At 42.4% G+C, this 110,777-nt stretch overlaps 6 protein-coding genes across 18 annotated transcripts; 4 read left to right on the top strand and 2 right to left on the bottom strand.

Annotated features, from left to right (window-relative positions):
* Nucleotides 1-462: 462 nt before the first annotated feature.
* Nucleotides 463-10,317, bottom strand: LOC124142210 (tax1-binding protein 3 homolog). Its single transcript, XM_048399248.1, has 4 exons — nt 10,087-10,317; nt 5,649-5,801; nt 2,060-2,137; nt 463-1,366 (listed from the first exon to the last, which is right to left on the bottom strand). The coding sequence occupies exons 1-4, from the start codon at nt 10,126-10,128 to the stop codon at nt 1,148-1,150; spliced, it is 492 nt and encodes a 163-aa protein (XP_048255205.1). The 5' UTR covers nt 10,129-10,317; the 3' UTR covers nt 463-1,147.
* Nucleotides 10,318-10,503: 186 nt separating this feature from the next.
* Nucleotides 10,504-39,443, top strand: LOC124142208 (nucleoporin NDC1-like). The gene is made up of 17 exons (XM_048400067.1): nt 10,504-10,658; nt 12,087-12,207; nt 14,417-14,518; nt 17,419-17,590; nt 19,843-19,966; nt 20,596-20,704; nt 21,099-21,147; nt 23,978-24,113; nt 24,466-24,558; nt 27,719-27,800; nt 27,943-28,080; nt 30,100-30,156; nt 30,769-30,836; nt 32,012-32,126; nt 33,304-33,404; nt 36,454-36,608; nt 37,962-39,443. Exons 1-17 carry the CDS (start codon nt 10,626-10,628, stop codon nt 38,023-38,025), a joined length of 1,719 nt encoding a protein of 572 aa, XP_048256024.1. The 5' UTR covers nt 10,504-10,625; the 3' UTR covers nt 38,026-39,443.
* Nucleotides 39,444-44,658: 5,215 nt separating this feature from the next.
* On the top strand, nt 44,659-61,917 carry LOC124142204 (DNA-binding protein RFX2-like). 9 transcript variants are annotated; one of them, XM_046510530.2, is made up of 18 exons: nt 44,659-44,799; nt 47,696-47,773; nt 49,470-49,499; nt 50,406-50,532; nt 51,219-51,294; nt 52,059-52,140; nt 52,749-52,901; nt 53,852-53,872; nt 54,435-54,616; nt 54,729-54,845; nt 55,098-55,332; nt 55,553-55,644; nt 55,851-56,005; nt 56,179-56,276; nt 56,722-56,871; nt 58,161-58,369; nt 59,429-59,591; nt 59,778-61,917. In XM_046510530.2, exons 2-18 carry the CDS (start codon nt 47,708-47,710, stop codon nt 60,243-60,245), a joined length of 2,424 nt encoding a protein of 807 aa, XP_046366486.1. In that variant the 5' UTR covers nt 44,659-44,799; nt 47,696-47,707; the 3' UTR covers nt 60,246-61,917. The 9 variants fall into 9 exon arrangements, with proteins under 9 accessions (XP_046366486.1, XP_046366480.1, XP_046366485.1 ...); XM_046510524.2 differs by having other exon boundaries at nt 51,219-51,345; XM_046510529.2 differs by having other exon boundaries at nt 51,213-51,294.
* Nucleotides 61,918-67,420: 5,503 nt separating this feature from the next.
* LOC124142206 (high affinity copper uptake protein 1-like) lies at nt 67,421-80,359 on the top strand. 5 transcript variants are annotated; one of them, XM_046510532.2, is made up of 5 exons: nt 67,421-67,540; nt 72,815-73,168; nt 74,530-74,596; nt 77,304-77,409; nt 78,364-80,358. In XM_046510532.2, the coding sequence occupies exons 2-5, from the start codon at nt 72,878-72,880 to the stop codon at nt 78,710-78,712; spliced, it is 813 nt and encodes a 270-aa protein (XP_046366488.2). In that variant the 5' UTR covers nt 67,421-67,540; nt 72,815-72,877; the 3' UTR covers nt 78,713-80,358. The 5 variants fall into 5 exon arrangements, with proteins under 5 accessions (XP_046366488.2, XP_046366489.2, XP_046366492.2 ...); XM_046510533.2 differs by lacking the exon at nt 67,421-67,540 and adding an exon at nt 67,663-67,777 and having other exon boundaries at nt 78,364-80,359; XM_046510536.2 differs by lacking the exon at nt 67,421-67,540 and adding an exon at nt 67,831-67,899 and having other exon boundaries at nt 78,364-80,359.
* Nucleotides 80,360-90,004: 9,645 nt separating this feature from the next.
* On the top strand, nt 90,005-96,171 carry LOC124142232 (copper transporter 2-like). Its single transcript, XM_046510572.2, has 5 exons — nt 90,005-90,103; nt 91,439-91,596; nt 93,164-93,230; nt 94,154-94,250; nt 94,722-96,171. Exons 2-5 carry the CDS (start codon nt 91,522-91,524, stop codon nt 95,104-95,106), a joined length of 624 nt encoding a protein of 207 aa, XP_046366528.2. The 5' UTR covers nt 90,005-90,103; nt 91,439-91,521; the 3' UTR covers nt 95,107-96,171.
* A 4,216-nt stretch (nt 96,172-100,387) lies between these two features.
* LOC124142203 (probable low affinity copper uptake protein 2) lies at nt 100,388-110,427 on the bottom strand. Its single transcript, XM_046510522.2, has 4 exons — nt 108,719-110,427; nt 106,063-106,129; nt 103,657-103,765; nt 100,388-102,367 (listed from the first exon to the last, which is right to left on the bottom strand). Exons 1-4 carry the CDS (start codon nt 108,827-108,829, stop codon nt 101,968-101,970), a joined length of 687 nt encoding a protein of 228 aa, XP_046366478.1. The 5' UTR covers nt 108,830-110,427; the 3' UTR covers nt 100,388-101,967.
* Nucleotides 110,428-110,777: the final 350 nt, after the last annotated feature.

Below are 110,777 nucleotides of genomic sequence, written 5' to 3'. Positions count from 1 at the left end.
CCTGACATAGAGAACATCCATCACACTATTATAAATTTTCAACTATGGCTACACAGACTGTATAAAGAAGATAAAATACCAAGCAAGCACGTTGTATCACTTGATGCAGATGGCTTGAGTTAGCTATAATAATTTAATAAAAAATGAAAATTTTAAATATGTGCAATCTCATTAAAATCAGATCTTAGTTCTTGCTATCTCTATACAAAGATCTGATGACATCCCATTACGGGTCACGTCAGAAAGACCTTTCATCCGACCAATCAAAGCGTCGCTTACCAGATCATGAAAGTGACAGTTGGTATGTGTTTTCTATATTGAAAATGTTAAAAGGGGGTATTTCCCGAATGACAGTTACGGTCCGTATGACTGATTCCGTCAAAATTATCTTCTGTCTCTCACTTCCGTGGGATAAACATTTGAACGAAGGAGGCATTGCACAGTACATGGGAAACACTGCCATACAATCTCAACCATATATCTGATATATTAGACATTCCAGAGTGTTCAGTTTTCAAAATTTTAATCGAGAACTGTGTCAACATATTTTTCACACGTAGTCTGAAATGGAAGTCGCCAGGTTGAAACTTGTGCCGTAAAGCTGCTTTTTCATTGGCTGATATCGACTTCTTGTTATTCGTTTCAGTGGTCGGTCAGAGTTCGCGAAAAGTCGTTCTGACGTGACCTGTAATGGGATGTCCTCAGATCTTTGTTTAGCGGCAGCGAGAATTTAGATCTGATTTTAATGAGATTGAAATATGTGGAATTTGGTGGATTAGGAAAATAGTCTCCACCGCGATATCCAGTGTTCAGCATTTCAGACCAATACTACAAAACAGTAGCAGTAAGAAGAATGGATCCCACTTGTAAACACATATAAAACATGCCATGCCAAATCAAGAGAGGGAATATCAGTTTTATACACACTGATGCATACAATGGAAGAAAAAACATTTCTCTTGTGCAGTCCTGTTAAAAAATAGTCCCAAAGTAAGAAACTGAAATTCAGATTTCATGGTTTTATGTCATGGACATGTTAGAGAGTGAAAGGACTGGTGACACAGGTAATATTAAGACAAATGCATGGACATGCCATCTTCGATGGTTGGATGAAGTCTGATTATCTCCCCTGTTACCATGGCTACAGCTAGTACTGATACTGTGGTTGTCCTTGGAACTGTGGTGGCTGCTGTTGTTGTTGTTGCTGTTGTTGTTGATAGGCATGGAACTGAGGCTGTACATGTCCTGGGGACTTCTGTAGGGGTGGGACTCCTTTTCGGTACACAAGCATTTTGAGAAAGGCTTTCTTGCGAATACACTCCACGGCTTCCTTGTGTGTGACGACTGTGAAGTCCTTGCCATTCACCTAGGCAAGACAATAAGGATTGTTAAGTGGTTATCAAAGACCCTTGAAAAACAGAATCTCATTCCATTACTCTGCAATCTATTCATTGGATGGGTCAGAAGTATCAGTCCAGGTGCTACAAAATAGATTTTATATTTTGTCCATGTGACCTTGTCCACTGTCCAAATGTGAAACACTATGGCACTGTGACTCTAGATCTACTGTGACACAGGGTTACTCAAGGTTTTGGTCAGTCAACAAACTGGGGGGGGGCGAGAGGGAGGGAATGAAAACCACTAGTTAAAATTGAGATGGTGAAGGTCTATTGGCATACACACACCTGTAGAAGTGAGGATCTACTGTTATACACTCACCTGTAGAACTGAGGATCTACTGTTATACACTCTCCTGTAGAACTGAGGATCTACTGTTATACACTCACCTGTAGAACTGAGGATCTACTGTCATACACTCACCTGCAGAACTGAGGATCTACTGTTATACACTCACCTGTAGAACTGAGGATCTACTGTTATACACTCTCCTGTAGAACTGAGGATCTACTGTTATACAATCACTTGTAGAACTGAGGATCTACTGTTATACACTCACCTGTAGAACTGAAGATCTACTGTTATACACTCACCTGTAGAACTGAGGATCTACTGTTATACACTCACCTGTAGAACTGAAGATCTACTGTTATACACTCACCTGTAAAAGTTTATCATGGAGCTGTAGACCACACCGGGAAGCTGGACTGCTGTCGTGGATATACGTCACATACACGCCCTGCAACAATACAAGGATTTACCATGCTTACAAACACATGTACACATGTTCATTAGACAACAGAAACCATCCAGTGTGTGACTGTATGTGTTCAGCATGACCTGCATGTGTTCAGCATGACCTGCATGTGTCCTGCATGTGTTCAGCATGACCTGCATGTGTTCAGCATGACCTGCATGTGTCCTGCATGTGTTCAGCATGACCTGCATGTGTTCAGCATAACCTGCATGTGTCCTGCATGTGTTCAGCATGACCTGCATGTGTTCAGCATGACCTGCATGTGTCCTGCATGACCTGCATGTGTCCTGCATGTGTTCAGCATGACCTGCATGTGTCCTGCATGTGTTCAGCATGACCTGCATGTGTTCAGCATGACCTGCATGTGTCTTGCATGTGTTCAGCATGACCTGCATGTGTCCTGCATGTGTTCAGCATGACCTGCATGTGTCCTGCATGTGTTCAGCATGACCTGCATGTTTTCAGCATGACCTGCATGTGTCCTGCATGTGTTCAGCATGACCTGCATGTGTTCAGCATGCGTTCAGCATGTGTTCAGCATGTGTTCTGCATGTGTTTAACAGATGTTTAACATGTATAGTGACCGGTGTCACTCCATTTCTGTACATAGTGCAACAGGCACTGTAGATATGTTGTCAACAGTTTAAAATGTCAAGAGAGACACTCAGCATCAATGTTCACATATTTTCTAGGGCTAAAGCAAACTAAAATTTAATGACTTGAACAATTTTGATGTACCATTTTACTTATTGGGTATCCCAGAGATCTCCAGAACATTCACTTATGAGGGGATCTCAGAGATCCAAAGGGTAACATTAACTTTTGAGAGTATCTCAGAGATCCTAAGGGTAATACTCACTTTATCAGGGTATCTAAGAGATCCTGAGGATAACATTCACTTTATCAGGGTATCTCGATCCAAAGGGTAACACTCACTTTATCAGGGTATCTCAGAGATCCCAAGGGTAACACTCATTTTATCGGGGTATCTCAGAGATCCCGAGGATAACATTCACTTTATCAGGGTATCTCAGAGATCCCAAGGGTAACACTCACTTTATAGGGGTATCTCAGAGATCCTGAGGATAACATTCACTTTATCAGGGTATCTCAGAGATCCCAAGGGTAACACTCACTTTATCAGGGAATCTCAGAGATCCCAAGGGTAACACTCACTTTATCAGGTTATCTCAGAGATCCTGAGGATAACACTCACTTTACCAGGATATCTCAGAGATCCCAAGGGTAACACTCACTTTATCAGGGTATTTCAGAGATCCCAAGCGTAACACTCACCTTATAAGGGTATCTCAGAGATCCTAAGCATAACACTCACCTTATCAGGGTATCTCAGAGATCCTAAGGGTAACACTCACTTTATCGGGGTATCTCGGAGATCTTAAGCATAACACTCACTTTATCAGGGTATCTCGATCAAAAGGGTAAGACTCACTTTATCAGGGTATCTCAGAGATCCCAAGGGTAACACTCACTTTATCAGGGTATCTCAGAGATCCTAAGCATAACACTCACTTTATCCGGGAATCTCAGATATCCCAAGGGAAACAGTCACTTTATCAGGGTATCTCAGAGATCCTAAGCGTAACACTCACCTTGTCAGGGTATCTCAGAGATCCCAAGGGTAACACTCACTTTACCGGGGTATCTCAGAGATCCTAAGCATAACACTCACTTTATCCGGGAATCTCAGAGATCCCAAGGGTAACACTCACTTTATCAGGGTATCTCAGAGATCCCAAGGGTAACACTCATTTTATCAAGTTATCTCAGAGATCCTGAGGATAACACTCACTTTATCAGGGTATCACAGAGATCCCAAGGGTAACACTCACTTTATCAGGGTATTTCAGAGATCCCAAGCGTAACACTCACCTTATAAGTGTATCTCAGAGATCCTAAGCGTAACACTCACCTTATCAGGGTATCTCGGAGATCCTAAGCATAACACTCACTTTATCCGGGAATCTCAGATATCCCAAGGGAAACACTCACTTTATAGGGGTATCTCAGAGATCCCAAGGGTAACACTCACTTTATCAGGGTATCTCAGAGATCCTAAGCATAACACTCACTTTATCCGGGAATCTCAGATATCCCAAGGGAAAGAGTCACTTTATCAGGGTATCTCAGAGATCCTAAGCGTAACACTCACCTTGTCAGGGTATCTCAGAGATCCCAAGGGTAACACTCACTTTACCGGGGTATCTCAGAGATCCTAAGGATAACACTCACTTTATCCGGGAATCTAAGATATCCCAAGGGAAACACTCACTTTATGAGGGTATCTAAGAGATCCTAAGCGTAACACTCACCTTATAAGTGTATCTCAGAGATCCTTAGCGTAACACTCACCTTATCAGGGTATCTCGGAGATCCTAAGCATAACACTCACTTTATCCGGGAATCTCAGAGATCCCAAGGGTAACACTCACTTTATCAGGGTATCTCAGAGATCCTAAGCATAACACTCACTTTATCCGGGAATCTCAGATATCCCAAGGGAAACAGTCACTTTATCAGGGTATCTCAGAGATCCTAAGCGTAACACTCACCTTGTCAGGGTATCTCAGAGATCCCAAGGGTAACACTCACTTTACCGGGGTATCTCAGAGATCCTAAGCATAACACTCACTTTATCCGGGAATCTAAGATATCCCAAGCATAACACTCACTTTATAAGGGTATCTAAGAGATCCGAAGCGTAACACTCACCTTATCAGGGTATCTCAGAGATCCCAAGGGAAAAACTCACTTTATCAGGGTATCTCAGAGATCCTAAGGGTAACACTCACTTTATCTGGGTATCTCGGAGATCCTAAGCATAACACTCACTTTATCCGGGAATCTCAGATATCCCAAGGGAAACACTCACTTTATCAGGGTATCTCAGAGATCCCAAGGGTAACACTCACTTTATCAGGGTATCTCAGAGATCCTAAGGGTAACACTCACTTTATCGAGGTATCTCAGAGATCCAAAGGGTAACACTCACTTTATCAGGGTATCTCGGAGATCCCAAGGTTAACACTCACTTTATAGGGGTATCTCAGAGATCCCAAGGTTAACACTCACTTTATCAGGGTATCTCAGAGATCCCAAGGGTAACACTCACTTTATAGGGGTATCTCAGAGATCCTAAGGGTAACACTCACTTTATAGGGGTATTTCAGAGATCCCAAGGGTAACACTCACTTTATCAGGGTATCTCAGAGGTCCCAAGGGTAACACTCACTTTATAGGGGTATCTAAGAGATCCCAAGGGCAACACTCAATTTATAGGGGTATCTAAGAGATCCCAAGGGCAACACTCACTTTATCGGGGTATCTAAGAGATCCCAAGGGCAACACACACTTTATAGGGGTATCTAAGAGATCCCAAGGGCAACACTCACTTTATCAGGGTATCTCAGAGATCCCAAGGACAACACTCACTTTATCAGGGTATCTCAGAGATCCCAAGGGTAACACTCACTTTATCGGGGTATCCCTGAGGACTCTGATGGTGGTCCTGGTCGATCCCGCCTCCGATGCGGAAGCCACAACGATACCTGGGTTTACCATCTGGGTCTAAGACGGGATTTCCCTGCTGGTCCAACTCCGCTTCCTTCTCCAGGACAATGGGGATCTACAACACAAACAATAGGACTGGTCAAAAGCAACTGAAAATACTGTCATGTGAGTTCAGGATATAGCTGCACTGAACAGTATTTTTAATTATATCAGGGCATATCAGCTTAATGTGTTTTGTTTTGTTTGTTTGTTGTTTAACGCCACACTCAGCAATATTCCAGCTACATGACAGTGGTCTGAAAAATAATTGAGTCTGGACCAGAAAATCCACTGGTTTACATCATGAGCATCAATCCATGCAACTGAGATACGATGACGTGCATCAACCAAGTCAGCGAGCCTGACCACCTAATCCCGTTAGTTGCCTCTTACGACAAGCACAGTCGCCTTTTAAGGCAAACATGGGTTGCTGAAGACCTGTTCTAGCCCAGATCTTCACAGGTTAATGGGGTGAGAAAAGGATAACCCCAAATCATGCTCATCAATGACAAAGGTCATCAATGTCTTAAAACTTTGATGAAACCAATGAGCACTTATACCATAGGCTTGGTGCTGCCAGATCAAGGATCATCAATGAGTATTCAAACCAAAGAGGGGGCAAGGATGGCCCAGTGGTCTAAGGCGCCACGATTCTCAGTGCAGAGTTGCCTCCCTTGGGCACGCCAGAAACCTGTGATTGTGGGTTTGAATCCCGGTTCGCCTTGATTATGTTTCTAGGTTTGTCAGCACCATACCCCTGCTCGTGGCCTTCACCGAAGTGATAAACATATGACACCTGCATCACTTCGGGCTTTTTCCCACATTAAACTGACGCGCCGCGATATAACTGGAATACTGTTAAAAGTGGTGTTAAACCCTACTCCCTCACTCAAACCAAAGATAAGCAGATACTGGCATGACTAAGGGAGACAACTATCTACCTTATAGTATAGATGTCAAAATATAATGACACAAGATAAAGTGTGATACATAAAGTTCAGAGGTTGTAGTTGCAACTGGATCAATAATCAAAATATTCCAAATACCAGTTATTCCACATAACACATACTGTATTCAACGTAATAAGTGCCCATGCCGCTCTCATAATTAGAAATAGGGGGCTCTTATTAGAATATAATTTTGGTGAGAAGAAAAACAGAGTTGAAAGATCATAAATTTCGTGCTATATGCTGACAGCCTGAAATGATACAAAAGAAGAGTCTGTGCGTATTATACACGACAGATATATTTTCCAGAATTTAATTGCCCATAATAAAGGGTGCATATAACATGTATAACAAACGAGTGCGTATAATACACGAATATATAAGCGTACATTGATCAATCGAAAGGGGTGCTAATTGGGATTATTTACTTGCCAATATATTAACAAATATCGCCGTGGGCGCTTATTCGAGTGGGGCACTTATTACATTGAATACGGTACATGTACTTGCTGCACGATTAAATACAGCCAGGCTAGCAAGTGCCAGATGCTGAGATTGTATCCCGCTAGTGACCAGGTTGTTATTCAGCCTTGGGACCAACAATGTTTACAAGTCTTTACAGTGTTGTCACTACCCCTAGTATACAGTACATACACCATGTGCACTCGAAAGAACCCACTCGTCCAATGGTAGATGACCAGATGGTGGAAACACGAATATGTACATGAACCGAAACCCAAGACTAGTGTGAGAACTTGTGCTGTCACCCTGGGCAAGTGACTTAGTTCAAATGTGCCTCTGTTCACCCAGCAGGGAATGGGTACCCAATATGCGAGGTGTATGTAAAAACCTTCTAGCACCCCTGGGCAGCTTGGGTTGTATACTCCCCAGGGAGTTGAAAATGATAACTGGAATGCAAAATGGATACACTGGTTGGGGAACAAATAAAACCACATTGTAGCAGATACTAGTACCTGGATACCTGCGATACAGAAGAAGAAGAAGAAGAAGAAGAAGAAGAAGAAGAAGAAGAAGAGTGAGTGAGTGAGTCGTGTTTAACGCCGCTTTTAACAGTATTCCAGTCATATCACGGCGTGTCAGCTTAATGTGGGAGGAAAGCTCCAAGTGATGCAGGTCTTAGACGTTTACCACTTCAGTGAAACCCACGAGCACTGGTATGGTGCTGACAAACCTAGAAACATAATCGGGACGAACCGGGATTCGAACCTGCAATCATAAGTTTCTGGCGTGCCCAAGGGACGCAACTCTGCACAGCGAATTGCTGCGCCTAAGATGACTGGACCACCCGTGTCCCAAGAAGAAGAAGAAATGATGGGCTCAATATGGTTGCCATGGTGACCATGTTAAAAGTCCAATCAGAATTTTATGGTCAGTTTTTGAGACACCATAGCTTGGACAATTCATTAAAGGTTTCAGCTTCATAGGTTTGAAGCAGTTTGACAGGAGATACAAGTTAACAACGCTACGTGACATAAGCCAGTTATTTGTTTTCCAAATTATGTATTTTCCGATCTGCAAATGTTGTAGGATACATGAAGTCTTTGAATTTCATATTGAACTGACAGCCAACTTTACAAACCATACTTAAGCCTGTTTATCAATATATTTCCAAACATCCTTTTTATTTTCACTCCAAGTAATATCTAATTATCTGAGTATTCAAGAACTCAACATTGTCTTTTTGAAATGTAAAGATTCAACAATCAGGATATTTATTGAACCATAATGTTGGAAAACTCAGTGCCATCAGCACATATTAAATCAGAAAACATTCCCCAGAAATATGAGTATGTACTGTCTAAAGTATGAAAGAGAACAATGTCTACAATGATCAGAGCTGAGCATACAGAATTGTGATAGTATTGGTTACAAAATTGAAACTTAACCGATCATGCTTTTTCACACTTTATTCTGTATGGCTGCTGTAAAGGCCACATTGGAAGTTTAATATGAAGTAAGTTTACGGAGGAATCTTAAATATATAATCTAAAATAATAGTAGAATCATGTTATTGTCTGCATAGTCAACGTGAGTTAAAATGGAACCTGTTCCATAACCTTATATACAGGTGAATATTACCTTTTCTCATGTATTGTGTAGGAATTATGACGTTCTGATTCACTAGATCTAGCGAAAGGATAAAAAAAATCCATTGAACACTTTGTAGTATTTTCTTATATACTTGAAATTAAAGGTGAAGTACTGTTTGAATAATGTCATATAAGGCAAATATAAATACACATGAGATAATGGTTATTGATAGGTCCAGTGATCCAAGTGTCGAACTGTCTCTTTATAAATGTTATTGTTTCATTCCTATCAGAACCAGGCTGCCATTATGTCTAACTCATCTACTTTTATTACTTGCCCGTGAAGAGATCACCCGTTTAATAAACATACAGCTTTATTACACATTGTGTAATACTAAAACGCGTGCTTATGTACTCTCGGAACACGTTTCACGAACAAATATTGAAAGCTCTCAACATCCCTTGGCGTATTCAACGACATTGTGTGTGGAGATGATAGATCACTGGGAGGAGCTTATGCACACTCGATGACCCCAGCAACCTTGTTGCTAGGCTGACGTCACATGGCATTGTTTCGCCGATGGATCTTGCAACAAAATTCAACAAATTACATCATCGGGTATTGTGACGTGATTGTAAACTTTGAGGTGCAAGGCCCCGTTCCACAAGGCGATCGTACTCTAGCGCAACGACAGTCGTTAGTCGAAGTTAAATTATGTGAGTTTAGTGATAGCCTTAGCACTACGATAATTTTGTGGGACGAACGCCTGAATTCTAAAGGTGGACCATTGTATAAATATTAAATTCATACGTTTCAACTTTTGACGTGTTTGAAGTATTATTCCTTTTAAACTCAATTGGATTATGCCATGGATCGTGTAGGTGTCAGCCTATTTACACTCAACAGTATAATTCTAAAAACATTATAAATGACAAGTAATAAATAAAATACTAAACTCGCTCTCGTGTAAAACCAATTTTATGAAACTCGTGAATAGTTGTGGTATCTGACTCGCTTTCGCTCGTCAGATACCAAAACTATTCACTCGTTTCATAAAATTGGTATTACACGGGAGCTCGTTTAGTATTCTATATTTAGTCACTTGTTATGATTATGGGTAATGAGGGATGACTCTGACACACAGCGAGTTACACGTTTGAAGTGTCATTGAAAGAATGACAACTGACAATGACATTTATCATTTTTTTCGCTTTGTAACCACGCCCATAGCATTGATTATATTTCTTCTGTCCACATTTGAGAAGATCGTATCATTTCATTTCATTTTGAAATCTTTGGAGGAAATGCTGACTTATTTTGATTTTGTGAATTGATCATGCCGGTTGCTGTAGTCTGACTTACACTCAGGCACTCGAGAGGATCGCCTGCTGTGTGGCCGGCCATCTTGGTATTTTCACCGGAAGAGGAAGAGAGCCTTCGAGAAAGAAAGGCCTTACACTAATAAATTGCATTAACAAAACAAAGTTTTCCTGAATCCTTATTTTTTGGTACTTCTATCACGTGCATCAAGTTTCATTAGCAGATGCCTAGAAACAACAATACCATGACAGGTGCTTGTTTCCACGGGTTAAGTAAAAATACTTTCTTCGATTCGTTAAAACGAATTATGATAATTAAGAATATAATAAATTTGTAATTACATGCCAATTTGATATTTGACGATAAGTACACTCAAACTTTCAGACTTATTCAGGAAAATTGCTGAACGCTATGGCACATATCATGCGTGTCTCCTAATCTTTGTCCGTTTTCTCACGGCTTTGAATTATTTGTAAAACTCGCCATGGCGCTCCCTTCAAAACGAAAAACGTGACAAATCACAGATGGTGTGATCGGTACCAGATATATCAAACTAGTTGTTGTTTTCTACAAGAAGTGCTATGGATTCTATTGACATCTGGTATTTGAAAGAGGTATTATCATTTTCTAACTCTGAGACATTGCATCGCAATCAAGATATTAGTATCGTTTCGCTTTGTTCAGTATTCGATCAACCCTATGAAATACTGATGCAGGCACAATCTTATTAAAATCAGATCTTAGTTCTCGCTATCGCTAAACAAAGATCTGAGGACATCCCATTACGGGTCACGTCAGAACGACCTTTCAGCCAACCAATCAGAGCGTCGCTTAACAGATCATGAAAGTGACAGTCGGAATGTGTTTTCTAATCATGCAACCACGATATATTTAACACGGCCTATTCCGAACGACAGTTACGGGTTTTATGATTACATCCATACAATCTAGACCATCTATAAGCCATTCCAGAATGTTCTTCCTATCGGTTTTAAATGTTCGATGGGGCGGTGGGGTAGCCTTGTGTTTAAAGTGTTTGCTTGTCACGCCCAAGATCCGAGTTCGATTCCCAACATGGGCAAAATATGTGAAGCCTTTCTCTGGTGCTCCTACTGCTATTGCTGGAAAATTGCTGAAAGCAGTGTAAAACCATACACACTCATTCTCTCTTTCTGGTCAAGTCTTGTCTGCTCTTACTTCAACCTGACATCGCAATACCCCAGAGGCATGTATTAGAATCTGAAAAAAAGTGTGCCCGAGGAAGAGAATTACTACTCATGCCTGTATCACTTTTAGCTTTTGTCGCAGTAAAACTGGCAAACCAGGATGTTACTGAATTACCATGATTACTTTTCGAGGTAGTGTTGAACCTCACTCACTAACTCACTCACTCACTTTATGCCCTCAGCCTTTGACCATCAACCCTGTGGGCATTCCAGGTTAGAATAGGTCCTCAGCAATCCTATCTGGTTATAATTGACAACTTCATGGATTGGATGGTCCGACTTGGTGACTTGTCTGTGATCGTAAATCTTTGTGAATAATAATATTTCAGTCACTTGATTGTCTGGTCCACACTCGATTATTTACAGACCACTGTCCTACCGCTGGAATATTGTTCAGTGTGACGTTAAACCACAAAGAATTCCTTTCGACTGTCCACAGGAATTCACAGCGGCACATATAAAAATATCATTGATAATAATCTCAGTCGACCTATACTATGTGGCTCCATCTGCTTTCCATGATGAGAGCCTCAGAAAGGATATTGCTTTCCTAGTCTATGTAGCATGGGTGGCCCAGTCGTCAGAGGCGTCACAATTCGTTGTGCAGAGTTGCGTTCCTTGGGCACAACAGAACCCTGTGATTGTGGGTTGGAATCCTGGTTCGCCGGTTTCGGGTGTTTCTAGGTCTGTCAGCGCGATACCATGCTGGTGGGTTTCACCAAAGTGGTAAATGTCTACAAGTTTCTCACAAGGGAGGCGTTACAGTGTCAACTAGGTTTTGCAGACTTTGTTAGAAATGCTTTCTCCTATTTCCAGGTGTATGTATGGAGGACAGCAGCCAGCATGACGTGGTATCTCCTGTCTCTACCAGCTCTCACTGTTGTGTATGCTCTTGTTGCACAGCTGAATCCACTACACCCACTCCTTTGGATAACAGGTAAGTGGAGCCACGATCCCCTACACCCACTCACATGGATAACAGGTAAGTGGAGCCACGATCCCCTACACCCACTCCTTTGGATAGCAGGTAAGTGGAGCCACTACACCCACCCACATGGATAGCAGGTAAGTGGAGCCACTACACCCACTCACATGGATAACAGGTAAGTGGAGCCACGATCCCCTACACCCACTCCTTTGGATAACAGGTAAGTGGAGCCACTACACCCACCCACATGGATAGCAGGTAAGTGGAGCCACTACACCCACTCACATGGATAACAGGTAAGTGGAGCCACTATCCCCTACACCCACTCCTTTGGATAACAGGTATGTTGAGACACTCCCCCCTCCACTCACATAGATAACAGGTAAGTAAAATACACACACACCCTCCTCACATGGATAACAGATATGTTGAGACACTACCCCCTCCACTCACATGGATAACAGGTAAGTAGAAATACTCCCCTCTCCACTCACATAGTTAATAGATATGTTGAGACACTCCCCCCTCCACTCACATAGATAACAGATATGTTGAGACACTCCCCTCTCCACTCACATAGATAACAGATATGTTGAGACACTCCCCCCTCCACTCACATAGATAACAGATATGTTGAGACACTACCCCCTCCACTCACATGGATAACAGATATGTTGAGACACTCCCCCCTCCACTCACATAGATAACAGATATGTTGAGACACTCCCCTCTCCACTCACATAGATAACAGATATGTTGAGACACTCCCCCCTCCACTCACATAGATAACAGATATGTTGAGACACTCACCTCTCCACTCACATAGATAACAGATATGTTGAGACACTCCCCTCTCCACTCACATGGATAACAGATCTGTTGAGACGCTCCCCCCTCCACTCACATGGATAACAGATATGTTGAGACTCTCCCCCCTCCACTCACATGGATAACAGATATGTTGAGACACTCCCCTCTCCACTCACATAGATAACAGATATGTTGAGACACTCCCCCCTCCACTCACATGGATAACAGATATGTTGAGACGCTCCCCCCTCCACTCACATGGATAACAGATATGTTGAGACACTCCCCCCTCCACTCACATAGATAACAGATATGTTGAGACACTCCCCCCTCCACTCACATAGATAACAGATATGTTGAGACACTCCCCTCTCCACTCACATAGATAACAGATATGTTGAGACACTCCCCCCTCCACTCACATAGATAACAGATATGTTGAGACTCTCCCCCCTCCACTCACATGGATAACAGATATGTTGAGACACTCCCCTCTCCACTCACATAGTTAATAGATATGTTGAGACACTCCCCCCTCCACTCACATAGATAACAGATATGTTGAGACACTCCCCCCTCCACTCACATAGATAACAGATATGTTGAGACACTCCCCTCTCCACTCACATAGATAACAGATATGTTGAGACACTCCCCCCTCCACTCACATGGATAACAGATATGTTGAGACGCTCCCCCCTCCACTCACATGGATAACAGATATGTTGAGACACTCCCCCCTCCACTCACATGGATAACAGATATGTTGAGACGCTCCCCCCTCCACTCACATGGATAACAGATATGTTGAGACACTCCCCCCTCCACTCACATAGATAACAGATATGTTGAGACGCTCCCCCCTCCACTCACATGGATAACAGATATGTTGAGACACTCCCCCCTCCACTCACATAGATAACAGATATGTTGAGACACTCCCCCCTCCACTCACATAGATAACAGATATGTTGAGACACTCCCCTCTCCACTCACATAGATAACAGATATGTTGAGACACTCCCCCCTCCACTCACATAGATAACAGATATGTTGAGACACTCCCCCCTCCACTCACATGGATAACAGATATGTTGAGACACTCCCCCCTCCACTCACATAGATAACAGATATGTTGAGACACTCCCCCCTCCACTCACATAGATAACAGATATGTTGAGACGCTCCCCTCTCCACTCACATGGATAACTGGTAGTTTTAGTCACTGCCTATTAACAAATAATTTGAAAAAGAAATCATCTAGTCCTGTAGATAATATGTTCAAAAGACTGAACCAAATTTCCCATTTCACCAGAAACAGAAAGCATTTGCAACACATCAAAGCCCTTACAGAGGGTGTTGCTACTGACAGACTCCCTTGATACTGGACGTGATGCTCTACTTTCAGACACAGTCCCTGCCATGCTGTCTGTTTACTTCATGTCCACCGTGGGAGTCATCATGGCCGCTGATGGGGGCCTCGCTTGGTTGTCAGCGTCAGCATACTCAGGTATTGTTAGTTACACAAGCATCTTTAAATGTTCACAACCAGCGTGATTCATTTTGACTGCTGTAAACGGCCATTGAAATTTGGGTGAACTATCTGCTAAGTGTTTATAGTCACCTCCTCAGATAATGCAGTGTTCCCGTTGACTGGTAATTACCTGGGTTTTTTTAAGTGTTAAAATTAGGCTTGGACTGGTAATTCTTATGACTGCCAGTCCCTGTGGACCGGCATATAAGGTGTCTTGTAAATCGTTGTTGTTGAATGAAACATTAGCGATAGTCAATAAAGTATATTTTGCAAACGAAGTCAGCTTGTCTGGAATATCGCTGAGTGTGTAGTTAAACAACAAACAAACAACCATTCTGCGAATTTAAGCCAGTCAGACCAGTGTTGCAGACATTTATGTAGAATACCAAATTTTAGTGCCGTTCTTGGCAGACAGATTGGATAATAACACAGTCTAAAACATGTCTTCTACATGCGGGACGACTGTAGCCCTTGGTTTCCAATCAGAGTTATCTGCCCCTGATCCCATTCTTTGCTTATCACACAAGAGAAATGTGCTTGCTTTGGGGGAATTATGTCCTGGTTTTTTGTTTTTTATAGAATTTATACTACTCAAAAGAAATTAAAGAACATCCAATTCTTTCATATTACTAAAGTTAATTTGTCTTGGCGTGTGAGATTAACTATAGTAATATGAAAGAATTGGGTGTTCTGTAACTTCTTTTGAGTAGTATATTAATAAATGTCTATTGCATAGTCTTGTTTATTACTCGCCCGTGTAGAGATCACTCATTTAATAAACCTACAGCTGTATTACAGATTGTGTAAAACCATAGTGTGTGCTAATGTACTGCAAGAAGTTTCAAGTTTCATTAACAAATATTGAAAACTCCTAACAATCCTGGGCTCTTTCTATGACATTGTGTGTAGAGATGATAGATCAATGAGAGGAGCTTATGCACACTCGATGACCCCAGCAACCCTGTTGTCAGGCTGACGTCACATGGCATTGGTCCGCGGGTGGATCTTGCCACAAAATTCCACAAATTACGCCATAGGGTATTGTGACAGAATTGTAAGCATTGCGGTACAGGGGGCCCTGTTCCACAAGGCAATCGTAGCGCAATGGCAGTCGTAAGTCTATGTTAAAGTATGGGAGTTATGATCACCCTAGCACTATATGACTGTTGTAAGTCATTGTTAAAGTATGGGAGTTACGATCACCATAGCGCTATGCGACTGGCGTAAGTCTGTGTTAAAGTATGGGAGTTACGATCACCCTAGCACTATATGACTGTCCTAGCACTATATGACTGTCGTAAGTCTATGTCAAAGAATGGGAGTTACGATCACCATAGCGCTATGTGACTGTCGTAAGTCTATGTTAAAGTATGGGAGTTAAGATAACTTTAGCGTTGTGAAAGTGTTTGATGTATTATTCTGTTAAACTTGAGTAAGCTGTGGATCGCATAGATGTCTGCCTAACACCAAATTTAAAAAAAATTAATATAAATGGCAACTAATAAATAAAATACTAAAATAACTCCTGTGTAATACCAATTTTATAAAACGAGAGTAGCACAATGGCAGTCGTAAGTCTATGTTAAAGTATGGGAGTTACGATCACCCTAACGCTTTACGACTGTCGTAAGTCTATGTTAAAGTATGGGAATTACGATCACTTTAGCGCTATGCGACTGTTGTAAGTCTGTGTTAAAGTATGGTAGTTGCGATCACCCTAGTGCTATACGACTGTCGTAAGTCTATGTTAAGTATGGGAGTTATGATAACTTTAGCGTTGTGAAAGTGTTTGATGTATTATTCTGTTAAACTGGAGTAAGCTGTGGATCGCATAGATGTCTGCCTAACACCAAATTTAAAAAAAATTAATATAAATGGCAACTAATAAATAAAATACTAAAATAACTCCTGTGTAATACCAATTTTATAAAACGAGAGTAGCACAATGGCAGTCGTAAGTCTATGTTAAAGTATGGGAGTTACGATCACCCTAACGCTATACGACTGTCGTAAGTCTATGTTAAAGTATGGGAATTACGATCACTTTAGCGTTATGCGACTATTGTAAGTCTGTGTTAAAGTATGGTAGTTGCGATCACCCTAGTGCTATACGACTGTCGTAAGTCTATGTTAAGTATGGGAGTTACGATAACTTTAGCGTTGTGAAAGTGTTTGATGTATTATTCTGTTAAACTGGAGTAAGCTGTGGATCGCATAGATGTCGTCCTAACACCAAATTTAAAAAAAATTAATATAAATGGCAACTAATAAATAAAATACTAAAATAACTCCCGTGTAATACCAATTTTATAAAACGAGTGAAAAGTTCTGGTATCTGACTCGCAAAGAACTATTTACAAGTTTTATCAAATTGGTATTACATGGGAAAACGTCTAATGTTCTATGTGTATGTTTTAGGGGTGACTATTGTTCTGGAAGTCACTATTGAGATAACTATTGATATTGAAAGAAACCATTGTGTTAACTATTGAAATTGCAAGCAACTATTGCGATAAATATCGATAGTTTTCAGTGTATCATTTTAGATGGATTTTGCAGTTGAATTAAACCTTGGAACTGAAGTTTCCTTTGAATGTGATAAGCATAACAACAAATAATAAGTAAAGTTTGAGATATGACTGATTTGTTTTTTCCATACCCTACTAATTTAAGAAAAAGAAACTTCCACATTACCATGTGTAAATTACTAACACTCATGATCAAAAGAAAGACAATTTTGAACAGCATTGCATGTATTTTAAATACAATCGATACTATCGATATTCCCTACTGATATCGATGTTTCGATTTATGGTGACACCCCTAGTATGTTTGGTTCATGTCAGATTGTCTGTAATCCTCCGTCTGTGTTTCAGTTGTTCCGAGTGTTACCGACATCCGACTGAGGAAGGTGGCCTGGCTGCTGAGACCGGGCCGTCTGCTGCACATCTCGGTGTACATGGCTGCCGGCTTCGTCATCTCATGCTGCGCCTCCCTGTATGCGGGAGACAGATTCTCGCGATTCGTCAAGTATGCAGAATATGAACGGTGGGTAATGCAGCAATGATTGTTGGACATTCATTGAAAGTGAAAACTTGATTTACCGTTACCGTAATTGGTTTAACATCAATGTATGATTGGTTAAGCACTAAAATGGAACACTTGTGGCATGATCAGTTCTTTGATTGGAATAGCACTAGCTTTATGGCAGCTACGAATCTCTGTGTCCCCTTGATAATAAAAATAATTATAATAATAATAATAATGATAATAATAAAAGGTTGTTAATATTGCGCATATTTCCACACCATGAGTGGCATGCTCAAAACGCTATTATGACCCAAGTCACTGGATCAATGTGCTCTCACGAATCATTCTCAGCTCCCTGGGGAGTATACAACCCAAGTTGCCTGTTAGGCGCTAGAAGGTTAACAACCAAATTGCCATCTCATCCTACTGGGTACCCATTCACTGCTGGGTGAAGAGAGGCACAGTTCGAACAAAGTCAATTCCCCAAGGAGACACCACATGTGTTGCAACATGTGCTTCAGTGTGGCGTAGGACCACAACACACTCATGTGTTGCAACATGTACCTCAGTGTGGCGTAGGACCACACCACACTCATGTGCTGCAACATGTACCTCAGTGTGGGGTAGGACCACACCACGCTCATGTGTTGCAACATGTACCTCAGTGTGGCGTAGGACCACACCACGCTCATGTGTTGCAACATGTGCTTCAGTGTGGGGTAGGACCACACCATATTCATGTGTTGCAACATGTACCTCAGTGTGGGGTAGGACCACACAACGCTCATGTGTTGCAACATGTACCTCAGTGTGGCGTAGGACCACACCACGCTCATGTGCTGCAACAAGTGCTTCAGTGTGGGGTAGGACCACACCATATTCATGTGTTGCAACATGTACCTCAGTGTGGGGTAGGACCACACCACGCTCATGTGTTGCAACATGTACCTCAGTGTGGGGTAGGACCACACCACGCTCATGTGTTGCAACATGTACCTCAGTGTGGGGTAGGACCACACCACGCTCATGTGTTGCAACATGTGCTTCAGTGTGGGGTAGGACCACACCATGCTCATGTGTTGCAACATGTACCTCAGTGTGGCGTAGGACCACACCACGCTCATGTGCTGCAACATGTACCTCAGTGTGGGGTAGGACCACACCACGCTCATGTGCTGCAACATGTACCTCAGTGTGGGGTAGGACCACACCACGCTCATGTGCTGCAACATGTACCTCAGTGTGGGGTAGGACCACACCACGCTCATGTGCTGCAACATGTACCTCAGTGTGGGGTAGGACCACACCACGCTCATGTGTTGCAACAAAGTGATGGATGTTTCCACTTCAGGCTTTCCTCCCACACAGTGTTCCCGCTTGCTTTTGAAACTGACAGTTTGTCAGTCCCAACTTCAACAAATAAGAATTTGCATGAAAATTATGCATCAAAATCTTTCAACCTCTTGTCCAGTGCTGTGACGTCATCTCTGAAGTAGCTTAGTTAGATCTACCCGTCATTCACAGAGTTCAGTCCTTGGGCAAGTGACTTTATTTGAAATGTGCCTCTGTTCACCCAAGGTTACACACAACCAAATGTTTTCCCATAGACTTCTATAGTAACGTTATATTTTTTTTTTAAATAACTAAGCATTCAACAGCGATTACCTGTACGTGTGTGCACAGTTTGGCCTTAGAGCAGCAATAAAAAAAACAAAAAATATGACTAGCTTAGCCAGCTCCTTTTCCGAGTACAGGAAGCTAAACACACCACCCAGAGTTTCGCACCAAATGTCACCTACTTGAAAATAGCTGTGGTCACTTTCAGCATAAGTTATCATGTTGAAAAAGACAGTACTAAATATAGAAAACCATGGTCAGTTTTAATAACTGGATGAAAAGACATAAAAAATCTTACACAATATCCACCAATCACAGCCTGCAGATATCTCTCGATCTGCACTAAAGGCTCCCTACGAAAACCGCACTGTCCCAACTGGTTCTGATTTGGTGTAGTAGAACCCCAACAGTGAATGGGTACCCGGTAGGATGAGATGGAAATGTGCTTGTTAACCTTCTAGCACTAACAGGAAGCTTGGGTTATATACTCCCCAGGGAGCTGAGAATGATTCTTGAGTGCACAATGATCCAGTGACTGTGTGATGGTGGTCTGTAAAAGCGCTTTGAGCATGCCCCTGAGTTGTATGGAAATATGTGCATTATAAATAGCCTGTTGTTATTACTTTACTGACATGTGTTTTGTTTACATTCAGTGATGTTGTCTACCTGAACGAGTGCCACGTTGTGTTTGTGATGTATGGGATGTACACAGGCCTGTTCTTCTGCAGCCAGTTCTACCTGTGTCAACTCAACTACCTTCAGTTTCCAGTCATCCAGGTGAGAGTTGTCTCCCCTATTCCATGTCTACCCTTTACCAGGGGGCACAGGTGGCCCAGTCGTCTAAGGCACCACGATTCGCTGTGCAGAGTTGCGTCCCTTGGGCACGCCAGAAACCTATGATTGTGGGTTCGAATCCCAGTTCGCCCCGATTATGTTTCTAGGTTTGTCAGCACCCTACCTGTGCTCATTGGTTTCACCGAAGTGGTAAACGTCTGATACATGCATCACTTCGGGCTTTCCTACCACATTAAGCTGACACGCTGTGATAAAACTGGAATACTGTTAAAAGCGGTGTTAAACCCAACTCACTCACTCACTCACTCACTCACTCACTCACTCACTCACTCTACCCTTTACCACAGGGTGGGTTTCACCGAAGTGGTAAACGTCTGAGACCTGCATCGCTTTGGGCTTTCCTCCCACATTAAGCTGACACGTCGTGATATAACTGGAATACTGTTAAAAGCGGCCTTAAACCCAGCTCACTCACTCACTCTACCCTTTACCACAGGACCGATTGCTTGCACATGTATCTTATATTCCCATATGCTTTTTAAAGTTGATGGGCAATAAAACATGACATTCTAACCCTCATTCACCCTGTGAAACGATATTCATTTTTTCAGAGGGAAAAGTTTTTTCAAGTCCGTAGTGAGGTGGCAACCATGTTTATCCGATGTTTTACAGAGACCCTCCATCAAATGAAATACTTTTACCTGCTATATTTTTTTCTAGGTGAGTATATAAATAGCTATTTATTATTTCGGTTACCAGTACTGTTTTTATCCCCCGCAACGCGTTTTGCAGGGGCTATTTAAATGGAAACCATCAGTCCATAAGATTAAATTTTATTTTATTAGTCATCAAAGCTTTGGTTAGAAAATGAAAGTGTCCACATCATAAGCTCACACTGTTGCTGTCAAGGTGGGCTGAAAAGATTTAACTTTGTGTATTCACCCAGGGAGCTGAGATTGCAATCTGATCACTCTGGTGTCATGCACTTGGAGCATTCATAGTGTGGAGTCTGCTCTTCATTTAAGTTGCCTATTATTAGTATCATTATTTTATTGGCATCAATGTGAGTAGTAAGACCAGGTTTTGTTTGATCCATGTGTTCCGTTGTTTCCAGGCCACGTGCCCAGAGGATGGATTCTTCACAGCTTGAACCTCATGCTAAGGTGGGGGCAGTCTGAGATCACCTGTTTAATATTCTGCTGGGCCTTAACTGTCAAATTAGCTTTAAAAGGCCTGGAATTCAGACAAAACGCCTTGAAAAGTCTGGAATTGATCATAATCAAAGTGTTCCCCTCCCTCTTCCTGTCCCCAGCCCTCCCTCTCCCCACCCTCTCCCCCTCCCAACCCCCTTCCTTTCCCTCTCCCTTCCCTCTCACAATCTCCATCCTCCCCCTCCCCGCTCACAATCCCCACCCCTCCCTCCCCCTCCCTCTCCCAAACCCCTCCCTTTCCCTCTCCCAAACCCCTCCCTTTCCCTCTCCCCACCCTCTCCCTCTCACAATCCCCACCCTCCCCCTCCCTTTCCCTCTCCCCACCCTCTCCTTCTCACAATCCCCACCCCTCCCTCTCCTTATCCCTCACCCCCCCCTCCCTCTCACAAACCCCTCCCTTTCCCTCTCACAATCCCCACCCCTCCCTCTCCCTCTCCCACTCCCTTTCCCTCTCCCTCTCCCTCTCCCTTTCCCTTGCCCCACCCTCTCCCTCTCACAATCCCCACCCTCCCCCTCCCTTTCCCTCTCCCCACCCTCTCCTTCTCACAATCCCCACCCCTCCCTCTCCTTATCCCTCACCCCCCTCCCTCTCACAAACCCCTCCCTTTCCCTCTCACAATCCCCACCCCTCCCTCTCCCTCTCCCACTCCCTTTCCCTCTCCCTCTCCCTCTCCCTTTCCCTTGCCCCACCCTCTCCCTCTCACAATCCCCACCCTCCCCCTCCCTATCCCTCTCCTTCCCAGCCTCTCCCTCTCCCCTCCCTCTTCCAAACCCCTCCCTTTCCCTCTCCCCACCCTCTCCCTCTCACAATCCCCACCCCTCCCCCTCCCTATCCCTCTCCTCCCCTCCCTCTCCCCCTCCCTCTCCCAAACCCCTCCCTTTCCCTCTCCCCACCCTCTCCCTCTCACAATCCCCACCCCTCCCTCTCCTTATCCCTCACCCCCCCTCCCTCTCCCAAACCCCTCCCTTTCCCTCTCACAATCCCCACCCCTCCCTCTCCCTCTCCCTCTCCCTCTCCCTTTCCCTCTCCCTCTCCCACTCCCTTTCCCTCTCCCTCTCCCTCTCCCTTTCCCTCTCCCTTTCCCTTGCCCCACCCTCTCCCTCTCACAATCCCCACCCCTCCCCCTCCCTATCCCTCTCCTCCCCACCCTCTCCCTCTCCCCCTCCCTCTCCCAAACCCCTCCCTTTCCCTCTCCCTCTCCCAATCCCCACCCCTCCCCCTCCCTATCCCTCTCCCCCCACCCCTCCCCCGCCCTCTCCCAAACCCCTCCCTTTCCCTCTCCCCACCCTCTCACAATCCCCCTCCCTCCCCCTCCCTATCCCTCTCCTCCCCACCCTCTCCCTCACCCTCTCCCTCTCCCTCTCCCCACCCTCACCCTCTCCCTCTCACAAACCCCACCCCTCCCCCTCCCTATCCCTCTCCTCCCCACCCTCTCCCTCTCCCCCTCCCTCTCCCAAACCCCTCCCTTTCCCTCTCCCTCTCCCAATCCCCACCCCTCCCCCTCCCTATCCCTCTCCCCCCACCCCTCCCCCGCCCTCTCCCAAGCCCCTCCCTTTCCCTCTCCCCACCCTCTCACAATCCCCCTCCCTCCCCCTCCCTATCCCTCTCCTCCCCACCCTCTCCCTCACCCTCTCCCTCTCCCTCTCCCCACCCTCACCCTCTCCCTCTCACAAACCCCACCCCTCCCCCTCCCTATCCCTCTCCTCCCCACCCTCTCCCTCTCCCCCTCCCTCTCACAAACCCCTCCCTTTCCCTCTCACAATCCCCACCCCTCCCTCTCCCTCTCCCTCTCCCTTTCCCTCTCACAATCCCCGACCTCCCCCTCCCTATCCCTCTCCTTCCCAGCCTCTCCCTCTCCCCTCCCTCTTCCAAACCCCTCCCTTTCCCTCTCCCCACCCTCTCCCTCTCACAATCCCCACCCCTCCCCCTCCCTATCCCTCTCCTCCCCTCCCTCTCCCTTTCCCTCTCCCAAACCCCTCCCTTTCCCTCTCCCCACCCTCTCCCTCTCACAATCCCCACCCCTCCCTCTCCTTATCCCTCACCCCCCCTCCCTCTCCCAAACCCCTCCCTTTCCCTCTCACAATCCCCTCCCTCTCCCTCTCCCACTCCCTCTCCCTTTCCCTTGCCCCACCCTCTCCCTCTCACAATCCCCACCCCTCCCCTTCCCTATCCCTCTCCTCCCCACCCTCTCCCTCTCCCCCTCCCTCTCCCAAACCCCTCCCTTTCCCTCTCCCTCTCCCAATCCCCACCCCTCCCCCTCCCTATCCCTCTCCCCCCACCCCTCCCCCGCCCTCTCCCAAACCCCTCCCTTCCCCTCTCCCCACCCTCTCACAATCCCCCTCCCTCCCCCTCCCTTTCCCTCTCCTCCCCACCCTCTCCCTCACCCTCTCCCTCTCCCTCTCCCTCTCCCCACCCTCACCCTCTCCCTCTCACAAACCCCACCCCTCCCCCTCCCTATCCCTCTCCTCCCCACCCTCTCCCTCTCCCCCTCCCTCTCACAAACCCCTCCCTTTCCCTCTCCCCACCCTCTCCCTCTCACAATCCCCACCCCTCCCCCTCCCTATCCCTCTCCTCCCCACCCTCTCCCTCTCCCCACCCCGTTCCTCTTTTCCCCTCCCTCTTCCACTATATCTCCCCACCCTCCCCACCTCCTCCCTATCCCTCTCCCCACCCATTTCCTCTCTTCTCCACCCCCTCCCTCTCCCCTCCCTCAGGTTCTCGATGATAAACATGGTATGTAACAAGACGTTACCCATGTACAGATGTATTTTCTGATTTCAGCCCCGATGCTCAGCCCCTAGACACTGTGTGGGGTCTCCTGGATGTGGGCGTCGCCCTCCAGCTGTTGCTGCTGGGGTGCTTCCTGAACTACACCTGGAGTCTGTCCGTCCTCCTGTACCGGGTGTACCACACAGAGGTCAGCAATACCTGGCCCAGTCCAACTTGTCTGTCTGGCCTTCTCTTGATGCCCAGTGTCACTTCCACACGCCATTATTCTGTTTCAAAATCTGTTCATTAAACTGGTTTGAAGGCATACAGACCTTCAGCCCTGGTTTGCTGATTCTTGTTCTTGGAATACATCATATTTATTTATGTAACCATATGAAAGACCAGCTTCACTTGCAAACACATCAAAACTGACCTGTTCTGATTTCTGACTCACTCACTCACTCACTCACTGTCTTCATTGATACTACAGCTTCTAGACAAGAAATTCAGTTTTCCTCAACTATACAATAAAACCTCAATTCAATCTCTCTCGGCTTCAGCGCCAGGAGTTTCCAGTGGACAGCGCCTTTGACAGCTACAAGAACAAGAGTCTGCTGTCGGCCATTTCCTGTCAGAACAAGTCCTTGCTGCAGGTAGTTAGTAAACAAGGGGAGGTAACTCCCAGGGCCTTGCTGCAGATATACATGGGAAAGTAAACATGGAGGCAAGGGTTAGAATATGCAGGAGAGGTGTAAATGTTCAGTTTGACTTTGATGCAGCCATGACAACTTCTGTATCATTTCCTGGTTACACAAGTTGTGCGAGATTTTTTGTGTGTGTCTGAACCGCTGCTGCTAGATATTCCCCACCCACACCAAAATCCCCACCTGTAACAATCCAGACATACACATTAACCCCCACCTGTAACACAATCCCCGCTCACACCAAAATCCCCACCTGTAACAATCCAGACACACACATTAACCCCCACCTGTAACAATCCCCATCCATATCAAAATCCCCACCTGTAACACAATCCCTACCTCTCACAAAATCCCGATCCACCTCAAAATCTCGACCTGTAACACAACTCCTACCTGTAACTCAATCCCAACACACACATTAATCCCCACCTGTAACACAATCCTAACACACACATTAATCCGCACCTGTAACACAATCCCAACACACACATTAATCCCTACCTGTAACACAATCCCAACACACATTAATCCCCACCTGTAACAATCCAGACACACACATTAATCCCCACCTGCAACACAATCCCAACACACATCAATCCCCACCTGTAACACAATCCCAACACACACATTAATCCCCACCTGTAACACAATCCCAACACATTAATCCCCACCTGTAACACAATCCCAACACACACATTAATCCCCACCTGTAACACAATCCCAACACACACATTAATCCCCACCTGTAACACAATCCCAACACACACATTAATGCCCACCTGTAACACAATCCCAACACACACATCAACCCCCACCTGTAACACAATCCCAACACACACATTAATCCCCACCTGTAACACAATCCCAACACACACATTAATCCCTACCTGTCACACAATCCCAACACACATTATTCCCCACCTGTAACACAATCCCAACACACACATTAATCCCCACCTGTAACAATTCAGACACACACATTAATCCCCACCTGTAACACAATCCCAACACACATCAATCCCCACATGTAACACAATCCCAACACACACATTAATCCCCACCTGTAACACAATCCCAACACACATTAATCCCTACCTGTAACACAATCCCAACACACATCAATCCCTACCTGTAACACAATCCCAACACACATTAATCCCCACCTGTAACACAATCCCACCACACATTAATCCCTACCTGTAACACAATCCCAACACAAAACAATCCCCACCTGTAACACAATCCCAACACTAATCAATCCCCACATGTAACACAATCCCAACACACACATTAATCCCCACCTGTAACACAATCCCAACACACATCAATCCCCACCTGTAACACAATCCTAACACACACATTAATCCGCACCTGTAACACAATCCCAACACACACATTAATCCGCACCTGTAACACAATCCCAACACACATTAATCCCCACCTGTAACAAACCAGAAACACACATCAATCCCCACCTGCAACACAATCCCAACACACATCAATCCCCACCTGTAACACAATCCCAACACACACATTAATCCCCACCTGTAACACAATCCCAACACACATTAATCCCCACCTGTAACACAATCCCAACACACACATTAATCCCCACCTGTAACACAATCCCAACACACACATTAATCCCCACCTGTAACACAATCCCAACACACACATTAATGCCCACCTGTAACACAATCCCAACACACACATTAATCCCTTCCTGTAACACAATCCCAACACACATTAATCCCCACCTGTAACACAATCCCAACACACACATTAATCCCCACCTGTAACACAATCACAACACACATCAACCCCCACCTGTAACACAATCCCAACACACACATTAATCCCCACCTGTAACACAATCCCAACACACACATTAATCCCTACCTGTCACACAATCCCAACACACATTATTCCCCACCTGTAACACAATCCCAACACACACATTAATCCCCACCTGTAACAATTCAGACACACACATTAATCCCCACCTGTAACACAATCCCAACACACATCAATCCCCACATGTAACACAATCCCAACACACACATTAATCCCCACCTGTAACACAATCCCAACACACATTAATCCCTACCTGTAACACAATCCCAACACACATCAATCCCCACCTGTAACACAATCCCAACACACACATTAATCTCCGCCTGTAACACAATCCCAACACACATCAATCCCCACCTGTAACACAATCCCAACACACATCAATCCCCACCTGTAACGCAATCCCAACACACATTAATCCCCACCTTTAACACAATCTCAACACACATCAATCCCCACATTTAACACAATCCCAACACACACATTAATCCCCACCTGTAACACAATCCCACCACACATTAATCCCTACCTGTAACACAATCCCAACACAAAACAATCCCCACCTGTAACACAATCCCAACACTAATCAATCCCCACATGTAACACAATCCCAACACACACATTAATCCCCACCTGTAACACAATCCCAACACACATCAATCCCCACCTGTAACACAATCCCAACAAACACATTAATCCCCACCTGTAACACAATCCCAACACACACATTAATCCCCACCTGTAACACAATCCCAACACACACATTAATCCACACCTGTAACACAATCCCAACACACACATCAATCCCCACCTGTAACACAATCATAACACACACATTAATCCCCACCTGTAACACAATCCCAACACACACATCAATCCCTACCTGGAACACAATCCCAACACACATTAATCCCTACCTGTAACACAATCCCAACACACACATTAATCCGCACCTGTAACACAATCCCTACCTGTAACACAATCCCAACACACACATTAATCCCCACCTGTAACACAATCCCAACACACACATTAATCCCCACCTATAACACAATCCCAACCCTCACATTAATCTCCACCTGTAACACAATCCCAACACACAATTAATCCCCACATGTAACACAATCCCAACACACATTAAACCCCACCTGTAACACAATCCCAACACACACACATTAATCCCCACCCTGGCCTTAGTCCCTACCTGTGTCATCCGGATGTCTAACCCCGGTGTTTGATGTGATGATTGTTGCAGTACCTGGGTTACCTGGATCTGCTACACCTGGCCAGATTCTCACCTATACGTCGCAAGCAGGTGCTCACTCTCAGTCAGCCAGGTAACATATTGTTTTTAATATATGTTCTTCTGACTTACAGCAAATTCAGATGGTTCTAAATTCAGTTAAAAGAAATTTGTTAAGTTTAACTTCCTACTGAGTACAGTTTCTCATCAGTTGCCATGATACCTGTTACCTGCAGGGGGCCACCCTCACACATGGAACAAGCTGTCCACAGCCTGCTTGGGGGACATTGACCTCCTCACAACACACGTCCAGGAGTCCAACTGGAGCGCTATGGCAGGGGTAGCCCACAAGCCTCCCTCAGTGTCAGACACAGGTAAGACCACAAGCCCCCCTTTGTTTAGGACACAGGTCTCCCACAAGCCCCACTCAGCATCAGACACAGGTAAGACAACAAACCCCCTTTATGTCAGACACAGGTAATACAACAAACCCCCTCTGTATCCGACACTGGTGAGACCACAAATCCCCTATATTGGACGCAGGTGAGACCACAAATCCCCTCTGTATCAGACACAGGTGAGACCACAAACCCCTCTGTATTAGACACAGGTGAGACCACAAACCCCCTCTGTATTAGACACAGGTGAGACCACAAATCCCCTCTGTTATAGACAAAGGTGAGACCACAAATCCCCTCTGTATTAGACACAGGTGAGACCACGAATCCCCTCTGTATTAGACACAGGTGAGACCACAAATCCCCTCTGTATTAGACACAGGTGAGACCACAAATCCCCTCTGTATTAGACACAGGTGAGACCACAAATCCCCTCTGTAATAGACAAAGGTGAGACCACCAACCCCCTCTGTATTAGACACAGGTGAGACCACAAACCCCCTCTGTATTAGACACAGGTGAGACCACAAATCCCCTCTGTATTAGACACAGGTGAGACCACAAACCCCCTCTGTATTAGACACAGGTGAGACCACAAATCCCCTCTGTATTAGACACAGGTGAGACCACAAATCCCCTCTGTAATAGACAAAGGTGAGACCACAAATCCCCTCTGTATTAGACAAAGGTGAGACCACAAATCCCCTCTGTATTAGACACAGGTGAGACCACAAATCCCCTCTGTATTAGACACAGGTGAGATCACAAATCCCCACTGTATTAGACACAGGTGAGACCACAAATCCCCTCTGTATTGGGCACAGATGAGACCACAAATCCCCTCTGTATCGGACACAGGTGAGACCACAAATCCCCTCTGTATTAAACAGGTGAGACCACAAATCCCCTCTGTATTAGACACAGGTGAGACCACAAATCCCCTCTGTATTAGACACAGGTGAGACCACAAATCCCCTCTGTATCGGACACAGGTGAGACCACAAATCCCCTCTGTATTAGACACAGGTGAGACCACAAATCCCCTCTGTATTAGACACAGGTGAGACCACAAATCCCCTCTGTATTAGACACAGGTGAGACCACAAATCCCCAATGTATTAGACACAGGTGAGACCACAAATCCCCTCTGTATTAGACACAGGTGAGACCACAAATCCCCTCTGTTTTAGACACAGGTGAGACCACAAATCCCCTCTGTATTAGACACAGGTGAGACCACAAATCCCCTCTGTATTAGACACAGGTGAAACCACAAATCCCCACTGTATTAGACACAGGTGAGACCACAAACCCCCTCTGTATTAAACACAGGTGAGACCACAAATCCCCTCTGTATTAGACACAGGTGAGACCACAAATCCCCTCTGTATTAGACACAGGTGAGACCACAAATCCCCACTGTATTAGACACAGGTGAGACCACAAACCCCCTCTGTATTAAACACAGGTGAGACCACAAATCCCCTCTGTATCGGACACAGGTGAGACCACAAATCCCCTCTGTATTAGACACAGGTGAGATCACAAGTCGTTTCCTTGTCAGTGGTTGATACTATGAACATTCTCCCAAGCTGTTGGGAAACAATGCCGCACAATAAACAAAGTCTCTGAACTGTACCACATAATACAGATGTAGATGAGACCACAAGCCCCTTTCTGTGTCAGATCAAAATGTACAGAGAAGCCTTCTATTATCTGGACAGATTCAGCTGGTCGTTTGTTAGAACGAGATTCACACAGATAGGATGTTGGCACTGATCATGTTTCTAGGTTTGTCACCACCCTACCCGTGCCGGGGGGTTTCACCACAGTGGTAAACATCTAGAACTGCATCACTTCGGGCTTTCCTCCCACAATAAGCTGACACCTCGTGATATAACTTGAATACTGTTAAAAGCAGTGTTAAACCCGACTCACTCACTCTTGGTTATCAAGGCAAAATGGTAAACACTCTCCATGCTATTCTGTTTCCAGGTGAGGGGTCCACATTGCGGTACCGCAGCACTGCCGGGGTTAACACAACTCTCATAGGTAGGTTCACACTGTAGGGGTTAACACCAAAAACTCATATGTTGCAACCTTGCTTGACAACGGTATAAGGATCTATAACGTTGCCTTTACAGTAAATAAAGAAGTTGTTATCCATAAATTGTGTCTACTTTGTCATCCGCCAACTTCTAAACTATTCCTATCGAACAATGGCTAGTGAACAATCCCAGTTAGCACCCTTTCCGATTGATCAATGTACACAAGACTTATTTATTCGTGTATAATACGCACTCGTTTGTTATATGCACCCTTTATGATTGGCAATTTTATTCTCTAAAATATATCTATCGTGTATAATACACACAGATTCTTCTTTCATATCATTTCAGGCTGTCAGCATAAACCGCAAAATTTACAAACTTTCAACCTTAAATTTAATCTCACCAAAATTATATTCTAAGAAGAGCCCCCTATTTCTAATTTTGAGAGTGCCCTGGTCGCTTATTACGTCGAATACGGTAATAATTTTCTGGGCCTTCATTTCCTACATTGGATGAATATATTTTCCTGGATGAAGCTGATGATAATTTTAATAGAAGTAATGTATGGGAGAAAAATAGTGTCAGCAATTCCAGTGATGTTGTGTTTCTCCAGGTCAAAGAGAGGGGGAGAGCAAGCCGACTGCAACACCACCCACTCCATCTACGCCGTGGACAGACAAGGTAGAGTACAGCACCGCGGCCAGGGGCACATCCCATTTAGAATTTCATTTAAGTTTGCCAAGGATATAAACAATCTTCAGTTCAAGCCCAGTAAAAAAAGTATACCAAAATACGTTAAAAGATGGTTTTTGTTGTAAACCTGTATGGCGTTCAGCATTAAGGGCCTAAAACAAGGACTGGTCGGCTCGGAGTCAGTATACTATGTCTGAGTGGGGTATTCATGTTAAACTGCGGCATGGTATCTCAGTGGGATAGCACTATAAATTGGCATCAGTCTGGACTGGTACAAGCAGCCACACAAACACACGTGCATGCAGGTCGCTATATAAGTGCAATTATCTTGGATGCGACGTTTAACCCTATTTCATCTCGCTAAATTTCCAAAGAAGGTCCATATCTTGAACAAGATAATATTTGATTCTGTAATAATTTTAATAATGTTTCAACAGAAGGGATTCTTTTGTTTCAACCTAAGGTATTTATAAATCCCCAGAATATTTCAGATTTTGTGAAGATACTGAAACAGGCGCCATTGTCAAAATAAAATTTCAAAAGCCATAACTTGTTTGTTTAAGTGAATTCTAGAGATGTTCATTCTGTCACCCCAAAGGGGGGGATCTGGCTTACAATCAGTCTCCAGCAACATATGCTTGTAGTAACAGGTGAACTTGTGGAGCAGTTGGTCAGGCTTAGTGACTGGTTGTTGCGTGTCATTGTACCTAGATGCTCATTATATCAATCACCAGTTTGTCGGGTCCAGACTCAATTATTTACTGGCTGTGGTCATATAGCAGGAATATTGTTGACTGCAAATTTAACCAACACACAAACCAAATCCTTCTGATGCCTATCTTTCTTCTTCTAGGGGGCACAGGTGGCCCAGTCGTCTAAGGCGCTGCAATTCGCTGTGCAGAGTTGCGTCCCTTGGGCACGCCAGAAACCTATGATTGTGGGTTCGAATCCCGGTTCGCCCAGATTATGTTTCTAGTTTTGTCAGCACCATAACCGTGCTCGTGGGTTTCACCAGAGTGGTAAACGTCTGAGACCTGCATCACTTCAGGTTTTCCTCCCACATTAAGCTGACAGGCCATGATATAACTGGAATACTGTTAAAAGCGGCGTTAAACCAAACTCACTCACTCACTCACTCACTCACTTTCTTCTTCTACCACCAGGTGTCTGCCTTCCTGGCCCAGAAGCCTGTCATCAGCTACTTCTTCCGCCAGCTTCCAGATGCTAAAAGCAGGCAGCTGTTTGCTAACTCCCAGAAACAGATCTGGGCCATTGATGGTTAGTCACTTGAACATCACCAGCTCTTCACATTTCCTTGTCATCGAGTCTCTCTTGAGTATTTCCAGAAACAAAACACTGGCCAGTAGACTAGTTTTGAAGCCAATCACGGGCCAGTGGGCGAGTTTTGTAGCCAATCACAGGCCAGTGGGCTAGTTTTGTAGCCAATCACGGGCCAGTGGGCTCCTTTTGTAGCCAATCACGACCAGTGGTCAAGTTTTGTAGCCAATCATGGGTCAGTGGGCAAGTTTTGTAGCCAATCGTAGGCCAGTGGGCGAGTTTTGTAGCCAATCACAGGCCCATGGGCAAGTTTTGTAGCCAATCGTGGGTCAGTGAGCTAGTTTTGTAGCCAATCACCGGCCAGTGGGCGAGTTTTGTAGCCAATCACAGGCCAGTGGGCTAGTTTTGTAGCCAATCATGGGCCAGTGGGCTAGTTTTGTAGCCAATCATGGGCCAGTTGGCTAGTTTTGTAGCCAATCACAGGCCAGTGGGCTAGTTTTGTAGCCAATCACGGGCCAGTGGGCAAGTTTTGTAGCCAATCATGGGTCAGTGGGCTAGTTTTGTAGCCAATCACCGGCCAGTGGGCAAGTTTTGTAGCCAATCACAGGCCCGTGGGCTAGTTTTGTAGCCAATCGTAGGCCAGTGGGCTAGTTTTGTAGCCAATCGTAGGCCAGTGGGCTAGTTTTGTAGCCAATCACAGGTCAGTGGGCTAGTTTTGTAGCCAATCGTAGGCCAGTGGGCTAGTTTTGTAGCCAATCACAGGCCAGTGGGCTAGTTTTGTAGCCAATCATGGGCCAGTGGGCTAGTTTTGTAGCCAATCACAGGCCAGTGGGCTAGTTTTGTAGCCAATCACAGGCCAGTGGGCTAGTTTTGTAGCCAATCATGGGCCAGTGGGCTAGTTTTGTAGCCAATCACAGGTCAGTGGGCTAGTTGTGTAGTTTAACTGAATAAATCATATATCATATGATATTCATCTTGCCTGCTTGATTTTATCAAAGACAATGAACATTTGCCTCCACTTGCTTTCTACAAGATGGTTGTCTCAAAATACCACTCACAGAGCCAAGTAAGAAATGCCTCTCATCTGACCAAACAGATGGAAATCTAATGATGAATTCCTTTTGTCCTTAACGGAATGTTTCTGTACTTTACTACTGTGTTTAACATGTGTTGACAGCGCTGTCCTATCTGGTGGCAGCATCCTTCACGGAAGACAGCTACGGCATCGTCCAGCGGTCACTTCCCTCCATCCTTGCCAGCCTGCTGAACCTACATGAGGTAACACCATCCCAGTGCTGTGTCTCCAATCTCCCAGTCCTGTCTCCGATCTCCCAGTACTGTGTCTCCCATCTCCCAGTACTGTGTCTCCCGTCTCCCAGTACCGTATGTGTCTCCGATCTCCCAGTGCTGTGTCTCCTATCTCCCAGTTCTGTGTCTCCCATCTCCCAGTACTGTATGTGTCTCCCATCTCCCAGTACTGTATGTGTCTCCCATCTCCCAGTACTGTATGTGTCTCCCATCTCCCAGTACTGTGTCTCCCATCTCCCAGTACTGTGTCTCCCATCTCCCAGTGCTGTATGTGTCTCCCATCTCCCAGTACTGTGTCTCCCATCTCCCAGTACTGTATGTGTCTCCCATCTCCCAGTACTGTGTCTCCCATCTCCCAGTGCTGTATGTGTCTCCCATCTCGCAGTACTGTGTCTCCCATCTCCCAGTACTGTGTCTCCCATCTCCCAGTGCTGTGTCTCCCATCTCCCAGTACTGTATGTGTCTCCCATCTCCCAGTACTGTGTCTCCCATCTCCCAGTGCTGTATGTGTCTCCCATCACCCAGTACTGTGTCTCCCATCTCCCAGTACTGTGTCTCCCATCTCCCAGTGCTGTGTCTCCCATCTCCCAGTACTGTATGTGTCTCCCATCTCCCTGTACTGTATGTGTCTCCCATCTCCCAGTACTGTATGTGTCTCCCATCTCCCAGTACTGTATGTGTCTCCCATCTCCCAGTACTGTGTCTCCCATCTCCCAGTACTGTATGTGTCTCCCATCTCCCAGTACTGTGTCTCCCATCTCCCAGTGCTGTATGTGTCTCCCATCTCCCAGTACTGTGTCTCCCATCTCCCAGTACTGTGTCTCCCATCTCCCAGTGCTGTGTCTCCCATCTCCCAGTACTGTATGTGTCTCCCATCTCCCAGTACTGTGTCTCCCATCTCCCAGTACTGTGTCTCCCATCTCCCAGTACTGTGTCTCCCATCTCCCAGTACTGTGTCTCCCATCTCCCAGTGCTGTGTCTCCCATCTCCCAGTACTGTGTCTCCCATCTCCCAGTACTGTGTCTCCCATCTCCCAGTGCTGTGTCTCCCATCTCCCAGTACTGTGTCTCTCCATCTCCCACTGCTGTGTTTGTTTCCCCATCTCCCAGTACGGTTTCCCCATCTCCCAGTACTGTGTCTCCCATCTCCCAGTACTGTGTCTCTCCATCTCCCAGTACTGTGTCTCTCCATCTCCCAGTACTGTGTCTCCCATCTCCCAGTACTGTGTCTCTCCATCTCCCAGTACTGTGTCTCCCATCTCCCAGTGCTGTGTCTCCCATCTCCCAGTGCTGTGTCTCCCATCTCCCAGTACTGTTTCCCCATCTCCCAGTACTGTGTCTCCCATCTCCCAGTACTGTGTCTCTCCATCTCCCAGTACTGTGTCTCTCCATCTCCCAGTACTGTGTCTCTCCATCTCCCAGTACGGTGTTTCTCCATCTCCCAGTACTGTGTCTCCCATCTCCCAGTACTGTGTCTCTCCATCTCCCAGTACTGTGTCTCCCATCTCCCAGTACTGTATGTGTCTCCCATCTCCCAGTACTGTGTCTCCCATCTCCCAGTACTGTGTCTCCCATCTCCCAGTACTGTGTCTCCCATCTCCCAGTGCTGTGTCTCCCATCTCCCAGTACTGTGTCTCTCCATCTCCCACTGCTGTGTTTGTTTCCCCATCTCCCAGTACGGTTTCCCCATCTCCCAGTACTGTGTCTCCCATCTCCCAGTACTGTGTCTCTCCATCTCCCAGTACTGTGTCTCTCCATCTCCCAGTACGGTGTTTCCCATCTCCCAGTACTGTTTCCCCATCTCCCAGTACTGTGTCTCCCATCTCCCAGTACTGTGTCTCTCCATCTCCCAGTACTGTGTCTCTCCATCTCCCAGTACTGTGTCTCCCATCTCCCAGTGCTGTGTCTCCCATCTCCCAGTGCTGTGTCTCCCATCTCCCAGTACTGTTTCCCCATCTCCCAGTACTGTGTCTCCCATCTCCCAGTACTGTGTCTCTCCATCTCCCAGTACTGTGTCTCTCCATCTCCCAGTACTGTGTCTCTCCATCTCCCAGTACGGTGTTTCTCCATCTCCCAGTACTGTGTCTCCCATCTCCCAGTACTGTGTCTCTCCATCTCCCAGTACTGTGTCTCTCCATCTCCCAGTACTGTGTCTCTCCATCTCCCAGTACGGTGTTTCTCCATCTCCCAGTGCTGTGTCTCCCATCTCCCAGTACTGTGTCTCTCCATCTCCCAGTACGGTGTTTCCCCATCTCCCAGTACGGTTTCCCCATCTCCCAGTACTGTGTCTCCCATCTCCCAGTACTGTGTCTCCCATCTCCCAGTACTGTGTCTCCCATCTTCAAGTACTGTATCTCCCATCTCCCAGTACTGTGTCTCCCATATCCCAGTACTGTGTCTCCCATCTCCCAGTACTGTGTCTCACCATCTCCAAGTACTGTGTCTCACTATCTCCAAGTACTGTGTCTCCCATCTCCCAGTACTGTGTCTCACCATCTCCAAGTACTGTGTCTCTCCATCTCCCAGTACTGTCTCTCCATCTCCCAGTACTGTATCTTCCATCTCCCATTTATCGCCCATTTATCCAATCAGGAAACATGACGAGTCTGTTAGTTTTTCTTTTGTTTTCATCTAATCAAACACAATGTGCAAAAAGGAATTACCTTTTTAGCCAATCAAATGCCTCAGAATTGTTTGCAATTTTTTTATACGGTTGGAACCCCTGCCCTAGTATCTACTGTACATGTGTCCCCACGCACGCACGCACGCACGCACGCGCACACACGCACGCACGTCACACGCACGTCACACACACTCACTCACTCACTCACACACAAACACACACACTCACACACACTCACTCACTCACTCACTCACTCACACACACACACACACACACACACACACACACACACACACACACACACACACACTGAACAGGATGAAGTTCTTGCTACTGAAAGACAGCAGCCACTGTTCATGTGATAATTCCTATATTTATCTGTTTGGTTTATTTCTAGAATGTTGAGAAGCACTTTAAGCTGAGTTCCAGTTCAAGTCGCCGGACACAGAAGGCGTCACCCTACCCCAGCGACGCCCCTCTCCGCCATCAACTACACTCCGCCCTTAAGACATCCATATACAGAATTGTCAATATGTTTGGGAGCCATCTGATGTAAGTTTATCTGGCTGGACTAAACAAAAGATAAATAGTGTGATGTGATAACTGCCATGTTTCCTACCAGCCAGTGAGCATTCAGGGGAAGTAACTCATATTTAACAAACTATAGGAAACTGAGACCTCAGGTGTGTTTAGGCGGGCGAGCGACCGCGCGAGAGTACAGTGAGGCAATATCACGCCTTTCTGAACGGGAGGCGCGTACTCGCTCTCGGGGCACAGCATCCAAAATGGCGTCGCCGGGGATCAAAACAGCCCTGCCTACAAGTGTCATAGGTTCACACATTTTATTTCATCACAAGTTTGATGGGTTCATTCTTTGATGTTCATGATAACAAAGTGTTTATTTTTATCATTAGTTACATGTCCCTGTGCTGGACCAGACAATCCAGCAATCCACATGAGCATCGGTCTGTGCAATGGGGATACGATGACATGCATCACCCAAGTCAGATAGTCTTATCACTTGATCCTTACGGCAAACATATGGGTTGCGGAAGACCTATTGTCTTCCCTGATCATCACGGGTCAATATATTGAAAATGCAAAAATAACTTTTTGATGGTAGATCTAGTCTAAAAGATTGTTCTTTTGACATCGGTTCCATTCTCTTCAAAGGCAAATTTTTGTTCAGTGTGCGACGCCATCTTGGATTACGAGGCGAACTACCTCTTGGGCTCGATCTCGAAAACACGTGTGCGCTCGCGCGGTTAGCCGTGTTCAACAGCGCGCGCTCGCCCTCCTGAACACGCCTCAGTTTGTTTCTACGTAAACTTAGCATTGTGTGCCAGAAGGGGTGTCATGGATTGGAAAATTTAGTTTTGATATATATCAAAAGTATCCCAATATATCAAAATATTGATTAATAATAAAATTAATTGTTCTGTTTATGTGCAGATAAATAAAAATACCTATGTAAACCTGCAATTCATTATTTTAATGCTGAAAATTAACTTGTAGTGACCCTTAGAATAGGTCTTCAGCAACCCATGTTTGCTGTAAAAGGCAACTATGCTTGTAGTAAGAGGCAACTAACAGGATCAGGTGGTCAGGCTAGCTGACTTGGTTGATGCATGTCATTGTATCCTAATTGTGTGGATCGATGCTCCTGATGTCAATCACTGGATTGTCTGGACAAGACTCGATTATTTACTGACAACCATCATATAGCTCGAATATTGGTGAGTGCGGAGTTAAACAACAAACAAAACTAATCTAATGTAGTGTTCTATTGTTCTATTCTAGTGTTGTGTTCTGTCCTTCTCTGGTATTGTGTCATTGTGTTGTGTTATACTGTGGTTGTGTTATACTGTGGTTGTGTTTTACTGTGGTATGTTCCTATGTTTACAGGGATGTTCCGCTGAGTGCAGAATGCAGAAAAAAGTTAACTCCCTTTATTGATTTCCGGGAATGATCAGGATACCAAATATAGAACTGTTGCAAATGATGCAGCATTTGAAGAGTTTGGAGACAAACCTGCCCCGCAGTAGGCCAGCAACATTCATCAGGAGAAAACCTTGTATTCTCTGCATCAACACATTTCAGGATGAGGTGGAATAACTGATTGCCTAGCCCCCTGTAATACAATCACTGCCAGTGTATATGTAATATGTTTCCTTGATTTCCAGGGTATAATCTGGCTTCTGTCTGTATATAAACTACATTTGAAGGAGCTCTCTGACGATCAGATGTGTTGAATAAGTACTGCACTTCCACTGAGAAAAGTATTCAAAAGGCTCAGTATCGGGGTGAAGTATGACTAAAGTTAAAGATGCCCAAGTTGCAATCTTTTACACTGGAAGTGTTTCAGTAACAGCCAGAAGCTCCTGAAGAGACTGAATATCTAGTGCTATTCTTGATGTGTGCCATGTATCATGTCATGTAAAGATTTGTTTTCTTCAGGCCTACTTAGATTGTATGTGTCTTCATGCATCCAGCAAAGCAGTGTTAACATAAATTTGTATCATGTGTCTAATGGCTGAGCTGACATTGACATTTTGTCATCAGTGCTTGAACTGATGTTGACATTATGTCATCAATGACTTAGCTGACATTGACATTTTGTCATCAATGACTGAACTGATGTTGACATTATGTCATCAATGAGTTAGCTGACATTGACATTTTGTCATCAATGACTGAACTGATGTTGACATTATGTCATCAATGACTGAACTGATGTTGACATTGTCATCAATGACTTAGCTGACATTGACATTTTGTCATCAATGACTGAACTGATGTTGACATTATGTCATCAATGACTGAACTGATGTTGACATTATGTCATCAATGACTGAACTGATGTTGATATTATGTCATCAATGACTGAACTGATGTTGACATTATGTCATCAATGACTTATCTGACATTGACATTATGTCATCAATGACTGAACTGATGTTGACATTATGTCATCAATGACTGAACTGATGTTGACATTATGTCATCAATGACTTAGCTGACATTGACATTATGTCATCAATGACTGAACTGATGTTGACATTATGTCGTCAATGACTGAACTGACGTTGACATTTTGTCATCAATGACTGAACTGATGTTGACATTATGTCATCAATGACTGAACTGATGTTGACATTTTGTCATCAATGACTGAACTGAAGTGGACATTTTGTCATCTGTGACTTAACTGACGTTGACATTATGCCATCAATGGCTGTAATCATAAAATGTTATTCTCTATTGTGTATAAAGTGAAAACAATTCATCATTTATCCCTCTCTGTTGCCTGGAGAAATGATATGTAATATTGATGGACCACCTATGAATATATTGATTCGTGCTCCCCAATAAACGAGTATCACCCTACCTGTTCATTTTGTATTACTTGGGGCTCCTACTCCACAGAGATATGGACAGACACCTGCACACTCCCCCTCACAAACTATGTCAGTATACAATTGTTCCTCTCCAATATCTATGTATAGGCGCTCATGGTGGCTATCTCCTGATGGATTCCGGCTTTACAGTTTGTTCCATGTATCCCTAGCCTGTTGTTTGAGGCCACGAAGTGGATCCGATGATTAGGCTCGGTGACTGGGCGTGTCGTCATACCCTGGCAACATAGGTCGTTACCCGTAATATCAACCACTGGTGTATATAATTACAGGCGGCTGTGATATAGAGTGAATATTACTGTTGCGTTAATCAACAAACATGATGAATATCAAAATATTTCCGGAGATTACTAAAATCACATGGATCTGACAGTGATAACACTTTACTGCAACCAACTCTCAACTGATAGGATTTTGAATGTTGTGAAGGTCTTGGCAAATCAAGAATATCGGGCAAAGTGACAGTTTGTAGACATTTCAAATGCTGACGATCAGGATCAGTTCTAATCTGGGATTTGAACCCCTGGTTAGCAGATCCTGTCGCAGACAAGGGATGCAACTGCACATTGAATTGCAGCGACATGGAACACCCATCTCCTCTAAGTAACATTAACATGCCCAGTCTTTGACAAGCATTTGGAAGTTGGAAGAACATGAAGACATGACACTTTTTTATGGTTAACAACTTTTATTCTTTGTAATGACGTTTAAAATACATGTATATTACATTAGCTATAGGAAAACCACATTTATTTCAGACCTTATATTCAGCACTGACTTCAAGAAAAGTTCATCTCCAACTTAGGACAAACAGGATTTATGTTTCTTGGTGATCCATATTATCTGCTCCATTTTGTGGTATATGTGCATGTTATCAGGCCGCAAAACAGCTCTTCCTGGGTTAAGACATGTTCAATATACAGACACATTATCAATACATTAAGAAATATCTTAAAAACTAAAGACTTGACGTAGACAGGTTGCTGGTGGCGTGTTTTAATTGGCAACATTTGTGTTTGTGTCGAAGCCTCAATTTGATATGTATGCATTGATGGGTAATATGGTGTGTTGATGTGAGCTTTATGTCTGGGTCCACAGTATATACATATCACAGGTTAATGATAGTTTGTCCCAGAACCTGAACCACATTATTTTCCCTTCCGACCAGCTCTTAATGTAATTCTTTAGCCCAAAATGAAGTCTAGATGTCACACAAGTTCTGAAACTCCCATCTCGGTGGGCCTTTCTTTCAATGTAATTGTAGTCGCTTGTTTCTACCAAAATTATTAATTTTCAGAAACTAAGCATTTGTCTGAACTTAATGACAAAAATGCAAATAATGTTCGCCCCAGATTTCAACTTCGCTATTTATAGAGTGGATTTCAATCAGATATCACTGTTTATTTGACTTTATCAAGGTTAGCAGTTAACAAAACAATATTATAAGAACCTTTAAGTCAAAATACACATATGATAAAAAATATATTTCCCCAAAACCTAATACGAATGTCTAGATTTCACAACAAAGTCATCGTTGAATAATGCAATGAAACTAATGGTGAGATTTATGTGCACTCCGCGCCTCCAAACCCTCCTATTTAAATACCACAACCACAGCGCCATGTGTCACCCGCCGACAGACAATGAGAACTGTAAGCAAACAGCAGAGAGGGATTCCCCAATCTTGTTGCCCAGCAACAAATCACAGGTGTCCCCGTTGCTGGAGTGTCAGAGAAATGCGGCGTCGTGGGTATAGAGTTTATGCGCCCACAACCGGCTATTATAATCCCACGACACTAGTCCTCTTATAAATCCTGCAATACTGTCGTACAGCACCACAGATACCTGGGCTATAGGAGATACATATCATAAACGTCCGTTAACTTGCACAAACAACACGTTTTTGTGTGGGCATGCAATGTACTCGTGGATATGGTTATTTACTGAGAGATTTGCAACCGTGTTGAAGTCTCGATATTTACGTGATTATTCATTCTTTTTACGACCTCTGGTGTAAAGGATACATCTATATAGTAAATATACACCTTAGAACCTGTTTAAACGCTTGTGGGAATGCCCTAATACACTCAATAAAGGTGGTTCGGTTTTGTTGGTTGGTTGTTTAACGCCGCACTCAGCAATATTCCAGCTATATGACGGCGGTCTGCAAATAATCGAGTCTGGACCAGACAATCCAGTCATTGACATCATGAGCATCGATCCATGCACGCAATTGAAATCGTAACAAAGGTTCGTCACCAAGAAAGATACGGGAATACAATTTTGATTATGGCCTGGTTTGCGGATCCGGAGTTCTAATTTGTAGAAACGATTTTAGAAGTTCTGCGGAAAGCAAATAGTTGAGGACATATAATAGAACAAAAGCCTTTTTTAATAACGATCGTATTTAAAAAAAGAAATTTGTTAACTAAATAAATGTGTTAAAATATGAAGATAATTACAAGCAACAATTTTCTCTTATTAATAATATAATCCATCATAAAATTCCTAATGTAAATACGAGAACATATATGCAGAGGGATGGTCTGCAGTAACATGCTAGAATGAGGAATAAGAGGCTAGTTGGACATACCGACATGCAACGGGGTCTCGCAAGTAGACTTGCACGTTCCACGGACAAAAGAAGAAAATAGTAAATAAAATATAGGGTAATATAAAACAGGTTGTTAAAATTAGTTTGGTATTCACTATGGAAAGTATACGCCGCGGAGGCTTAAGGACTTTAAATGTTAAACTAATGTCTAGTTATTAAAGTTTTTCCTACAATATTTTATTCTTTTATTTGGTTATTTAGACTTTTTGTCGTCGAGGTTTGTTTGATAGTAAATATTAAACTTCCCATCAGCAATTTGATTTTCGATAAATCCACATGAAATATGAAACAAATCCTGAATTATTCTGGCAAATAAAATTACAAAAGACATTGTTATGCACGGCATTCTCTAATAAAATCAATTATACACGAAATCACGGACCACTGATTGTATTCGGGTGTGGTCATACACTCCAAACCCAAGTCGAATGAAATGGGTGATATCTATCAGTGGGATCATCAATAATGAACGGACCTGGCTTTCTCTTATCGTTAGTGTGAATCAGTGACGCTCTTACCTTGCAGTGACATCAGATTTATTGGGTCACAATGCGCTGTCGCAGTTTAGTCTATAACCGTGTATCATTTTCGTACGGATATAGTTGTTTGTTGTTGAACGCCGTACTCAGCTATATGACGGATGTCTGTAAATAATCGAGTCTGGACCAGACAATACAGTGATTGACATCATGAGCATCGATCCACGCAACTGAGATACGATGACATGCATCAAACAAGTAAGCGAGCCTGACTCTCGATTCCGCTAGTCACCTCTTACGAAAAGCATAGTCGCCTTTTACGGCAAGCATGGGTTGCTGAAGGCTTATTCTACCCCGGATCTTCATGGGTCCCGCAAAATAATAGATTAAGCTTAGACTAACATATAGTCGAAAAAGTAAAGTTATCTTGTTTTAAAATATATATTTACAAAATAAAAATACAATCCAAATGGAGCCCAGAACAATGCTTAATTTCAGTCTAGAGCGGAGGCAATCTAGACTTGCCAAATAATTCTAGACTTGAGTTGGATTCATTTTTATATTTATTCTTTCACTCCTGGGATTGACCAGATTGAAGCCACCCACCATGTGTTTTTATAGATACGTATTAATAAACTTATTGTTGACAAAATATTGTTAGCATGTCCAGTGACTTTGCTAGAGACAAATGACATTGGACATTTTAATGATTTTATCAACGTTTGATAGAACATTTCTCTATATCATTTTACCAAATTTCAATAAAACTCATACCTCATTTTGGGTGACAATCAGTCAATATCCTTGGAAATAAACTTAAATGAAACACTGTATGTAATAACATTAGAGTATTGTTGTCTCAACATGTTGGGCATCCTTTTCCATTAAATCTGTGATGTCTTTATATTTGTAATTCTCTCATGGCAAAAATTAGATCATTCTCATTTCTTCTTGTCAATGACATCCTCTTGCCTTATCTACACCCTTCATAAAAATATACAACTTTGAATAAAATAAATATATTTACAAGAAAACTACAAATATATTTATTACATTCTGCTGTATGATAAATCACCATATTGTAGAAATGTTCAGATAATGAAACTTTAGTCTTTAGTAAGTTACCAAAATCTGCTTACAAATTTTAACTTGGTGTTATACTAACTGTGCTGATTTTCACCCTTGAGCAATGTTTCCTGTGTAATTGGCCCACAATATCTGTTAATTCGTGTAGAAAATTATTACTTAGTTTTATTTAGACATAAATGAGTATATAGAATGTGTGTGTTGTATCAGAATTAGACAATAACAATGGTAGAAACAAGATCATCTAGTCTGAGTGATTCAATAATAGAGTGAGTTTCCCGGATTTCATTCGAAGACAGTTTTTTTTAAAATCAGCATTAGATTACATCATTTACTCTGGACAATGTTCAAATTATCCAAGACTGACAAGTACAGAGAGTGCGCTATATTTAGATTCTTATAGATCTTTGTACTATTAGCCATGTGCAAATATTATCCAGAAAATAACACGGAAGGGATGTATTTTAGATTCGGTTGATTTGGCAGAATAAGAGTACCACTGTACATGCGAATGTATAAGCATAATTGTTTGATTTGGCGCCATTCTATTATATTGCCTCGTACACATAGACAATGAACTCAGCTGCGTACCGACATGTAACATGGGTTTTTGTCTATTTCCATGCTAGACCTCAGGTGTCATTCGCTGGTTTCTGTTCGTTCATGAGGTTATCAGAGAAATTATACACGTTCAAATGTATGACACCTCTTTATTCACGTGAAAGGGAAAAGATTAGCAAGCCCGATCATGCTTTAATGCCTCAGTTGTCAAGAACGCCATCTTTTCTCCACCCTCGTGGCCGCCATATTGAATATCTTTAACGGATAGGACCGAATTACTTCGCCTGTCAACGCGCATTCCACGAGACAAAATAGTCCACAAAAAAGGTGCTTCTTTTCCACATACTATGGTTCTATTATACAAACGCGTCAGGTGCAACCGTTTAGGGATACATATATATTCTTTGTATATCATCTTTTATTTAAAAGACATGTTTTTGTCATAGTTGTGTGCACATAGACCCGGCAAACTGGCGTATGAAGATGGTTTGTGCTGACGCGAAGAGGCTGGCAACAGTTGCCGTAGGAATAAACGCCATAGCCACCGTAGCTGTGACGACTGTTACCCACCAACACGACCAACTAAGGTGATTTTTCTTTTCCTTTAGACACTTGTGTATAGTCAAGATGTAGACTTGTTATTGCAGCGTTTGAAAACAGTTATTTAGATAAATTTCGATGTATATGTAATCATAACTGAGAGTAATATTTTCACGTATGTTCATCGCTGTTGTTGTGTAAAAATGGCGAAGGATATGCGGCGTTTTTCATCTCTATCGGTAAATGCGGTCGATCTAAGGCGGCATTTTCAAATTTCAGAAGTCATACCATACCCATGTCAGATGGGTAGGAGTAACAATTGTGATGTTTGCACATCGGATATTTTTCGTCGGAAAATATTTTACAGCGTTCCTGTGGCATGGAGTTGTTAGAAGTGGGTCATAAAACGCCCTGTTTCACCATGTGCTAAGATACCACACTGTGTAGCAACTATGCTACTATGGACTGCTTCTAAGGCACCATTCAAGTTGCTTGGTAACCATGAAGTGTGACCCCTGCCAAAAGTGTTTAAGGTGCTTGTATTTACTTTACACACATAGTGATAGCATTGTTTACATAAGAATGAATAAGTAGACATTAGAAATGAAAGTTGAAGTGACTGTGTGACAATTTGTTACAATGTGTCAATCATTAGCGGTATGGAGTACCGACTTTTCATGAAAACTTGAATATGTTTTAGTTAGTTTGATGTGATAACCCAAGCTTTTCTTAATTTTTAGTGATGAATCAAACATGTTATTTTGATTTTTTTGTGTTAATTATAAATTACACACAGCATGGTCAGATCTGTTGAATTGTAAGTGTAGCACTATTTTTCAGGGCTCTATTATTTGCAGAAGCCCAAGGTCTGGGGTTATCTACCAACAGAATGAGTAATTATACGAATAGAATTTATCCTCAGCATTATAATAACCCTAAAACAACCCCATAAAATTAAACAACATGGCAGAGTCACTCAAACCAAACTGATGATGCAACTCAAGAATAAAAATGATTCACAATGGATTACGTCACTATAAATCGTGAGACATCATTAAACCTTGGACTTTGATTCTGCCATTAGTGGAGGGAGAAAATTTTGACCTATTCAAGCGTCAATTTTTGGAGTTTGTGTGGTCAGTAGTGCAATGATTGAGTATAGTGATTTATGATGGCCCATGCAAGGAAGTTCAGACAACTGCCTTAACAATAGTAAACATTGCACTTCATGGCATTGTTTGATGTACACAAAAACCCTTCTAAATCGCAATTGTTTTCTTCTAAATATATGCACACGACATAGTTGACCGATGCATCATAATTTGACTTTACTGGTAAGATGTAGGCACAATCAAACGAAGCGACAACACCATACCAATGCAGTCAGACACCATTTTTATTTATGTAGTATAAATGTAATCTGACATCATATGGCAATGTGATTGACAATTGCCTGTTGTTAGGCAAAATGGGGATGTCATATTAGCTTGTAGTAATTTTTCCTCTGTTTTGATGATGTGTAACAGTGATTGTTTGGTAAAGAATAGTTCCAATTCCATCCTCCATGAAATCTGTAAAACAAAAAAGATATTTCAATTCCTGCGTATAGACTATTGATGGGTAGATATGATGGACACACACCATTGATAATATCTAATGAAAGTCAGCTCATACCCTTGGTTTTATGTTGCATGAAAACAAGAAAACATTTTGAGAATTTTAAAGAATTCTTTTTATACCTAAGGAGTAAGGACCAAACAGCACCCTCTTAGGTTCATTTGCAAAATATGTGAACACAGGAAAAAAGACTCTGACTAAAGACAAATGTCTGTCAGAACAAATACTATGCACATGTATTTCGTTACACATTATATTTTGAAAAAAGACAATAATGACAATACATTTATGATAATGCTACAAAATTAGTAGCTAATATCATGTTCTTTCTTGTCCTCCCAATGCAGGGCTCTTCATGAATTATGTCAAGTGATATAAGATATTAGCTCTGGAAGATTTTGAAAAAGTCTTTCAAGTGCCTAAAATATGTACAATTCTGAAACCACGTGTTGTAATACTGTTACTTTCACAGTGATTGTGCATGTTGATAGGCATTGTAGCATGCAGGTCTCGCAAAAATAAAAGAATTAAGGCTTTATATTTTCTTCCAAATGTCTTTAATATTGACTTTGTCAGACATGTCAGGTTATCTCTGACATTTCAGTGAAGTGATGATCAAATAAAGTTGTCGCTGCGTACAGGTTTATGTAAACATATTATCTACCACACTATTGGACATTGTCTATTGTTGGAAGATGCAAGTAATATAAATAACCTTGGTACATGATATTTAGTTGTCAGATACTTTTCAGTGTCAAAGTTATTAAATGTAGGACATTTTCTTTTTTTTGTGATGTCTCAAAGTATTTGAAATATTGAAGCTTTTTTGTAATATTTGGTACCTGTTCTACATATCATGCTGAGTTAATGGAGACCTTGTATTATAATTTTATGAACATGATTATATTACATAGTGGTAGATCAATTTGAGGTATACCAATTCATGGTGTTAATTCATTAATTTGTCTTCTCTTAACTTCTCTTTTTGATCTGCAGTTAATCACATCAATGAAATATTCAGAACAAACAATAAGTTTGACCAATTAGTAGCCCTATTAGTAATTGTTGACTGTACACAATACACACAGATGAAAAATGTGGTATGTCTGCATAGCTCTTCTCTTTCTTGTCCAATAATTATTTACACAATAGTTATTGTAATTAATTGTATACTGGGACAATTGCCTGTAAATCCCTCTTCATTTATGTGATGTTTGGTAATCCTAATTAGAGTTCCTTGTCACTTTGAGTTACTTTGTCTTTTTTGCATTGTTTTAAATGTTGTAATTGGCATTAATTATACTGACTGGCATGTTTTGATTGCAGAGTGGTGTGCCAATGGCCACCCAAACCTATGTAACAGACCTACAGGCTATGAACCCAGCCACATTGCAAGTACAGCAAGTAAGTCATCACCATATATTCCCCTGCCTTCAATAATAGATGTTGACTTTATTGATTTCTTCTGATTGTAGAAGTCTGTTGATTCTTTGTAGTTGTGTGTTCAATAGATCTGTACCTAGTAAACTGCAGGATTATGTTGGCTATTGGTCTATATTTGAGGAACTTTGCTTTTAGCTGTTATCACCTGTGTAGATATTGTGTCAGTTCCCTTTCCATACAGCCTTTTTGTTATGGTACCTGTTATTTAGCCTGTTCATACCAGGTATTGTTACACCAGCCGAATACTGAACTATGAAGTGAAGTAATCACTTATTATGCATATACAAGGGATGCATGGGGGCAGTCGGGTAGCCCATTATTTTAATCGTTTGCTTGTCACATCGAAGACCCAGGTTCGATTCCTGTCATGGGTACAATGTGTGAAGCCCATTTCTAGTGTCCCCCGCCGTGATATTGCTGGAATATTGCTAAAAGCTGCTTAAACATGTTAAGATCAAACTCTCTCACTCACAGGGATGCATATTTTGAGGGCAGACATCAATAAAAATTAATGTAAAACATTTTGTGACTTGGTCTTATATGCTTACTGTATACCCTCATCCATTCCTTGTTAAGCATCGTCTTTTCTGTGCCACTACTGGGATTGTTCTGTAAAAAACGTCTACCACTGTGCACTGTAGGAGTTACACCACACTTTTTATCTACCGGTACATCCCTCATTGGCTAAACATAAAATATTTTTGAAATCGAAATACCAAGTGAGGGAAGTGAGCTTGAAATTGAACATTGTTGAATAAGGATTCCAGCGATAGAATCTATCATTTTTAGTCCACTGGTCCTTATATTGATAACTATTGGGCAGGACTAGTTCCAATTTCTATCACTGGATTCCATATTGAAAACAAACATAGACAGCATGGTCAGTGGTATTTTTGAGGGAGAAGTTATCTTGTTTTCGAAATCATACCATGTTTTGTTTTCAATCTGGAATCATTGTTCTATGTTATTCTTTTGAGGAAGTAAAACATACATTCTTGGAGGTAATTGTGATTAAGAAAAAGATAGGTATGCAGATATTAAGAATATTGTAGGATTTAATGTAGAAGGACGTTGTAAATTCAACAGGGCACATTGACTTTTCTTCTTGGATGATCAATAGTCCCCAGTAGTGACACATAGATAAACTGATATTAATCAGTAAAACAAGGAATGGTTGAGGATACACATTAACCACAGCGTGCACCTGATAGGTACATGCATATAGAAATATGGTATAGAAATCAGATAAATGTGATTAGAAAAGTGGAATTAATTCTTATCATCCAGAGAGTCTAAGATTGCTAGTCCACAGTTCTCTCACTTAATGTTTTTCTGGGAGTCATAAAGGAAGAATTATCTGTGTAAAAATTGTTCATTGTAAATACTTTGTGCCTTTTGCTATTCAATTTTGGCTGTAATTTCATTTTCTATATCATGTATATAGATTTTCTGCACATTTCACTTAATTAAAACTATATTAAGTTTGTTGGTTTTCAAGAGCAGATCTGAAAAATGCCATTTACGATTGTGTTTTCAAACAGTATTAATATTGTTTTCTGTTGTATAATTTGTGCATGCTCCAGTGACGTAACAATTCATTTTATAATAAATGCAGTTCTGTGTGTGGTTATCAATGCATGCATGTACTTTTACACAGGCTTTGGGTTTAAATCTTTCCACTGATGGGGTAAGTGGGATGCCATGCTTGCAGTGTAGATTTCTTGTCGTAACTGCTGCACATAGCTAGATCAATCGAAAGTGACATGGAAGGGAGATAAACTTAGTTCTGTAGTAGAGTAATGAATACTGATCACGTTTCAACAAGATGTTTGCTTTCTAGCACCTACATATCTCTTGCTTTGGTGTCATCTTTCATCTGTCAAATGTGCCCTCCAATAATCTTGAACACCATACTAACAGTGACTTCTTGACAAGTTATCAGTGGTTATATAGGCTTACAGCTTTGCTTTGTATATTTTATATACAATACTTGTAGTGTTAAGCAGTTGTTGCCATATCCATGATTACTGTTTACTAGACTAAGTTTTGATACCATTTCTTTTTACATATTTCTCAACCAGAATTCACAATGAATGCTGCCAATCCTACTATGTTTTATATACTGAAATAATTGTTTTTAATAGAAAACAAGACACTTCGTTAGGCATGTTAAACATGTAATTAAGGTCATTGGCAATACAAGTTTTAAAAAAAATCAAAATATGTAAAGCATTGTATAATTGTTATTAATACTGCAGTGTTTTCATTGAGTTTAGTCACAACAAATCAAATTACTGACACAATAAATGCTTACAATGACTATACTTTAACTGATAAATGACAGTAATTTGGTTAGACATGAAGTTATTTCATTGGATTGTTTTGAGTTTTTTTTTGCATTAAGTATGTTAAATGTATTTCAAAGAAAATATTTTCTTCATCTAATTTCATGTAAATTGTTTTTCATTCGTGACAGATTTCAGTATTGTTTTCAGCTGTTAATATGGAAGTGAAAGTAAGCAATAGATACTAGAGAACAGATGAATTTGTTCATGTATTAGACATTGATGAGATCTGATGTTAACTGTTTCAGGCAGCAGTAGTGAAAGCAACAACAGCCTCCGGTAGCAGTGTGCAGACAGCATCCAACAAAGTGGCGCCCACAACAACCATCATCCAGCCTGCTCAGGCCCACTCCGGCCAGCAGTTCATCGTCACCAGTGAGTTTAAGGCTTGGCTGTCGTCACATGTTAATGAAAAACTACATTCCTTTCAATACACTATCCTTACAGCAAACCTCAGCTAGTGCTTACAGTCATAATTATTTGGACATAAATAATTCATGGAGGTGTTCACTCAGTATGAAACTGTTACCATGATGAATAATTAAAAACAATCTATGTTTACAGGTTCTTTAAATATTTGATGGGCATTAATTGGTGTTAATGCAGTTCTGAACCTAATCCTTGAATTGGTTAAGATGCTTCAAAGAAGGATTCGCAATATGAGGAGGGTAGATTTATACTTGGCTTGTATCTCAGTTTCAGAATATCCGCTCACAAATTATGGCTTAAATAATTTAATAGCATATTTGATTCTATCTTTAAATATCCTGAAAATAGTATTAGATACTGGTTACCTGTGGAGACCAAGGATTCAATCATTTGTGGCCTGGTCATCGTTGCTGTTGCCTGTAGAAATTGTCTTGCTAAAACAGCCTTAAGACAGTCGTCATGCATTGTCACAGTCGGAGGCCATACTATTGGTGGAGAGCTTATAATGGTACCCATGGCACGCTTAATTTTTTTCTTACAACTATGTTACATGGTTATCTTGAGAGTGAGTATTGATGTAGATGATTTGTTTCCTTAAAGTCCTGATCTTACTTTTTATGTTCCAGCTACAGTGGGTGAGCAGGTCGAGCAAGGGCAAGAGACTGTCACTTTGCAGGGAGGACAGACTGTATATCAGTCACAAGTACAGTACGTAGATGGATCTGATCCAAGTATCTACGCAACTACAAATGGCCAAATGTACGAATAAGTGTTCAGAGTTAAATGAAACCTAGATGTGGAGTGGCGATGTTGAGCTGCTGTTGATGGCGTTCCGCATGATATGTTTAACCAGCACCGTCTGTCTGCCTGTCTGTCGCCTGTCCTCCTGGTGTTCAGGCACAAGGCAGCAAGCAAGTTTCTCAGCACTTTGTTGATACTGACCTACCTACTACCTACCTACCGACAGGAGCATGTGCCTTGTCGCCAACTGCCGTGTTGATGATTTGATTCTCTGTTGTGTTCTCTCACCTAGATCTATTGTCACCTCATTCTGGAGTGTGCTGTGTCCTTCTACACTGTCTATTCATGCCTGTGCTGCTTTTCATATACTGTGACATCAGAGAAATCATACAGGATAAAACATCCACTCCCTTATCCAAGGCCATGGAATCCGTTCTTCAACTTGCTGAATACTTACAAGCATTTGCCATTTATCACATACTGCATTATTTCTCTGACAGTTGAATTACGTCGTGTTACAATGGTTATCACATTGCTGATTTTTTTCAAATTTAATTTTGACAAAAGACTTTTTCTTATTTTTTCATTATTGAACAGACAAATTGTACGATATTTCTTCACGATTTACTAATTTAGCAATAATTTAAACATAGTTTATGACAGTAAATTGATGTTGTGATCTTGTTATTTTGGATATGAGAGTTTATTTCTTTCTTAATATCATATTTTAGGCAAAACTATCAGGATTATGGGCAGAATGCAATGTACACTCCAGTGTCTGGAACATATTATCAAACAGCCCAAGGAACACAGGTAGGTTTTTCTGTATGTTTTGCATTGTAATTTGGTGACACTGATTACCAGTTGTCTAAGGCACTGCAATTCACTGTGCAGAGTTTTGTTTCTATGGCTTGCCAAAAACCAACGAACATGGGTTGAAATGCCTGATTCGCACTGATTATGATCCTTGATTTTCTCAGTGGTGGGTCTCAATGGAATAAATGTCTTAAGACCTGCATCACTTCGGTCTTTCCAACCACATAAAGCCATAGTAACTGAAAGCTTTCTCACTCAATCATGCACATTAAGTTATGTATCTCTTGTGAAGTTCATTTATAGTCAGGAATAAGCATTGATAAAAATATACTTCATAGTGCAGCCTTTCTAAGTATTGTTTTTAACAGTATGAAAACAAATTCACCATAAACAATTTATGTCAAAAGATGTATTTACTGGCTTAAACTTTCAGTAGATTATGTTGTTAGTATATGGACCAGTATCAGCTGATCTCACTTGATATGCTTGATCAACATGATCAAGAGAAACTCTGGCTTCGGAAAAGTAGCTGAAGTCACGGATTGCATAGATCATGATTGTACCTTTTTCCTATGATGTACATTGATGTCTGGTTGTATATTTAGGTTGCCACTGGGATCGTTCCGATGGGATCTGCTGTGCAAGCAGTACAGGGTCAACTCATTCAACAGCAGGGAGGCACATATCTCATCCAGGGGGGCACAATGGATGGGGAGGGCACCCCTCTAACCCACACAACCAGAGCATCACCTGCCACGGTGAGTTTGTTCATGTCAGTTATGTCTTGCTGTTGTGTCTCAGCCTCAGATTTACCTACCCATGCTCACTGATCTAACTATCTGGCCTAACCTCACAAAGTCTTGGTCTGGGTCACTGCTTACCTATAGTTAGTTTTATATTATGCTTGCATATCTTTCCACCATAGCCTTCTTATTTGTCTGTCTTTAAGATACAGTAGAAACTGGACTTTCTGTGAAATAGTGGGAAAGGTATCTTTCCAGGTTACTAACATGCTGGCGATAATTTCCTTGCTGATGTAGACAGTATGTTTTACAAGAATCACACTTGGTCCAGATCGAGTGTGAAGTCAGACTCAAATCTTGACTATAACCACTTTTTCGCTGTCTTTTTTGTCAGGCAATTATTTCAGGTTTTCTAAATTGTATTTGTCTATTTACAGATGTATCAAGTAATCAGGGATTAAATGTATTAATGTAGTTGTGTATCATTCATAACAACCTAATGTGTAACCCATGTTTGCTGTGTGCAACTAACACGAATCCTGTTGTATTCACTTACCAGGATAGCACTCTACTTGATTGATGCCAAAATTCTTCATGTGCACTATGTTCTAAAGATACAATATGACAAAGTGTGAACCATTTAACATGTAACATTGGTAACAAAAGTCATGGTTAAACTATGGCTGTTGTGAGGGTGATCTTTGGAACTCTGTGCATGTATGTAAACAGATACCGAAATTCTTTACCCACACTTAGTTCTATTTGAAATGCATCTAAACCGTGTCTCAGATTCTGTGTATTGTAGACTTAGAATGTGTCGTCAACTTTTGCATGCTGATTTTGTGCAGATACCTTGTAAAGTGCTACTGACGGTAGCCCTAGATATTGAAAACTGTGCATGGTGATGGCTGTGTCTTATTTGGATTAACATTGTCTCAGATTTCTTATTTGTTTTTTTATTACAGAAATATCACGGAGTTTATGAAGTACGTACCTCATTTTTGTATTTTAATCAGTCTTTTGTAAGCCGCACACAGTGTTACAGCAGTACAAATCTGAGACACGGTTTTCAGTGCGTTTATTTTTCTTTTGTTTAATTATTTATGTACTTTTGTTTTCATTTGTCACCCATTCATTTCATTTTTTGTAGACTAAATTGTGAAGATGAACCAGTTACATATGTATATATATATATATATACATGGCACTTTGAATGGTGTCATGTGATTTTAGGTTTCATGTAACGCTGTTGTGAGAATGTAGTCTTCAACTGTTTTGAGAGTATCTTCACTTGCATGCAGTTTGAAGTATTGTTTATTGGTAACTGAAATCTTTCTATTACCTTCTCAAGAAACATGATGAATACTAAGGCTACATGCTAAATCTGTAACATTTTTGCACTTGTCATGGGTGTGTTGTATTTATTCAAAAAAGTAATATTGTAATAAGATTTCCTAGACATGTTATTGTATGTTGAATATCATATCATTACTAAGATGAGAAATGCTCATATTTTGACAAGATTACTAAAATATGATTGGTTGCCAGGTTCAATGGCTGCTAGACAACTACGAGACTGCTGAGGGCGTGAGTCTGCCTCGAAGTACACTGTACTATCATTACTTGCGACACTGTCAAGAGCAGAACCTTGACCCCATGAACCCAGCATCGTTTGGAAAACTTATCCGATCTGTATTCTTGGGACTCCGCACACGAAGATTGGGAACCAGGTAAAGTCTGACCATTTTAACAAGCCTTTATGATATCTTTTAATGATGCTATTGTTAACCTGTGATGAATCATGATTGTCTGTGAGTAACACATTCTGATGTTTGCTTTCAGGGGGAACTCAAAGTATCATTATTATGGTATTCGTATCAAGGCAAATTCTCCCCTCAACCAGTTCACTGATGACCAAACCATGGCCATGCGTCAGCAGCCAATGTATCAAAGTAAAAAGTAAGTACAATACAATACTGGAAGTAGATTTACAGAAGGTTTCCCAGAAGAAAATGTCATTGCTTGATGTCGTTGAAGCCTCCTATTTCGTTTTCTTTTACAATTCTGACATCTGCTAGACAGTTGATTATAAACCTTGAAAAACAAATGAAGTATAGTTACCGGGTATACACATGCTCCTCTCAGATTTAAACATAGTCCTTTCTGGGAAGTGTTTACTTAGATCCATAATAGCTTCATCTTACACTCCAGGCCAAGCAACAGTAAGATGGATGGATCTGAAGGGGATACCAGCAGCCAGGGAAGTCACACACCTGGGTCACAGGAGACAAACTCGTCTCAGCAGCAGCACCAGCAGTTCCTTGGTGATGCATCCACAGCCATCCCAAACTTTGAGGACATAGATACAAGCAGTGACCCCCTCCCTGATGGAGTCACCCCAGCTGAGATCAGAACCTTTCAAAAGATGTACAGAGAGCATGCAGAGGTCAGCCATTTCATTCGCTCTTCGTATTTAATGTCAGGTTTTATTAAGACAATTGTAAAGGTTATGTTCAGTAAAACTAGTTAGCTCTTCTGAGTGTTTCTGCTCAGCTTCAGGATGAATGACAAATGTCCGTGTAGTACATGAGAGGAATGTGTTTTCATGTATATTCTGTATGTAACTTAACATAGTTAAATTTCATCATGTTCTCCTTATTTTCCAGGCTGTAGTCGATGTTGTAGTCAATCTGCAGTTCTCTCTCATCGAAGCGCTCTGGCAAGGCTTCTGGAGGAATCAGCAATCAGAACAAAATAGGTAGGTCAGAGCCCCTACGAAACCAAGAATGTCTACTTGTCCGAATTGTGAAAACATATAGCAATTGGCTTCATCCCTGAATTAATGTAAAGACTTCCAAAACTATTTGAGCATCAGTCTGAAAGCATTTCTGGTTCAATTCATGTTGTGTTTTTAGGGTTGTTGATTTGCTAAAAGGACTTAATTGGAGATTTATTTTTTTTCAGTGCGGATAATGAATTTGAGAAACGACTGCCAAAAGAGAAGCTGTTTGCTTTGTGTAAATATGAACCTGTACAGAAATATGTGCGAAGATCTGATTATGCTTTCTATCAAGCATTAGTGGAAGTATTGATTCCTGATGTTCTGAGGCCTATTCCTAGTAAGTACTTCAGCTTCTGGTTTTATTTGTCAACGTTTTGGATCATGAGTACTGTACTTCAAATTATATGTAATGCAGATATCTTTTAAGGAATTTTATATGCTTTTTTATGGTTACAATGTTGGTTGCAAATATTGCATGTTAATCATAAATCGCATCTACAATGATTTCAGGTTCTCTGACTCAGGCCATCAGAAACTTTGCCAAGAGTTTAGAAAATTGGCTTAAGAGTGCCATGGTAGATGTGCCAGAAGATATGGTCAAAACAAAGGTTAGTATTCCAGCAGTGGAGCTGGATTCCAGATCTTCTATAACATGCTTGTCATAAGAGGAGAGACTTATGGATTGGGTTATCTTTATTATCAGACAATGTACCCTGATTGCTCGGTGATAATGCTCATTTATCAACCACTTGTTTGTCCAGTCCACAGTGATTTATTTATTTGATGATATAGTCAGAATATTGCTGACTGATGTTTGAAATATTCATGTAGTCACTACATCAGTAGAAGGAAGTGAACCAGTTCATGCACACCTCTGAAACCGCAGTTGATGTCCTGTTATTAGCTTATGGCTGTAATCATATAAAGTTATTCACATGTAATTGATGACTGGTATTGATTGTCACATGTATAATTATGAAAAATAATATCAATAGTGAAGCCAGATTTAACGATATATTGAGATGAGCAACATAGATCATTTTCTTTTACCAGGTTGGTGCTGTGAGTGCCTTTGCTCAGACACTGCGACGCTACACATCTCTCAACCATCTGGCTCAGGCTGCGAGAGCCGTGCTACAGAACACATCGCAGATCAACCAGATGCTAACTGATCTCAACAGAGTAGACTTTGCTAATGTGCAGGTATTGAAAATGAGCTGAAATAAAGAAACTTGAAGGAATGTTTTTGAGCTCTGCTCAAGCTACTCGTCACTCAATAATTCTGGTGTTCCTGAAGTTCTATCAAATTAGCTAAAGGGAGATAACTCTAATATTTGTAATTGTTTTCTGTAAAGTCAAAGGGACTTAGGGGCAACTGAAATTTGCATGACATTTTTTAGAAAGTTTACCACAATGTGTGGGAGACAGTGTCTATGTGCCGGTTCATAACAAGCGCAATTTGGCCTGACCTAGTTCTGGTCTGAATAGGCTACTGTGTTTGTCAAATTCAGTACCCGGTATGTAAGGGAGCTTTTCAAATAATATTCAAGGACATGGTGTAAGATGTAAAACGGAATGAATTTTAACCAAAATTGATCATATTGTTTTAAATGTGCCTGTGTTGATTCATCTTGAGAAAATGATTTTATTGTAAATTTAGTTTTATGAGGAAGGACTTGCTTTGCCATCTTGTTAATTCCCCTCGTCAAAGTTTTCTTGTATAAGTTTTTGTGATGTAAAAATTTCATACTATAAAGGACACTACCATGTACTCGGAAAGCTATCTATTTTGATAATAAGATGCATTAATCTGTTATCTTATATCAAATTCTAGGATTTGCATGACCACACTGAAATTTCATGAAGTTAGCATTGCTCTTATTCTATACAGGTTTCATCACTCTAGTAAATGGTACTCAAGGCTAATAATTAACCGGGCCAGTCTGTTTAAGATATAGCATAAAACAACGTTTGAATCAAGTCAGGAGACTTAATGTAAGAAAGGACATCTGTTTAGTTTTGATTATCGGTAAATGAACGCAGTAAGCCAGACATTCTACTGTGTGATGACATGATTAAAAGTATCAGCTGCCTCCAATTTACCAGTTGTAGGAGCGATGTTTCACTGGTTGAATAGAATACTGGTGCCTACTAACCCATGAAGATCCGGGGTAGAAAAGCCACCCATGCTTATCGTAAGAGGCAACAAATGGGATCAGGTGGTCAGGCTCGCTGACTTGGTTGATGCATGTCATCGTATCTCAATTGCATTGATCGATGCTCATGATGTCAATCACTGGATTGTCAGATCCAGACTCGATTATTTACATATCACTGTCATATAGCTGGAATATTGCTGAGTGCGGCGTAAACTAACAAAAACACTCAACCAAACAAACTGGTACTTACTGGTTATTGCAAATATAATGTACCATGTGATTATTATGTTCAATGAGATGATACTTTTAGGTGTAAAACCTTTTTAACTCTAGGAGCAGGCCTCCTGGGTATGTCAGTGTGAAGACGGTGTGGTTCAGCAGCTCCAAGAGGATTTCAAGAAAACACTGAAACAACAAAATTCGCTGGAGCAGTGGGCTGTTTGGTTGGAGGGAGTGGTCAACCAGGTGCTCAAGCCGCATGAGGGAAGTCCAAACTTCCCAAAAGCAGCCAGACAGTTCCTCCTGAAATGGTCCTTTTATAGGTTAGTTCTGACACTGAATCTGGGTAAGCTGTGTCTATGATTGATATATTTTCTTAATTTGTACACCTTCAAAAATCGGTGAGATAAAAGGACATAGTGATACTTCAGTAAATACTGATGATAAACTATGACCACCTTAAAGAATCCTTCATAATACATTGTTCATCTGCAAACTGTTGGTGTAACTAGAAAGTAATGATAGTTGAGGTACCCCCCAGTCCATGAGATAGATGGAGTGGAACCTTTCAGTGCATGTACAGGGCTCCTGATAAGGGTTAATGCCATTGAGTATTTCCTCACAAGTTATCATTCACATTGGGTATTGAAAGTGTTCATTGGGTGTTAAATATATTTTTATTCCCTTGGGTACAGCCTTTTTCGTATATTTACACTAATGAGTGTATTTTTTAAATAATTCTGCTTAGTGCTGTTAGAGGTGATTTTTAATTTGTGTCCATTCGTGTTACATTTTGCCTAAACTCACATACAGAGCGATATACATGTCTAATTAACAAACTATGTAGCGGCTTGTTTGTGCACAGCACACACAGCAGAGATGCCTGCATTCAATCCTGAAATATTGATCTGTCAAGAAATATTGGTATGCATTTTGAAAAAGATACATTGGGTAGTTATGCACAGTGTTGTACTATTGGTCTTTAAAATAAATTATCATGCATTAATTTAATTTTTTATTTTACCCCCGACAAAATGTCGGGGGTATATAGTTATACCAAGGTTCCGTCCGTCCGTTCGTCCAAAAACTTGGTCAGCGCGATTTCTCTTAAACTATTCAGTGGATTCATCTCAAACTTAGTACATATAATCTGTGTCATATGGAGGGGTGCTGTCAAAAGAAAAAAATTAATTTTATTAATTTTCCATTGTTTTATAAAATTTTCAAACCCTAACCCTATCCTAGCTATTTAATTTGTAACTACTGACACACTAGGCGTGTCGGGGTATTAGTGAGCCACGCTCACTTTTGCACTTGTTTTATGTATTTTATGCTTTGCCTACAGACTGAACATGGTGTTCATGGGTTTTACTATATTTCAGCTCGATGGTGATCCGGGATCTCACATTGCGCAGTGCAGCCAGCTTTGGTTCATTTCATCTCATCCGATTGTTATATGACGAGTACATGTTCTATCTAGTCGAGCACAAGGTTGCCAGGGCAACAGGAGAAACACCCATTGCTGTTATGGGCGAGGTGCGACAGGTAATCCTATCAATGGGTAAATTTGTTTAAGAAGGGCATACCTGTTTGCTGTCAAAAGGGGATATTGTTTGCTAAATTTATTACAATAAAATACAAGCCAGTTTGTCATATCTGGCATTAATAAATGTAGCCAAATTGTCTAAGTTGGTATGCATGAACTTATTTTCTTTGTACTTCATTTTTCAGTTCATAGATCTTAGCAGTGCCATTGCCTTGAGCACACTGGAGTCTGATAAACCTGCTGTGCCATCCCCTCTGCGACACAGTGCAAACAATGTGTCTACATCATCAAACTCCAACACAACTACTGTGATGCTTGTTACATCCAATGCAAGCTCAGCAAATAACAGTACTAGTGTTGCCCCTACAGTTACAGTCCGACCCACAGCCAATGGCCTTCCTGCAACAGGGACAACCACTAGCAGTTCTAATGCAAACACAGTGGTAGTGTTGTCCTCAACTGTAGCTGGAGGTGCCCCAGGGACCAGTACCATCACTGGAGCTTCAGGGTCACTACCCACTGCTGTCACGGTGCGAGCTGCAGCAGCTGCCACTGCCCCCAACACAAAAACTCATACAATTCTTGTTATGCCCGTAGCCTCAACAGCAACCTCAGGGGATGTTACAGCTGCCAAACGTCTTAAAACAGAATGAAGTCATTGACAGATTCTTTATATTTTTTTTCCATGGTAACCCATTGTGATGAACATTTTCAACTTGTGATCTAGACATGTGACATACCCAGTTCCTGTAGATTTTATTTATTGTCACAAGGGATGAAGCTTCGGTTTGATACATTCATCCTGTGTGATGTATTGATAGCTTTAAGTATTTTTTATGCTGACAGTTAACACCAAGTTTAGAGATTTGTGTTCATTGCCTGTCAACTGTTGACAAAGTCACTAGGTATTCTTAGTACTGTAGTGATAGCTCCAAGGGAGGCCATGTATTTTTAACTTGAAGCTAGTGGCTTTGTTTTATTTGGCTTTGTTCAAATCTTTTTTTATTTTAGTTGTTATTTGCCTGAAGTTGAAAAGACATTCCTTGCTTTTTAGATGACAGGTTTTGTCAGCTGATTCGTCTGATAGTTGCTTGTTATTGATGGCATAGACTGCCCACACAACCCTACCCAATCAGCTTCGTACAGTGTTTTAGATGTGTACAGTGCTCCCTTCAGTCTTAATGTACATATTACATTTAAGTATTTTCTATGTGTACAAAAGATCAATTATATTTTATGTTGTTGAGGTTTGTGTGCAGCCCTGTGTGGCCACCTCCAGTATTCCTCTAGGATTGTACATACATGTTGTTATTTATATGATGATTATCTGCTGCTGCTGCTGGGTTAGCTGCATCACACCTATGGCAGCTACCCTCCCATTCACACACACACACACACGCACACACACATGCAATACAAACACATGCAGATACATGTACATGCAGTTCAGTCATACATACACACTCACACTCGCTGGTATGCGAGAGTTCAATCTAGGATCGAGTTCTGAAATGTTGCTATGTCTCTGCAATAGGAGAATCAAATGCATTTGTTAACTGCCATATGAAGTCATTTCAACCTATAATGGTTATGTAGTTGCTTACTTGCTGCAGGTGCTTATAGCCTGACTCCACTGCGAGTTCCGTAAATTACTCGCTACCATTTCTGTTGTTCTTCATGGTATTCAAGCTTCTCTTTGGATGAGAAAGTTTGAACAGCCAGTCACAAATCCCTTTGCTATAGAAAAGGCATTTAAGCTGACTAGTCATGTAAGTCAGGAACTTCTGGGCTTGTTTTCCTTCAAACCTTTATCAAGTTAGAATTTGTTTGTGCTTAATAAAATAATTAAGTAATTCTGTGAAGTTTTTGTAGGGTAAACATGGATAATATCTCTGCCACATTATGCACCTTCATTAAACAGAGGAAATGAGATGCTCAAGAAGTCATTGAATGGGAGTTTTCCATTTTGAAATTTGCCAAATCCTTGTGTTGTATTAGTCTTTCCTCAGCAGATGGGGCACATGTTTCCATGACATTTGTGTCTGTTGCTTGTGACAGTTGTTACAATGATCAATATTTATGCTGTTTTGTATATAGATAAATTGATGCAAACCTTGCTGCCAGTGTTGCTGAGTTGCTCCCCACTCGCCCGCCCGCCGCCTGTTTCATGTGTTCAAACTTACACCTAGGTGATTGGTAACTGTACTGCTGTCTTACTCAAATTGAACTTGATCTATAATATATTGAAGAATGCAACAAAGTATTTTTGTGAATCAAAACAATAATTGTGTAAAATGGCTAGAAATAAATGAAATATAGATCTGACTTTGATGTTTTTTGTGTTTCTGTCATACTTTCGGGTTTGGGGGAACATACCAGTTTAAAGAGATGTGCCTTAAAAGTCTTTTGGTTGGTTTCATGTTTGTTGCTTATGACCGCACTCAGCAATATTCCAGCTATATGACTGGACTAAATAATCAAGTCTGGCCCAGACAATCCAGTGATTGACATCTTGAGCATCGATCCATGCAATTGGGGTACAATGACATCAACCAAGTGTGCGAGCCTGACCAACCGATCTTAGTCGCCTCTTACGACAAGCTTAGTCAACTTTTACTGCAAGCATGAGTTGCTGAAGACCCATTCTACCCCAAATCTTCACAGGTCATTTGGTTTCATCATGAATTGTGTCACATTGTCTGCATTTGCATATTTGCTAAGCAAGTTGGACTAGTTAGTTGTCTTATAATCATGAGCAGGTATGTCCCTGTTCTTTCAATATCACTTATCATCTCGACAGATTACATCTGGAAGACAAACTTGCCAACTCTATTAATATTTATTAAAATTCACATGACCTAAAGAACAACAAATCGCAGCTGAACATATTAAGGGAGTATTCTGGTTAAGAAATAACCACACTGCAAGAACTGACTGGACAAATTTTCCACTATTTGTAGCATAATTGTGATAGCTCAATTAAGATGTTACAAGTTGGCACAAGAACATTGCTGATTGTAGTGTTACTCCAATTCAGAACCACAATGAGCTAGGTCTCAGAGGCGATCGTTTTAACTAGTTGGGTTTGGGGCATACACGACCCCCAAGACAATTTTGCTTTTATAGATTTCAGGATATTGTTATAATGTAGTTGGCAGTTACTTAACATATTTGACCCGTGAAGATCCGGGGCACAACAGGTCTTCAGCAACCCATGCTTGCCTTTAAAAGCTAAGCTTGTAGCAGCGACTAATGGGATTGGGTGGTCAGGCACGTTGACTTGGTTGATGCGTATCATCTTTTCCCAATTGCATGGATCGGTGCTCAAGATGTCAATGACTGGATTGTCTGGTCCAGACTCTATTATTAAACAGACCAGTGTCATATAGCTGGAATATTGCTGAGTGCGGCGTTAAACAACAAACAAACATATCATTTAATAAAGTTCAATCACTGCATCACCATAATAGCTGTTTTCTGCATATATTTCATGCGTGATAATTCAGATGTTCAGAAACAGAAATTCTGTAATTAGGAATACCTTTTATGCATTATTATAGGTAAGTTTGGTGCCTAATTATTTGGCTTCAGTGAGAGTGAGTGAGTGCTTACGTTCGATACTCATTCTGTTATACATGACGTAAGTCAATCTGTTATGAACGATGAAATAAAATTGTTGCGCTTGTCATTTGCCATGAGCTTCAAGGGATTTTACGAACTGAACGGTCTTGTACACCAGGTGTCATGGTTAACAGGACCACCCGGCTCCCAGTAAGATCCCAATAGTGACCGGTGACGAATATTTATCATTCTATGATTTCAGAAGTTGTAGGGTGGGTGAGTTGTGTTCAACGCCGCTTTTAACAATATTCCAGTTATATCATGGCGTGTCAGCTTAGAGTGCGAGGATAGCCCGAAGTGATGCAGGTCTCAGACGTTTACCACTTCGGTGAAACCCACGAGCACGTGTATGGTGCTGACAAACCTAGAAACATAATCGGGGCGAACCGGGATTCGAACCCACAATCATAGGTTTCTGGCGTGCCCAAGGGACGCAACTCTGCACAGCGACTGGGCCACCCTTGCCCCCTCAGAAGTTGTAAATGCTTATATTATACGGTGAATCTCTCTCTCTCTCTCTCTCTCTCTCCAAATAAGCAAGTTGTGATGCTTTAAACCGAAAAGTATGGATATGGAATAACTGTCAGATTATATTTCCATGCAAAATTTTAATATCAAATATGACAAATTTATAATTCAAGCAAGGGTAATAGAACATATACATGAAACCAAGTGTAGTCAGGCCGATTCTTAAATACAAATGTACAGCCTTTACAGGAGTGCAACTAGACAATTTATTAAAGTGTAATAAAAACCAATGGGCGAAGCGCGGGGGCCCCTGCATTTTGGGACCGTTTAAGTTAGATTTTATCTGTAACCAATATTGGTAATTTGGTTTTCATAACAAAATTTGTTAGTAATATGTGTACGTGTTTCACCAACACATTTTCATCTATGATGACAAATGAAATTTGGACATTAAAACGAATAGATAATATTACTTTTATGTGATTTTTACATGTTCATTCGTAGTATGTTATTTTTGTTTTCATATTTTAACGCGAGCCGACCTATCATTATAATGAAAATAATTGTGAAAGTGGGGTTTGCTTACGTCACAAAGTAAGTAAATTTTTCTAAAACACTTACTCTGGTCGCCTGAGTGAAATACTAGTAAGAATAAAGTTATATGAAATTTTCATATAACTATACTTTCTAGTCTTTCTTCACATTATTTCCTCGAATTAATTATGTGCTGCATACATGGTAAATTGAGGTTTACTTATCTTTGAAAGGAATTGTGCTTTTTAGGTGTAAAAATGTGCTTTTTTTAGGTGTAAGCAACTGCTTTTCCGCTACAATGGTTGTTTTGTCCCTCATTTACAATTTGTCTCTGTATCCGTGTCTGTCAGATCATACATTCATACTTGTTGTTACCCTGTCTGGCGCTCGGCATTAAAGCAAGGACTGGTCGGCTCGGAGTGTGTCTTAGTGGGGTATTCATGTTAAACTGCGGCATTGTATCTCAGTGGGCTAGCACTATAAATCGGCATCAGTCCGGTCTAGTACAAGCACACACACACACACACGTGCATGCACGTCGCTATATAAGTGCAATAATCTTCGACGCTACGTTAAACCCAATTTCACCTCACCTCACCTCACTTGAACGGATCGAGGAATGACCCAGTCTTCTTCTCCATCCATATAATAAATGAAGTTTCGTCTGCCTGTGAATTTAATTTCAGCCCAAAATAATACAGACATTACAAAACAAATCTACGCAGATCCGTCCACATCCGAGAAGGCGACCCTCTTATTTTCTGTTAAAGGGGCACTGATCTGAAGCAATTCCCTGGGACTGGTTGTTGTCTTTGTTATTGTTTTTTCCCGTGAGTACCCGGATGATATATCAGAAACCTAGACTAGTTCGCGACCTGTGCTGCGCAATTCGTAAGCGCATTTGTCACTTTTATTGATAGTATAAGGGCGTATGGTCACATCTATCAACAAAATGAAATACGGTTTTGGAAATAATAAGGAAAAGTAGGTATCTTTGTGGGTAGCATCGGTAATGGTGACGAACTTTTGATAAGTCACTTGCTTGGTAATTGTGCGACTTTCGTTTACACTATTTTGACTTGCAACACAAAGTAAATATTTCTCCTGAGCATTGCTTATTTTATCGTGTTTATATTTTTTACAGTAAAAATGTGCAAAATTTTCACTTAGGAAATTTATAAAAAGCCTGAATATTCAGTTATTTTACAAATTGACTGAAAAATATGTCCATCTGTATTATTATGATAACGAATTCCAAACATTTTTATGTCTAATATCCTCACCAAGAGACTGAAAATTTTACGATGAAATGTACATTTGTATATTGTTTGGCTTCTAATCCTACATAATAATCTATTGTGATGTTTATAGGCCCTTTTGATTGTCTTAATCAGTTTTAGTCAATCTGTTAAAGAAATGGACAGATTTTTCAGTCAAAATGACTGAAATATTTACACATCTTATAAATTGCCTGAGAGAATCACAATTTACAAATTGACTGTAATATATACACGCTGACAAAGGAAAAGACTTGTGAAAACAACGTCTATCGCGCATCGAAGAATTTCCCAACCATGAAGTAGAGGAACAGGAATGAATCTGTCCAATGCTACAGCAAATGAAGGAAAACAAAATGCAAATATCATAATTACAACCTACCAAATTTATGTGTAAAATTTTAGGCAGCCTCCTTGTTCGAGGAATGTATCCGTGAATATCGACACAAAGGAACAATATCCCACACGTCTGCAGCTGTACAAAGAAACTTATTCGACGTCACGTGTCTCTGTAACAATCAAATATTTTTAAAAATATACAGTCAAGTCTCGTTAATCCGACACTCGTTAATCCGACACTAATGATGGGAACCGATTAAATCAGTGCTATTTAGACCCGTTAATCCGACAGTCTCGCACTCCGACTCCGACACACCTAATTTGCAACGAAATACCGAAATCACTCATTAATCAGTCTCGTTAATCCGACAGAGTGATCAGCGTACTCCGTGGTCATCTGCCCGCGAGTACACAGCCAGTGTTTTGATGCGAGGCGAGTCGGCTGGTAGCTGCATATTACAAAGCTGCAGCGATAAACTTGCTTAACAATAAACAATTAGACTAACATCTAGTCTCTGAAATGAACATATCGTACATAAAAAAACAGTTGTTCAGTTATCTTAATAAAAATATAATAAAAAGGAGCCCAGTGACTCTCTTCATTTTCAGATACTGCAGTGATCTAGACTTGCCAAACATTATAGACTTGCATGGGCTGTATTTGATATATATTTGTATCAGGGCCTGTAAGACAGACTAATAAACAATTAATGCTTTAAATAAAGAAAACAGGATAATTGGCATGCTTAGATTACCTCAATCTTATTAAAATCAGATACAATATCGTTTCGGGATATTATAACCCGTGTTCGTGGGTCCTACTATTTAACGCCCGAGAACGTCCGGGGGCGTCCGGAAACGTCCGGGAAGTTTCATCAGACGTCCGTGTTTGCCACGTGCAGCTGCCAGAAAATTGACGTACCAGTAACCGGAAGTTTCTGGCCGCTGCACGTGGCAAACACGTACGCCAGTTGATATTCTCACGATCTTACCAAACTGAGAAAGACATGTTTTATTGACTGCACTGTATTTTTAAACTCGGACATCTGATGAAACCTCCCGGACGTTTCCGGACGTCTGATGAAACTTCCCGGACGCTCCCACCAGATGCTCCCCGACGTTGCCCGGACGCTATAGTACCGGACGTTTTACACTCCGTGAACCATTCTGGGGCCACGCATGAACTTTTGAAAACGTCTGTGTTTCAGTATTAGTTATGGAAAAGTATACAGAATTGACACTATAAAAGAACATTATTTTTGTTTCATAAGCAAATTTACATTGTAACCTTCAAAGCCGTTACGAATACCTCGTCAGTTCGAATAAAATCAAATCGTATTTGCTTCGCAGATTCACCATTTAAAAAGAAAAAGAATAGGGGTGTATGTAACTTTTTTCCAGCTATATGTTATTTTGTATAATTAATACAAGAACACAATTATATAGAATACACTTTATTATTAAGTATCATTCTCCCCGACGCTCCCTGGCATAGGCATTAAGTCAGTCAAATCCATTTTTGCGAAGTTGCCAGCCCACTGCGCTTACAGCACATTATTCGGTACGGTTCATTCAGTGGTCATGTGACGAATCACGTGACGGGCGACTTACAACCTGAGCAATACGTGATAGGAAGTTAGGGGTGAATCAGACGACTACCAGTTGGGAGAAGGATGTCGGAGGGTAATCCGAATGTATGAGCGCTAGTGGTGAGTATATTTAAGTCTGTATGTTGACCTAAACACCACTCTCACACCCTCAATCGACCAGTCGGAATACACATAATATAAACTTGAGTCGATGTTCGTATTGATTCGGACGAGTCCATTCAACACCAGAGGGGGGTCATCGCGTGCTTCCGTGTGGATTTCATGCTGTCCTGACCTTCACAGCGGAGTCATTTGCGACATAACATCGAACAAGGATGTGACGAGCCCTCAAAACCGGTAATAAATATACAGGTGGACATGTCTTTTTAGATTATTTTTCCATGAGTCCAAGCTATACGCAGTATATCAACACGCGAACGTTTTAGCCCACGTGTTTTTACGGGGAATACACTTTGAACGTAAGTGATTTAATTGGTCATTAATCGATGAATTGATGCCGTCTTTCGGAAATGTAAGTTCTTCTGTACTCAGTTAGTTTCACGTGACGCTCACTATATAAACAAGACACTTCGAAAAGTAAACAAGCCATATAGCCAGGAATGCCGGCAGTCAGCAGTGCTTCTTCGCTGCCTCGGGAAGCAAAATACTTAGGGAAACATTTCGAGTTTCTTGGTATTTAAAAATAGTAAATTAATTGTTACTTTTGTTGTAACATGCCATGTAATTATTTTGTTATTCGTTTTTATACGTCAATATTATCAATATTTTACACACAGGATCGAATGTATTATACAGATTTTCATTCAATATGACCACGCCTAAGGCTTCATGTCAGATGACTATAGATGCCCTTCAAACGTGACGGGACTGGTGTGTACTCAGTGCATTGACGTAATTATGGCAACTGAGGCTAAGTGACTGGAATATGTACTGCTATATAACAGTGAGTGAGTATGTTTCTTACGCGGCTGTTAGCAATATTCCAGCAACATCACGCCGGTAAGCACCAGAAATGGGCTTCGCACATTGTAACCATCTATTAAACAGCGTGCGACCAGTATGGTGTACGACTCTGTGACAATGTCTGCGGAACTAGGACATTTGTAGGTTATTTAGCATGTTGCAGAAAATATACCATTTCAGCTTTACAGTAACGGGTTGTTCGACATAATCGTCAACATATGTTCATGAATACAAAAGCTAATTAAACCAGGGATTATTCGCGATTGCCAATACATGGTAACATAAACACTGGGGACAAAGGCGGATCCAGAGGAGGGGTCCAGTGGGTTTGCCCCCCCCCCCCCCCCCTACACACACACCACACACACCTCACACCGCCCCCACACCTCCTCACCCACCCACCCCTTTGAAAATCAGATGTATGTTGTAGGCAGTAAAATTATATGACAGAGGATTTTTATAATTTGGACCCCTCTCTTTTAAAAATGCTCTATCCGCCCTTGGGGGATCATTGACGTGTTTAGCCGAGGCATCTGTGCAGTATATTGATTTGTCCGTTGATTATTTAAAATTTAGATGGTCGTATGTGGTAACATGCCGCAGGGTGATATTGACCTTCATCTGCATGTGTATATTGCCCAATAAGGAAGGATGCAGGTCAGTAAATATCAACTATGTCGCAACTGCTTGTGGCTGTGTATTACCTTGTATGTAGAATGTGTACAGATGAATAGGTGTGTATTACCTTGTATGTAGAATGTGTACATATGAATAGGTGTGTATTACCTTGTATGTAGAATGTGTACAGATGAATAGGTGTGTATTACCTTGTATGTAGAATGTGTACAGATGAATAGGTGTGTATTACCTTGTATGTAGAATGTGTACAGATGAATAGGTGTGTATTACCTTGTATGTAGAATGTGTACAGATGAATAGGTGTGTATTACCTTGTATGTAGAATGTGTACAGATGAATAGGTGTGTATTACCTTGTATGTAGAATGTGTACAGTTGAAAAGGTGTGTATTACCTTGTATGTAGAATGTGTACAGATGAATAGGTGTGTATTACCTTGTATGTAATGTGTGTACAGATGAATAGGTGTGTATTACCTTGTATGTAGAATGTGTACAGATGAATAGGTGTGTATTACCTTGTATGTAGAATGTGTACAGATGAATAGGTGTGTATTACCTTGTATGTAGAATGTGTACAGATGAATAGGTGTGTATTACCTTGTATGTAGAATGTGTACAGATGAATAGGTGTGTATTACCTTGTATGTAGAATGTGTACAGATGAATAGGTGTGTATTACCTTGTATGTAGAATGTGTACAGATGAATAGGCGTGTATTACCTTGTATGTAGAATGTGTACAGATGAATAGGTGTGTATTACCTTGTATGTAGAATGTGTACAGATGAATAGGTGTGTATTAGCTTGTATGTAGAATGTGTACAGTTGAATAGGTGTGTAATACCTTGTATGTAGAATGTGTACAGATGAATAGGTGTGTATTACCTGGTATGTAGAATGTGTACAGATGAATAGGTGTGTATTACCTTGTATGTAGAATGTGTACAGATGAATAGGTGTGTATTACCTTGTATGTAGAATGTGTACAGATGAATAGGTGTGTATTACCTTGTATGTAGAATGTGTACAGATGAATAGGTGTGTATTACCTTGTATGTAGAATGTGTACAGATGAATAGGTGTGTATTACCTTGTATGTGGAATGTGTACAGTTGAAAAGGTGTGTATTACCTTGTATGTAGAATGTGTACAGATGAATAGGTGTGTATTACCTTGTATGTAATGTGTGTACAGATGAATAGGTGTGTATTACCTTGTATGTAGAATGTGTACATATGAATAGGTGTGTATTACCTTGTATGTAGAATGTGTACAGATGAATAGGTGTGTATTACCTTGTATGTAGAATGTGTACAGATGAATAAGTGTGTATTACCTTGTATGTAGAATGTGTACAGATGAATAGGTGTGTATTACCTTGTATGTAGAATGTGTACAGATGAATAGGTGTGTATTACCTTGGATGTAGAATGTGTACAAATGAATAGGTGTGTATTACCTTGTATGTAGAATGTGTACAGATGAATAGGTGTGTATTACCTTGTATGTAGAATGTGTACAGTTGAATAGGTGTGTATTACCTTGTATGTAGAATGTGTACAGATGAATAGGTGTGTATTACCTTGTATGTAGAATGTGTACAAATGAATAGGTGTGTATTACCTTGTATGTAGAATGTGTACAGATGAATAGGTGTGCATTACCTTGTATGTAGAATGTGTACAGATGAATAGGTGTGTATTACCTTGTATGTAGAATGTGTACAGATGAATAGGTGTGTATTACCTTGTATGTAGAATGTGTACAGTTGAATAGGTGTGTATTACGTTGTATGTAGAATGTGTACAGATGAATAGGTGTGTATTACCATGTATGTAATGTGTGTACAGATGAATAGGTGTGTATTACCTTGTATGTAGAATGTGTACAGATGAATAGGTGTGTATTACCTTGTATGTCGAATGTGTACAGATGAATAGGTGTGTATTACCTTGTATGTAGAATGTGTACAGATGAATAGGCGTGTATTACCTTGTATGTAGAATGTGTACAGTTGAATAGGTGTGTATTACCTTGTATGTAGAATGTGTACAGTTGAATAGGTGTGTATTACCTTGTATGTAGAATGTGTACAGATGAATAGGTGTGTATTACCTTGTATGTAGAATGTGTACAGATGAATAGGTGTGTATTACCTTGTATGTAGAATGTGTACAGATGAATAGGTGTGTATTACCTTTTATGTAGAATGTGTACAGATGAATAGGGGTGTATTGCCTTGGTACAGATGAATAGGTGTGTATTACCTTATATGTAGAATGTGTACAGATGAACAGGTGTGTATTACCTTGTATGTAGAATGTGTACAGATGAAAAGGTGTTTATTATCTTATTTGTAGAATGTTTACAAATGAATAGGTGTGTATTACGTTGTATGTAGAATGTGTACAGATGAATAGGTGTGTATTATCTTATATGTAGAATGTTTACAAATGAATAGGTGTGTATTACCTTGTATGTAGAATGTGTACAGATGAATAGGTGTGTATTATCTTATATGTAGAATGTGTACAAATGAATAGGTGTGTATTACCTTGTATGGAGAATGTGTACAAATGAACAGGTGTGCATTACCTTGTATGTAGAATGTGTACAGATGAATAGGTGTGTATTAGCCTGTATGGAGAATGTGAACAGATGAATAGGTGTGCATTAGACCGTATGTCGAATGTGTAGGGGTGAACAGGTGTGCATTAGGGATCGGCAAGGGGAGGGGATTTTGTATTGTGACCACACAGTTTCCAGCTACTGCTGCAGAATTTTTAAACATAAAATTCCCCTCTCCTCACCCTGTATGCAAGATGTGTACAGTGGAATAGGTGTGAATATAGACAACCGATGTATACAGATGGATATATGTATATGTGGTTTGTTATGTCGTCGGATATGACAATGGTGATGAAAGTATTAATAATTTAAATCGCTTGAAACTAGTATTAATATACACGTATACAATGATAATATCGAAGTGTAAAATTACGAAGTTAAGAATTTACGACCCCAGGACATTCTATTACACGGACATAACTGCTATCGTCCGCTATTGAAAGCAGCTCATTTGCATCAGCGATATGTATAAATCAATACAACAAGGCCAATCTGTCCCATCGGCGCATGTAGAGGATACCGTTATGGTATTTATTACATCTGTATTGCATTTTGCATTTTAAACAATGCAATATTGAACAGTCAGCCAGTTGGACGTGCCAGGTGCTGGCTTAGAACACACACTGACAGACTGCACGTATCGACGTGTGTATGCTGATGTCGCAAAGCTGATTTCAACAAAGGTAAAGCTTCGGTTTTCATGATGAGAGGGACCAATTATTATATTTTCAGGGCTGTATGGGTAGTTATCTGTGTCACACGAAACAATGACAACACGACTAGTGGCGCGTGTAAACAAGTGAGGTTTTGTTTTGGGAGGACAGCAACGTAACGGCAGTGTAGTAGATTTGGTATTGTTCTTACCTTTTTCCACCCGTGAAGATCCGGGTAGAATAGGTCTCCAGCAACCCATGCTTGCCCTAAAAGGCGACTGCTTGTCGTAAGAGGCGACTTATGGGATCGGGTGGTCAGGCTCGCTGACTTTGTTAATGCATGTCATCGTATCCCAATTGCGTAGATCGATGCTCATGGTGTCAATTACTAGATTGTCTGGTCCAGACCCGATTATTTACAGACCGCCGTCATATAGCTGGAATAGTGCAGAGTATGGTGTTAAAGAACAAACAAACTTCTCTGTTTCAGATTTATTGCGCGGTACTGCGCGAGATATAGACCACGTGACGGGCATTCGCCGTGTCTGCCATCATGGAGAACCACGACATGCACAAACATCACATGCACATGCATGACAAGCACAACATGACCACGCCAGAACCTGACCATGACATGCACGCGCACCACAAGGACATGCCGGGGCACCACATGGACCCACCCAGCGGCTACGACATCGCCAGTGACAACCACCATGACCATCACGTGCAGAACCACAGCATCCACGACCAGCAAGGGGACGACCACTTGTCGCATGTGCATCACCATGACAACAGCGGCGGTCACCATGACAACAGCGGCGGTCACCATCAACATGGTCATCCGGTAAGGTTCACGGAACGGATACATTCGTGACCAACTCGTGTTATTCCGGGACAAGCCTAATAGCGACTCGTACCCCGCTCATAGCCATTTTTGCGACCGGGTTCCGTCTCAGCGCAAACGGGCATACCTAAAACAATTGTCAACTCGTTGCGTAATGGTTCACTTACATTTCCCCATATATCATATATATTTCAGTTGCAAGCACATCGGGACATGCGGAATTATACAGTATGATTGAACACATTTAACTGTGTCTTTGGTATATTTTTAGATTCTTAGACGAAGAACTTCATACGCATACGCGCATTCTGATTGGTTTGTCGTATTTTCGCACATAATATTCATCGATAGGGGGACGAGTCTTCTTGCAGGTTACGGAAAGGGGCGAGTGGTGACGAATGGGAACAGACTTTGCAAAGTTACCAGACCCGATAAAGTATTTTCTGTCCCGAATTTTCTGGACAGATTAGCAATCTTATTAAAATCAAATCTTAGTTCTCGCTATTGCTAGACAAATTAAAGATCTGAGGACATTACATTTCGGCTCACGTCAGAGCGACCTTTCATCCAACCAATCAAAGCGTCGCTTATCCGATCATTAAACTCAAAACATGTACTGTGTTTATCGTTTACGGATAATTTACATCTTACACTGACTTAAAACTAGAATGCTTAGGTACTTTAGGCAATATAATAATAGCCTTACCATCGGGCGTGCAACTTTTCAAAACTGACCGTCCGTCAGCCCAAATAGACGTTACGGACTGTCGGACAGACGGGTATTTTAAACACAGCTAATGTGTATTCATTTATTGTCTTTGGTGGGACCCGTGATAGTGTGTCCCCAGCACTCCACTGCTGTTGGTAAGAGGAGACTGAAAGGTCCGGAAGGTCCCGGGTTCGATCCCCGGCCGCGTCATACCAAATGACGTTAAAAGATGGTAGTTGTTGTTACCCTGCCTGGCGCTCGGCATTAAGGGCTAAAACAAGGACTGGTTGGCTCGGAGTCAGTACACTGTGCCTGAGTGGGGTATTCGTGTTAAACTGCGGCTTGGTATCTCAGTGGGCTAGCACTATAAATCGGCATCAGTCCGGACTAGTACAAGCAGCCACACACACGCACGTGCATGCACGTCGCTATATAAGTGCAACAATCTTGGACGCGACGTTAAACCAAATTTCACCTCACCTCACTTCCGTTTATCAAATAAACGTAATGTAAGTTTATATGACAATGTACATTCTTTTAGTTAAGGTTATTATTATGGTTACTAAGATCACGTTTATTATTATGGTTACTAAGATCACGTTTATTTGATCCATAACTGAATGTACATGTGCACCCATTGTGATATCTGCAGATGACGTTCCACGCGCGGAATGACGATTTCATCCTGTTCCGGGAGTGGCAGCTATCCCCAGGGAAAGGTACGTCACGATGATTGATGGTACGTCAGTGCGACGCTGAGCTGATGGATCTGATACACCACCAAGTCAACACTTGGCCATGACTATATACATGTATATTTATATACGCGGCTCAGTCGCACATGTTGGTGTGATTCAAACAACATTTTTAACATTTTAATCGAGAGTTTTAAGAGGGTTTCTAAACTTGATGTCCACTTCCTAGTTCTATTGACCTAGTTATTGCTCAAATTGTTATTCAAAATTGACATATCGCTTTTATAAAAAAAACTAAATCAGTAAACGCGCCGTGGATTGTCTGGCCAAGACTTGATTGTTTACAGGCCACCGTCGTATGGCAGGAGTGAGTGAGTAAGTTTGGTTTTACGCCGCTTTTAACAATATTCCAGCAATATCACGGCGGGGGACACCAGAAATGGGCTTCACACATTGTACCCATGTCGGGAATCGAACCCGGGTCTTCGGCGTGACGAGCGAACGCTTTTACCACTAGGCTACCCGACCGCCCCTCGTATGGCAGGAACACTGCTTTTCGTCAACAGGCAAGGATTACCCTTTTGGCGAACATATGTCATCAAGGATTTTTAGTGATTCACACATATGGTTTTCACCAATGCATTGCTTTTTACGCCCAATGGAATCTGTTCCGTCAGATAATCACTGGCGTCCACGATTTATATCAGATTTAGCAGACATAAAGAACAGCAGATGGGGCGTTTACTCGGACTAAAAACTGTCTTAATTACATTATGTGAAGTGCTGTTAGGTAAACTTCATGTAAATAGTGTGGAGACACCTCTACAAAAAACAGCCAGTATATGTTGTGTAACAGCTGGGGACAACTGGGCCCCGTCTTGCACCAGGGGACCCGGCTTCTGTAGGTTCCCAGTACTCCAGTTTGTCTGAAGGCGCCACTAGGCTGGGTCGGGAGTGCTGGACCCCGTCTTGCACCAGGGGACCCGGCTTCTGTAGGTTCCCAGTACTCCAGTTTGTCTGAAGGCGCCACTAGGCTGGGTCGGGAGTGCTGGGCCCCGTCTTGCACCAGGGGACCCGGCTTCTGTAGGTTCCCAGTACTCCAGTTTGTCTGAAGGCGCCACTAGGCTGGGTCGGGAGTGCTGGGCCCCGTCTTGCTCCTGGGGACCCGGCTTCTGTAGGTTCCCAGTACTCCAGTTTGTCTGAAGGCGCCACTAGGCTGGGTCGGGAGTGCTGGACCCCGTCTTGCACCAGGGGACCCGGCTTCTGTAGGTTCCCAGTACTCCAGTTTGTCTCAAGGCGCCACTAGGCTGGGTCGGGAGTGCTGGGCCCCGTCTTGCTCCTGGGGACCCGGCTTCTGTAGGTTCCCAGTACTCCAGTTTGTCTCAAGGCGCCACTAGGCTGGGTCGGGAGTGCTGGACCCCGTCTTGCTCCTGGGGACCCGGCTTCTGTAGGTTCCCAGTACTCCAGTTTGTCTGAAGGCGCCACTAGGCTGGGTCGGGAGTGCTGGGCCCCGTCTTGCTCCTGGGGACCCGGCTTCTGTAGGTTCCCAGTACTCCAGTTTGTCTGAAGGCGCCACTAGGCTGGGTCGGGAGTGCTGGGCCCCGTCTTGCTCCTGGGGACCCGGCTTCTGTAGGTTCCCAGTACTCCAGTTTGTCTGAAGGCGCCACTAGGCTGGGTCGGGAGTGCTGGGCCCCGTCTTGCTCCCGGGGACCCGGCTTCTGTAGGTTCCCAGTACTCCAGTTTGTCTCAAGGCGCCACTAGGCTGGGTCGGGAGTGCTGGGCCCCGTCTTGCTCCTGGGGACCCGGCTTCTGTAGGTTCCCAGTACTCCAGTTTGTCTCAAGGCGCCACTAGGCTGGGTCGGGAGTGCTGGACCCCGTCTTGCACCAGGGGACCCGGCTTCTGTAGGTTCCCAGTACTCCAGTTTGTCTGAAGGCGCCACTAGGCTGGGTCGGGAGTGCTGGACCCCGTCTTGCTCCTGGGGACCCGGCTTCTGTAGGTTCCCAGTACTCCAGTTTGTCTGAAGGCGCCACTAGGCTGGGTCGGGAGTGCTGGACCCCGTCTTGCACCAGGGGACCCGGCTTCTGGAGGTTCCCAGTACTCCAGTTTCTCTGAAGGCGCCACTAGGCTGGGTCGGGAGTGCTGGACCCCGTCTTGCTCCTGGGGACCCGGCTTCTGTAGGTTCCCAGTACTCCAGTTTGTCTCAAGGCGCCACTAGGCTGGGTCGGGAGTGCTGGACCCCGTCTTGCACCAGGGGACCCGGCTTCTGTAGGTTCCCAGTACTCCAGTTTGTCTGAAGGCGCCACTAGGCTGGGTCGGGAGTGCTGGGCCCCGTCTTGCACCAGGGGACCCGGCTTCTGTAGGTTCCCAGTACTCCAGTTTGTCTCAGGGGGCCACAAGGCTGGTGGATTGTCAGGGTCGGGCCTTCGCTGGTGGCGAGACATCGTACACCGACGGTGTTAGAGATGCTCATGATATAACAGTCACTGGTAGGTATTCATGTTAAACTGGGGCATGGTATCTCAGTGGACTAGCACTATAAAATCGACATAAGTCCGGACTAGTACAAGCATACACGTACATGCAGGTCGCTTTATATAAGTGCAAAAATCTTGGACGCGACGTTAGACCCCATTCACCTCATCCCCGAACAATTTTAACCGACAAAGCTAAGATTTATTTGAAATACTGCTCATAGCGATGTTGAAACAAACTCTTATCTTTCGTCGACAGTGACTTTCTTTGTGTGTCTCACTCTGGTGGTCGTCGCCGTCCTTTATCAGGTCATCAAGCTGGTCAGAGCGAGGCTGGGGCGGATGTGCCGGAACACAGACTGCAAGTCAGTACTCTTGAAATTACTTCTCTCACACTTCGTGACAGATTTAAAGGATGTTAATGTAAGATGCTTGCAACAATTTATGCAAAAATATTGACACGAAGTTTAACAACAAAACCCCGTTTATCCGAACGGTGAAAAAAGCCAGGGTCCGGTTCCACAAAGCGGTCTTAGCCTAAAACGTCTATAACTCCCATACTTTAACATAGACTTACGACAGTCGTATATCGCTAAGACAATCGTAACTTTCTTATTTTAACATAGACTTACGACAGTCGTAGCGCTAAGGTGATCCTAACTCCCGTACTTTAACATAGACGTACGGCAGTCGTAGAGCGCTAAGATCGCTTTGTGGAACGGGATATCCTTGGGCCCGGTTCCTCGAAAGGATCTTAAGCAGAGCGACTGCCGTGTGTCTATGTCTATAAAACTGAATTATCAACATTTAACAATTTTTGAGGGTTCATGAAGGAATGGTTTCCGACCGTATCACTAGTAAATTGAATGCAAACACACTAAGACCATCAATGCCACCCCACAATTCATAAGTTCAATAGCCCGTGAAGATCCGGGTTAGAATAGGTCTTCAGCAACCCATGCTTGCCGTAAAAGGTAACTATACTTGTCGTAAGAGGCGACTAAAGGGATCGGGTGGTCAGGCTCGCTGACTTGGTTTATGCATGTCACCGTATACCAATTGCGTCTATCGGGGCTCATGATGTCAATCACTGGATTGTCTGGTCCAGACTCAATTATTGACAGACCGCCGTCATATAGTTGGAATATTGCTGAGTGCGGCGTTAAACATACATGAAATAAACAAACAAACACAAGTTTGTGATATTTTGAAAAATAATCCCACTGTCACAGTCACGACATCCACGCAACAATTGCTTGACGTCTCTGCAAGAAATTTTGTATGGTATTTTAAAAACATTTTTTTCACTGTTGTTTCAGACGGTACATCTTGAGCAAACGTCACTTGATACAGACGTTGCTGTATTTAGCCCAGTTTGCGATTGGGTACGTGTTGATGTTGGTTGTTATGACTTACAACGTCTGGATCATGGTAGCCACCATCGTGGGAATCGGACTGGGTTACTTCTTCTGCGGCTGGGCGGAGTACGAGGAGATCGTACGGCTGCGCCCCATCACTGTGAGGTCCAGTCATAGATCCGTCTCGCTCGACTGTAGTCGCAAGGGGGACCAAGAGTTAGTTCCCTTGAGCAAAGACACAACAGCCACTGATATAACCATTCTGACATCCAATGTCGCCTGCGCATGCGACGATGACGGAGTATTGTGATGGTGACGAAGGTTTGTGATGATGTCACGTCAGATTATGTATTATTTTTGCGGCACCACACTCATTAACGTTGCTGCCCACCCTCTTTTGGGAGGGGCAAACACAGGGTTGGATGCAACCACAGACTTCTTTTTGGGGTAATAATTGTAGAAGTGCCAGCCTTTTGCATGTGATCAAACTCTTAGCCATACTTGTGGTCATTTGGCCAAGCACCTCAATACTCGAAGTCAGCCATCACGGAAGTCATCGCGATCCAAAGTCTAATATGCATTTGTTAGCATCGTGACTACTTCACTGGTATGTGCACACGACGTCCTTCCATGCATCTGTCCATTTGCTCAGAGGTCGCTATTTTTGACGAACGAACCACGTTACGGCCTGGTTCTAATCAGTTGATCACCAGCGAGTTTTCTGTCCAATGAGCGCTCAGATCACGTCTCAAAAACGGCACAATTTTTCGCGCCATATGTGCTACAGGAGTGTCCAAAACCCTAGAGAATAAAATATAAATTGAATCCAACTGAAGTCAAGAATGATTTGGCAAGTCTAGTTTGCCTCAGCTCTACCATTGAGCATTGTTCTGGGCTCCATTTGGATTTTATTCTTATTTTGTTGATATATATTTTTAAATAAGATTTTTGAATATGTGTGTTTAGTTCTACAGCCTTTGGGCCATCTACCCTCCACATTGCTTCAATGTAAGGCAACGACTGGGTTCCGTCTTAACGCAAACGAGCAGAGTTAAAAAGAATTGTCAACTCGTTGCGTAATGATATATTTCCGCCATGTCGTATATATTCCAGATGCTATTTAAAACACATCGGGACTTAAGGTATTTATACAGTATGGTTGAACAAGTTTAACTGTATCAAGGGTATATTTGAGACGCAAGACGTGTGTAAAATCAAAGATCATTCCTGAGGAATTCTTTGACCAAAGTACGGGAAGTCTGATTGGTATTTTCGCACAAAACATTCATCGATAGGGGGACGAGTCTTCTTGCAGGTTACGGAAAGGGGCGAGTGATGACGAATGAACATTCATCGATAGGGGTCGAGTCTTCTTGCAGGTTACGGAAAGGGGCGAGTGGTGACGAATGAGCTTTATGATAGACGCGTCATTACTACAGCGCGCGCATTTCTGCCGTATTCGCTGATGATGGTAGAACATAGTCTATGCATACCCGTGAAGTATTGATGGCCTTCTGGAAAACCAGTTTATTTGAATGCTGTTTAAGTGTAGTAAAGTATTCACGCGGCTCCATACAACTCACATAGATCTGACATGTTAAAGTGAGCGAGTATGGCTTTACGCCGCTTTGAGAAATATTCCAGCAATATCACGACTAGGGACACCAGAAATGGGCTTCACCCGTTGTACCCATCTGACATATTAGAAATATCATAATAGATCTGACACAGAAGTTGGCAGAATCTCATTTTGATCTTTTCATAATGGTCATGTTTTTGGGTGCTTGTCTCTGTGCATTTGGCCGCAATTTATATATGCTTTGAAATCGCTGCACCTTATTTTTTCTCTAAAGGTTTATTTTTAAGAGTGTATGATGAATGGCCCAAAATTACCATCAATGTTGGTTGGTTGGTTTTACGCCACGCTCAGCAATATTCAAGCTATATGACGGCGGTCTGTAAATAATCGAGTCTTGACCAGACAATCCAGTGATTGATATCATGAGCATCGATCCACGCAGTTTGACCTGCATCAAACCAAGTCAGCGAGCCTCATCACCCGATCCCGTTAGTCGCCTTTTACGGCAAGCGTTGGTTGCTGAAGACCTATTCTACCCCGAATCTTCACCATCAATGAGAAACTTCGGTGTAAAGGTTTTAGACAAGCCGATGTATGGTCATTTTTGGCTGGAGCAGTGGTAACTCTGAAATGGCCAACATATTTTGCTAGTTTGCGTTTATTTGCAGATGTATATCCCCCACAGGAGAATCTACAGATTTAATTAGTGTTGTTTTCGTATGGCGAGAAGTTGTTCCTCTTTTTGCATTTACATATTTTGTTTCTGATGTACGTGTCTACAGTTAGTGAGCGAGTTGTGTTAGACGTAGGTCCTCATGCACATAATAATGATATGATATATGTTCTACGGAACTTGACGTCACACTCTGTTTCATCTGGGTCGATTTCCAAACATGTTTGTTTGTTTGTTGTTTAACGCCGCACTCGGCACTATTCCAGCTATATGAGGGCGGTCTGTAAATAATCGAAAAACCAGACAATCCAGTGATTGACATCATGAGCATCGACCCATGCAATTGGGATACGATGACATGCATCAACCAAGTCATCGAGCCTGACCACCCGATCCCGTATACACAGACATTATTATTCATGTTTGTAGCATTCTAGGTTTACGAAACACTAGTCAAAACTCATGAAATCAGAAGTCTTACACTTTTTGTCCTTAATATATTTACATCGCACACGCATGTAATGGAAACCGCCGTCATAGTCAACATGACGTCATTTCTAATGTGACGTCATTAACTTTACCTCATGAAAATATGGATATTAAGCACGGTATATCACGTCTGTAGACAGTGCACTGTTAGACTATCACCCAAAACAGGCTCCCACAGAGATATCGCTTGGGTGAGATCAAGCGATACCTACATTGTATATATGTATCATGATGATCCGAACGTAATATGTGTGTGAAACGCAACATTTTTGACAAGATCCACAAGTCACAGTCAATGTGGGTCGAAATAAAGAAATATTTTACATGTTAAGTAATGGCTACACCAGCAGATGGCTCCTTGTTGATAAGTAGACCAAATATTGTCATGTGGAAATGGAACAAGAGGTTTATTTACATAGGCCATAAACAATGTTGTACGTACGGCTAAATAACAGTTCTATTTTTTGGTGTTATTTTTCCATGTGCAGTAATATTTTGTGGCATTTCTTTTGAACTGTCTGATGTTTGCAAGATGAATAAAATGTTCTACACATACATGCTTCCGTATTCATTAAGCACCCCCACGTACATGTGGATGCTTTCAAGGGTCACAAGGCTCGAGCCTGAGGATGGACTTATTGTTTAGTTGTTTGTTTGTTTGTTTTGAATGGTGACGTCAGCCGGAAGTTGGTAACATGTTCCAGACTGACTTTTCGTGTTGAGCGTCGCGCACTCCAGGTGTAATAATATTATGATATTAAATTTCCATTCATAAGACATTTATGAGAATTATGAGTATTTATGAGCATCTTTTTATGAATCCCTATCACATTGTGATGATAGGAGGTGTTCGCGAAAAAGTGAGCGTATCCTGTCCCACCGGTGGTACCGTCACAAACACATGCAAAGGCAAGTCAATTATTTTGAAACAACACAAGGACATATATGGTACAAGTCAAAATAGGGAATTGAATCGGACATCATTCCTGTCACTGGTGCGTCAAATTTGTAAATGTCCTCAACATGTCTACTATCACACTGGCAAGTTCTCCCAATGTTTGTCTTTCATTTTCCAGCCATGCCGGGCCGAGCAAGGGAGAAATAAAGACGACTTATTTTGGGAACATTGATCAACACTTTTATGGTGAAATAAACTTTGAATAAATTGCGAATGTAGGCTTCTTCACGGGTTACATCGGCACTGTTGACGAAGTTTTGACAAGATATTTGCTAGGCATTCTGCGATTTTCGTTTACATTATTATGACTTATAAAAACTAATGAGTTTTCCCGAGCATTGCTTATATCATTTACACGCCTACAAAGTCTTGTGAAAACAATGACTCCGTGATGTCTACCTGGTATCGAAGAACGTCACAACAATAACGTAAAGAAACGAGAGTGATTCTGTCCGAATCTACAGCATTTGAATGAAAACAAAATGCAGTACAGTAAACTACGGTTATTACGAACTCAAAGGGACTAGTTCGTTATAACCGTAGTTCGTTATAAGCATATATACAGGAAACGGACGGGATCAAAACACATTTCGTTATATCCGTCAGTTCGTTATAAGCGGGTTCGTAATAAACGTAGTTCACTGTATCGTAATTAAGCGACAGATGTTATATGTTCAATATTAGGCACATACCCTGTATCCATATAAATTGACAATTCTTTACAATTCATACAGGGGCGGCCGGGTAGCCTAGTGGTTAAAGCGTTCGCTCGTCACGCCTTAGACCCGGGTTCGATTCCCGACAAGGGTACAATACGTGAAGCCCATTCCTGGTGTCCCCCGCCGTGATATTGCTGGAATATTGCTAAAAGCGGCGTAAAACCAAAACTCACTCACTCACTCACTACAGTTCATACAGGTTATTAAATGTAGATTTCCGGCAACTACACTATTCAAAGTATATGTGGTAATACATTTTTGGCAGAAAACACGATAGCGTTAATCGACTGGGAGAATATGCTTTGGGGACATCAGAGAGCTTGAAATTTGGCGTTTTTTCTGTATCCGACTCTGACGTCATATTTTCTGCATCACAATGGGCGGCGTGACGTCCTAATAGGTGTAGTGTAGAACCACCGTATTTCCTCTATTAGACGCCCGGGACTCAATTTATTTCAGACAAGCCTTTGATTCGGCGTCAATTAGAGGCCCGGCTTCTATTAATACCCCAATCTCACTATGACCACGAATTTAGGTCCCAAAAAGGGATCATTAATTGTATCAATTGATCGACCCGGCGTCTATTAGAGGCCCGGCTTCTATTTTTTGCACTGAACAATTGACCCGGCTTCTATTAGAGGCCGGCGTCTATTAGGGGCCCGGCGTCTAGTAGAGGCAATACGGTAAACCTTGCATGGCTTGTTTACTCTTCTCCAGTAAACACTTCATGCTCCCGACGTGGCATACACTATCTATGCCCCACGTGTATGCGAGCAAAGCATAGTGATGTAAAAAAAATGTTCAAGCTTATGAAGCGCCATAATTTGATTGTAGTCTATTGTCGGTGTTATTTTAATAGAAATTGACAACCCCTTCAAAACAATGGACTAATCCTATGCCTCTTCGCTAACCTCAAAGAGTTCAGGTTTCATTTTGTCCTTGAAGAATGGAGTTAAATGAACTGCGTTTTCAATTTAAATTAAACTTTTAAAACCCCTATAAATTCCATTTAGAGCGGTTCAATATACAGGTGACATTTTTTAAATTTTTCTAATGAAAAGCGTTTCTGGATATTATTACTCGTGTTCGTTTCTCATTTAGGTGTTTCTGATAGTTGTCGAGTCTGTTTGATCAACTGACACGTGGTAACAATTTACTTAATGTCAAATAATTAATAAGCAGTCAATCAACGTACTATTGGCTAATCCTTTAATCACTGTTTCGACATTTAACAACTGGTTTTTTTGCAACTCAACTGAGCATTCCTCTCTTGCTACGCTACCACGAGCGTATTACATAGCTTGTAATACATTGACAACATCAGACCTAGTTATAACCAAATTTTAGATTGAATACTAGTAGTTACCCGAGACACGAGAAATACCATGGTTTGATGTGAGATGAGGTCTTAAACAAGGATGTTTGCTACCACCGATTCTTTTTACGGTTTTTCATGAATGATCGAATTTCTGCCATAAACCAGCAATCAAGCGGAGTAGTCACCAACGAGACAACAATTGGCGTTTTAAATAGCGTACGTTGGTGATAGAGTGCTACTAGCAGAATCGGAAACTGATCTGAACGTTTTATTGGATTGCCTGACACATGGTGTCAATGCAACGCTAGGTCTGTTCGTAATTCATTTTACGAGCGCTTCTACAACTTGTACAGCTTCTACTTGCAAACGCGTGGAATTACCGAACAGCAATCGTGGGACAGGTGGCAATAAATTAACAACATAGTGTACTTTTAAAGAATTACGTTGTTGAACTAATTGTCCACAAAAGCCTCCCGAGAACTCAAGGAAGCGATCTTTCAAGGTTACACATGTGGTGAAGCACCTATCAGAGTTGAGACCGGACGCAACACCAACACCACTTGCCGAGAGAACCTGCCCCTTTTGTAAGAATGAAATATTAATTGAAAGTAATATTTTATAATATGAAGGTCACAGTTTTCAATTTGTATCTAAATGTCGTTTTAATCTGATTTTGATAGTTAGTCATTTACAGAAAGTAGGTTTTATACTATCCAGCCAAGATTTGATTTTTAAAGCTGCAATAAGACCTGCAATAATATTTTAACTATTCAATAGGATGTTCAATACCATGTGGTGCTAGAGATTAATTATTTTGTGTGTGAATGTTTTGCACTAGGGTCTTTTTAAATAGTTTAATCCCCATGTATTATTTATGTAACGAGGTGTCTCTCTGCCAAATGGGAACCCTTGCTGTATGTCTTTTTCTGAATAGACACACATACACACATCAGAGGCAGGGATAGATAGACTAACATCTGTTCCTAAGAATTAAGTTATCTTAATATATATATATATATATACACACACACACACACACACACACACACACACAATATACAAAATACAAAATAACAAATAAAATCCAAATTCAGCCTAAAACAATGCCAAATTTCAGAAGCTTGGGGCAATCTAGACTTGCTATGTTTGATAGTTCAGTGGATATAAGATATTCATCACCCGAAAGATCTAAAATCAGTGTACTGCATGAGTAAAGCCCATTTCTGGTGATGGTGCCGTGACGCTGCGGGATTTGTTGTAAAAGTGGAGTAGAACCAAACTGTCACTTCTTTGAGCCGGTGCTGATCCTCGTTGTAGTCAGTCAATCTTTGATCTGGGACGCTGGTGACCCAATCGTTAAATGCGCCGCAATTCGATGCACAGTAGCGTCCCTTAGTCGTGCCAGGATCGTGAGATCAAATCCCAGATTCCTTCCTTAAGTACACATTGGCTTGTCAGCCCATGCACGTGCGAGTGCCTTTCGCCAAAGTAATAAACGTCTCAGGCCTGCATCACTACGGGCTTTCAGAACCGAAATGTTCAATACCGCAGCGTTGGCATATTCACAAATGGCCGATCGAATCGTCGATACGAGCAACTTTGAAAGCTGACTTCCGGTTGCGGCTTATAACCTCTACACTTGCGCCACCTAGCGAGCAAATTTGGGCGGTGTCTCCATTCTCTGTCAACGGGTCAATACGCCTGTTACGGTACGTAGCATGTTCATTATCAGAGTTATCAATGAGTGAGAAGAGGGATGAGATTCCAAAAAAACAAATTATTAATTTGTTGTGTGATTATTTAAGCAGAACAAGATAGATGAGATAATGCGGTAGACATTATGGCCAGCACTGATGTGTGAGACTGACCTGACACTGACATAGTGTGCTTTGTAGTTTATCGTGAACATTCTTCCACTCTATATATGACACAGTAACCCCAGGACAGGTCGTGTCATTGTCCATTGTTGATGCTCTAGACACAATGTTAAATAAAAAGCTACTGTTAAGGTAAATATTAATTTCACAACGTTCATGAATATTCACACCTGTGTTCAAATTAAGGAAATATATAATTCATATAGTGTGGGGATGGTAAATATCATGTTTTTGGAATAAACATGGTATTTAACGAGCCTTGACGAGCACAATACATAGGTGTTATTCCTAATAGGGATATTTACCATCCCCAAACACACAAGCGTGATAACCACTTTATCATAAACTGACGTCCAAAAGAAACTTTACCAGAGTTTGAAATCACTCTTGCTCAAAAACAACAAAACATACATGCATGAAGTAAAGTGTATTGAGAAGATCAATATATCAACATAATCAACACTGAAAATGACAACCATACCGCGACCGAAAATGACGTCAGAGCCCCCCAAAGTTGGGTGTGGTACAAAACTCGAGCTTTCAGAATCATGGACAATAGGCAGAGTACATAAACAATCGTTCACGTTCAATAACAAGTCATTAGTAGCGTGTGTGACCACCAAATGCCTCAATACACGCAAAAACTCTTCGACGCACAGAAAAAGTCAGTCGTCTGATGAGGTCACGTGGGATTTGACGCCATTCTTCTTGGAGGGCCAAGATCAGTTCTTGCCGGTTGGCTGGAGAGTGTGGTCGTTGTCGAACACGACGATCCATCAAGTCCCAGAGGTGTTCTATGGGGGACATGTCGGGTGAGCGTGCAGGCCACGGCAGGTCGTTGACGTTGTTGGCTGCGAGGAAGTTAGTGACAATTCTGGCTGTATGGGCTCTAGCGTTGTCATGCTGATAAATGACACCACGTGGCTGCTGTTGGAGAAATGGTAGGACAACTGGACGAAGAATGTTATCCATATAACGCTGAGCTGTCAAGTTTCCGTCAACGATGACCAGCGGTGTCCTCTCCTGCCCACAGATCCCTTCCCATACCATGACACTCCCTCCACTATATGGTACGACCTCCTGCACGCAACACGCCGCCGTTCGTTCACCCCTTCGGCGGTAAACACGTTGTCTTCCATCAGCCCTAAACATACAGAATCGACTTTCGTCAGTGAAGACAACCCTCTGCCAGTCACGTCGTTGCCAACGTCGTACATTCCGGGCCCATCTCAATCGCAGACGCCGATGTTGCGCTGTCAATAGCTGTCCTCTGTATGGTCTGAAAGCCCTGATTCCATGAGCCCCTGAGTCTCCTGGCCACTGTCTGTCGACTAACCCTGTGACCTAAGGCATTTGTCGCCGATGACGTCACTGTCATGAAGCGGTTTCGGAGGTGCAAGGTACGCAAGTACCGGTCATCATTGGGCGTTGTCACCCTGGGTATGCCTGTTCTTGGCCTGTCAGCGGTCCGCCCTGTCTGTCTGTAACGTTGCATCAAGTTGGTAAAGGCAACACGGGAGCAACCGAAGGTTCGTGCAATATGGACGTGGGTGGCTCCCATCTGTACCATACCCAAGGCTCGTTCACGTTGTTCGACTGTGAGTCGTGGCATTTCTTTTGTGTTTTTTTTATCACTGTGGATGTCTGATTTGCCATTGCAATCGTTTTATACCCTTACCCGCACCTGCATTTGCAGTTGTCCGTGGTGCACGTGTTTTTCACTTTTTCGCGTGTTATCTCGCAAACATGTAACAGACGATTAACATTTTCTGCATACACTATTGTTGTATTTAGGTTATGTGTTTTAGATAGACTTCATCGAAAAACAAATTATACTTTGTCTGAAATTTATATTTTCAGTTGGTAAAGTTTCTTTTGGACGTCAGTTTATAATGTCATTCTTCAATTCTGTGCTCGAAATATCTCTTCCCATCTCTCACAAACATTAACTAAAGTTTTTCTGGAATGTGCGCATTAATATACATTACGTTAGAAGGTAAGTGGTGTGCCAGCCGGACAATGACAACAGTCAATATAGTTCCAACTGAAAGCTGTTTCTTATACATTGGCGTTACTTTATATAGGCAAAGCATCAATGACCTACACAAATTATTTCTTCTTGCCTTTCGCTGCAATCCATCTGTCTGTCCGCTAGAGTTACTGCCCTTTATCGAAGGGAAGCTACTCTAACCCTAGTCTATGTGGCGACACGTTTGTTTAGAGTTTGCCTGTCATAATGTTACGAAGTGCAGTCAGATGTACACACAGCGACAAAACGAAACAAGGTAACAATTCGGACATAGTTCGGCCAAATCCAACTGTTTTAATTTGGGGAAAAGGTTCCAAGCCGCAGAGGTCTACAGGCAGAGATATGGAAACTGATCCCGCTTGGCTGGTGTCCTCTCAAATTTGCCAAAACTTGTAAAATGCCTCAGCTACGGCACAGTTAGAAACTGATTGTCAGTGTATTAGACTATTCTTTTGATAATGATAGCAACTATCCCAGCTGTTTCTCAAGATTCCCGATGGTTAATTCTGACTCGATCGCCAAATGACAAGGGCGACTCCACGTTTGTTTATAAACACTGAAAGTAGTCCCTACTTGACCTTTGATATTTGCATCTTTATCCGCATATGACCCCAACGGATATGGTTGTTATCCGTTGGCTTTATCCTGCCTAGAAACATTCCTGTTATATGATAAAATATGATATCAGTTATCACACATCAAATATACACTGCTATGAGCTGCTCAACTTCAGATAAGAACAATGATTTGATTACTACACCAGACAAGTGATAAGTGATAGCCCATTGTTGTAAGGATTCTTGGAGAATCAAGATCTACTCGGTTGTTTTCTTTTTCTAAAAAAACACATAAACAATCTAATTACGAATTAGAAAATCGACTCGGGAAACGCTTTCCGACAAAGGAAACCCATATGCCATGGTAATACACCTGAAAGAGAAATATTTCATTGTTTAACCTGGCCCAGTTGTGCAAAGCGATCGTAGTGCTAAGGGCATTGCAACTCATTGTACTCAGAAATATATCACCTATATGATGACGGTCTGTAAATAATCGAGTCCGGACCAGACAATCCAGTGATTGACATTATGAGCATCGATCTACGCAATTAGGATACCGTGACATGCATCAACCAAGTCATCGAGCCTGACCGCCTGGTCCCGTTAGTCGCCTCTTCCGACAAGAATGTGTTGCTGAAGACCAATTCTAACCCGGATCTTTACGGGTAATCGTTTTTGCAACTGTGTTATAAAGGCTTACAGTCGTCGTAGCGCTAGGATCGCTTCGTACAAGTAGGCCAGGATCTCATTCGTAACCAACTCGTGTTATTCCGGGACAAGCCGAATAGCGACTCGTGCCCCTCTCATGGCCATTTTTGCGACCGGGTTCCGTCTTAGCGCAAACGGGCATACCTAAAACAATTGTCAACTCGTTGTGTAATCGTTCACATATTATATCCCCATGTATAATATATATTTCAGATGCAATTTAAAGTACACTGGGACGTGCGGAATTTTACAGTATGATTGAACACATTTAACTGTGTCTTGGGTATAGTTTTAGATGCAAGACATATGTAAAATCAAAAATTATTTCAGAGGGATTCTTTAACGAAGAACTTGAAATCATACGTGCATTCTTATTGGTTTGTCGTATTTTCGCACATAACATTCATCGATAGGGGTACGAGTCTTCTTGTGGGTTACGGAAAGGGGCGAGTGGTGACGAATGGCCAGGATCTATTAATCTTACCGGGACAGACATCGGAATGGGATTGCTGACAACAAAACTGATCGGTGGCTTCACAATCATCTGTCGCAGATGGCGCAACAACTGAACCCACAACACATTTGAACCAACAGTATTCTATTCAAGTATGTGTCGGGAGATAAGCCACGTTAAGGTCACTCGGTTAGGTCAGGGGTGAGAGGTCATCTCAGACTAAACTGTCTGGCTTCGGTATGGAGTTTCTCACGGTCGTCCTTATCAAGTAATTAACTCGGAGACCTTCGTGGAACAATAGTCTCAACCGACGCTGGACAGGATCTATTACAAGCAGGTAAGGCTGCTGATCTGAGGGTACTGTTGTGTCCCAGATGATACGTCCAGTTGGTACAGATCCATCCACGAATGCCGTTAGTGCGTGTGGTTTCATTATGCCACTGTTCAGGGTACGTCAGATAACCACGATACCAGAACCTCACACGATGTGGTCCACACGCACCTGCTCTCAGCTCTTTTTTAATGTTCGTTTGACAGAGTGAGTGAATGTTGTTAAATGTCGCAGTCATCAGCGATATTACATCCTGTAAACAACCGAGACTGAACGACCAGCGACAAGGAACCATCCCGATACATTCAGGCGACTGTTACTGCGAGCAATGAGCAGCGGCAGAAATTGGCAATTGTACTATAGGCATTGTCAAATTGCCCAATAGTTAATGTATCACAGGAACGGGTACAAAGTTGCCACTTTTAAGGGTTTTGCTATTTGTTATCATTTTAAGGACTAGTGGACTAAAATGTTAGTTTCTACCGCTGAAAGAGTACTTGGGACAAGTTCTATCCCCCAAGATTCAAGGTAATCAGAAGACACAATGTGTGAAGCGTTACAGCATCTCTGTGTCCGAGCAACTTCAAACACAGCTGTGACCCGTCAAGATCCGGGGTAGAAGAGGTCTTCAGCAACCATGCTTCTCCGTAAAAGGCGACTATGCTTGTCGTAAGAGGCCACTAACGGGATCGGGTGGTCAGGCTCGCTGACTTCGTTGATGCATGTCATCGTATCTCAGTTGCGTAGGTCGATGCTCATGTTGTCAATCATTTGTTTTTAGTCGCACTCAGCAATATTCCAGCTATGTGAGGGCGGTTTGAAACAATCGAGTCTGGACCAGACAATACAGTGATTGACAACATCAGCATCGATCCACGAAATTGGCAAGCCTGACCACCCAATCCCGTTGGTCGTATCTTACGACAAGCCCGGGTTGCTGAAGACCAATTCTAAGACGTTATTTCTGCCGTGGAGGACTTCCTACACCACCAGGAGAAGCGTCACATCAGTTGGAACAAGGTTATTCCTGTATCGCTGGCAAAAAAATATGTGGGGGACTCGGAAGGGATTATTTTGAAACATAACTAGCAACGCAGTCCATTGCAGTTAGGCTCAGAACTTTCCATGCATTCCTCGTTCATGACACCATAATTTGTCACCAACCCCTCAAGTTCAGGTAGATACATGCTTCATTCACAGGGAGGATGTATTTTCCTGGCATCGCTGTGGTGGAGAAGATTGGCCAAAAAGCTCTGGGTGGACATCTCCTTTCGATTGTGTTTTTAGAATTGGGGCATAAAATTCTTGGATTGTTGAACTGCGCTACGTTGCACCTTTCAGCTCCCAAACACCAACATAACATCGATACTCAACGCTGCCGTGACGCCAGGGGGTGAACGTGTGGTCAAACATATATTCGCTCAATGAATGACCTCACCCATGACGATGCCAGTTCACACAAACACAACACGAGTCATCTCACTCATCATAAACATCAGGTGAGGGTTTAGAGTAACAAGAGTTTGCCACTAACGTGGCTATATCCCCCGCCCCTGTTGCAGAATTTATGACACAATTAAATCGAAACAAACCCTAACCTTTTGTAACCGAGGTGGAACTTGTAATGGAAATTGTAAAAAAAAGAAGAGTTTGGAACCTAAGTCCATCTTGTTGCCATGGAAACGTAAAAAATACAAAAATTCTAAAATTTCTAAATAGCCAAAGGCACCAGTTCAGCATGTACTTGACAGACCTGCAAAGTTTCAGGAAAAAAATAGAAACGGTTTCTGAGTTATACTCCGGAAACGAAACGTGACGGACGGACGTTCGGACGGAGGGAGCCCGTTTCTATATACCCCGCCAACTTTGTTGGGCGGGGGATAATAAGTAAGTCTGGATTACCAGATTAGAGTACGCCTCTTTGAACAGTATTTCAGTTGGATCATGGTGAGATTAAATACTAAAGATTATTGGATATATGGATTGGTAAATACTCTGAGATAAATGCAATGGCACCATTTTCTTGATCATAATTATCATAAGCAATCTGTGCAGAAACCTGAATCCACTGTGGCACTCCGACTATATAATGATCACGGGTTTACAAATCACTGTCGACCGCCTCCGTGGTCTAGTGGTAGAAGGTCCGGGGTTCGATCCCCGGCCGCGTCATACCAAAATACGTTAAAAGATGGTACTTCTTGTAACCCTATCTGGGGCTCGGCATTAAGGGGCTAAAACAAGGACTGGTCGGCTCGGAGTCAGTATACTGTGTCTGAGTGGGGTATTCATGTTAAACTGCGGCATGGTATCTCAGTGAGCTAGCACTATAAATCAGCATCAGTCCCGACTAGTACAAGCAGCCACACAAACACACACACGTACATGCACGTCGCTATATAAGTGCAATAATCTTGGACGCGACGTTAAACCCCATTTCACCTCACCTCACCTCACCTCACCACAAATCACTGTCAAATAGTGATGACACTAGGGGTGTCGAGAAAGGGCGAGCGTATCTTGCCCCACCGGTGTCACCCGTCACAAACACATGCAAAGGCCAATCAAGTGTTCACATGTGAGTGAGTGAATATGGTTTTACACCGCTTTTAGCAATATTCCAGCAATATGACGTCGGGGGACACCAGAAATGGGCTTCATACATTGTGTACCCATGTCGGAATTCGAACCCGGGTCTTTGGCGTGACGGGCGAACGCTTTAACCACTAGGCTCCGTTCACGCGTACATACGTGGGAACATATGGTTCAAGTAGTTAATAGCGTCGGATATCCGTCAAATTTGGAAGTGTCCACTACACGCCTACCATAAAACCCAGATTAAACAACGTTTTAGCAAACACTGACGGTTTCGAAGATAGGATGCAAGTACATGGGTACCAGTTTGGTGGCCATGCCCCCCCTTAACTTTGTCGTGTAGGATAGTGATTACAAAATGTTACAATGTTTTGGCAGAATTGGATTCTTTTCTGAGATTGCAAAAAAACAATTCAAGCAAATCCTTTGAGGTTTTGAGAACGTACACTCCACATTACGCATGTATTTCAGATGTATCTGGCAGCCTCCTCTTCACTGCCTTTCCTCGGCCACATCTGGGATACTGACTCCGTACAGGGTATATATTATCAGTAACTTTCTGATTGTGAGAACTAAATCAGATGTTTCTAGTAATAGTAAACGTCAACCTTTCATTTCAAGCACTGATCTATTTATTACAGTTATACTGCATCTATTACTACATTGTCTCAAATCATTGTTTGATGATTTTATTATTTCTATGACCATAACGCAGTCTACGACTACAAACAAATGTTCTAATGTGAGAAAAACGAGGAAAGTACGAGTCCTTAACTTCACACTACGGAGCACAAGAGAATCAACGCCAGAAGTGGTGTCCTTGTTTTTTAAACGACAAACGGCCGTCTTCACAAATCATGATTGAAGTTTGAGAGCAAGGAGGACGTATGATAAGTGCTTGAATCGGATTGCAAATAACATGTGTCATATGATCTATAAGAAAGCAGCTGGAACTGATTTTAACAGGAAACATATCAAGATAGACATTGAGGGATAACGTTTACTGCAGCGGTCGGTTAAAAACAATCACCTTGTCAGTATGTGCTCAATACATTGTCGAGTATTTTGTTGTGAGTACTTGATGTTTGTCGTAAGAGTGAACTAACACGGAAATCGACTGTGACTGCTGATTGATTGTCACCGGACCCGTGAAGATTTGCATGGATCGATGCTCATGATATCAATCACTGAATTTTCTGGTCCAGACTCGATTAGTTACAGACCGGTGTCATATAGCTGGAATATAGCTGAGTGCGGCGTTAACTAACAAACAAACAAGTATGTCACTGTAGCCCAGTGGTACTGGTGGTTACTCATGCCATCAACCACTGGTTTGCCTGGTCCAGAACCAATTATTGACAGGCACTTTAAAATAGCTGGAATATTGCTGACTTCAGCTCAAACCAACAAACAAACGTCAGCCGTTGTCTTTCTCCTCATATCTGCATCTATATGATCCAGTTCTGGCAACAGCGTCATTGGTGTCCGCCATTGCCACGGTGTTGTTCGAGTTCATCAATGGTTATTTCTTCTACAAGGAACAGAGCGCGTCTTACAGGTCAGAATACTATCAATAAGTCATACATATTAATTCCCTCTTAATCGTTCATGGTGAAATAACCGCCTCTGCGGTCTAGTGGTAGAGGTCCGAGGTTCGATCCCCGGCCGCGTCATACCAAAAGACGTTGAAAGATAGTACTTGTTGTTACCCTTTTAAGGTAGTACTTGTTGTTACCATGTCTGGCGCTCGATAAAACAAGGACTGGTTGGCTCGGAGAATAATGTGTCTGCGTGGGGTATTCATGTCAAAGTGGGGCATGGTATCTCAGTGGGCTAGCACTATAAATCGGCAGCACTATAGTACAAGCAGACACACACACACACACACACACATGCATGCACGTCGCTTCATACGTGTGCAATAATACTGGACACGACGTTAAACCCAATTTCACTCCACCTCATGGTAAAATAACAACCCTTATGCTGACAACTCGCCCCACCATCATCTTCTTGTCTTCCATTTCAGCTCCACACAGCGACAACGAAAGAAACTCCACGTCTGCCTCACATTTCTCTACATTATCCGAGTCCTGGTGAGCTATCTGCTGATGTTAGCTGTTATGTCATTCAATGTATGGATATTCATTTGTGTGATTCTCGGATCCGCCATTGGCTACTTTACTGTGCAACCAGTGCTCAGATACTACTTCCGGCGGATGTTACAGCCAAGTCATGTGACTGCAAGGGGTGACCAAAAAAACGAAATGTTGGAAACCGACCCAATTAGGCCGAAAAATGATTTTGATGAGACGGTGCCGATGTATGTTGGACAGAAAGAATCTGCACAAATGTGTAATATGGACGTTGGACACAGACATACTGGACAAGACTACAACACGGATGATATGTAAAGAATTCTATATTCATGTGCATTTTCCGGAAGTGAAGCTCAGTTACGTTTTTGCACGACAAGATGCTGCAGCAGTAGTCTTCAACAAACGCGACCTTGACCTTCGAAACCCCAGCGTACGTTACTCGGTTTCAACTTTGTATGTTTGTTTGTTCGTTGTTTAACGCAGAAACAAGGTTTCGAATCAGCGACCAGCGGCTTCTGGCACGACTTAGGGTCGCAACTCTGCTAAAGTTGCCAAATTGGAGAGTGAGTACTTTAGTATTCTGCCATGACTTCGTGAAATACACGAATTTGAATGGACAATCAATAATATCACAAAAAACATTAGACATAATCAATTTGGATTTTTTTAAAAATGCGTCTGATTTTATGACCGCTTCACTGCGCACTTATTCAAACGACAACACTACAATCTTCTCAAAGTTGCACAAATGTAAAAACTGGCAAGTTCGCCTCTTTCGACATTTCAAACTGTTCTGTAACTGTCAACAACTACTCTTAAGAAAATATTGAGGTCAGGCCACTCGATGTAGTGTTGACAGGGGTACTGTAGCACGTCTTGCCTAACAGTTAACCTTGTTTCTAGTGGCCTTTCCCCCATAAGCAATCTGTTGCTTATTTCAACCTATTCAATTGTTGCAGTGAAAAATATTTGTTTCTTTTGACGAATATTTTTTACTTACAATGATTAGAAAACGTATCAAAGGAACCCACATCCCCTTCACAGACGAGTTCAATTCAACTTTGTGTCATGCCAGATTATACAGTCTTCTGTGCAAGGCACGAACTAGTTCGATTTTGAAATAATCGTCTATGGTAGAACGGAGATAAACTGACTGTGTTTGAAAAGCAGATTAATGTTAGACCACGTTTATAGCCTCTTCGCGTTCAGTTTCAAATGAAATGTAGAGGCTATGAGTTCAGTGTGACATTAATCTAGTTTTCAAACAGTAGGTACGAAACATGGTTTGGTTTGACTTCTCGGCCCGTGTCTGAATTCCATTAACATGTTACATATCCTAAAACTGATTAATTAGCAAATCTCGCTGCACTGCGCGCGACAGATACTAGAGCAAGGCATGCCAGAAATACGAAACCTAATGCTTCCGAAAGGAAGCCTTGGGGATCACGTGCGTCGGGGGACCAGCGCCATCTGATTGGCCGTTAACAGTTGTACAAGGCGGAGCAAAGAGCATCGTTTTTCCGTCCATTTGAAAAACTCGACGCTTTTCCGGACACTTTCTAGACTCTGACCAATTTATCAATGTTAATGAATTTTTAGTCGTTTTTCCGTCCAATGACCATATAGGGGAAAAACCCTTTCGTGTTTGCAGTGTACGCTGGAATGAGTTACACGTATAGCGAAACAAAGCCACTTTGGGGTTACATCTGACCTTGAGAATATTGACCGATTTAGCTGGTTATCGAACTGTTCTTGTTTTATTAAGAGACTAATTATTCACAAATTGTGGCCCTAATCCATTTGTGAAAGGCGTGGTAAAATAGTCCCTGGCCGACTTTAAACAGGTCATGTGACCACGGTATGATGATCTATACCGATACGTCGCCTTTACATGCAGTAAATAAAGAAGTTGTTATCCATAAATTGTGTCCGCTTCATGCATCCGTTTACGACTTCTTATATTTTATCTGTGCTTAACTGAGGTGACCGCCATCGAAGCGTTAAGGCCGACTGGAAACTAAGTACAGATGGGTCAACTTGGATATTGCGACATCACAGTTGAGGCTGCCGACACCGTTAGGTACGCGAGATTCAGGGGTCTATTTGGAGGGTATTCGGAACTCCAATTGTGGTTGGTTGGTTGGTTTGTTGTTTAACGCCGCACTCAGCAATTTTCCAGCTGTATGACGGCGGTCTGTAAATAATCGAGTCTGGACCAGACAATCCAGTGATTGATATCATGAGCATCGATCCACGTAATTGGGATACGATGACATGCATCAACCAAATCAGCGAGCCTGACCACCCGATCCCGTTAGTCGCATATTACGACAAGCATAGTTACCTTTTACGGCAAGCATGGGTTGCTATTCTATCCCGGATCTTCACGGGATCTGTACAAGCAGCGTCAAACACAGTCAGATACATACGAGGGGTGGCTGAAAAGTTCGTACACCCAGTTGGCATGTATAAAAAAATCCTTTGTATTTTTCATCATTTCCACATTTTTTTAGTAATTGAATTGTAAATCGCATCCTTTTCTCAATGCTTTTGAGAATTGTATTAATAAGTATTCGGGATTCAGGGGTAAGAAATGCGACTAAAAAAATAAAAATGGATGGTGTTCGGGGAATTTAGGGGTAGAAGCGTGTCTGTGTTGGGGTTTGGTGATGGGGTGGTATCCCGGGTTGATTCTTGTTGAGTTATTGCACATATAACAGTGGGGGTTTGTACACTCCACCCCTTATCTGGTAATTATGAAGACATCCCCAAGGGGGTGTGGGGTTCAAATGTAAGCGGAAAGTGATATCCACATCTAATAGTTTGTCCGCGACACGCATAACATATACTGGCTAAATACGACCAATAAGCACACGTCTACCGCCATTGAGAGGGTACATAAACACTTCCCGATAGCTGTGTTAACTGTGTTTGTTGTGTGGGCCGCACAACAGGTTACTCAAGTGCGTTTACACAGGCTAACACAATACCTCACTTGTAATGTATGCTTTAAGCAACCTACTTCACTTCACATGTTGAATTACACACATTATCTGTTTGTAATCTATGTTGTGTGGCAGTCATAACTTGTTCCATTTCCAACATATCAATTCATCAGTTCCCTGCGTACTTAAGCCTTGAACAGTTTTCTCCTCGGCCAGTAAACACCGCCGTATTGCCCATGTCGACGTCACGACGTGACTAACCCGGATCTTCACGGGTAGGGTCTTTGTCATTTGTTTGTGAGGTGAGGTGAGGTGAGGTGAAATTGGGTTTAACGTCGCGTCCAAGATTACTGCACTTATATAGCGACGTGCATGCACGTGTATGTGTGTGTGTGGCTGCTTGTACTAGTCCGGACTGATGCCGATTTAAAGTGCTAGCTCACTGAGATACCATGCCGCAGTTTAACATGAATACCCCACTCAGACACAGTATACTGACTCCGAGCCGACCAGTCCTTGTTTTAGCCCCTTAATGCCGAGCGCCAGACAGGGTAACAACAAGTACAATCTTTTAACGTCTTTTTGTATGACGCGGCCCGGGATCGAACCCCGGACCTTCCGCTCTCCGGGCGGACGCTCTACCACTAGACCACGGAGGCGGTCTCATTTGTTTGTACATGTCTGTAATAGGCCCAGAACACTTTTCTCAAGAGGAGACTGAATTGGATCGGGTGATCAGGCTCACTGACATGGTTGATTGTAATTATATTTGACGTTGTGGAACGGTGCTCATAATATCACGTGTTCCAACAAACAAAGATTTTGAGGCAGTTTAACATTGCTGTACTGCCATGACCGGCTTTTTCTCCAGATCTTTACCCCACAGAACATTCTGTGATGAAAGGAAAACAACGCCTACGACAGGATCAGAACCTGCAGGCGGTGGGTTTATTGACATCGTTAATTAAGTTGTTACACCACCATTTCTGTAGGGCGTGTCTTTCTGTCACCTGTTGCCAAGTGTCGGTTTTGTCAATGAATTTGTAATGATGACAATGATGAAACGAATGGCCACATATTATGTTATTTTCAATAATATGACATTTACACCATTTAATATGAAGCCCAGTGACATTTTTACGTCAGTATATAATTAAATAAACGCATAGATTGGATGACGTGGCAGGTGAACGGAGGGGACAGGTTCACCAAAACTCTTAGTATACACTGAAACACTGAGCTGTCCTGTTACACATGAGGGTCGGTCGGGTAGCCTAGTGGTTAAAGCGTTCGCTCGTCACGCCGAAGACCCGGGTTCGATTCCCGACATGGGTACAATGTGTGAAGCCAATTTCTGGTGTCCCCCGCCGTGATATTGCTGAAATATTGCTAAAAGCTGCGTAAAACCTCACTCACTCACCGTTACACATGACCATGACCTTGTTGAATGGTGTTTGTTAGTAGTCTAGCGCCGCACTCAGCAATTGCCCAGCTATATGACGGCAGTTTGTAAATAATCGAGTCCAGACCAGACAAACCAGTGATTGATATCATGAACATCATCTACGCAATTGGGATACGATGACATGCATCAACCAAGTCAGTGATCCTGACCATCCGATCCCTTTAGTCGCCATTTACGACAATCATGGGTCGTTGAATACCAATTCTAACCCGGTTCTTCACGGAGGAAACAAGCATGAGTTCCTGAAGACCAATTCTAACCCGTATCTTCAAGGGGTGCTGAGCGATGTGAGTGGTTTTCGAACTTTTCTTGCTTTATTAGAGACTACTGTGCACAATGATCGAAATCCATTCGTGAAAGGCATTGTCCGGAAACCAGTCCCTCGTCAACTTTAGACCAATATGTGACCTTTGAATAACCCAAATACAACCTATTGTATGGCTATTTGCGATTACAGGAATTCTGAGCACGCACGGAACATCTTTTATACGATGAAAGTGATGTTATTTATATATGCGCAGACACACCTTATGTTTGTGAACATCCCTATGTATGACATACATACACACTGCTGAGTAATGGTAGATAGAAGATCAGTGGGTGTCCGTCGTTCTGTTGAACATTAACTGTCCTACAAATGCAATTACGACCTTCAAACGTTGGATGAAGAAATACGCTAAGGTTACATTAATAGTGAGTGAGTTGGGTTTAACGCTGCTTTAAACAGTATTCCAGTTATAACACGGCGTGTCAGCTTAATGTGGGAGGAAAGCCCGAAGTGATGCTGGTCTCAGACGTTTACCACTTCGGTGAAACCCACGAGCACGGGTATGGTGCTGACAAACCTAGAAACATAATCGGGGCGAACCGGGATTCGAACCCACAATCATAGGTTTCTGGCGTGCCCAAGGGACGCAACTCTGCACAGCGAATCGCGGCGCCTTAGACGACTGGGCCACCAGTGCAAGTGCAAGTGATATGAGAGATGGAATCTGATTGGTCAATAGGAGGGACATAGAAGGGACATTACTTGTTATAGCCACTGGTGGCGCTACGATCGAGCCTGGAATTTCCAGCCTTGTTCGGCAAGGGTAGAAACTGGACTTTAATGTGTCAGTTAACGCCCTTCCCTCGGGAAGATGGACTGGAATCATACTGAGGCCTAAAACAACAAACAAATAAAACGTTTTGTATTATGTTTATTATTTTTATTAAAAAGGTATGAACATTGTACCGGTTGTACAGGAAACTATACATGGGTTTCCACAGACAAAGTTCCGTTTTGTAAAAAATGAAAATATGTGAGTATTAATGGGACAAAACTGCAACTTTATTTCATTATATTATGATCATACATAACGCTTGATAATGGTATTAATATCTTTAAACATCATGGGATACGAGGGGAAATCACCCTGTTGTGAGGGGTTTCCAAATGCAGCTAAAATAACTAAGTTTTCCAAAAAACTCATGTGAAGGTGGTAAACGTGGCCATTGAGAGAATGTTTTCAACAACTCCTTCCAAGCCGAGAAAATAATGTAATCCAGCTATTTGACGGCGTTTTTTGTTTTTGTTTTGTTTTTGTTGTTGTTGTTGTTTTGTTTAACGCCGATCAGACAAACTAGTGAATGACATCATGAGCATCGATACACGCAATTGGGATACGATGACATGCATCAAGTAAGCCAGCGAGCCTGACCACCCGATCCCGTTAGTCGCCTCTTAAGACAAGCATAGTCGCCCTTTTTATAGCAAGCATGGGTTGCTGAAGACCTATTCCATCCCGGATCTTCACGGTTCTGGCGGTCTGTGAGTGAGTTGGGTATAACGGCTCTGTGAACAATATTGTATCATAACATTTCAGCTTTAAGTGGGAGGACAGCCTGAATTTATGCACGTCTTAGACGAAACCCACGAGCACGGCTGTGGTGCTGACAACCCACTCATAATAGGGGCAAACCGATTCGAACCTACAATTATAGGTTCTGGCGTGCCCAAGGGACGCAACTCTGCGCAGGGAATTGCGACGACTTCCCAAACGTTATTATTTTCGCCTAAATCATATCCTGAAATTCAAATAAAGCACATGTACGCAAACAAGATTGAACAACAAAATACATAACACGGAAATATAATGTGAAACTCCGATCAATGACCCTGGATCTTAATGGAACGAGGTGCCAGATGGTCCTTGTAAAATATGTTGGTAAGAGGTAAAGTAAGTTGAAAGTTTAAACACCCAGTTTACACATAAACACATAATCCAACAGTGTCGTAGATGGCCAAAGTTATTCTTGGTGAGTGTCTCGTGGCATCGTGTACAGGTGTCCAACATGAACGAAGTTTCTGTCGTTTTGCTGAGTAGGAAACACAGTGTGGATTTCACAAAACAACATTCACTCACTCAAGGAACAGATCGATCACTGTTAATACAAGTGAAATATGCAGTTACGTGTATTGAATTTTGTTTGATCCAAGATGGCGGACATTTCCGACCGGAAACGTATTAACGAACTGATTTTTCCGGTCCCTTGTAGTTCGTTATATCCGTGTTCTACTGTATTCTACGACCCACACAATGGTAAATGATAATATATCTCAAAGTAGACGGGACTTTTGAACTGGTTTGTTTCAGTTGGTATATCCCTGTTTATTATACAGTTGTGTTTTGTGGGTTTTTTATTTGTCATCCATGGCCTGTTTCACCAGAAGAGGAACAAGACGCACCTGTTGTATGAAGTAAGGCAACTGGGGGTATATCATTGTCACAACATTGTTTCTCGAACAACCGAGTTCTGTTCAAGGATATTCAAAGGAAGTTCAAGGAGACAGTCATTCTCGTTGTTTCGAGCTCGATGTATGCTATCCGTCTCGACTGAATCCGAACTGTCGGACTTGTCGGACTCCCTGTTACACCTTGTAACTGGGGTCGTGTTTGCACGTGCAGAACGAGTCTCTTCGTCTGTGACTTTGTTCAGCACGTGCACGATGAGAGGTAGAAGAAAGAAGTGGCCAATCCCTGCTCCGATGCAAACAGCAAGCAAAATCCATACGTTATAGGTCATAGTGCACAGCATGAGGATGTAGCCAATCAGAAAGTGGATTGTATAGGCCAAGGCTTTCCACATCCGGGACACGTAGTGGGCCACGAGCGTGCCCTGCCACCTGCGACAGAAGAATATTTAACCAGTCACACGTCAAGTGTAAAGGGTGTTTATGGTTTAATGAACCATTTTAACGATTAAACACTGGGGTCCGATTGGTCTAACATACTTAAACCATTTCAAACATTTATAGCACCTACTATGCTCAAAAAACATTGTTTTGTTGAAGGTATTTTGAAAGATATTCATGAACTCTATGCTCAACTGTAAAAACACTGTGTGAGTTGGCCCTGCGTGATGCACGTGAAAAATGTTCCCCGATCCTTTCGCACGTGCACCTCACACTTTGCCGATTTGGGTTCGAGTCCCGCTGGCGACAAACGTTTTCCGTGAAATTGTTCTATCATCAAGATAAATGATACGAGAAAAACGTTCTGACATTGCTAAGTGGTGCTTAACTAATAATTCAGTTAGTCAGACCACGAACAAGGGAGCCATGGTTTACCTTCTGTTTGATAATTCCTATACGTTACGGGGGCACGGGTGGCCCAGTCGTCTAAGGCGCCGCGATTCGCTGTGCAGGTTTGCGGCCCTTAGGCACGCCAGAAACCTATGACCGGTTCGCCCCGATTATGTTTATAGGTTTGTCAGCACCATACCCGTGCTCGTGGGTTTCACCGAAGTGGTAAACGTCTGAGACCTGCATCAATTCGGGTTTTCCTCCCAAATTAACCTGACACACCGCGATATAACTGGAATACTGTTAAAAGCGGCGTTAAACCCAACTCACTCACTCACTCACTATACGTTACGACAGTTGTACGTACACTAGTTTTTTCACTTCTATTTTTTCACGCACTTTTGAACAAAATATTTCAATGATATAATCTGGCACGTCAGCATAATATTCGGGAAAGACCCAAGGTTTCAATAATAATATACTCCGAGATATATTCCCTTTGTCTTTCTCCCTGTGTTCGGATAGTACAAAACTCTCTAGAAAACATTTTTAATACAGGACATAACTCGTGAAGCTACGGGTTAGAATAGGTCTTTAGAAACCCATGCTTGCCGTAAAAGGCGACTATGCTTGTCGTAATAGGCGACTAACGGGATCGGGTGGTCAGGTTCACTGACTTGGATGATGCATATCATCGCATCCCAATTGCATGGATCGATGCTCATGATATCAATCACTGGATTGTCTGATCCACACGCAATTATTTACTGACCGCCGTCATATAGCTGGAATATTGCTGAGTGCGGCGTTAAACAATAAACAAACAAACAAAAAACTATGTTGCTACGGAAATAGGGTTTGCTGCAGCTTCTACTTCGTGTATGCTGTACCTGTTGGTGGACTTTCTGGTTTGGAGGATCTTGCCGATGTGGTAGTAGAACTTGGAGCCCTCGTACACCACAGAAAGGACAGACGAAAACACCATAGCTGTCACCAGTCCTGGTAGACAAAACGTCATTCAATATGGGGATATGTTAGTACATGCTACATACAATCATTTCTCGAATTTTGATCATTGGGGATTGGGGTTTGGTTAGGGTAGTTGTAATTGTTGTTGTAAATATGGTTTGGTGGTGGATAAGATGGTGGCTAGTGGAGCAAGGGGTGGATTCAAGGAGTACGTTTGTAGGAGACGGGGTAAGATGCTGGGAGTTGGAGTAGGGTGGTGGGAGGTGGGTGGTGGGTGGTGGGTGGTGGAGTTGCATGAGAAAGTACGGAATTATATTTTGCTTTTTGTGATACCACACGATCCGTAATCGGCTTAAAAAAACAACCTATTTGGGGGCGTGGCCTAAAGTTATACGGCGCAGCGGTAACAAATGTTTTCATTGGCTGTTACGTTTTTGCGGCGTAATATAACAATTAACAGTCAGTAAGTATTGTTTGATAGGCATTACTTAGAAGTTGACGGATGACAAAGTTGACACAATTTATGGATAACAATTTCTTTATTAATGTTAGGGATAACAGTAATTAAAGAGGTTGTAATTCATAAATTGTGGCCATTTTGTAGTCGGTAACTAGCGTATTATTACTTACATCCTGTTTGGGGGATAAAACACCAGCCGCCCTCGACCCTATTCCACACAATGAATGCCTGTCAGGGATGAATCCCCTCAGTAAACACCTGAAGGCATCTTCAGTGTTATTTACAAAGGGGACTTAAGTTGTGGACATGGTAATCACGTGGATGAGCAGACAGAAAAAAGACGTTGTATATTACAGAAGAAGGCAGACTGGGCGTCGGCCCGATCGCCATGATAGTTAAAAGTGGGCAGCGCGTCAAACAACAGAACTCCGTTTTAACCCGAGTAAGGGGATTCCCCTCCGCGGCGGAATTTTCCGTTGAGTGGACGATTTCGACTGGGTTTTTTTATCGGTTTTACGCTATGTCCGTTTTTCAAATTACATTTGCCAGCATTTGTGATTAAGCATGCCCTAAATTATTCTGCTAGGTTACTATGCTGACTTTATTTGCCCTTTTAAGTCGTCTAAGGCGCCGCGATTCGCTGTGCAGAGTTGCGTCCCTTAGGCACGCCAGAACCCTATGAATGTGGGTTCGAATCCCGGTTCGCCCCGATTATGTTTCTAGGTATGTCAGCACCATAACCGTGCTCGTGGGACCTGCATCACTTCGGGCTTTCCTCCCACATTAAGCTGACATGCCGTGATATGACTGGAATACTGTTAAAAGCGGCGTTAAACACAACTCACTAACTCACTTTAAGGGCAATTACTACGAGGTCATGCACTGTTTGACTAACGATGCTTCCACTTGTGCGGTCGTGTTTCCTGAGGACATGGCAAACCGTCTTTCCGGAGGGCTAAGCCTACAAGGAATTTCTATACTGCCATGTTTATCATTTACTACAATTTGAAAACAAACGGAGATTGTGATGGATGGCTAAGGTGGTGGATAGTTGGCTAAGGAGGTCGATGGGTGGGTAAGGTGGTGGATGGTTGGGTAAGGAGTTCGATGAGTGGGTAAGGTGGTGGATGGTTGGGAAAGGAGGTCGATGGGTTGGTAAGGTGGTGGATGGTTGGGTAAGGAGGTCGATGGGTGGGTAAGGAGGTGGGTGGTCGTTTAAGGTGGCGGATGGTCGTTTAAGGAGGGTGATAGTTGAGTAAGGAGGTGGATGATCGTTTAGGGTGACGGATGGTCGTATAAGGTGGCGGATGGTCGTTTAAGGAGGGTGATAGTTGAGTAAGGAGGTGGATGATCGTTTAGGGTGACGGATGGTCGTATAAGGTGGCGGATGGTCGTTTAAGGTGGTTGATAGTTGAGGAAGGAGATGGATGGTTGAGTCAGGAGGTGGATGGTCGTTTAAGGAGGTGGATGGTTTAGTAAGGGGATGAATGGTTGAGTAAGGAGGTGGATGGTCGTTTAAGGTGGCGGCTGGTCGTTTAAGGGGGTTGATAGTTGAGTAAGGAGGCGGATGGTCGTTTAAGGAGGTAGATGGTTTAGTAAGGAGGTGGATGGTTGAGTAAGGAGGACGATGGTCGTTTAAGGAGGCGGATGGTCGTTTAAGGCGGTAGATGGTTGAGTAAGGAGGTGGATGGTTGCGTAAGGAGGCGGATGGTCGTTTAAGGAGGTGGATGGTCGTTTAAGGAGGTGGATGGTTGGGTGAGGAGGTGGATGGAGTATTGGGGTGGGTGGTAGTGTAATGTGGTACCTGATGACGTAAGGGGTGGGACATATTGGTGAGTGGGGTGGGTGGGGCACTACAACCACTGACCGTGCATGGAGTCGAGATACCAGAACCGGAACAGGAGACTGGATGATGTCCACAACTGAAACGTCATCTGAAATATAACCATGGCAACCAAATATACACATACATACACGGTGCAATGATGGAAGGGAACGATATGTCGTACAGATCCCGACACTGGACACAATAACTCGTAATGATGACAAAATATTGAACTGATGGAATAAGGTGATGTCTTTCAAATATACTCCCAGGCCCCTTCAGAATATTCAATGTTCGGCCGGTTTGCGGGAAACCTTTAACTTAAGAGGAGCTTTTTGGTTTGGAAAATGTTGCAAAGAAACAACTAAGGTAGATGTCGGTGGGCTTTGATGTATCGTTTTATTGTTTGGGGAGCGAAAAAAGAGAAGGGTGAAATTGGACACAAGACTTTGACCTTTTATAGTGATCACAAATATGTACTGTTCATTGTATTAGTAGTGGGGAAGCCTAGTTGTTAAAGCGTTTGAACTCGTTTGAAGGTACGGATCACTGGATACTTCCCGCATGGGAACAATGCGAGTGAATGAGTTGGTTTTAAGGCACTGTGAACTTTATTTCATTATGCCCTGGCCAGTCGTTGTTGTTGTTGTTGTTGTTTAAAGCCGCACTCAGCAATATTCCAGCTGTATGACGACGGTCTGTATACAATCGAATCTGGACCAGACAATCAAGTGATTGATATCATGAGGATCGATCCACGTATTGGGGATACGATGACATGCATCAACCAAATCAGCGAGCCTGACCGCCCGACCCAGTTAGCCGCCTCTTACGACAAGTATAGTCGCCTTTTACGGAAAGCATGGGTTGCTGAAGATCTGTTCTTCACGGGCTTTCTGGACAGTCAGCTAATATTGAGGAATGACGAAAGTGTCGCAGGCCATATACTTTTATGCTTCGGTGAAACCCACCATCAAAGGTAGTAAACGGGCGAATCTGGGATTCGAACATACAACAATCGGATCCTGACTGGGATAAGGGACGCAACTGTACGTGGTGGGTGGCAGCTCTTTAGACAGCAGGATCAGCTGTATCCTATTCGAGTGACATCTGTATACCATCAGACAAGAAAGCAATGCCTTTTTGTCTCTTAGGATAGACAAATCTCAAGTCAGTATCCGTGTCTACATAAAGTAGAACACTTGCTTTATTCGGGCCAACGGGTGATTCACCGGCCTGAGCCGACGTCGAGAGTTGCGTCCCTTAAGTGTGGCAGGAACCTATGATCTTGTGTTCAAATCCCAGTTCGCCAGGTATCGTTATTATGAGTTCTAATCAGGGATTCTGCCAGATTATGACGCCCAAACTTATGAGTTTCATATAAGCGTTACAATTCTACGTCTCCTGTGTTTAGCCACGACAACGTGATATAACTTAAATACTACTTAACCTAACACGCTCACTCATAAGGGACTACTTTTACGTTAATGCTACTTGACCTAACCCACTCAATCATAAGGAACTACTTTTACGTAAATGCTACTTAACCTAACACGCTCACTCATAAGGGACTACTTTTACGTTAATGCTACTTGACCTAACCCACTCACTCATAAGGAACTACTTTTACGTAAATGCTACTTAACCTAACCCACTTAATCATAAGGAACTACTTTTACGTAAATGCTACTTGACCTAACCCACTCACTCATAAGGAACTACTTTTACGTTAATTCTACTTAACCTAACTCACTCATAAGGGACTACGCTTACGTAAATACTACTTAACTTAACCCACTCAATCATAAGGAACTACTTTTACGTAAATGCTTCTTAACCTAACCCACTCAATCATAAGGAACTACTTTTATGTAAATACTACTTAACCTAACCCACTCACTCATAAGGGACTACTTTTACGTAAATACTACTTAACCTAACCCACTCAATCATAAGGAACTACTTTTACGTAAATACAACTTAACCTAACCCACTCACTCATAAGGGACTACGCTTACGTAAACACTACTTAACTTAACCCACTCACTCATAAGGGACTAGATCTTATAATTCAGCAGTTCAGAATCATCGTTTACTTCACTGACATACAAAATAAATATTTGTGATATTCCAAGGGATCACGTGTTTATGTGGGTCGCCATGGCCAACGTTCTGTCACGTGGCGACAGCTTTGCTATCGGTTGTCTCCCAATCTTTGGGCCAACCATGTGCTTCATCTACCATACCCGATGTTTGTTGACAATGAGAAAACAACAAGAAATAGGTAAAAAGCACCTGAGACAAGCTCTCCTTGTGAAACCTGACCACTCCAAGCACAGTCGCCTCTTACGGCAAGAATGGGATGCTCAAAACATATTTTCTACCCGGATCTTCACGGGTCGACCTACGACCTACAATGTGGCCTTGCCGTCTTATGAATGTGTTTAAAGGTATGTATGTATTGACAGATGGGGCGGACGGGGGATGGGAGGCAGGGGGTGGGAGGGGCCAGAGAAGGGTAAGCATGGGTTGCTGAAGCCCTTTTCTAACCCGGATCTTCTCGGGTATCATACATAAATACGAAAGTGGATGAATAGATCCGTTTTTATTATTGTCTCGTCTGACCTTACAACTGTTGACTGATCTAAATGTTGTCTTGTATTACACAACAACAACAACAAAGGTGAAGTTAACTTACGATGTGGTGGCCGTGGTGAGAGATATGATCCACCGACGGAGGTGACGTGCCTGGGTTCGACTCCGTGGTCGTCATATGATGATGATGATGGTGTTGGTGATGGTCCTCCATGTCTCTTTTTCAAATACGAGTACACAGTCTCTCGGGGCACACACAAGCGTCCCTTTACTCCGGCAGCGTCTCTCAGGGCACACACGAGCGTCCCTTTACTCCGGCAACGTCCCTCGGGGCACACACAAGCGTCCCTTTACTCCGGCAGCGTCTCTCAGGGTAAACACAAGCGTCCCTTTACTCCGGCAACGTCTCTCAGGGTATAACACAAGCGTCCCTAAACAATGCCTGCGTCTCCAAGGGTATAACACAAGCGTCTCTACACCTAGGCGGCGTCTCTCGGGGTAAACACAATCGTCTCTACACCCTGCCTGCGTCTCCAAGGGTATAACACAAGCGTCTCTACACCTAGGCGGCGTCTCTCGGGGTAAACACAATCGTCTCTACACCCTGCCTGCGTCTTTCAGGGTATAACACAAGCGTCCCTACACCCCGGCAGCGTTTCTCGGGTAAACACAAGTGTCCCTTAACAATGCCAGCGTCTCCAAGGGTATAACACAAGCGTCCCTACACCTAGGCTGCGTCTCCCAGGGTATAACACAAACGTCCATATACACTGCTAACGTCTCTCATGTTAAACACAAGCGCCCCTCCCCCTGACAGCGTCTCTCGGGTAAACATATGTCCCTACACACCACCAGCGTCCTGCATGGTATAACACAAGTGTCTATACACCCTACCAGCGTCTCTCAGGGTATAACACAAGCGTCCCCACACCCAGGCAGCGTCTCTATGGGTAAACACAAGTGTCTATACACCCAGGTGGCGTCTCTCGGGGTAAACACAAGTGTCAAAACACCCTACCAGCGTCTGTCGGGGTTAGCACAAAGCTCTCACCCATTCAACCATATTAAGGGTACACAGAAGGGCTCCTCCCCGTCACAAGAGACATTCGCCGTAAGAAGCACCTCTACGGGTACCAACAAGCGTCTACCCCTTGCAAACGTACCCGTGGGTATACACAAGCGTCCGTCAGCGTTACAATAGTCCTTATCGGTACACATAAGTGTCCGTCGCCTTTTAAAAATCCATATTGATGAACACAAACATCCCTCGACGTTACAATGATCCCTGAGTGTACACACCAGCGTCCGTCACCGTTACAAGGGCCCGTATGGATGCTCACAAGCGTGCTTCGACCCTACAAGGGTCCGTATGGGGACATACAAGAGACCCTCCTTGCATCCGTTTCAGGGGGCACATACAAGCGTTCCCCACCCCTACTAAGGCTGTCTGGGTACACAAATCAAACTTGTACTCTAAAAGGCCACCCTTGTGTTTCCACATGCACCCGCACCCTGCACTGTCGACACAATGAGAACGAGCGTCAACTCTGCATAGTGTAAGTTGATATAGTGTCCTGCTTCGCTTTGGCTCGCCTATCTCTTCTCTGCGAGCTAGGTCAGGGAGTGGGTCACAGTGATGTCAATAACTATCTATTATCTGAACCACACTGGACACGAGCATGCGAGTGAGTCTGTGGTTCTCACTTTGCCAGCAGGTATAGTTCTTGATACATCAAAATAAACACCGGATCAAGATAATCCCTAGATAGATAGATGTTAATGGGTAAAGCTACAGTCTGTTCCACAATCATGTGAGCGTAACGCCCAGACAGTATATACTAGACTAACATCTAGTCTCTGAGATGAACATATTTAACAGAAAAAAACCAGTTGTTAAATTATATACTACTCAAAAGAAGTTAAGGATCACCCGATTCTTTCATATTATTAATGTAAATCTCTCATGGCATGAGAGATTAACTATGGTAATATGAAAGAATCAGGTGATCCTTAACTTCTTTTGAGTAGTATAGTTATACAATGTAATAAAAAAGAGACCAGGGACTTTCTTCAGTTTCAGACACTGCAGTAATATAGACTTGCCAAACATTATAGACTTGCATGGGCAGTATTGGGTATATTTGTTTCAGGGTCTGTATGAC

This window comes from Haliotis rufescens, unplaced genomic scaffold (assembly GCF_023055435.1).
Source record: "Haliotis rufescens isolate VD_foot unplaced genomic scaffold, xgHalRufe1.0.p SCAF_2, whole genome shotgun sequence".
Taxonomy (NCBI): domain Eukaryota; kingdom Metazoa; phylum Mollusca; class Gastropoda; order Lepetellida; family Haliotidae; genus Haliotis; species Haliotis rufescens.
Note: the sequence above shows the minus strand (reverse complement) of the source record. Positions and strands in the feature narration are given on the sequence as shown.

Bases quoted from the DNA above. Each gene is read 5' to 3' on its own strand.
- LOC124142210 (XM_048399248.1), bottom strand. From the start codon at position 10,128: ATGGCCGGCCACACAGCAGGCGATCCTCTCGAGTGCCTGAGT. The intron at 5,802-10,086 runs GTAAGTCAGACT...TTTGTGTTGTAG, and splicing joins ATCCTCTCGAGTGCCTGAGT to ATCCCCATTGTCCTGGAGAA. The intron at 2,138-5,648 runs GTGAGTGTTACC...GTATTGTTGCAG, and splicing joins CTCAGGGATACCCCGATAAA to GGCGTGTATGTGACGTATAT.
- LOC124142203 (XM_046510522.2), bottom strand. From the start codon at position 108,829: ATGGAGGACCATCACCAACACCATCATCATCATCATATGACGACCACG. The intron at 106,130-108,718 runs GTAAGTTAACTT...GTTATATTTCAG, and splicing joins CTCACCACGGCCACCACATC to ATGACGTTTCAGTTGTGGAC. The intron at 103,766-106,062 runs GTCAGTGGTTGT...TTTGTCTACCAG, and splicing joins GTATCTCGACTCCATGCACG to GACTGGTGACAGCTATGGTG.
- LOC124142232 (XM_046510572.2), top strand. From the start codon at position 91,522: ATGAATGACCTCACCCATGACGATGCCAGTTCACACAAACACAACACG. The intron at 91,597-93,163 runs GTGAGGGTTTAG...CATGTATTTCAG, and splicing joins TCACTCATCATAAACATCAG to ATGTATCTGGCAGCCTCCTC. The intron at 93,231-94,153 runs GTATATATTATC...TATATGATCCAG, and splicing joins GGATACTGACTCCGTACAGG to TTCTGGCAACAGCGTCATTG.
- LOC124142204 (XM_046510523.2), top strand. From the start codon at position 47,708: ATGGCCACCCAAACCTATGTAACAGACCTACAGGCTATGAACCCAGCC. The intron at 52,141-52,748 runs GTAGGTTTTTCT...TTGTATATTTAG, and splicing joins AAACAGCCCAAGGAACACAG to GTTGCCACTGGGATCGTTCC. The intron at 58,370-59,428 runs GTTAGTTCTGAC...ACTATATTTCAG, and splicing joins CTGAAATGGTCCTTTTATAG to CTCGATGGTGATCCGGGATC.
- LOC124142208 (XM_048400067.1), top strand. From the start codon at position 10,626: ATGGATTCTATTGACATCTGGTATTTGAAAGAG. The intron at 21,148-23,977 runs GTGGGGGCAGTC...TTCTGATTTCAG, and splicing joins AGCTTGAACCTCATGCTAAG to CCCCGATGCTCAGCCCCTAG. The intron at 27,801-27,942 runs GTAACATATTGT...TGTTACCTGCAG, and splicing joins GCTCACTCTCAGTCAGCCAG to GGGGCCACCCTCACACATGG.
- LOC124142206 (XM_046510533.2), top strand. From the start codon at position 72,878: ATGGAGAACCACGACATGCACAAACATCACATGCACATGCATGACAAG. The intron at 74,597-77,303 runs GTACGTCACGAT...TTTCGTCGACAG, and splicing joins GCAGCTATCCCCAGGGAAAG to TGACTTTCTTTGTGTGTCTC. The intron at 77,410-78,363 runs GTCAGTACTCTT...CTGTTGTTTCAG, and splicing joins TGCCGGAACACAGACTGCAA to ACGGTACATCTTGAGCAAAC.